This window comes from Rutidosis leptorrhynchoides, chromosome 5 (genome assembly GCF_046630445.1).
Source record: "Rutidosis leptorrhynchoides isolate AG116_Rl617_1_P2 chromosome 5, CSIRO_AGI_Rlap_v1, whole genome shotgun sequence".
Taxonomy (NCBI): Eukaryota; Viridiplantae; Streptophyta; class Magnoliopsida; order Asterales; family Asteraceae; genus Rutidosis; species Rutidosis leptorrhynchoides.
This window is the reverse complement of record NC_092337.1, coordinates 420,884,785-421,028,963: the sequence shown is the minus strand read 5'-3', so window position 1 is coordinate 421,028,963 and position 144,179 is coordinate 420,884,785. Positions and strand designations below refer to the sequence as shown.

Here is a 144,179-nt window from a genome sequence, read left to right as displayed (position 1 = left end):
GTATGTGTGACAACCCGGAAATTTCCAACCAAATTTAAACTTTATCTTTATATTATTCCGACACGATAAGCAAAGTTTGTTAAGTTAAATCTCAAGAATTTTAAATTGTGTTCATACATTCATTATAACCTCGACCAAATTCCGACGATTCACGAACCGTTATATATAAATAAATATGTATATATATATATTATAACTTGAGAATATTAATAAAGTATTAAACGTATAATACTTTACATGAACGTATTTGTTTCAATATGTTTATCGATGGAATTAGAAGATAATATCAAATGATTGATTTATCAGATACATTATGATATGATTACGGGTCTATGTTATGAGATTCACTGTTATTTAAGAAATCTATTCTTTTTGACAACATTCGGAAAATGGTAAAGTGATTTATAAGTAAGAACGTGAAGTGTAAATAACTTAGATGTTGGATATCGACAAGTTATGTAACTCGACATTTTTCATTAAGATGATTTCATACGTTTATTTAACCTTTGAACTTTATCTCATGCTTCACCAACAAACTGTAATTTAAAAACTTGAAACCTATTATGAATATATATGATTCTACTTTTCTAAAACATTTTATGATATAACGATTTCCATTATTTTAACCTTTAAACAAAATGATTCTTAAAAATATATTTGGTTTTGGAAAACAAAATTATTATATTTATTTGATTTAGTTTCAAACGTACAAAAATGTTTTCAGTTTAAAAAGAACTTTATTATTAAAACGTATATAACTTTTATAAATATCTAGAACCACTTTTGACAACTCATTACTTAACCAGTATGATAAAGATAACGATATTTATATTTTATTTTATTAAATATATATAACGATTTAAATTAATATTATATATATTTATACGCGTATTATGCGTACATAGTTTTATACTTTTACTATACTTAAACTTTACCTTTACTTTATTTTTACTTTACTTTAACTTTAATAATTCACTTTAATAATTCATACTTTAATAATTCACTTTAATAATTCATACTTTAATAATTCACTTTAATAATTCATACTTTAATAATTCATACTTTAATAATTCATACTTTAATAATTCACTTTAATAATTCATACTTTAATAATTCACTTTAATAATTCAAAAATCTATTATAAATAGAATTCAATAGGTTTCATTATTTCATAAGAAACTTGAAAATATTTTTCTCTAAACTCTCTCAATCGATTTACATATATATATTTACTCCGTATTATTTCAAGATATTATTAGTATACAAAAAATATTACGTCAGAGTGCTGTCCGAGTGATTTCGAAATTGTTTTTCGAGTGGGATTGGATTAAGGAAATTATGGGTTATAGCTATGGAGGTGATTGGGTATGGTTCATGGGTATGCTCGTGAGATCAATATAGTGTTTATCATCTCCGTTGCGTCTACGTACCTTTCCTGCAATATTGAATCTCAATATTGATACGTGAGTACTCATAATTTAACTTTTACATACTAATAGTGTATCCTTGACTAGTGCTCGAGTATATAGGATTATGCATGTTTGTACTTTTGATATTGCCTTTAGTTAGGTTATGTTGAATCCTGAATTAGTTATATATGCGACTGAGATAAGGTATAAGATATGCATGTCGTTGGAAAGCTAGCAAAAAATTAAGAACTTTTCATTTAGATATCGAATGATTTCGATGAACGGATTTGAAGTTATAGTCCATCGAATTTTTGTATTATTATTAAAAATGATCATTATTATCGTCGTTATTATCGTCGTTCTAGTTTTATCTTATTATTATTATTATTATCTTTATCAATAAAAGGATTTATCATTAAAAATTGTTATTTTTTATTATTATTACTATCGTTATTATCGTTAAAGTTATAATTAGTATTATTATTATTATCCAATTATTATTATTATTATTATTATTATTATTGGTATTATTATTATTATTATTATTATTAATATATATATATATATATATATATATATATATATATATATATATATATATATATATATATATATCATTATTTAAAAATGGTTATTGTTATTGTTATTATTATTATTACTATATTATCATTAAGATAATTATTAGTATTATCGTTAATAATGTTATAGTAACTATCATTATTAATATTAGTGTAATTAAAACAAATATTTGTAACACCTAATTATTTTGATTACTATTATTATCATTATTACGAACACGATATAAAAGACGATTAAAAGCTATTAAACGAAACGATTAGGAAATAATGGGTAAGAGTATCATGATGAAATTAAAATATTATAAGATATTGATTTAGATAAAATTATCGTTCTTATTATTTTTATCATTACTATTATTATTAAAATTATCGTTAGTATTAAAACTATCATTTTAATAAAAATTATCATTTTAATAGAAATGTCATTGTTACTATAAAATATCATTATTATTATTATTATTATTTTAAATAGAATTATTATTTTAAAGATAATATTAAAAATTATCGTAAATATTAAAGTTATCATAATTAGAATTATCGTTTTATCATAATGTCATCTTAGTAATTATAAATATTGATATTTTTATAATAATAATTATTATTACAAAATAATACAACTTTTACTTACTATCATTATAGATATTATTTTATCAAATAAATATTTGATACAAACATATTTTACTACGTGTAATAACTTACTTTAATAATATCTATCATATTATCTTTATAATATTAAATGAACCCTATAAATTTTATTACTTAATATATATAAAAGTATATTTTATTATATAAATATAATATAAAATTTTATTTATTAATAAATAAATTATATTATTTACTCTAATAAATCTTTTAAAAATATTTAAAAATATAAAACGACGATATTTAAACTATATATTAATCATGTATAGATTTTTGGAAATTATTTTGAGTCAAATTTACTTTTGTTGACTTTTGCATATTAGTCTCGAGCATTAGGATTGTGGTACACTATGACTTGACCTAATTTGTTAGACAAATATTGATCAACACATAAATATATATAATTAATTTAGGTTCGTGAATCCGAGGCCAACCTTGCACTTGTTCAATGACGTTATATGTATTTTTACTACGAAATACAGTATGGTGAGTTTCATTTGCCTTTTTACCCTTTATATTTTTGGGCTGAGAATACATGCGCAACTTTTATAAATGTTTTACGAAATAGACACAAGTAATCAAAACTACATTATATGGTTGAATTATCGAAATCGAATATGCCCCTTTTTATTAAAGTCTGGTAATCTAAGAATTAGGGAACAGACACCCTAATTGATGCGAATCCTAAAGATAGATCTATTGGGCCTAACAAACCCCATCTAAAGTACCGAATGCTTTAGTACTTCGAAATTATATCATGTCCGAAGGAGGATCCCGGAATGATAGGGGATATTCTTATATGTATCTAGTTAATGTCGGTTACCAGGTGTTCACCATATGAATGATTATTTTTTTTGTCTCTATGTATGGGACGTATATTTATGAGAACTGGAAATGAAATTCTTGTGGTCTATTAAAATGATGGAAATAAATGATTATGATAAACTAATGAACTCACCAACCTTTTGGTTGACACTTTAAAGAATGTTTATTCTCAGGTGTTAAAGAAATCTTCCGCTGTGCATTTGCTCATTTTAAAGATATTACTTGGAGTCTTTCATAGCATATTTCGAAGAACGTTGCATTCGAGTCATTGAGTTCATCAAAGATTATTATTAAATCAATTTATAGTTGGATAGTGGATATTATGAAATGTTATGCATGCCTGTCAATTTTTTATGTAAAGAAAGATTGTCTTTTAAAAACGAATGCAATGTTTGTAAAATGTATCATATAGAGGTCAAATACCTCGCAATGTAATCAACTATTGTGAATCGTTTATAATGTATATGAACGGGTCCTTTCAGTTGGTATCAGAGCGGTGGTCTTAGCGAACCAGGTCTGCATTAGTGTGTCTAACTGATAAGTCGTTAGGATGCATTAGTGAGTCTGGACTTCGACCGTGTCTGCATGTCAAAAGTTTTTCTTATCATTTCTAGTCGGAAATCATCTGCTTATCATCCATAGGAAATTATCTGCTTATCATTATTAGTCTAGACACATCTTGCTATATTAATTGCATGAGTAGTGTATAGACAAAATTCATATCTTAGCGTATCTGCTAAATCATATCTTATCGTATCTGTTACTTTAAACTTTGCCTGACATATCCCGCAAATTCCTCCGTAATCTATGAAATCTTTTGATCTCTATATATAGATATCCTATGTAAATAGAATACCACCCGATAGCCGAAAAATCATTTTATATCGAAAATCCTTTATCCAATTGTACGAAATGGAATTTGTCATCAGTTCAAGTCACTCGGATTCCGAAATGGAATCTCACTCAAGCTCCGAAAGCAGTGTGACCAGAATGGATCAACCAATCAGTCATCACCTATTCTGGATGAACTGGGGATGGATTCGTAGCCTCCTCAATCATTGGAAACAAGAAGAAGGCGATCCTTTCCATCTACCACATTGCCCTCTTGGCGAAGAACCTGAAGCACTTACCGGTGAACCTGTTAGAGACACCATTTTCTCTCTCATTTCCAAGGTATCTCGTCACGATTATATACTACATCAAATTCTAGATTTTATTTATCCGCTCGTTCCGACCGATAATCATCCTGGAATAATAGAAGAAGTCAACGAACTTCGCGCTCGGGTAGTGGCTTTGGAGAATATGGTGCAGAGATTACAAACACCAGCAGCAGCACCAGCAGCATAACCAGTACCACCATCATCAACGCCAACAGTACCATTACCACCTCCAACCACAACCGTGTTGTAAACCTCAACTTCACAATCTGTCCCACGAGCATCAACGTCATACGCACCATAGATACCAAGGAGTACCAATAACAATAACTGACGAAGTATTAATTCATAACTTCATTGGAGAAACATTCCGCGGCGATTATATAATCTCTAAAGTCTTAGAGATTATCTAATCTAACCCTAACCATAAATCAGTTAAGCGAACCAAAATGATAGAAGGAAGAGTAGAAACCCTGACAAAAATGGTGTGTGATTAACAAGTTAAACTTGTTTTACCAACAACATCAACAGTACCGTCAACGTCACCAGCATCGTCAGTACAGTCAACATCAGAATCAACAACACCTATAACATCACAAACTCCGTCAGTTCAAGAATCACTGTGGACATCATTACAAATCAATAACGTGTATATTGTATCAACAAGTTATGAAGAATTAACTCATTCCCTCTGAAGAAATTATATATATATTATATATATATATATATATATATATATATATATATATATATATATATATATATATTTTGAAATAAAAAAATAAATCTTTCCGTGCTAAGCTATTGTGTGTGAATCTTAACTACTCGGTTAATTCATATTACAAATATGCAATAATGTATGTCCCTCGCCCGCAACTTAACCATCGTTAACTACAATCTCTGTCTCAATTCAACAAGTTCCAATTCCTAATAAATCAAGTATATATTTGATTTTACACTTCATCATCGATGTAACCGAAACTTTTCAGATAAAATCATTCGTACTTTGCGAAGTTCACAAGAATTTAACGAAAACCAACATCACATCTCAACAAATAACGAAGTATTAATTCATAATTTCAATATTATTGAAGAAATACTTATGTAACCTCTAAAGCCTTCAAGGAATTATTCAATTCTAGTTCCAACCGTAAATCGAATGAGTTTAATTTAGTATTAACTCATTAAAATCTATGTTACATCTGAGGAGAATATATACATATATATTTTCATAAAGACTGTAATAAAATTCTTATGTACAAAATATTAATTGTGAAAATTTTTTAACGGGTAGGTAATACCCGAGAGATATATATAAATTCACAATTAATATGTTACATTCTTCGAATCAGATTAAGCAAATTATCAATTATACTTTCTACTTTCACAATAATATACATTCTTTCATAGAAATCAAAACAACCATACTCATTCAAACCCAATTACATATTCTGATTTTAAAATCTCAGAATTCAATTCGAGATATAACCGGTACCATCACTTTTAGATTCCTACATCTTTCAAAGCTATACTTTGACTTCAAAAGTGTGTTAGAACATCAAATGTATACAAACGATTACAATTTGTGTTCAAACCCTTCGAAAATCTCTGAAGACACTTCAAATAATGAGCAATCGAGATGATGATCCAACCACATATTACCCACAGTTATGTACTTAAAAAGCTCTCGAAACTAAAGTCATAATTCAACACATATATGTGTCAGATCTCTTGGCATTTATTAGCCAAAATAACCTTGCAATTCCTTTGCAAAGTAGCAAATTATATCACAGCTCCAACAAGACAACTTCAATTTTTTCATTCGGAGTAGCCTTATCATAATTTTGATATATGTGATTACCCTTTTGTTACCGGAGAACCTTTCATATTCCACCACATTAGCAATAAACTTACCAACAACTTCACTGATCTTGGGCATTCCGAAGAATCTTTATATTTATCGAAACCTCATCATTTACTCATCTGCCTCTTGTAAAGAGAATTGCCATACGAATCATTGGGAATTAGCAATCAGTATTGTGAAATCTCACAGCATGTTGATGCCAACAGTTATACATAACGTCTATTTCCAAGGCTTACATACTTCGAATGTGAAGTTTCTGAAAAACACTCTGAACCGTGAACTAGTTCTCGAAATGCTGATGAAGCAACAAAAACTATAAACGACCTTAGCAGTAAAAAGTTTGATGATAAAGATTAGTGTATTAACAAAGCTCAGAAATAGAGAAGTTTTGGAACTAGAAAACGGATTGAGCAAAGTATGAAGGAGGCTGTGGACAAATCACAAAGACTGAACCTGCCTTCAAAGAATCCAAATGATTCAGTGTCTGCTGAAGTCATTAACGAATACCTTGCTCCTGACACTAAACCCTTACAGACAATATTCTTCATCATCCTCTGATATTAGAAATTCTAAGATATCATTGTATCTTTCATTATAAATATCCTCTATATTTCTGAAGATATTTCCATAACTATTCTTATCTGGAATCATTTATCTCTTTGCGCTATCTGTATTACATCAAAAAGGAAACTGTTTAGATCCTATACTCTGTAAACCTTTGAGTTTAAAATATGAATGTTTTTGAAGTAGTATTGGAAACTGAAGCATGAGTTAGTATAATATAATGACACTTGATAAACGTGATTATATTACAGTAATTCGTGCTGAGTTTCTAAATGGAACGTGATGATTCACAGATCATAACATCATCATGTTCCATGTTATACGACTCTTGTATTCTATTTAATCTCTAAAATATCAAGAAAATATTTCTTGATGATTCGGCCTTTTCCAAGGTATTCTAGTAATTTGACAAGTCAAGATCGTGCCATTACAATTTCCTTCCTAGAACATTAACAATGTTCATTTCGAAATTCATATCTGTGAATTCTGGACCATTACAAGCGGTGCTTAATCGCAAGAAGAAGAAACGAAAGGACAAAACTCCAAAATAGAAATTGGGGTATAAATTGCAGCAAATAAAAGAGAGCATTAACTGTGGATGACAATGATTATAGAAGATAGAAACAGAGACTTTGAAATATAAGGGAAGATATAAAGCCCAACGACAAACCAAAAATTATAAACCATATATATCGATGCATATAGCAATATAAAGACACGGGAGAACTAGAAACACTATAAACCCAAGAGTATAGTAGAAGTAAATAGATTCTTCTGGCGGTAGATGAAAAAGAAGAATGACCGATATGAAAGTTATAAGTATATCGAGAATCAGAACTGGATGGAGCATATTGATGAATACTTTAAAATATGAGTTGAGGGGGAAAGAATAGAAGGTGGTGAAACATGACTAGGAACTTAGAAATCAACAGATTTAACTCACACAATGACGGAATAAGTGAATCAAACCCTCTAGTGAATAGGTTAAGCTTTTTGGGATTAATTTAGTCATACCACAACTAAATCAAGTGTGATTAGATCAACACCTAGAGCTATTATTCACCACCTGGGTGATTTGGGTTGAGAGAGAATCGGAGGAGCTCACCTGATCTGAGTGTGTGTAACAAATGAGATTCTTAACCTAAAATGAAGAACATAAGACTTTATATACCCCTGCTGTTGACTCACCCGTACGATTCATCCATCACACATACGAGTTGGCTTCATCAGCCGTACGGGTGATCACTCACTCGTGTCTTCTCATTTAGGTTGTAATTGTGACTTAGCTCAGCATCAACCGTGCGTATGAGCCTGTCAGCCGTACGAGTGAGGCTTCACTCGGACGTCTGACTAAGTCTAACATAGTCAAACATCCAAATCTCGTTCCTGCAGTTGCTGTAACCACATACAAACACGGATAGGATAATAACGAACGATCATGGTGGCCTGTAAACTGTTGTACCTGCAATGGACGTGGGTAGATGTCTAGGGACTTTCATAAAATGCATCAACAGAAGGTGTGAGTTGTAAGAAAACGAAGGAGGTGAATTTATAAGAAAATCTCCGACAGAAGAATTAAAATGGACGATCGCATTTAAAGCAGATCCTAATTCCTTTTGTTACCGGAGAATCAAATCTTATTACAAAGATTTTCTTCAAATCCCTTGAAATCTGGAAATCAATCATATCTACGTCAAATGATAAGATGAATCTACACTTACTCATTTCACTCTTCTATGTTAGCTTCATTCGTACTCTTCATATAAATAGATTGTTTATCCAAATTATTCGCTGATGATAAAACTCTAATTTTCAGCCTGTATGCATCATGAAAACATACTTATTATCATTCACGACCTTTCCACTCAAATTTTGGGACGAAATTTCTTTAACGGGTAGGTACTGTGACAACCCGGAAATTTCCAACCAAATTTAAACTTTATCTTTATAGTATTCCGACACGATAAGCAAAGTTTGTTAAGTTAAATCTCAAGAATTTTAAATTGTGTTCATACATTCATTATAACCTCGACCAAATTCCGACGATTCACGAACCGTTATATATAAATAAATATGTATATATATGTATATATATATATATATTATAACTTGAGAATATTAATAAAGTATTAAACGTATAATACTTTACATGAACGTATTTGTTTCAATATGTTTATCGATGGAATTAGAAGATAATATCAAATGATTGATTTATCAGATACATTATGATATGATTACGGGTCTATGTTATGAGATTCACTGTGATTTAAGAAATCTATTCTTTTTGACAACATTCGAAAAATGGTAAAGTGATTTATAAGTAAGAACGTGAAGTGTAAATAACTTAGATGTTGGATATCGACAAGTTATGTAACTCGACATTTTTCATTAAGATGATTTCATACGTTTATTTAACCTTTGAACTTTATCCCATGCTTCACCAACAAACTGTAATTTAAAAACTTGAAACCTATTATGAATATATATGATTCTACTTTTCTAAAACATTTTATGATATAACGATTTCCATTATTTTAACCTTTAAACAAAATGATTCTTAAAAATATATTTGGTTTTGGAAAACAAAATTATTATATTTATTTGATTTAGTTTCAAACGTACAAAAACGTTTTCAGTTTAAAAAGAACTTTATTATTAAAACGTATATAACTTTTATAAATATCTAGAACCACTTTTGACAACTCATTACTTAACCAGTATGATAAAGATAACGATATTTATATTTTATTTTATTAAATATATATAACGATTTAAATTAATATTATATATATTTATACGCGTATTATGCGTACATAGTTTTATACTTTTACTATACTTAAACTTTACCTTTACTTTATTTTTACTTTACTTTAACTTCAATAATTCACTTTAATAATTCATACTTTAATAATTCACTTTAATAATTCATACTTTAATAATTCACTTTAATAATTCATACTTTAATAATTTACTTTAATAATTCATACTTTAATAATTCACTTTAATAATTCATACTTTAATAATTCACTTTAATAATTCAAAAATCTATTATAAATAGAATTCAATAGGTTTCATTATTTCATAAGAAACTTGAAAATATTTTTCTCTAAACTCTCTCAATCGATTTACATATATATATTTACTCCGTATTATTTCAAGATATTATTAGTATACATAAAATATTACGTCAGAGTGCTGTCCGAGTGATTTCAAAATTGTTTTTCGAGTGGGATTGGATTAAGGAAATTATGGGTTATAGCTATTGAGGTGATTGGGTATGGTTCATGGGTATGCTCGTGAGATCAATATAGTGTTTATCATCTCCGTTGCGTCTACGTACCTTTCCTGCAATATTGAATCTCAATATTGATACGTGAGTACTCATAATTTAACTTTTACATACTAATAGTGTATCCCTGACTAGTGCTCGAGTATATAGGATTATGCATGTTTGTACTTTTGATATTGCCTTTAGTTAGGTTATGTTGAATCCTGAATTAGTTATATATGCGACTGAGATAAGGTATAAGATATGCATGTCGTTGGAAAGCTAGCGAAAAATTAAGAACTTTTCATTTAGATATCGAATGATTTCGATGAACGGATTTGAAGTTATAGTCCATCGAATTTTTGTATTATTATTAAAAATGATCATTATTATCGTCGTTATTATTGTCGTTCTAGTTTTATCTTATTATTATTATTATTATTATCTTTATCAATAAAAGGATTTATCATTAAAAATTGTTATTTTTTATTATTATTACTATCGTTATTATCGTTAAAGTTATAATTAGTATTATTATTATTATCCAATTATTATTATTATTATTATTATTGGTATTATTATTATTATTATTATCATTATTAATATATATATATATATATATATCATTATTTAAAAATGGTTATTGTTATTGTTATTATTATTATTACTATATTATCATTAAGATAATTATTAGTATTATCGTTAATAATGTTATAGTAACTATCATTATTAATATTAGTGTAATTAAAACAAATATTTGTAACACCTAATTATTTTGATTACTATTATTATCATTATTACGAACACGATATAAAAGACGATTAAAAGCTATTAAACGAAACGATTAGGAAATAATGGGTAAGAGTATCATGATGAAATTAAAATATTATAAGATATTGATTTAGATAAAATTATCGTTCTTATTATTTTTATCATTACTATTATTATTAAAATTATCGTTAGTATTAAAACAATCATTTTAATAAAAATTATCATTTTAATAGAAATGTCATTGTTACTATAAAATATCATTATTATTATTATTATTATTTTAAATAGAATTATTATTTTAAAGATAATATTAAAAATTATCGTAAATATTAAAGTTATCATAATTAGAATTATCGTTTTATCATAATGTCATCTTAGTAATTATAAATATTGATATTTTTATAATAATAATTATTATTACAAAATAATACAACTTTTACTTACTATCATTATAGATATTATTTTATCAAATAAATATTTGATACAAACATATTTTACTACGTGTAATAACTTACTTTAATAATATCTATCATATTATCTTTATAATATTAAATGAACCCTATAAATTTTATTACTTAATATATATAAAAGTATATTTTATTATATAAATATAATATAAAATTTTTTTTATTAATAAATAAATTATATTATTTACTCTAATAAATCTTTTAAAAATATTTAAAAATATAAAACGACGATATTTAAACTATATATTAATCATGTATAGATTTTTGGAAATTATTTTGAGTTAAATTTACTTTTGTTGACTTTTGCATATTAGTCTCGAGCATTAGGATTGTGGTACACTATGACTTGACCTAATTTGTTAGATAAATATTGACCAACACATAAATATATATAATTAATTTAGGTTCGTGAATCCGAGGCCAACCTTGCACTTGTTCAATGACGTTATATGTATTTTTACTACGAAATACAGTATGGTGAGTTTCATTTACCTTTTTACCCTTTATATTTTTGGGCTGAGAATACATGCGCAACTTTTATAAATGTTTTACGAAATAGACACAAGTAATCAAAACTACATTATATGGTTGAATTATCGAAATCGAATATGCCCCTTTTTATTAAAGTCTGGTAATCTAAGAATTAGGGAACAGACACCCTAATTGACGCGAATCCTAAAGATAGATCTATTGGGCCTAACAAACCCCATCCAAAGTACCGGATGCTTTAGTACTTCGAAATTATATCATGTTCGAAGGAGGATCCCGGAATGATAGGGGATATTCTTATATGTATCTAGTTAATGTCGGTCACCAGGTGGAACACATATGAATGATTATTTTTTTGTCTCTATGCATGGGACGTATATTTATGAGAACTGGAAATGAAATTCTTGTAGTCTATTAAAATGATGGAAATAAATGATTATGATAAACTAATGAACTCACCAACCTTTTGGTTGACACTTTAAAGCATGTTTATTCTCAGGTGTTAAAGAAATCTTCCGCTGTGCATTTGCTCATTTTAAAGATATTACTTGGAGTCTTTCATAGCATATTTTGAAGAACGTTGCATTCGAGTCATTGAGTTCATCAAAGATTATTATTAAATCAATTTATAGTTGGATAGTGGATATTATGAAATGGTATGCATGCCTGTCAATTTTTGATGTAAAGAAAGATTGTCTTTTAAAAACGAATGCAATGTTTGTAAAATGTATCATATAGAGGTCAAATACCTCGCAATGTAATCAACTATTGTGAATCGTTTATAATGTATATGAACGGGTCCTTTCAGTATGAATTACGTGTCTTTGTTGCCTTTACTGAACGCCTTATTTATTAACTAGAATTATCTTCGCAACTACTTTGTATCAAAGTTTTATGTGCTATATTTCATGCTATATGTAAAATAGCGGTATTGTAAGTTTGCAAGTTATTGTATAAAGGTTTGAATATGATATTTTTTTTTTGTTGTGATTAGTTTTTCATATAGAATTGTAGTAGTTGAAATGGTATGTTAGCTACTAAGTATGAACTTAACGGGTAGGTACTACCCGAATTAAAGAGTATAAAACGCTAATATAAAGAAAGAGCTTTTATAAATAAGTTCATATTACGCTACGAAATACTATTGACTACTCTTGATATTCTATATGATTAACTCGTTTCATTTGACTATTTTGAAGGAAATGGCACCGACTACTCGACACACCTTGAATATGAGTGAAGAGGAATTTCGTGCCTTTCATGCTTCAAACATAGCCGCAGTACAGGCTGCGCTACATACCAACAATAACCTTGGATCTAGCAGTACAGGAAATCGTGTAGGATGCACCTACAAAGAATTCACTGCCTGCAAACCTTTGGAATTTGATGGAACCGAAGGACCGATCGGATTGAAACGGTGGACCGAGAAGGTCGAATCGTTGTTTGCCATAAGTAAGTGTACTAAAGAGGACAAAGTGAAGTACGCTACGCATACCTTCACAGGTTCTTCGTTAACATGGTGGAATACCTATCTAGAGCAAGTGGGACAAGATGATGCTTACGCACTACCGTGGTCAGCATTCAAGCACTTGATGAACGAGAAGTACCGTCCCAGAACCGAGGTCAATAAGCTCAAGACAGAACTTAGAGGGTTACGAACCCAAGGATTTGATATTACCACGTACGAAAGACGATTCACAGAATTATGCCTATTGTGTCCGGGAGCGTTCGAAGATGAGGAAGAGAAGATCGACGCATTTGTGAAAGGATTACCGGAAAGAATCCAAGATGATATAAGTTCACACGAGCCCGCCTCCATACAACAGGCATGTAGAATGGCTCACAAACTAGTGAACCAGATTGAAGAAAGAATTAAAGAACAGACTGCTGAAGAGGCCAATGTGAAGCAAGTCAAAAGAAAGTGGGAGGAAAACGGTGATAAGAATCACCAATACAACAACAACAGCAATTACAACAATAATCGCAACAACTATCCCAACAATCGCAACATCAATCGCAACTACAACAAACGGCCCAACAACAACAACAACAACAACAACAACAACAACAACAACAACAACAACAACAATCATCCCAACAACAATAATAACCGCAACAACAACAACAATCAGAAGCAGTTATGCCAAAGGTGTGAAAAGTATCACTCGGGGTTCTGCACCAAATTTTGCAACAAGTGTAAAAGAAATGGTCATAGCGCGGCGAAGTGTGAGGTCGACGGACCAGGGGTTAACAGAACGAAAGGAACAAATGGTGTCGGAACGAGTAATGGCGGAGCAAGTAGTGTCGGAGCAAGTTATGCCAATGTAGTTTGTTATAAATGTGGAAAACCGGGCCACATTATTAGAAATTGCCCGAACCAGGAGAACACGAATGGACAAGGCCGCGGAAGAGTTTTCAATATTAATTCGGCAGAGGCACAGGAATACCTGGAGCTTGTTACGGGTACGTTTCTTATTGACAATAAATCTGCTTACGTTTTATTTGATTCGGGTGCGGATAGAAGCTATATGAGTAGAGATTTTTGTGCTAAATTAAGTTATCCATTGACGCCTTTGGATAGTAAATTTTTACTCGAATTAGCAAATGGTAAATTAATTTCAGCAGATAATATATGTCGGAATCGAGAAATTAAACTGGTTAGCGAAACATTTAAGATTGACTTGATACCAGTAGAGTTAGGGAGTTTTGATGTGATAATCGGTATGGACTAGTTGAAAGAAGTGAAAGCAGAGATCGTTTGTTACAAAAATTCAATTCGCATTATACGAGAAAAAGGAAAACCCTTAATGGTGTACGGAGAAAAGGGCAACACGAAGCTACATCTTATTAGTAATTTGAAGGCACAAAAACTAATAAGAAAAGGTTGCTATGCTGTTCTAGCACACGTCGAGAAAGTACAAACTGAAGAAAAGAGCATCAATGATGTTCCCGTCGCAAAAGAATTTCCCGATGTATTTCTGAAAGAATTACCGGGATTACCCCCACATCGATCCGTTGAATTTCAAATAGATCTTGTACCAGGAGCTGCACCAATAGCTCGTGCTCCTTACAGACTCGCACCCAGCGAGATGAAAGAACTGCAAAGCTAATTACAAGAACTTTTAGAGCGTGGTTTCATTCGACCAAGCACATCACCGTGGGGAGCTCCTGTTTTGTTTGTCAAGAAGAAAGATGGTACATTCAGGTTGTGTATCGACTACCGAGAGTTGAACAAACTTACCATCAAGAACCGCTACCCACTACCGAGACTCGACAACTTATTTGATCAACTACAAGGCTCGTCTGTTTATTCAAAGATTGACTTACGTTCCGGGTATCATCAAATGCGGGTGAAAGAAGATGATATTCCAAAGACTGCTTTCAGAACACGTTACGGTCATTACGAGTTTATGGTCATGCCGTTTGGTTTAACTAATGCACCAGCTGTATTCATGGACCTTATGAACCGAGTGTGTGGACCATACCTTGACAAGTTTGTCATTGTTTTCATTGATGACATACTTATTTACTCAAAGAATGACCAAGAACACGGTGAACATTTGAGAAAGGTGTTAGAAGTATTGAGGAAGGAAGAATTGTACGCTAAGTTTTCAAAGTGTGCATTTTGGTTGGAAGAAGTTCAATTCCTCGGTCACATAGTGAACAAAGAAGGTATTAAGGTTGATCCGGCAAAGATAGAAACTGTTGAAAAGTGGGAAACCCCGAAAACTCCGAAACACATACGCCAGTTTTTAGGACTAGCTGGTTACTACAGAAGGTTCATCCAAGACTTTTCCAGAATAGCAAAACCCTTGACTGCATTAACGCATAAAGGGAAGAAATTTGAATGGAAGGATGAACAAGAGAAAACGTTTCAGTTATTGAAGAAAAAGCTAACTACGACACCTATATTGTCATTGCCTGAAGGGAATGATGATTTTTTGATTTATTGTGATGCATCAAAGCAAGGTCTCGGTTGTGTATTAATGCAACGAACGAAGGTGATTGCTTATGCGTCTAGATAATTGAAGATTCATGAACAAAATTATACGACGCATGATTTGGAATTAGGCGCGGTTGTTTTTGCATTAAAGACTTGGAGGCACTACTTATATGGGGTCAAAAGTATTATATATACCGATCACAAAAGTCTTCAACACATATTTAATCAGAAACAACTGAATATGAGGCAGCGTAGGTGGATTGAATTGTTGAATGATTACGACTTTGAGATTCGTTACCACCCGGGGAAGGCAAATGTGGTAGTCGACGCCTTGAGCAGGAAGGACAGAGAACCCATTCGAGTAAAATCTACGAATATAATGATTTACAATAAGCTTACTACTCAAATAAAGGAGGCGCAACAAGGAGTTTTAAAAGAGGGAAATTTAAAGGATGAAATACCCAAAGGATCAGAGAAGCATCTTAATATTCGGGAAGACGGAACCCGGTATAGGGCTGAAAGGATTTGGGTACCAAAATTTGGAGATATGAGAGAAATGGTACTTAGAGAAGCTCATAAAACCATATACTCAATACATCTTGGAACGGGGAAGATGTACAAGGATCTCAAGAAACATTTTTGGTGGCCGGGTATGAAATCCGATGTTGCTAAATACGTAGGAGAATATTTGACGTGTTCTAAGGTCAAAGCTGAGTATCAGAAACCATCAGGTCTACATCAACAACCCGAAATCCCGGAATGGAAATGGGAAAACATTACCATGGATTTCATCACTAAATTGCCAAGGACTGCAAGTGGTTTTGATACCATTTGGGTAATTGTTGATCGTCTCACCAAATCAGCACACTTTCTGCCAATAAGAGAAGATGACAAGATGGAGAAGTTAGCACGACTGTATTTGAAGGAAGTCGTCTCCAGACATGGAATACCAATCTCTATTATCTCTAATAGGGATGGCAGATTTATTTCAAGATTCTGGCAGACATTACAGCAAGCATTAGGAACTCGTCTAGACATGAGTACTGCCTATCATCCACAAACTGATGGGCAGAGCAAAAGGATAATACAAACGCTTGAAGACATGCTACGAGCATGTGTTATTGATTTTGGAAACAGTTGGGATCGACATTTCCCGTTAGCAGAATTTTCCTACAACAACAGCTACCATTCAAGCATTGAGATGGTGCCATTTGAAGCACTTTATGGTAGAAAGTGCAGGTCTCCAATTTGTTGGAGTGAAGTGGGGGATAGACAAATTACGGGTCCGGAGATAATACAAGAAACTACCGAGAAGATCATCCAAATTCAACAACGGTTGAAAACCGCCCAAAGTCGACAAAAGAGCTACGCTGACATTAAAAGAAAAGATATAGAATTTGAAATTGGAGAGATGGTCATGCTTAAAGTTGCACCTTGGAAAGGCGTTGTTTGATTTGGTAAACGAGGGAAATTAAATCCAAAGTATATTGGACCATTCAAGATTATTGATCGTGTCGGACCAGTAGCTTACCGACTTGAGTTACCTCAACAACTCGTGGCTGTACATAACACTTTCCATGTCTCGAATTTGAAGAAATATTTTGCTAAAGAAGATCTCACTATTCCGTTAGATGAAATCCAAATCAACGAAAAACTTCAATTTATCGAAGAACCCGTCGAAATAATGGATCGTGAGGTTAAAAGACTTAAGCAAAACAAGATACCAATTGTTAAGGTTTGATGGAATGCTCGTAGAGGACCCGAGTTCACCTGAGAACGAGAAGATCAGATAAAGAAGAAATACCCGAACTTATTTCCAGAAGATACGTCAACACCTCCAACTGCTTAAAATTTCGGGATTATTTAACAGGTAGGTACTGTAGTGACCCGAACTTTTCCATGTTTATATATATTAAATGAAATTGTTATTTACATGATTAAGTGTTTCCAACATGTTAAGCAATCAAACTTGTTAAGACTTGATTAATTGAAATAGGTTTCATATAGACAATTGACCACCCAAGTTGACCGGTGATTCACGAACGTTAAAACTTGTAAAAACTATATGATGACATATATATGGTTATATATATAGTTAACATGATATTATGATAAGTAAACATATCATTAAGTATATTAACAATGAACTACATATGTAAAAACAAGACTACTAACTTAATGATTTTGAAACGAGACATATATGTAACGATTATCGTTGTAACGACATTTAATGTATATATATCATATTAAGAGATATTCGTACATCATAATATCATGATAATATAATAATTTAAAATCTCTTTTGATATTATAAACATTGGGTTAACAACATTTAACAAGATCGTTAACCTAAAGGTTTCAAAACAACACTTACATGTAACGACTAACGATGACTTAACGACTCAGTTAAAATGTATATACATGTAGTGTTTTAATATGTATTCATACACTTTTGAAATACTTCAAGACACTTATCAAAATACTTCTACTTAACAAAAATGCTTACAATTACATCCTCGTTCAGTTTCATCAACAATTCTACTCGTATGCACCCGTATTCGTACTCGTACAATACACAGCTTTTAGATGTATCTACTATTGGTATATATACTCCAATGATCAGCTCTTATTAGCCCATGTGAGTCACCTAACACATGTGGGAACCATCATTTGGCAACTAGCATGAAATATCTCATAAAATTACAAAAATATGAGTAATCATTCATGACTTATTTACATGAAAACAAAATTACATATCCTTTATATCTAATCCATACACCAACGACCAAAAACACCTACAAACACTTTCATTCTTCAATTTTCTTCATCTAATTGATCTCTCTCAAGTTCTAAGTGTTCTTCATAAATTCTACAAGTTCTAGTTTCATAAAATCAAGAATACTTCTAAGTTTGCTAGCTTACTTCCAATCTTGTAGAGTGATCATCCAACCTCAAGAAATCTTTCTTATTTACAGTAAGATATCTTTCTAATACAAGGTAATACTCATATTCAAACTTTGATTCAATTTCTATAACTATAACAATCTTATTTCGAGTGAAAATCTTACTTGAACTGTTTTCGTGTCATGATTTTGCTTCAAGAACTTTCAAGCCATCCAAGGATCCTTTGAAGCTAGATCCATTTTTCTCATTTCCAGTAGCTTTATCCAGAAAACTTGAGGTAGTAATGATGTTCATAACATCATTCGATTCATACATATAGAGCTATCTTATTCGAAGGTTTAAACTTGTAATCACTAGAACATAGTTTAGTTAATTCTAAACTTGTTCGCAAACAAAAGTTAATCCTTCTAACTTGAATTTTAAAATCAAATAAACACATGTTCTATATCTATATGATATGCTAACTTAATGATTTAAAACCTGGAAACACGAAAAACACCGTAAAACCGGATTTACGCCGTCGTAGTAACACCGCAGGCTGTTTTGGGTTAGTTAATTAAAAACTATGATAAACTTTGATTTAAAAGTTGTTCTTCTGGGAAAATGATTTTTCTTATGAACATGAAACTATATCCAAAAATCATGGTTAAACTCAAAGTGGAAGTATGTTTTCTAAAATGGTCATCTAGACGTCGTTCTTTCGACTGAAATGACTACCTTTACAAAAATGACTTGTAACTTATATTTCCGACTACAAACCTATAATTTTTCTGTTTAGATTCATAAAATAGATTTCAATATGAAACCATAGCAATTTGATTCACTCAAAACGGATTTAAAATGAAGAAGTTATGGGTAAAACAAGATTGGATAATTTTTCTTGTCGTAGCAACGTGAAAATTGGTAACAAATCTATATTAATCATATCCTAGCTAACTTATATTGTATTATACATGTATTCTAATATATTATGTAATCTTGAGATACCATAGACACGTATGCAAATGTTTTGACATATCATATCGACCCATGTGTATATATTATTTGGAACAACCATAGACACTCTATATGCAGTAATGTGGGAGTTAGCTATACAGGGTTGAGGTTGATTCCAAAAATATATATACTTTGAGTTGTGATCTAGCCTGAGACGTGTATACACTGGGTCGTGGATTGATTCAAGATAATATATATCAATTTTTTTCTGTACATCTAACATTGGACAACTAGTTGTAGGTTACTAACGAGGACAGCTGACTTAATAAACTTAAAACATCAAAATGTATTAAAAGTTTTGTAAATATATTTTGAACATACTTTGATATATATGTATATATTGTTATAGGTTTGTGAATCAACCAGTGGCCAAGTCTTACTTCCCGACGAAGTAAAAATCTGTAAAAGTGAGTTATAGTCCCACTTTTAAAATCTAATATTTTTGGGATGAGAATACATGCAGGTTTTATAAATGATTTACAAAATAGACACAAGTACGTGAAACTACATTCTATGGTTGAATTATCGAAATCGAATATGCCCCTTTTTATTAAGTCTGGTAATCTAAGAATTAGGGAACAGACACCATAATTGACGCGAATCCTAAAGATAGATCTATTGGGCCTAACAAACCCCATCCAAAGTACCGGATGCTTTAGTACTTCGAAATTTATATCATATCCGAAGGGTGTCCCAGAAAGATGGGGATATTCTTATATATGCATCTTGTTAATGTCGGTTACCAGGTGTTCACCATATGAATGATTTTTATCTCTATGTATGGGATGTATATTGAAATATGAAATCTTGTGGTCTATTGTTACGATTTGATATATATAGGTTAAACCTATAACTCACCAACATTTTTGTTGACGTTTAAAGCATGTTTATTCTCAGGTGAATATTAAGAGCTTCCGCTGTTGCATACTAAAATAAGGACAAGATTTGGAGTCCATGTTTGTATGATATTATGTAAAAACTGCATTCAAGAAACATATGTCGATGTAATACATTTCTATTGTAAACCATTATGTAATGGTCGTGTGTAAACAGTATATTTTAGATTATCATTATTTGATAATCTACGTAATGCTTTTGAAACCTTTATTGATAAAATAAAGGTTATGGTTGTTTTAAAAATGAATGCAGTCTTTGAAAAACGTCTCATATAGAGGTCAAAACCTCGCAACGAAATCAATTAATATGGAACGTTTATAATCAATATGAACGGGACATTTCATAAAACTCATGCGAGTGCATGAGCCCATGCGAGTGCATGAGATTTGCACTAAAATCTCATGCGACCGCATGAGTTACTGTAGCAGGCCACATCCTATAAATTCGCCAGTTTTCTGCGAGTTTTATTACACCATCTATCCTCTCTATCTCACAGATATATATAATTATATTTTAATTTTAATTTTAATTTTAAATTTAATTTAATAATAATAAGGGTATGTTAGCGAATGTTGTAAGTGTGTAAGTCAAAATTCTGTCCGTGTAACGCTACACTATTATTAATCATTGTAAGTTATGTTCAACCTTTTTAATTTAATGTCTCGTAGCTAAGTTATTATTATGCTTATTTAAATTGAAGTAATCGTGATGTTGGGCTAAAATATTAAGACGGGGTAATTGAGCTTTGTACCATAATTGGGGTTTGGATAAAAGAACGACACTTGTGGAAGTTAGACTATGGACTATTAATGGGCTTTATATTTGTTTAATTGAATGATAGTTCGTTAATTTAATATAAAGATTTACAATTGGACGTACCTATAAATAACCACATACACTCAATCGGACACGATGGGCGGGATATTTATAAGTACTAATAATCGTTCATTTAACCGGACACGGGAATGGATTAATAGTAAACGGACTTATTAAAATAGGGGTGAATTACATACAAGGAAAATTGGTGTAATTATAGTTTAAGTTCCCAATTAGTTGGAATATTTGACTTCGGATATAAAGATAATTTGACGAGGACACTCGCACTTTATATTTATGACTGATGGACTGTTATGGACAAAACCAGATGGACATATTGAATAATCCAGGACAAAGGACAATTAACCCATGGTAATAAACTAAAATCAACACGTCAAACATCATGATTACGGAAGTTTAAATAAGCATAATTTGTTTATTTCATATTTCATCGCACTTTTATTTACTGTCATTATATTTAATTGCACTTTTAATTATCGTACTTTTTAATCGCAATTTTATTTATTGTCATTTTATTTATCGCACTTTTAATTATCGCACTTTAATTATTGTCATTTACTTTACGCTTTAAATTAAGTTATTTTTATTTTTAATATTTTACATTAGGTTTTAACTGCGACTAAAGTTTTAAAATCGACAAACCGGTCATTAAATGGTAAAATCCCCATTTTATAATAATAATACTACTTATATTTATATTTATATTTATACAAATATGGTTTTAAAAATATAGCGTTAAACTTGGCTAGCTCCCTGTGGAACGAACCGGACTTACTAAAAACTACACTACTGTACGTTTAGGTACACTACCTATAAGTGTTGTAGCAAGGTTTAGGTATATCCCATCTATATAAATAAAAAAAACTTGTGTAAATTATATCGTATTTAGTAGTAAAAATATAACTATTTCGTATACGCCGCTGCACACATCATATACATACATATAATTGTTCATGAATCGTTGAGAGTAGTCGATGGGTAATTGAATAGTTCAAAAATTTTGAGATTCAGTTTTACAGACTTTGCTTATCGTGTCGGAAACATTAAATCATATCGAGAATTTGGTTCAAAATAAGTCGAAATTTTCCGGGTCATCACAGTACCTACCCGTTAAAGAAATTTCGTCCCGAAATTTGAGTGATGTCGTCATGGCTAACAATAAAAATGTTTTCATGACGAATATGAGTTGATAAATAGAATTTTATCACCGTTGAATAATATGGATAAAATAATTCGATTACTCGAAGCGTATGAGGGAAGTTATCGTAATAGAGTGAAATGGAGAATATAGATTTGTTTTAACTCATGACGTAGTAACGATTGATTTCTGAAATTTAAGGAATAGAAAATCTTCATAATCTAAATAAGATTTGATTCTTCGGAATTTAAGGAAATTAAGATTTCCTTTGATTAAATGCGTAATCTGCCTCGATTGCTATGTCTGATATTTAGCTATAAATTGATCTCTTCCGTTTCATTTATTTTAACCACTCCTATAATCTTCTTCTTTATTTCATACATCCCAATAGATTGTGAAAATGCTTAATCCAGTTCTGATTATTGATATTTTCCTGGCTATCGTATCCTTCATTCTTCTTTTTCATCTGCCACCAGAGGAAGTTATTTTCTTCTACTATTACCTTGGGGTTATAGTATTTTCATTATCCCATGTCTTTATATAGTTATACGCATTGATATACACGGTTTGTAATATATGTGTTGTTGTCAGGCTTTATATTTTTCCTTATATTTAGGAGCTCCATACTTTCGTTTTTCCTTCCCGGCTTCAAGTCAAGCGAATAATGGTCCAGAATTCATAGCTATACATTTCGGAATGAACATAGTTAATGTTCTAAGAAAGAAATTGTAACGGCACGATCTTGATTTGTCAAATTACCAGAATATCTGGAAAGACCGAATCATCAATGATGTGTCAAGACGTAACCTTTAAAATGTAGACAATATGCTTAATAATTAACACATAATATAGGCAACTAAAACCCGATCATGTAGTAACTAACAAGTAAATTGACCAGTTCGATCCACAGGGAGAAGTTTGTTTAAATGATTTTACCACGATTAATTATTCTAAAAAGGGGGTTTATATTTGAAGTTGTGTTTTTGTTTAACGAAACAGTAAATAAAAATAAAGAATGACAATAATGAGAATGCGGTGTTTACTTCTATGCTTGATAGATGACAGGGATTGTTCTTTTATAATTAAAACCGTTATGCGATAGTTACAAAAGAGTAGTTTATATCAATTTCACAATATCTATAAACTTAAGAACTATGTTTAATCAACAGGATTCTTTCTTGGTTAAATTCACATAAAACCTAGTTTACTAAGATCACTCTAAGTAAACTACATGATTGTAAAACCTAAATATCATCTAATTACCATCCTATATTCACATATAGGTGTCTAGATCACTAGGTGTTGAAGTACAAATTATAGCCTTTGATAAATTCACATAAATCAAGTCATAACTCGTATAATTGAACTAGAATATAAAGATAGTTACAACAATGGATTTCTTGAAAGAACATGGTGATTTAGATTGATTAACTAACTAGATTCAACCCGGTTAAACTCACGTGAAACCTTAATTACAACAATCACTTGAGGTAATTTCATAACTATGTTGCTTTGGAACTTATTCAATTACCGAATTAAACACATAACAAAATCACTTAAGTGTATGTATCTAATCGTCTAGATTACTAGATGTATTGAAGTATAGATTGTTTTCCTAGTTAACTTACATTAATAGGTTGCAATCTATATAATTGAAATAATGATCTAAACATGCATAACAATGGTTCTTACGGTTGAACTAGATAATTAAATCAATCAAACATATGTATAACTAGCATAACATCAAAGTATAGAACAATCCCAAGCCATAAATCTTACATTGAAGCAAACACACAAGGCTTTTAGCCTAACATAATCATAGTAGAACTAATGAAACAGTAAATACAAGTTGAATTCATGTTAAAAAGATATAGAACAATAGTACCAATTGCGATAAACGATCCTAGCTTAATATTGATGTTGAAAGAGTGGAGATTAACTTGCAGCCTTCCTTGGACCTTGAAAATCGTCTTAAAACTGGGGGAGAACGTAGTAGTGAAGGTCTCTCAAGTAAGTAGCCATTTGCCTCATTAAATAGCCTAAAAAGTTAGGTATTTTGGCCAGAAAGTGACCAGATGCGCCGCATCTCTTTGGGATGCGCCGCATCTCTTTACGTTCAGTAGATTCCAGCTCGATTCTGCACTCAGGACTGTCGGCAGGGGGTCAGATGCGCCGCATCCATCTCAGATGCGCCGCATCTGTTGCTATTTTGGCCCAGAAGTCTTCATGCTCCGCATCTGAAACTGTCGGGAGTTATTTGGTGTAAAGATGCGCCGCATCTAAGAGAGATGCGCCGCATTTGGACCTGTTTCAGTGGTTTCGGGCTGTTTTACGCATTCAATCTTCGTTTTAACTCTGTTTTCGCTGTTGGTCTTCATTTATTCATTCACAATGGACTTTTTACAAATTTACATGAATTACAATACATACGTATAACAATTACATACAAATGGAACAACATTGGATCGAAATAACGACAATAAACATGTATAATTTTAGCGTTATCAAAATCCCCACACTTAAACCTTGCTTGTCCTCAAGCAAGACTTACAAGAAATCGAAATTTACTACAGTAAACACACTTATTTAAATGAGAACACAAAAAAAATGGGACTCACACTCTCTCGATATAATACACAAGACACACAAGTTATTTAGTAACACAATAACTCACGCTATATGGAAATCACACTCGGGTCAAAATATATCACACTCACACTTATTTCACACACGAATCAAACTCACGCGTTTTGAGTACACACACCTTTGGAGTACACACGCGAAATGAAATCACGCCAAAGTCGAAAGGTGGGTTTTAAAGTCCACATTTCTTGAAATTTTGGATCCTTAGGGAAATTAGGACCTTTGCTAAAAACCTTTTATGTTTTGAAAATTATTCATGTTAGTTTTTACACTAATCAAGTTTTCCGGTTTTAACCTCAAAGTCCGGTTGAGGGTAACTGAAAACCGAAGCCTCAGTCGGGGCTTAGCAAGCTACTCGCCCCCATGATTGAAGTATCATGGAACTTGAAACCGGATGTCCTAAAAATGGTTTTACACAATATAGTTCATAAAATAGCATAAGTTTTAGAAGAAACTATATCATGTCCAAATATCATCGGTGAACCATGAGTTTGCACACCTCAATTTGTTATGGCATATGTATGTTAACCGCGGTCAACATAGATGCGGTTGATCTTTTCGGAGATCATCCATCTGGGGATTAGATTCATTAGTCTCAAAAGCTAATTTGAACTGTGCCCCCCCATTGTACGAGACAGATCCATCTCATGGTTAGGATAAGTCTGACCACCAAAAACCCTGTTTGATGCTGAGGTGAGGTGGATTTCCAGCCGATGATAGAGATGACTTTTCAAGATTTTTCGTCAACCTACAGCTGTTCTGGACTACGACTTCTAACATAAGTTAGCAAGTGTGTCATATTGGAAGACTTGACTTCCATCACAATCATTACATGGATGAGCATTGGATTAGATTGTTAGAACAACAAATTACTTGATGACTTTCATTTCATCCAGAATGTGGTATAGCATGATAATTATATCTTTTATATGACAAACTCAATCATTTGGTTGTTTCTTAATTTGTTTTGTGATAATAATTTCGGTGTATACACCTAGTTTTAAAATCTACAAATTTTAAACAAAATTTGAATTTATGAAGATAAAAGTTTAAAAATTTTCACCATTTTAAGCCTTTTTAACTAAAATCAAAAACCCGAAAGAATTTATAACCTCCTCCCCACACTTGAGTTCATGTATCGTCCTCGTTACAAGAAATCAGAAAAATTTAAATTCAAGAGGGTCAAAGAGTGTAAGAGAGTCTATTACTTTCAAGGTTTAAAACCGAAGTTCACGGGATGATGGCGCTGAACTGAATGCCAGCATAAGAACATCATCCGCTTCTTGCAACCACAAAACAATCACCAATCAATTATGTGCTGAACTTACTGCCAATCTTTGTAAAAATGCAGCATATAGCACAATGCTCACCTGTAGCAATTCAAACAAAGGTACCATACGATTCACACAAAAAAAAAATGGGGGTGTACTCCATGTACTAAAAACCCCACTTACAATTATCTAAATTATTCAAATCACAATTATCCAAAATATTATCTAGTTATTACACACCAAACTTGAAAAGAAATTGTTTTTGAAATAAACCAACATCAACCAAACCTGTCACACATCAGGAAAAATTACGTCATCCTCAGAAAAATCCCCAAAATGAGTTACTTGGGCCAGCTCCACCTTCGCTTTGATTTCCCGCGTCGTCGTCCTGAAATATTGAGGGGTTGTACCCCTGATAAGTTCCTTGAGCAGGGACGACCGCAGTGTCTTCAGTAGGCGGGTTAGGAGGAGGAGGATAAGGCGCAGGATATGGATCACCCATTCGAACCCAAGGATCATATGCAGGCCAAGGAGAGGGGGTATAGTTAGCGGGATCTGCAGCGTATGACACTGTCTGTTCATGTATCCAATTAAGCTGATTTTGCTGCCCCGCTTGAGTATACCATGTTCGATCATTCGCAACATCAATGTAATGTTGCATCTCCCTGTTACCTGCATCGTAGTGATCAATTACCCTTTGGGTGTTTTGATCACTATGGAGTCGCATATCTGAAAACTGGCGCGCCATGTAAGCCTCCCAATCATTTCCCGGACCCGAACTACTTCCAACATTCGGCTGTGGATCTGGTTGCTGTTGGGGTTGTTCTGGTTGCCTATTCACGGGATCCTCATACCTAGTTAGAAGGCCGTTCGACCCTCTCATCAAAATGTTCGCCCTTGTATAACTCACTCTATCAAAGGCAATCATATGTTTCTCCTCTAACCCACTTGTGTTTATTCGAAAATGTTCGGCAATCGTGGTTACAAAATGGCCGCCCATGATTGGTGTAATCTTTTTCCTTTCCTCTAGGAGGAAAGTGAGAATCATTCTTGGGATATGAACATGGGAGTGATCCATTATCGCGTGAATGTACCATATATCCAAGTTGGTGACTTTTTCACTACTGTCTTTTCGACAGTTTATGGTACTTGAAATGAATCGTTGGACGCATCGGTGCTCGTAGGTACGTAGCTTGCTACAAGTTTGCTTGCTTGCACTATATGCGGTATTGCTCATGTCCACCCATGCTTCTGAATGATTAAAAGAAGAAACATAGTATATACATTGATTAAAGTAATTTTGCATCAGTTGATGTGGCAACCCTTCATAAATATCCAACGCCTTCACAAATTGCAGCAGCGTTAATGTCCTGTCTTGCCCTCCAAGACGAAATCTCATAAATGTACCCGATGTTGGTGGCGTGTAATCAACCCTAAGTGAACCAACGAATTCTTTGACTAAAAGTGGATACACTTTTTCTTGCATTCTGAACAGGTTTTCCCAAGCATATATTCGATGGCCGTGATACGTTACTCGAAAAAGGTTGCGAAAATTTTGATATTCGCCGGCTTCCTCTAATGGTGTCCAATCGATATATTTCCCCAGATATACATCTTTGTGTAGAAGTGCCTTCATCCGTTCATGGTATTCCGGATGCCTCAAAACTGCATTGATCCATGGATCCGGAGCGGTTAATCCACGGACATTTAACTGCCGGTTATCAATATCCATTTCTTCCTCTTCAGCAGCATGTTCTTCTTCACTTGTATCCTCATCTACAATTGCTGGGGCTTTTTGCTTCTTTGATTTTGGGTTTGATGATGATGCTCTAGTCTACAAAAACACAACAAAACCAAACAAACAAAATAACAAACCAAGTTGATTAGCGTTAAAGAATTTCAAAACATCTTTCATATTGTACCTAGCGAAAACCATGTGGATATGTTAAGTTCCAATTAAATCTCAATGTTTATGTTAACCAATATCTTAACATGGTATGAACTATTTTCACTCTTAGCAAACATGAACTAGTATGCCAATTGATTCAAATCACTTTACAAGTATAATCATACATAGCATGCTTCATTTCACCAAACACTTGCAATGTCATAACATATGGAACCATAGGCATTCATCAAAAAGCATGTTAAACAATATGCAATCAATGGTTTTCATACATTTAGAACATTAAATTCATCTCAAGTCAACAACTTCATCAAAATGCTTAATCATGTAATCCTTAACTTATATAATAATTACTTTCAAATCGAAATAACACCAAGTTAAGGTTCACATGTGTTTACCATAAGTAATGATTTGCATAACTTCAACTTAGAACACTTACTAGTTAACAAAAGTCAAAATCCCTAATTCAAGAACCCTAAAATTCAATAATTTGTGTGTTCGTGTAATTCAACAAAGGTTCATGCGATTTTGTTAATGTATACTAGTAATCAAACTTCAAAATATCTCAATTGAATAATTTAATGGCCAAAAGTCCGAAACCCCTAAATTCATGAAGAACCCTAATTTCTAAAGTAAAGATTTAAGCAAATAATCATGAAATTAGAGCATGAATAAGGATTAGTAGCAACAATTTAAGCATATAATGAACAAAACATGAACATTCAAACATCCTCACACTAAGAACAAGCTAAATCTGATATTTAGATTGAAGAACACAAGAATCATGAAGTGTTTAGGATTAATCTTACCTTTCTCATGTTGATATTCGGATTTGATGCTCAAAGATGGGATTAATCGGTTCAATTAGTGAGTAGAGATTGAAATTTTGAGAGAGAATGAGATGGAATTCGGAGTAGTAGGTGAAAAAATGAGAAAAAATGATAGACTCCCGTATTTGTGCAAAAAAAATTGGGCAGAATCCAACATACAGACACAGATGCGGCGCATCTGTTGCAGATGCGGCGCATCTGGCTCAGATGCGGTGCATCTGAAGCAGATGCGGCGCATCAGATGGTCCAAACGCGGCGCATGACCCTTTCTCGGCGCATTCAAAGTTCACGGGATTTTTCTTGTCTGCAGATGCGGCACATCCATCACAGATGCGGCGCATCTGCACCTGTTGCACCAGCTTTTGACGTTTTTTCGCGTTTTAAACATTTCGGAAGGTCCCTAAACAACTTGGTTCGTATAATAACTTAGAAATCACTCAAAAAACTCAAATATATTAAAATACGTACACGAGTGGGACTATATACATGTTGTGAAGTTTAACGAGTCGTTCACGCAACTCCGTCCCAAGCTAATTAGCGTTGGGGAATAGGGTGATGTCATCTCGAACCGTGGTGTCCACTCCATCGAAATAGAGTTTCAAGCGATGACCATTCACCTTGAAGGTATTTCCGTTTCCAAACAACTCAACATATCTCGATGGGAATGCTTGTTTCACCAAATAAGGTCCCGTCCATCGGGACTTCAACTTTCCGGGAGAAAATTTAAACCGTGAGTTAAAAACCAAAACCTTATCACCGGTTTTAAATTCTTTCACTTCTTTCAATCGGGCATCATGCCACCTTTTCGTTTTCTCCTTATACGAGCTCGAATTCTCGTACGCTTCTAACCTCAACTCTTCCAATTCATGCAATTGCATGAATCGGTTTTCACCAGCCTTTTCCATGTCTAAATTACAAAGTTTTAATGCCCAGTATGCTCTATGTTCCACTTCAACCGGAAGATGGCATGCTTTACCGTATACAAGTCTAAATGGTGTGGTACCGATTGGTGTTTTAAAAGCAGTCCTAAAGGCCCACAATGCATCATCCAACTTGCGTTGCCAAATCTTAGGGTTGTTATCAACCGTCTTCTCAAGTATGCGTTTCAAGGCACGATTTGGGTTCTCCACTTGACCACTCTTTTGCGGGTGGTACGGAGTAGAGAAACGATGAGTTACGCCATACTTCTTCAACACCTTTTCAAGAAGGTTGTTGGCAAAATGAGTTCCTCGATCGGATATGAGCGCTTTTGGGATTCCAAAGCGCGAGAAGAGATTTTTTAAGAAGTTCACCACCACCCTAGCATCATTCGTAGGTAAATCTTTTGCTTCAGCCCACTTAGATACATAGTCAACGGCTACTAGGATGTATTTGCACTTATGGGAACTTGGAAATGGTCCCATGAAATCGATTCCCCAAATATCAAAGATTTCACAAACTTGGATGCCGGTATGAGGCATCTCATCCTTTTTCGTGATGTTACCCGTTCGTTGGCATGCATTGCAAGTCCGAACAAAATTATGGGCATCTTTAAAGATCGTGGGCCAATAAAAGCCCGAGTCAAGGATTTTTCTTGCGGTGTGGTTTGGTCCGAAATGACCGCCGGTGGGCCCTTGATGGCAATGCTCGAGAATTTGTTGAGCCTCTTTTCCGTACACACAACGGCGAATCATTTGATCTGCACCAACACAGAATAGGTCGGGATGTTCCTAGAAATAGGACTTCAAATCCGCAAAGAATTTCTTCTTTTGTTGATAAGAAAGTCCTTTTTGAAGAATGCTTGAAGCAAGATAGTTTGCAAAATGGGCAAACCATGGGATTTCAGATTCCTTGTCAACCCTCATTAGAGATTCATCCGGAAATGTGTCCTTGATGATTGTATCATCGAGTTTATCTAATTCGGGGTTTTCAAGTCGGGATAAATGATCGGCGGCTAGATTCTCGGCTCCTTTCTTATCACGTATCTCAATGTCAAACTCTTGAAGTAGAAGAACCCAACGTATGAGACGATGTTTTGCATCTAGTTTCGAGAATAAGTACCTAAGATCCGAATGATCCGTGTAAACAATGGTTTTGGACAACACCAAATATGACCGAAATTTATCAAACGCATAAACAACCGCTAGGAGCTCTTTTTCCGTGGTGGTGTAATTAATTTGAGCTCCCGTTAGCGTTTTGCTTGCATAATAAATTGGAAGAAAATGATTATCGGGTCGTTGTCCTAAGACAGCACCTAAGGCATAGTCGCTTGCGTCACACATTAGCTCAAATGGCATACTCCAATCCGGAGATACGATAATGGGAGCTTGTGTGAGTTTTGACTTTAGAATCGAGAATGAATTTTCGCAATTAGAATCAAAGTCAAATGGAGCATCCTTTTCAAGAAGCTTGGTCAATGGGCGGGCGATTTTAGAAAAATCTTTGATAAATCGCCTATAGAATCCCGCGTGACCAAGAAAGCTTCTAATTGCCTTGACATTCGTTGGTATAGGTAGCTTAGAGATAACTTCAATTTTAGCTTTATCTACCTCTATTCCCGCACGAGATATTTTGTGACCAAGTACAATGCCCTCCTTCACCATGAAGTGGCATTTTTCCCAATTCAGGACCAAATTTGCTTTCTCACATCGGATAAACATACGTTCAAGGTTAAAAAGACACGATTCAAAGGAGTTTCCAAACACGGAAAAGTCATCCATGAAGACTTCCATACAATCCTCTACCATATCATCAAGAATTGCCATCATGCACCTTTGAAAGGTTCCAGGTGCATTGCATAAACCAAATGGCATGCGGCGATAGGCAAAGGTCCCAAAAGGACAAGTGAATGTGGTTTTTTCTTGGTCGTTGGGATCAATTGGAATTTGGAAGTAACCGGAGAAACCATCTAGAAAGCAATAGTATTCTTTCCCCGCTAATCGTTCAATCATTTGATCAATAAAAGGTAACGGGAAATGATCTTTTCTAGTGGCATCATTGAGATGCCTGTAATCAATACAGACTCTCCAGCCAGTAACCGTTCTAGTTGGAACGAGTTCGTCTTTTTCATTTACAATAACGGTTGTACCCCCCTTTTTGGGTACTACTTGTACTGGACTAACCCAAGGACTATCGGAGATGGGGTAGATTAACCCGGCGTCAAGAAGCTTGACTACCTCCTTTTTAACAACCTCTTTCATGTTGGGATTTAGCCCGCGTTGTCTTTGTACTACTGGTTTGAAGTCATCTTCAAGGAGAATTTTATGTGTACAATAAGACGGGTTTATCCCTGGAATGTCGGTCATTTTCCAGGCTATAGCCTTTTTATGGGTTTTCAAAACAGAGATTAACCTTTTCTTCTCGTTACCGGAAAGATGTGAAGCAATAATTACTGGCAATTGAGATGTACCTTCGAGGTAAGCATACTCCAAGTGTTTGGGTAGCTCCTTAAGCTCTAGTACGGGTGGTTCTTCCAAGGAATTATTTATTCGGAATCTATCTTTATTTCCGATATCTTCAAATGATTCTTCTTCCTTAGGAAACTCTTCTTTCATGGTCTCATCATCCGTGACCGCTTTCATCAACTCATCAAAATCCTCATCAATATTGAAATATTCACTTTCACTCACCGGGGCAAACCCCGAGGTATCAATTTCAAGTAGCTCCTGTAATTCATTCTCAACACAAAAGTTTATAACATCAATTTGAAAACAAGAGTCATCGGTGGAAGTGGGTCTTTTCATGGCTTTGTCAATATTACAAACTATTCTCTCGTCTCCCACACCTAGACTTAATTGTTCTTTTTGGACATTAATGATAGCATCTGCAGTGTTAAGGAAAGGACGTCCTAAAATGATAGGAACTTTTGTGTCCTCTTGCATTTCTAGAATAACAAAGTCGACGGGAAAGACAAGTGAGCCAACTTTTACAAGAATATCCTCGGCTATACCTATGGGGGTATCAAATGATTGGTTTGCTAATCGAATACCCATCCGGGTTGGTTTCAAATCTCCTAAGTAAAGTTTCAAGTATAACGAGTAAGGCATTAGGTTAACACTTGCACCTAGGTCGGCTAGCGCATCATACACTACCGAATCACCCATCATACATGGTATGATGAAACTACCCGAATCTCCCAATTTTGGAGGTACATTTTTTTTTTTCAAGATGGCCGAACACTCCTCGTGGAGGAATGTGGCAGATACTTCTTGGTATTTTCCTTTCGAGGATATGAGATCTTTCAAAAACTTCCCGTAATGGGGCATACCCTTAAGAACCTCTGCGAGTGGCATGTTAATGCTAATTTGCTTGATCATATCTGCAAATTTCTGATATTGGCTCGCGAGTCTGTCTTTCTTCAACGCTTTTGGGTATGGAATAGGTGCCTTGTACACCTTCACTGGTGGTTCTTCACTTTTCTTCGATATGACCTCCGGTGGATCACCTTTCTCTTGCTCTTTTTCAACATGCTCATCTATATCAACAGGCTCCTGCAAAACAGAAGGAGACAAGGGAACTTCCGGGGACTTAAGGGTCTTTGGGTTAGTAGTTAAACCGCTTCTAGTGGTTATAGCATTTACATGCTCATTCCTTGTTTGATTGTTACTAGGATTCACTTGAGTATTTGAGGGGAGAGCACCAGGTGGTCTCTCTGCTAGTAACTGTGAGATCCTTCCAACATCCCTTTCTAAGTTTTGAATCGTAGCTTGTTGATTGCGAATTTGCTGAGTTTGAATTTCTGCATTTTGTTCGTGTTTAACCATAAAATCTCTCAACAGATCATCTAAACCGGATTTCTTCTCAGGTTGTGGTTGTATAAGTGCTTGTGGTTGTGCTTGTGGTTGATTGTGTTGGAAATTATTTTGGTAATTTCGTGGCGGTTGATTACGATTGTTTAGATGATTGTAACCTGGTGGTGTATTTCTTTGATTTTGATTCTGGAAATTTCGGTTATTTTGGTAACCTGCATTCCCTCCGTGGTAGTTGTTGTTTGAACTTGAAGGTCCTCCTATTTGATAACTGTTGACAGGAGGATATTTCCGGTTATTTGCTTCAACCGCCGGAAAGTCGTCAAAATTCATCTCACCTTTTCGCATGTAACCTAGGAAATTTGCTTGCTCTTCCATCGTCGTTTGGTCGCAATCTCGTGTGAGATGGGGACCTTGGCACAATTCGCACCCTACCCTGATAGCGTGCATTTCTTTGGTTACCTTCTCGATTTGCCTTGCTTGATTTGCCAATTGAACTTTTAATGCAGCGATTTCATCGTTGCTTTTGACATTAGCAACTGTTGACGATCTAGAGAATTCCATCTCCTGATGCCAATTATGAGAATGGGCTGCTATATCGGCAATTATCGTGTGAGCGTCTTCGGGCATTTTTTTCATGATTGATCCTCCTGCTGCAACATCTATATCCTTCCGGGTAGCCACATTGACTCCTTTATAGAAAATTTGGACTTTTTGGAATGTATTCAATCTGTGTTGAGGACATACCCTAAGCATTTTATTAAATCGGGTCCAAGCTTCATAAAGAGTCTCGTTAGACTTTTGCTTGAAGTGATTTATGTCACTTTGCAATTTTGCTGCTTTCGAAGCGGGGAAGAATTCTGAAAAAAATTTGTCCATCATATCATTCCAGTTTTCAATATAACCTTCCGGTAATGAGTCTAGCCAATCTCTTGCATCATCCTTTAGGGACCATGAAAAGATTTTTAGACATGCAACTTCATCGGAGACATCTTTGATTTTGAAAAGCTTGCAAATGCTTACAAACTTACGAAGATGCTCGTTAGCATCCTCATTTGGGGCTCCACCGAATTGACATGTATTAGTCACCATGTGGAGAAATTGTCCCTTTATTTCAAAACCATCAGTCATCGTAGGTTGAACAATTGCGTGGCCTTGTCCTGTCCTTGTTGCCTTCATCAAAGCATCCATCGTTTGATTTGTAGCAGTCATCTCTTCCTCTTCTTTAATGACTGGCTCGATGATTGGTTGAACAATTGGTTCAGAGTTAGAATCTAACGAAAGTGATTCTAAACCTTGAGCAAGAGATTCTACTTCTTGAGCTCTTAAGCGTTCATGAAGTTCTCTTTCAGGTTCAGGATATGAAGGAATTAAATTAGAGTTGGAAGAACGTAGATTCATGCACTAATGCCTATCCTGCAATCACAACACCACAAACAAACCAATTGCAAAAATACAAGCTTACAATAAAAAGTAACTTTTCTAGGAATTGAATTCCTACAAAAGGATCGAATAATTCAAAGTTTATTAAAATCTTTTAACAAAACCGCTCCCCGACAGCGGCGCCAAAAAGTTGATGTGTCAAGACGTAACCTTTAAAATGTAGACAATATGCTTAATAATTAACACATAATACAGGCAACTAAAACCCGATCATGTAGTAACTAGCAAGTAAATTGACCAGTTCGATCCACAGGGAGAAGTTTGTTTAAATGATTTTACCACGATTAATTATTCTAAAAAGGGGGTTTATATTTGAAGTTGTGTTTTTGTTTAACGAAACAGTAAATAAAAATAAAGAATGACAATAATGAGAATGCGGTGTTTACTTATATGCTTGATAGATGACAGGGATTGTTCTTTTATAATTAAAACCGTTATGCGATAGTTACAAAAGAGTAGTTTATATCAATTTAACAATATCTATAAACTTAAGAACTATGTTTAATCAACAGGATTCTTTCTTGGTTAAATTCACATAAAACCTAGTTTACTAAGATCACTCTAAGTAAACTACATGATTGTAAAACCTAAATATCATCCAATTACCATCCTATATTCACATATAGGTGTCTAGATCACTAGGTGTTGAAGTACAAATTATAGCCTTTGATAAATTCACATAAATCAAGTCATAACTCGTATAATTGAACTAGAATATAAAGATAGTTACAACAATGGATTTCTTGAAAGAACATGGTGATTTAGATTGATTAACTAACTAGATTCAACCCGGTTAAACTCACGTGAAACCTTAATTACAACAATTACTTGAGGTAATTTCATAACTATGTTGCTTTGGAACTTATTCAATTACCTAATTAAACACATAACAAAATCACTTAAGTGTATGTATCTAATCGTCTAGATTACTAGATGTATTGAAGTATAGATTGTTTTCCTAGTTAACTCACATTAATAGGTTGCAATCTATATAATTGAAATAATGATCTAAACATGCATAACAATGGTTCTTACGGTTGAACTAGATAATTAAATCAATCAAACATATGTATAACTAGCATAACATCAAAGTATAGGACAATCCCAAGCCATAAATCTTACATTGAAGCAAACACACAAGGCTTTTAGCCTAACATAATCATAGTAGAACTAATGAAACAGTAAATACAAGTTGAATTCATGTTAAAAAGATATAGAACAATAGTACCAATTGCGATAAACGATCCTAGCTTAATATTGATGTTGAAAGAGTGGAGATTAACTTGCAGCCTTCCTTGGACCTTGAAAATCGTCTTAAAACTGGGGGAGAACGTAGTATTGAAGGTCTCTCAAGTAAGTAACCATTTGCCTCATTAAATAGCCTAAAAAGTTAGGTATTTTGGCCAGAAAGTGACCAGATGCGCCGCATCTCTTTGGGATGCGCCGCATCTCTTTACTATCAGTAGATTCCAGCTCAATTCTGCACTCAGGACTGTCGGCAGGGGGTCAGATGCGCCACAACTGGGACATATGCGCCGCATCTGGCTTGGCTTGGATGCGCCGCATCCATCTCAGATGCGCCGCATCTGTTGCTATTTTGGCCCAGAAGTCTTCATGCTCCGCATCTGAAACTGTCGGGAGTTATTTGGTGTAAAGATGCGCCGTATCTAAGAGAGATGCGCCGCATTTGGACCTGTTTCAGTGGTTTCGGGCTGTTTTACGCATTCGATCTTCGTTTTAACTCTGTTTTCGCTGTTGGTCTTCATTTATTCATTCACAATGGACTTTTTACAAATGTACATGAATTACAATACATACGTATAACAATTACATACAAATGGAACAACATTGGATCGAAATAACGACAATAAACATGTATAATTTTGGCATTATCAATCAAGAAAAGTATTTTCTTGATATATTTAGAGATTAAATATAATGAAAGAGTTATGTAACATGGTTCATGATGAGGGTATTGTAACAACCCAGATTTTTCCAATCGTTTTATACTTATGAGATTAATATTTACATAAATTAAACCTTACCAACATGATAAGCAATCCAAATTGTTGAGACTTGTGTTTTTGAAAAGAGTTTTACACAACGTTTGACAGTCCAATTTGACCGATGATATCACGAACTATATAACATACGATAATTATACGTTTGTGTATATATATATGTATTTATATATATTTAACATGATCTAAGGATGGTTTAACATCTCATTGTGTACTAATGACAATGAGTTATAAGTATATTTTGAAACTACTAACTTAAGTTTTCAAAACGATAACTATACGTAACATTCTTTGATATATATACTTATAACCTATAATGCTTATACATGTATCGTATATATAATGTATTTAATCACTTTTTAAGGACTTAAATACATAAAACAATATAAGTATGTTCACAAAAGATAGCTATATTTTAATTCTCATTCCATTTCCTCAAGATTTCTATACGTATATCTAGGGTATATGTACCCGTATCATACCCAGCTTCTATATGTATTTACTATTGGTATATACACATCAAATCAACATCCTAATCAACATTATTACTGCCCTAGATATGAGGTAACTAGGATTTGTCAAGTAGCATGAATTATTAGTAAGAAAACAAAATTAGGAATCTTTTTCTTTCTTTATAAACTAAAAACGTTTTTATGAATGAACACCATTTCTTCACTCCATTTTCTTATACCTACACCCTCATTTCTCTCTCAAAATACTCCTAACTTCATACTTGATCATCTCCAAGCATTTTCCCCATCATTTAGCTTCAATTACAAGCCTTAAATACCATAAGAAAACTCTTTCAAGAACATATCAAAATAACCACCCATTTGAAGAAGTATACTTCCAACCTTTTGATCTAACTCCACCACTCTTTGATTCCAAGATTTTTTCTTATCTCTTATAGTAACTTTGTCCAAGTAACTTGAGGTAGTAACCTTGTTCATAATTTTGTTCGATTCATAATTATATAGCTATCTTATTTTATGTTGTAAAATTTTAACAACAAGAACATAGTTAGAATGATTTCAAACTTGTTTGCAAACTAAATAGATCCTTCTAACTTAACTTTTAAAACACTTCAAGACCTGTAATATATCATAATGATATGATAACTTAACAAGATATAACTTGGTTTTACAAAGAACACCTTAAAAACTGAATCTACGTCGTCGGAGTGCAACCGGGGACTGTTTTGGGTTGGATAATTAAAAACCATCTTGAACTTTGAATTGAAAGTTCATGTTCTGGAAAAATGATATTTCTTATGAATATGTTAACACATAAAAATTTTATGGTTTAACTCAAAGTGTAAGTATTTTTAGAAAAATGATCATTAAATGTTGTTTTTATGATGGAAAATGATCACTTTCATAAGTTTTACCAAAGTTTGACCTATAACTTGTGATTTCAAATACAAACTAAGGTATTTTCAGTTCATATTCTTAAAATTTGACTCGATCCAAGGAAGTGGCAAGTAGAACCAACAAAAACGGAGTTGTAATGAAGAAACTACGACTAAAACAAGATTGGGTATCCGAAGCTAGTTTAGCTACGAAAATATTTGGAGATAAAGTAAATTAATCATATCTTTTCTAATTAATATGATATTTTATATATAATTACTTATGATTTGATTTTATATATTTCAGGACCACCCGTAAACAACACGAGAAGATTAATCATAAGACCTCATGATTGTACGCAACACGTCATTTGACAACACGGTACTTTATGTACGCAACACGTCATTTGACAACATGGTACCATGGGTCGAGATTAATTCTGATCAATACGAATACGATGGGGCCTTTATTTATTTTATTGAGCAACTAATTGTGGACCACTAACATCGGACTGCTAACTACGGACTAAGAAAATACTAAAAGTATTATAAGTGTATATATATATATATATATATATATATATATATATATATATATATATATATATATATATATAACGATTACTTGAAAAGAAAATATGTTGATATATTATATATATATGGTTAGGTTCGTGATATCTATCGGAGACCAAGTCGAGTTAAATACCTTCAAGGCAAAAGTGAGTATATAGTCCCACTTTTAAACTCTAAATATTTCGAGATGAGAATACATGCATTTTATGATTTACGTTATGGACACAAGCGATAAAAAAAAAATATTCTACGTTGAGTTGTACCACTGGCATACTTCCCTGTAGCTTGGTAACTACTATTTACATGTGGTATTGTAAACGCTGAAATGTCCCGTTCTTATTGATTAAAAACGTTCCATATTAATTGATTTCGTTGCGATGTTTTGACCTCTATATGAGACGTTTTTCAAAGACTGCATTCATTTTTAAAACAAACCATAACCTTTATTTTATAGATAAAGGTTTTAAAAAGCTTTACGTAGATTATCAAATAATGATAATCTAAAATATCCTGTTTACACACGACCATTACATAATGATTTACAATACAAATATGTTACAACAAAATAAGTTTCTTGAATGCAGTTTTTACACAATATCATACAAGCATGAACTCCAAATCTCGTCCTTATTTAAGTATGCGACAGCGGAAGCTCTTAATAATCACCTGAGAATAAACATGCTTAAAACGTCAACAAAAAATGTTGGTGAGTTATAGGTTTAACCTATATATATCAAATCATAATAATAGACCACAAGATTTCATACTTCAATACACATCCCATACATAGAGATAAAAATCATTCATATGGTGAACACCTGGTAACCGACATTAACAAGATGCATATATAAGAATATCCCCATCATTCCGGGACACCCTTCGGATCTGATATAAATTTCGAAGTACTAAAACATCCGGTACTTTGGATGGGGCTTGTTGGGCCCAATAGATCTATCTTTAGGATTCGCGTCAATTAGGGTGTCTGTTCCCTAATTCTTAGATTACCAGACTTAATAAAAAGGGGCATATTCGATTTCGATAATTCAACCATAGAATGTAGTTTCACGTACTTGTGTCTATTTTGTAAATCATTTATAAAACCTGCATGTATTCTCATCCCAAAAATATTAGATTTTAAAAGTGGGACTATAACTCACTTTCACAGATTTTTACTTCGTCGGGAAGTAAGACTTGGCCACTGGTTGATTCACGAACCTATAACAATATATACATATATATCAAAGTATGTTCAAAATATATTTACAACACTTTTAATATATTTTGATGTTTTAAGTTTATTAAGTCAGCTGTCCTCGTTAGTAACCTACAACTAGTTGTCCACAGTTAGATGTACAGAAATAAATCGATAAATATTATCTTGAATCAATCCACGACCCAGTGTATACGTATCTCAGTATTGATCACAACTCAAACTATATATATTTTGGAATCAACCTCAACCCTGTATAGCTAACTCCAACATTCACATATAGAGTGTCTATGGTTGTTCCGAAATATATATAGATGTGTCGACATGATAGATCGAAACATTGTATACGTGTCTATGGTATCTCAAGATTACATAATATACAATACAAGTTGATTAAGTTATGGTTGGAATAGATTTGTTACCAATTTTCACGTAGCTAAAATGAGAAAAATTATCCAATCTTGTTTTACCCATAACTTCTTCATTTTAAATCCGTTTTGAGTGAATCAAATTGCTATGGTTTCATATTGAACTCTATTTTATGAATCTAAACAGAAAAAGTATAGGTTTATAGTCGGAAAAATAAGTTACAAGTCGTTTTTGTAAAGGTAGTCATTTCAGTCGAAAGAACGACGTCTAGATGACCATTTTATAAAACATACTTTCACTTTGAGTTTAACCATAATTTTTGGATATAGTTTCATGTTCATAATAAAAATCATTTTCTCAGAATAACAACTTTTAAATCAAAGTTTATCATAGTTTTTAATTAACTAACCCAAAACAGCCCGCGGTGTTACTACGACGGCGTAAATCCGGTTTTACGGTGTTTTTCGTGTTTCCAGGTTTTAAATCATTAAGTTAGCATATCATATAGATATAGAACATGTGTTTAGTTGATTTTAAATGTCAAGTTAGAAGGATTAACTTTTGTTTGCGAACAAGTTTAGAATTAACTAAACTATGTTCTAGTGATTACAAGTTTAAACCTTCGAATAAGATAGCTTTATATGTATGAATCGAATGATGTTATGAACATCATTACTACCTTAAGTTCCTTGGATAAACCTACTGGAAAAGAGAAAAATGGATCTAGCTTCAACGGATCCTTGGATGGCTCGAAGTTCTTGAAGCAGAATCATGACACGAAAACAAGTTCAAGTAAGATCATCACTTGAAATAAGATTGTTATAGTTATAGAAATTGAACCAAAGTTTGAATATGATTATTACCTTGTATTAGAATGATAACCTACTGTAAGAAACAAAGATTTCTTGAGGTTGGATGATCACCTTACAAGATTGGAAGTGAGCTAGCAAACTTGAAAGTATTCTTGATTTTATGTAACTAGAACTTGTAGAATATATGAAGAACACTTAGAACTTGAAGATAGAACTTGAGAGAGATCAATTAGATGAAGAAAATTGAAGAATGAAAGTGTTTGTAGGTGTTTTTGGTAGTTGGTGTATGGATTAGATATAAAGGATATGTAATTTTGTTTTCATGTAAATAAGTCATGAATGATTACTCATATTTTTGTAATTTTATGAGATATTTCATGCTAGTTGCCAAATGATGGTTCCCACATGTGTTAGGTGACTCACATGGGCTGCTAAGAGCTGATCATTGGAGTGTATATACCAATAGTATATACATCTAAAAGCTGTGTATTGTACGAGTACGAATACGGATGCATACGAGTTGAATTGTTGATGAAACTGAACGAGGATGTAATTGTAAGCATTTTTGTTAAGTAGAAGTATTTTGATAAGTGTATTGAAGTCTTTCAAAAGTGTATAAATACATATTAAAACACTACATGTATATACATTTTAACTGAGTCGTTAAGTCATCGTTAGTCGTTACATGTAAGTGTTGTTTTGAAACCTTTAAGTTAACGATCTCAATTAATGTTGTTAACCCATTGTTTATTATATCTAATGAGATGTTAAATTATTATATTATCATGATATTATGATATATTAATATATCTTAATATGATATATATACATTTAAATGTCGTTACAACGATAATCGTTACATATATGTCTCGTTTCGAAATCCTTAAGTTAGTAGTATTGTTTATATGTATATAACTCATTGTTAATATACTTATGGAGATACTTACTTATCATAATCTCATGTTAACCATATGTATATCCATATATATATTGTCATGTCGTTTTTACAAGTTTTAACGTTCGTGAATCGCCGGTCAACTTGGGTGGTCAATTGTCTATATGAAACATATTTCAATTAATCAAGTCTTAACAAGTTTGATTGCTTAACATGTTGGAAACATTTAATCATGTAAATATCAATCTCAATTAATATATATAAACATGGAAAAGTTCGGGTCACTACAGTACCTACCCGTTAAATAAATTTCGTCCCGAAATTTTAAGCTGTTGAAGGTGTTGACGAATCTTCTGGAAATAGATGCGGGTATTTCTTCTGCATCTGATCTTCACGCTCCCAGGTGAACTCGGGTCCTCTATGAGCATTCCATCGAACCTTAACAATTGGTATCTTGTTTTGCTTAAGTCTTTTAACCTCACGATCCATTATTTCGACGGGTTCTTCGATGAATTGAAGTTTTTCATTGATTTGGATTTCATTTAACGGAATAGTGAGATCTTCTTTAGCAAAACATTTATTCAAATTCGAGACATGGAAAGTGTTATGTACAGCCGCGAGTTGTTGAGGTAACTCAAGTCGGTAAGCTACTGGTCCGACACGATCAATAATCTTGAATGGTCCAATATACCTTGGATTTAATTTCCCTCGTTTACCAAATCGAACAACGCCTTTCCAAGGAGCAACTTTAAGCATGACCATCTCTCCAATTTCAAATTCTATATCTTTTCTTTTAATGTCAGCATAGCTCTTTTGTCGACTTTGGGCGGTTTTCAACCGTTGTTGAATTTGGATGATCTTCTTGGTAGTTTCTTGTATAATCTCCGGACCCGTAATCTGTCTATCCCCCACTTCACTCCAACAAATCGGAGACCTGCACTTTCTACCATAAAGTGCTTCAAACGGCGCCATCTCAATGCTTGAATGGTAGCTGTTGTTGTAGGAAAATTCTGCTAACGGTAGATGTCGATCCCAACTGTTTCCGAAATCAATAACACATGCTCGTAGCATGTCTTCAAGCGTTTGTATCGTCCTTTCGCTCTGCCCATCAGTTTTTGGATGATAGACAGTACTCATGTCTAGACGAGTTCCTAATGCTTGCTGTAATGTCTGCCAGAATCTTGAAATAAATCTGCCATCCCTATCAGAGATAATAGAGATTGGTATTCCATGTCTGGAGACGACTTCCTTCAAATACAGTCGTGCTAACTTCTCCATCTTGTCATCTTCTCTTATTGGCAAGAAGTGTGCTGATTTGGTGAGACGATCAACTATTACCCAAACAGTATCAAAACCACTTGCAGTCCTTGGCAATTTAGTGATGAAATCCATGGTAATGTTTTCCCATTTCCATTCCGGGATTTCGGGTTGTTGAAGTAGACCTGATGGTTTCTGATGCTCAGCTTTGACCTTAGAACACGTCAAACATTCTCCTACGTATTTAGCAACATCGGCTTTCATACCCGGCCATCAAAAATGTTTCTTGAGATCCTTGTACATCTTCCCCGTTCCAGGATGTATTGAGTATCTGGTTTTATGAGCTTCTCTAAGTACCATTTCTCTCATATCTCCAAATTTTGGTACCCAAATCCTTTCAGCCCTATACCGGGTTCCGTCTTCCCGAATATTAAGATGCTTCTCCGATCCTTTGGGTATTTCATCCTTTAAATTTCCCTCTTTTAAAACTCCTTGTTGCGCCTCCTTTATTTGAGTAGTAATGTTATTATGAATCATTATATTCATAGATTTTACTCGAATGGGTTCTCTGTCCTTCCTGCTCAAGGCATCGGCTACCACATTTGCCTTCCCCGGGTGGTAACGAATCTCAAAGTCGTAATCATTCAATAATTCAATCCACCTACGCTGCCTCATATTCAGTTGTTTCTGATTAAATATGTGTTGAAGACTTTTGTGGTCGGTATATATAATACTTTTGACCCCATATAAGTAGTGCCTCCAAGTCTTTAATGCAAAAACAACCGCGCCTAATTCCAAATCATGCGTCGTATAATTTTGTTCGTGAATCTTCAATTGTCTAGACGCATAAGCAATCACCTTCGTTCGTTGCATTAATACACAACCGAGACCTTGCTTTGATGCATCACAATAAATCACAAAATCATCATTCCCTTCAGGCAATGACAATATAGGTGCCGTAGTTAGCTTTTTCTTCAATAACTGAAACGCTTTCTCTTGTTCATCATTCCATTCAAATTTCTTCCCTTTATGCGTTAATGCAGTCAAGGGTTTTGCTATTCTGGAAAAGTCTTGGATGAACCTTCTGTAGTAACCAGCTAGTCCTAAAAACTGGCGTATGTGTTTCGGAGTTTTCGGGGTTTCCCACTTTTCAACAGTTTCTATCTTTGCCGGATCCACCTTAATACCTTATTTGTTCACTATGTGACCGAGGAATTAAACTTCTTCCAACCAAAATGCACACTTTGAAAACTTAGCGTACAATTCTTCCTTCCTCAATACTTCTAACACCTTTCTCAAATGTTCACCGTGTTCTTGGTCATTCTTTGAGTAAATAAGTATGTCATCAATGAATACAATGACAAACTTGTCAAGGTATGGTCCACACACTCGGTTCATAAGGTCCATGAACACAGCTGGTGCATTAGTTAAACCAAACGACATGACCATAAACTCGTAATGACCGTAACGTGTTCTGAAAGCAGTCTTTGGAATATCATCTTCTTTCACCCGCATTTGATGATACCCGGAACGTAAGTCAATCTTTGAATAAATAGACGAGCCTTGTAGTTGATCAAATAAGTCGTCGATTCTCGGTAGTGGGTAGCGGTTCTTGATGGTAAGTTTGTTCAACTCTCGGTAGTCGATACACAACCTGAATGTACCATCTTTCTTCTTGACAAACAAAACAGGAGCTCCCCACGGTGATGTGCTTGGTCGAATGAAACTATGCTCTAAAATTTCTTTTAATTAGCTTTGCAGTTCTGTCATCTCGCTGGGTGCGAGTCTGTAAGGAGCACGAGCTATTGGTGCAGCTCCTGGTACAAGATCTATTTGAAATTCAACGGATCGATGTGGGGGTAATCCCGGTAATTCTTTCGGAAATACATCGGGAAATTCTTTTGCAATGGGAACATCATTGATGCTCTTTTCTTCAGTTTGTACTTTCTCGACGTGTGCTAGAACAGCATAGCAACCTTTTCTTATTAGTTTTTGTGCCTTCAAATTACTAATAAGATGTAGCTTCGTGTTGCCCTTTTCTCCGTACACCATTAAGGGTTTTCCTTTTTCTCGTATAATGCGAATTGCATTTTTGTAACAAACGATCTCTGCTTTCACTTCTTTCAACCAGTCCATACCGATTATCACATCAAAACTCCCTAACTCTACTGGTATCAAATCAATCTTAAATGTTTCGCTAACCAGTTTAATTTCTCGATTCCGACATATATTATCTGCTGAAATTAATTTACCATTTGCTAATTCGAGTAAAAATTTACTATCCAAAGGCGTCAATGGACAACTTAATTTAGCACAAAAATCTCTACTCATATAGCTTCTATCCGCACCCGAATCAAATAAAACGTAAGCAGATTTATTGTCAATAAGAAACGTACCCGTAACAAGCTCCGGGTCTTCCTGTGCCTCTGCCACATTAATATTGAAAACTCTTCCACGGCCTTGTCCATTCGTGTTCTCCTGGTTCGGGCAATTTCTAATAATGTGGCCCGGTTTTCCACATTTATAACAAACTACATTGGCATAACTTGCTCCGACACTACTTGCTCCGCCATTACTCGTTCCGACACTATTTGTTCCTTTCGTTCTATTAACCCCTGGTCCGTAGACCTCACACTTCGCCGCGCTATGACCATTTCTTTTACACTTGTTGCAAAATTTGGTGCAGAACCCCGAGTGATTCTTTTCACACCTTTGGCATAGCTGCTTCTGATTGTTGTTGTTGTTGCGGTTATTATTGTTGTTGGGATGATTGTTGTAGTTGCTGCTGTTGTTGTTGTTGTTGTTGTTGTTGTTGTTGTTGGGCCGTTTGTTGTAGTTGCGATTGATGTTGCGATTGTTGGGATAATTGTTGCGATTATTGTTGTAATTGCTGTTGTTGTTGTATTAGTGATTCTTATCACCGTTTTCCTCCCACTTTCTTTTGACTTGCTTCACATTGGCCTCTTCAGCAGTCTGTTCTTTAATTCTTTCTTCAATCTGGTTCACGAGTTTGTGAGCCATTCTACATGCCTGTTGTATGGAGGCGGGCTCGTGTGAACTTATATCTTCTTGGATTCTTTCCGGTAATCCTTTCACAAACGCGTCGATCTTCTCTTCCTCATCTTCGAATGCTCCCGGACACAATAGGCACAATTCTGTGAATCGTCTTTCGTACGTGGTAATATCAAATCCTTGGGTTCGTAACCCTCTAAGTTCTGTCTTGAGCTTATTGACCTCGGTTCTAGGACGGTACTTCTCGTTCATCAAGTGCTTGAATGCTGACCACGGTAGTGCGTACGCATCGTCTTGTCCCACTTGCTCTAGATAGGTATTCCACCATGTTAACGCAGAACCTGTGAAGGTATGCGTAGCGTACTTTACTTTGTCCTATTCAGTACACTTACTTATGGCAAACACCGATTCGACCTTCTCGGTCCACCGTTTCAATCCGATCGGTCCTTCGGTTCCATCAAATTCCAAAGGTTTGCAGGCAGTAAATTCTTTGTAGGTGCATCCTACACGATTTCCTGTACTGCTAGATCCAAGGTTATTGTTGGTATGTAGCGCAGCCTGTACTGCGGCTATGTTTGAAGCTAGAAAAGTACGGAATTCCTCTTCATTCATATTCACGGTGTGTCGAGTAGTCGGTGCCATTTCCTTCAAAATAGTCAAATGGAACAAGTTAATCATACAGAATATTAAGAGTAGTTAATAGTATTTCGTAGCATAATATGAACTCATTTATAAAAGCTTTTTCTTCATATTAGCGTTTTATAAGTTTAAATTCGGGTAGTACCTACCCGTTAAGTTCATACTTAGTAGCTAATATACAATTCAACTACTACAATTCTATATGAAAAATTGATTATAATAATATTTCGCGTTCAAACTTTTACACAATATTTTACAAACTTACAATACCGCTTATTTTACATATAGCATGAAATATAGCACACAATAAATTTGATACAAGATGGTTGTGAAGATAATTCTAGCTAGTACACAAGTCATTCAGCAAAGGCAATAAAGACACGTAATTCATACGTCCAGAAACAAGTCATGCATTCTGGTTTTACTAGGACTACTTCCCATCCTTGGTCTTGTGGAACATAACCGTTATGGCCGTTGATAAGACAGCGTGTTGTAACGTCGTCAAAGGGACGAGGGTTACGTAATGTCCAACAGTCCCGTAATAATCTAAAAACCTCATTTCTTACCCCAATTACCGACTCCGTCACTTGTGGGAACGTTTTGTTTAATAGTTTTAGCCCGATGTTCTTGTTCTCACTTTGGTGAGAAGCGAACATTACCAATCCGTAAGCATAACATGCTTCTTTATGTTGCATGTTAGCCGCTTTTTCTAAATCACGAAGTCCAATATTCGGATATATTGAGTCAAAATAATTTCTTAACCCATTGCGTAAAATAGCATTTGGGTTCCCCGCAATATATGCGTCAAAGTAAACACATCGTAACTTATGGATTTCCCAATGTGATATCCCCCATCTTTCGAACGAAAGCCTTTTATAAACCAAGGCATTCTTGGAACGTTCTTCGAATGTCTTACAAACTGATCTCGCCTTAAATAGTTGTGCCAAAGAATTCTGACCGACTCTAGACAAGATTTCATCAATCATGTCTCCGGGTAGGTCTCTTAAAATATTGGGTTGTCTATCCATTTTGTGTTTTTATACTGTAAAATAGACAAGAGTTAGATTCATAAAAAAAAAATACTTATTAATACAAGCAATTTTTACATATATCATAAAGCATAAGCACACTATATTACTTATATTACACCACACGAATACAACTATCTTATTCCGACTCGCTTGTTTCTTCTTCTTCGATTTTGGTTCATTTTGCCAAGTTTCTAGGGATATATGATGTTCCCCTAATACGAGCCGTCGTTATCCACATTGGTTTAGAAAAACCTGGTGGTTTAGAGGTTCCCGGGTCATTGTTACAACTTAAGGACTTCGGGGGTTGACGATACATATAAAGTTCATCGGGGTTGGAATTAGATTTCTCTATTTTTATGCCCTTTCCCTTATTATTTTCTTTTGCCTTTTTAAATTCAGTTGGGGTAATTTCTATAACATCACCGGAATTCTCGTCGGAATCCGATTCATTGGAGAATTGGTAATCCTCCCAATATTTTGCTTCCTTGGCGGAAACACCATTGACCATAATTAACCTTGGTCGGTTGGTTGAGGATTTTCTTTTACTTAACCGTTTTATTATTTCCCCCACCGGTTCTATTTCTTCATCCGGTTCCGATTCTTCTTCCGGTTCCAATTCTTCTTCCGGTTCCGATTCTTCTTCCGGTTCCGACTCTTCTTCCGGTTCCTCTTCGGGAACTTGTGAATCAGTCCACGAATCATTCCAATTTACATTTGACTCTTCATTATTATTAGGTGAGTCAATGGGACTTGTTCTAGAGGTAGACATCTATCACATAATATCAAACGCGTTAAGAGATTAATATATCACATAATATTCACATGTTAAAAATATATAGTTCCCAACAAAATTTGTTAAGCAATCATTTTTCAAGTAAACACGGTCGAAGTCCAGACTCACTAATGCATCCTAACAAACTCGATAAGACACACTAATGCAAAATTCTGGTTCTCTAAGACCAACGCTCGGATACCAACTGAAATGTCCCGTTCTTATTGATTAAAAACGTTCCATATTAATTGATTTCGTTGCGAGGTTTTGACCTCTATATGAGACGTTTTTCAAAGACTGCATTCATTTTTAAAACAAACCATAACCTTTATTTCATAGATAAAGGTTTTAAAAAGCTTTACGTAGATTATCAAATAATGATAATCTAAAATATCATGTTTACACACGACCATTACATAATGATTTACAATACAAATATGTTACAACAAAATAAGTTTCTTGAATGCAGTTTTTACACAATATCATACAAGCATGAACTCCAAATCTCGTCCTTATTTAAGTATGTGACAGCGGAAGCTCTTAATAATCACCTGAGAATAAACATGCTTAAAACGTCAACAAAAAATGTTGGTGAGTTATAGGTTTAACCTATATATATCAAATCATAATAATAGACCACAAGATTTCATACTTCAATACACATCCCATACATAGAGATAAAAATCATTCATATGGTGAACACCTGGTAACCGACATTAACAAGATGCATATATAAGAATATCCCCATCATTCCGGGACACCCTTCGGATATGATATAAATTTCGAAGTACTAAAGCATCCGGTACTTTGGATGGGGCTTGTTGGGCCCAATAGATCTATCTTTAGGATTCGCGTCAATTAGGGTGTCTGTTCCCTAATTCTTAGATTACCAGACTTAATAAAAAGGGGCATATTCGATTTCGATAATTCAACCATAGAATGTAGTTTCACGTACTTGTGTCTATTTTGTAAATCATTTATAAAACCTGCATGTATTCTCATCCCAAAAATATTAGATTTTAAAAGTGGGACTATAACTCACTTTCACAGATTTTTACTTCGTCGGGAAGTAAGACTTGGCCACTGGTTGATTCACGAACCTATAACAATATATACATATATATCAAAGTATGTTCAAAATATATTTACAACACTTTTAATATATTTTGATGTTTTAAGTTTATTAAGTCAGCTGTCCTCGTTAGTAACCTACAACTAGTTGTCCACAGTTAGATGTACAGAAATAAATCGATAAATATTATCTTGAATCAATCCACGACCCAGTGTATACGTATCTCAGTATTGATCACAACTCAAACTATATATATTTTGGAATCAACCTCAACCCTGTATAGCTAACTCCAACATTCACATATAGAGTGTCTATGGTTGTTCCGAAATATATATAGATGTGTCGACATGATAGGTCGAAACATTGTATACGTGTCTATGGTATCTCAAGATTACATAATATACAATACAAGTTGATTAAGTTATGGTTGGAATAGATTTGTTACCAATTTTCACGTAGCTAAAATGAGAAAAATTATCCAATCTTGTTTTACCCATAACTTCTTCATTTTAAATCCGTTTTGAGTGAATCAAATTGCTATGGTTTCATATTGAACTCTATTTTATGAATCTAAACAGAAAAAGTATAGGTTTATAGTCGGAAAAATAAGTTACAAGTCGTTTTTGTAAAGGTAGTCATTTCAGTCGAAAGAACGACGTCTAGATGACCATTTTAGAAAACATACTTTCACTTTGAGTTTAACCATAATTTTTGGATATAGTTTCATGTTCATAATAAAAATCATTTTCTAAGAATAACAACTTTTAAATCAAAGTTTATCATAGTTTTTAATTAACTAACCCAAAACAGCCCGCGGTGTTACTACGACGGCGTAAATCCGGTTTTACGGTGTTTTTCGTGTTTCCAGGTTTTAAATCATTAAGTTAGCATATCATATAGATATAGAACATGTGTTTAGTTGATTTTAAATGTCAAGTTAGAAGGATTAACTTTTGTTTGCGAACAAGTTTAGAATTAACTAAACTATGTTCTAGTGATTACAAGTTTAAACCTTCGAATAAGATAGCTTTATATGTATGAATCGAATGATGTTATGAACATCATTACTACCTTAAGTTCCTTGGATAAACCTACTGGAAAAGAGAAAAATGGATCTAGCTTCAACGGATCCTTGGATGGCTCGAAGTTCTTGAAGCAGAATCATGACACGAAAACAAGTTCAAGTAAGATCATCACTTGAAATAAGATTGTTATAGTTATAGAAATTGAACCAAAGTTTGAATATGATTATTACCTTGTATTAGAATGATAACCTACTGTAAGAAACAAAGATTTCTTGAGGTTGGATGATCACCTTACAAGATTGGAAGTGAGCTAGCAAACTTGAAAGTATTCTTGATTTTATGTAACTAGAACTTGTAGAATATATGAAGAACACTTAGAACTTGAAGATAGAACTTGAGAGAGATCAATTAGATGAAGAAAATTGAAGAATGAAAGTGTTTGTAGGTGTTTTTGGTCGTTGGTGTATGGATTAGATATAAAGGATATGTAATTTTGTTTTCATGTAAATAAGTCATGAATGATTACTCATATTTTTGTAATTTTATGAGATATTTCATGCTAGTTACCAAATGATGGTTCCCACATGTGTTAGGTGACTCACATGGGCTGCTAAGAGCTGATCATTGGAGTGTATATACCAATAGTATATACATCTAAAAGTTGTGTATTGTACGAGTACGAATACGGGTGCATACGAGTTGAATTGTTGATGAAACTGAACGAGGATGTAATTGTAAGCATTTTTGTTAAGTAGAAGAATTTTGATAAGTGTATTGAAGTCTTTCAAAAGTGTATAAATACATATTAAAACACTACATGTATATACATTTTAACTGAGTCGTTAAGTCATCGTTAGTCGTTACATGTAAGTGTTGTTTTGAAACCTTTAAGTTAACGATCTCAATTAATGTTGTTAACCCATTGTTTATTATATCTAATGAGATGTTAAATTATTATATTATCATGATATTATGATATATTAATATATCTTAATATGATATATATACATTTAAATGTCGTTACAACGATAATCGTTACATATATGTCTCGTTTCGAAATCCTTAAGTTAGTAGTCTTGTTTATATGTATATAACTCATTGTTAATATACTTATGGAGATACTTACTTATCATAATCTCATGTTAACCATATGTTTATCCATATATATATATTGTCATGTCGTTTTTACAAGTTTTAACGTTCGTGAATCGCCGGTCAACTTGGGTGGTCAATTGTCTATATGAAACATATTTCAATTAATCAAGTCTTAACAAGTTTGATTACTTAACATGTTGGAAACATTTAATCATGTAAATATCAATCTCAATTAATATATATAAACATGGAAAAGTTCGGGTCACTACAAACGCGAATCCTGTTGATAGATCTATCGGGCCTGACAACCCCAACCGGACTGGACGACCAGTATTCAACGGTTGTACAGTACTTCGTTTCGGTGACTACACTTGGTAGAATGTAGTGAGATTTCATAATAAAGGGAATATGCGACGTTGATTAAATGTTAAGTATGATTATCAAGTGCTCAACCACTTAGAATATTTTTATTAAAACGTTTATGTATATGAAATCTTGTGGTCTATATTTATAACGCTGCTAGCATTAAACCTATATCTCACCAACTTTATGTTGACGTTTAAAGCATGTTTATTCTCAGGTTCCTAGAAGTCTTCCGCTGTTTGAATATATGTTAGAGAAACCATGTGCATGGAGTGATACATGTTTTATTCGAGGAAGCATTGCATTCACAAAATCATCACCGTGTATTTATTTTGACTGCATTGTCAACGGAAGTATTCTTGTAAACTGTTATTTACGGTGATTGTCTATATGTAGAAATCATCAGATGTCGAAAACATTGAATTTTAAATATTAATTTATGGTATATCTTTTCAAAAGAATGCAATGTTTATAAAACGTATCATATAGAGGTCAAATGCCTCGTGATGTAATCATATGTTATTGTATTCGTCCCTATGGATTGGGTCGGGTCGTTTCAGGTATGATCTGTGAACCTTTATCACGTTCCATTAGAAGCTCAGCATGACTTACTGTAATATAATCACGTTGATCAAGTGTCATTATATTATACTAACTCATGCTTCAGTTCCCAACACTACTTCAGAAACATTCATATTTTAAACTCGAAGGTTTCAGAATTTAGAAACTAAAATAGTTTCTTTTATGATTTTACACAGATAGCACGAAGAAGTAAATGATTTTGGATAACAATAGTTATGAAGATATCTTCAGAAACATCGAAGATATTTATAATGAAAGATATGAGGATATCTTAGAACTTCTAATATCGAAAGATGATGAAGAAGATTTTGTCCGTAAAAGTTTAGAGTCAGGAGCAAGGTATTCGTTAATGACTTCAGCAGACACTGAATCATTTGGATTCTTTGAAGGCAGGTTTAGTCTTTATGATTTGTCCACAGCCTCCTTCATGGTTTGCTCAATTTGTTTTCCAGTACCAAATTTTCTCTTTTTCTGTGCTTTTTCAACACACTACTCTTTATCATCAAACTTTCGACTGTTAAAGTCGTTTACAGTTTTTGCTGCTTCATCAGCATTTTTTTAAGATTTCGAGAACTAGTTCATAGTTTAGGGTGTTTTTCAGAAACTTCACATTCGAAGTCTGTAAGTCTTTGAAGGTACACGTTATATGTATATATATAACTGTTGGCAAAAAATTGCTACGAAATTCAAAATACTGATTTGCTAATTCCCAGTAGTTGGTATGACAATTGTTGTTACAAGTTGTATATGGGTACTTGATAGAGTTTCAATGAATAATTATCGTGATTTTTCGGAGAGGCTTAATGATCAATGAAGTTGTTGATAAGTTTACTGCTAATGTGGTGGAATATGAAAGGTTCCCCGGTAACAATGATGAAGGGGTAATCGTTATAATAAGGCTTATTCGAATGAACAATTGAAGGTGATTTTGCTGTAGTGGTGACAAAACTGTCTATTTTGAAAAGGGATTGAAAAGTTTATTTAGCTAATAAATGCCAAAGGGTCTGACACGGATACGTGTTAAACTATGACTTTTATTTCGAGGGTTATTCAAGTACAAGACTACGGTAACATGTGGTTGGATCATCATCTCGATGATTCATTATTTGAAGTGTCTTCAGGAATTTCGAGGGATTTGAACATAGATTATAATTGTTAATATTCATATGATGTTCTAGGAATTTGAATGATACAAATACTTTTCTGGGTTCTATGATGTTCTAGCACAGTTTTGAAGTCAAAAAATGTAGGAATCTAAGAATGATGTCTTTTGTTAAATCTTGACTTGGATTTTGATTTGTCAAAATCAAAATATGTAATCAAATTTGGATGAGGATGGTTGCTTTGATTTTTATAAAAGAATATTTATTGTTGTGAAAGTAGTGAGTATAGTTGATGATTTGTTGAATCAGAATCGAAGAATGTAACATATTAATTGTGAATTTATATATCTCTCGGGTATTACCTACCCGTTAAAATATTCTCACCATTAACAGTTTGTACAAAAAAAATTTCTTAATTACAATCTTTATGAAAATATACCTACATATATATTTTCCTTAGATGTAATCATGGATTTAATGAGTTAACATAATATTAATCTCATCTGGTTTTCGACTAGGACTAGAATATATAATCTCGAAAACTTTTAGAAACTACATATTCTCTGCAAAATATTTCTTCGATGAAGTTATGAATCAATACTTCATCGTTTGTTGTTGTTGGTATTCCTTGGTATCTATGGTGCATATGACGTTGATGTTCGAGGTACAGATTATGATGTTGAGGTGTGGGATGTGGATGTTGTTGGTGGCGGTGGTGATGGTACTGTTGGTGTTGCTGATGGTGGTACTGTTGCTGCCGGTGCTGGTGCTGGTGCTTGTAACTTTTGCACTACATTCTCCAAAGCCACTACCCGAGCGCGAAGCTCGTTGACTTCTTCTATTACACCGGGGTGATTATCGGTTAGGACGAGTGGACGAATAAGATCTAGAATTTGAGATAATATATAATCATGACGAGATACTCTGGAAATGAGAGAGAAAATGGTGTCTCGAATAGGTTCGCCGGTAAGTGCTTCAGGTTCTTCGCCAAGAGGGCAATGTGGTGGATGGAAGGGATTACCTTCTTCCATCTCCAATGACTAAGCAGGCTACGAACCCATCCCCAATTCATCCAGAATAGGTGATGGCTGATTGGTTGATCCATTCCGGTTACACTGTCTTCAGAATTCAGGTGAATATCCATATCGGAATAGTTGTCAGAGTTTAAGGAATTTGAACTAGATACGGGATCCATCATGTACTCATCCACATCTTGTAACGGCAATTGCCATACCAACTACCGGAAATTAGCAATCAGTATTTTAAAATCTTGCAGTACGTCTACGCCAACAGTTATATGTGTACATATAACGTCTACCTCCTGGACTTACATACTTCGAATGTGAAGTTTCCGAAAAACACCCCAAACTACGAAACTAGTTCTCCGAATTTTGGAAAAATATTGATGAAGCAGCAAAAATTGTAAACGACCTTAACAGTCAAAAGTTTGATGATAAAGAATAGTATGGTGGTAAAGCTGAGAAAAATAGAAGGTTTGGAACTGGAAAACGGATTGAGCAAAGTATGAAGGAGGCTGTGGATAAATCACAAAGACTGAACCTGCCTTCAAAGAATCCAAATGATTCAGTGTCTGCTAAAATCATTAGCAAACACCTTACTCCTCATTCTAAACCTTCACAGACATATTTTCCGCATCATCCTCTGATATTAGAAATTTTAAGATATCATCGTATCTTTCATTATAAATATCCTCCATATTTCTGAAGATATTTCCATAATTATTCTTATCTGAAATTATTTATCTCTTTACACCATCTGTATTATATCATAAAAGAAACTATTTTAGTTTCTAAATTCTGAAACCTTCAAGTTTAAAATATGAATGTTTTTGAAGTAGTGTTGGGAATTGAAGCATGAGTTAGTATAATATAATGACACTTGATCAACGTGATTATATTACAGTAAGTCATGCTGAGTTTCTAATGAAACGTGATAAAGGTTCACAGATCATACCCTCATCATGAACCATGTTACATAACTCTTTCATTCTATTTAACCTCTAAACATATCAAGAAAATATTTTTCTTGATGATTCGGTCTTTTTCGAGGTATTCTGGTAATTTGACAAGTCAGATTGTGCCATTACAATTTCTTTCTTAGAACATTAACTATGTTCATTCTGAAATGTATAGCTACGAATTCTGGACCATTATTCGCTTGACTTGAAGTCGGGAAGGAAAAACGAAAGCATGGAGCTCCTAAATATAAGAGAAAATATAAAGCCTAACAACAACACATATATTACAAATCGTGTATATCAACGCGTATAGCAATATAAAGACACGGGAGAATGAAAAATACTATAACTCCAAGGTAATAGTAGAAGAAAGTAACTTTCTCTGGAGGTAGATGAAAAAGAAGAATGACACATATAAAAGTTAGGAGTATATCAAGAATCAGAACTGGATGAAGCATTTCACAATCTTTTAGAAGTATGAAATGAGGAAGAAAATGTAGGAGTGGTGAAAATAATGAGACGAAAGGGGTTAATTTATAAGCGAAATAACAGACAGAGCAATCAAGGCAGGTGACCTCATTTAATTAAAGATCTTAATTTTCTTAAATTCTGAAGAATCAAATCTTATTTAGATTATGAAGACTTTCTATTCCATAAATTTTGGAAATCAATCGTTACTACGTCAAGAGATAAGACGCATCTCTATTCTCTATTTCACTTTATTACAATAACTTCCCTCATACGCTTCGAGTAATTGGATTGTTTTATCCATATTATTCAACGGTGATAAAACTTTATTTATCGACTCATATTCATCATAAAAACATTTTTATTGTTAGCCATGACGACCTCACTCAAATTTCGGGACGAAATTTCTTTAACGGGTAGGTACTGTGATGACCCGGAAATTTTCGAACAAATTTAAACTTTAATCTTTATATTATTCCGACACGATAAGCAAAGTTTGTTAAGTTGAATCTCAAGAATTTTAAACTATGTTCATACATTCATTTAACCTCGACCAAATTCTAATGATTCACGAACCATTATATAAACGGACATGATTATATATGTATATATGTATATATTATAACTTGAAAACGTTAACAAAGTATTAGACGTATAATACTTTACACGAACGTATTTGTTTCGATATAGGTTTAATATAATTATCAACGAAATTAAAAGATAATATCAAATGATTGATTTATCAGATACATTGTATGATCGTGAGTCTCTATTGAAAGGTCCACTTTGATTTAGGAAACCTTTCCTTTTTAACGATATTCGGAATAAATGGCAAAGTGACCTACAAGTAAGAACAAATATGTCAATTAACGATTACTGGACAAAGGTTAGTAGAGATTAACTTTCAACACAATGATTGTCTCGTGTCTCTTGATAAAGTTAATTATTTAGTTTTCTTAATATTGAAAACATTTTACGACATAGATGAAACCTTTTAAAGAATGATTTTGAATATAACTAATTCTGAAAAACTAAAATATATTTATTCGATTTAGTTCAAATATATGAAAGCGTTCTTTGAAATAATAGATTTTTAATTATTATAACGTTTCAATAAAAAGATGTGAATGTAATTAGTTTTAGAGAACTATAGTTATTCGATTTAGTATGGACACATTTTTCGATATAATAGAATTTGATTGTTAAAATGTTTTTATGGATTTTCAATGATATGAAAATGAAAATAAAGATAAAATAAAAGTTTCTAATGAGCACTAAAAGACTACAACATTTCATCTCAAGATTTCAAGTTAAAATGATGGAAATCACTAAACCTGCGCACTTGCACGAGAAAAATCATAACTAAATCATACTGACTCGAAAAAGGGTGATTCTGGTGTCCAGACGTCCATAACTCAAAAATATACAACTTTCGTGAAGACACCATACGCGGACCGCGTAACTATCTACGCGAAACGCATAATGTTTGTCGACATAAAAAGTTTGTCGACATAAAAAGTGATGGCGGCTTACTTTTTTATTATTATTATATTATATATTATATATATATATATATATATATATATATATATATATATATATATATATATATATATATATATATATATATATATATATATATATATATATATATGAACGAAGTACTTATTAGGAACTTAAAAAAAAATGCACACACTCACATAAATAAATCACTCTGTATATTTCCTAGCTTAAATTTTAAATTAGTAGTATGGTACTGTAACAAGTGATACATGGGTATTTTAATTCGGGTTACAAGTCGATTATAACTAAGGAAAACTATGGGTTATTTCCAAGGAGGTTATGGGTAATATTCGGGGATATATTTATGAATCAAACCTAGTGTTTATCATCTCCGTTACGTCTACGTACTTTCCTACCATATTGAATCTCAATATTGATATGTTGAGATCTACGATTATTTGATAATCCGAGTTTCGGTCACATTACGATGAACAACTTTATATGCTGCTAAGGTGAGTTTCATTTGCCCTTTTTACCCTTTACATTTTTGGGCTGAGAATACATGCAAATGCTTTATTAACTATTTTTATAATATTTATATGCGTGAGTTTCATTTGCTCCCTTTTTAAATGATTTTGCAATATATATTTTTGGGCTGAGAATACATGCACTTTATTTTAAAAACAATGGACACAAGTATATACTAAATTCTATACTGAGTTTGAACCGAAAATCCCTTAGCTTTGGTAACTAGTAACTGCCGGTTATAAGAACTGGTGGGCGCGAGTAGTAGTATATGGATCCATAGGGCTTGATATCCCCGTCCGAGCTAGAGCGCTAGCCTTTTAACGGACGTATGCTATTTGAGAAGCATACACGTTGGTTTGCGTGTACTATTAAGATGATTATACAAAGGGTACAAATTATTAAACGTTAAGTTTAGTTACCAGGGTGCTCAATCTTGTAGAATATTTTGATAAACGTTTCTGGATGAAACAACTGAAAACTTGTGATTCACCTTTATAAACAGATTATGCATAACACTAAAACTATGAACTCACAAACCTTTGTGTTGACACTTGTTAGCATGTTTATTCTCAGGTTCCCTAGAAGTCTTCCGCTGTTTGCTTATATGTTATACAAGCCATGTGCATGGAGTCATACATGATTTATTCAAGAAAACGTTGCATTCACAAAATCATCACCATCTATCTTATTTTTACTGCATTGTCAACGGAAGTACTATTGTAAACTATTATTTACGGTGATTGTTTATATGTAGAAATCATCAGATGTCGAAAACCTTTAATTTAAATATTCATATATGGTGTGCCTTTTCAAAAGAATGCAATGTTTACAAAACGTATCATATAGAGGTCAAATACCTCGCAATGAAATCCATGAATGACGTGTTCGTCCATATGAATTTGGAGCGATCGTCACAGTTGGTATCAGAGCGTTGGTCCTAGCGAACCAGGTCTTGCATGAATGTGTCTAACTGATAGTTGTTAAGATGCATTAGTATGTCTGGACTTCGACCGTGTCTGCATGTTAAAAGTTTTGCTTATCATTTCTTGTCGGAAATTACATGCTTATCATTCTTAAGTCTAGACACGTTTTCCTGCATTTATTGCATGAATAGTGTATAGTGAAAATTCATATCTTAGCGTATCTATTACTGTAAACGTTTCCTGACATCTTCCGAAAATTTCTCCGTGATTTATGGAATTTGGTATTATATATACATATGTAAATTATGTATTGAAGAATACCAAATTAAATTCTATAATCTAATTCATATCAAAAATCATCTCCCTAATTATACAAGATGGATCCCGTATCTAGTTCAAATTCCTTAAACTCTGACAGCTATTCCGATATGGATATTCACCTGAATTCCGAAGACAATGTAACCGGAATGGATCAACCAATTAGCCATCATCTATTCTGGATGAATTGGGGATGGGTTCGTAGCCTACTTAATTATTGGAGACAAGAAGAAGGCGATCCCTTCCATCCACCACATTGCCCTCTTGACGAAGAACCTGAAGCACTTAAAGGCGAACCTGTTCGAGACACCATTTTCTCTCTCATTTCCAGAGTATCTCGTCACGATAATATACTATCTCAAATTCTGGATCTTATTCATCCGCTCGTCCAAACAGCCAATCATCCCGGTGTAGTAGAAGAAGTCAACGAGCTTCGCGCTCGGATAGTGGCTTTGGAGAATATGGTGCAAAGGTTACAAGCACCAGCAGAATCACCGCATCAACAGTACCACCGACAACAACACCAACAGTGCCATTACCACCACCAACAACATCCGCATTGCAAACCTCAACTTCACAATCTATTCCACGAGCATCAACGTCATACGTACCGTAGTTACCAAGAAATACCAGCAACAATAACCGATGAAGTATTAACTCATTTCCACTGAAGAAATTTTATGTATATTTAATATATATATGAATTTTGAAATCAAAATAAATCTTTTCGTACTAAGCTATTACGTGTGAATCTTAACTGGTAGGTACTACTCGGTTAGTTCATATTACTAATATGCAATAATGTACATCCTTTCTTAACAACTTAACCATTGTTAACTACAATCTCTGTTTCAACCCAATGAATTCCATTTCATAATAAACCAAGTGTATTAATCAATTACATAATTGATTTTACATTTTCATTTTCGATGTACTCGAAACTTTCCAGAAAACATCATCTGTGCCTTGTAAGGTTCACAAAGATTCCACAAGCATCAACATCCTTCACCGAGAAATAAGAATAAATAATGAAGTATCGATTACATTAGCGAAATACTCCGCAAAGATTATGTAAACTTTAATGTTTTAGAGATTAATCATTTCTAAGTCAAGCCAAAAATCAAATGAGCTTAATATGATATTAACTCATTAAATCTGTATTAGATCTGAAGAAAATATACATACATATATTTTCATAAAGACGGTAATAAAAATTCTTTTGTACAAAGTATTAATTGTGAAATCTTTAACGGGTAGGTACTACTCGAGAAATATTTAAGTTCACAATTAATATGTTACACTGTACATTCTTCAATTTTGATTCAAAAATCATTAACTATACTCACTATCTTTACAATGATACACAATCATTTCATATAAATTCAATCACATATTCTGATATCGACGGATCAGTATCCAAGCCATAACTCTGAACCGGTGACATCATTCTTATATCTCTACATCTTTCAAAGTTATACTTTGACTTCAAAACTATGCAAGATCCTTTAGCATTGTTTTTACCGAAAATAACCTTGCAATTCCTTTTCAAAGTATCCAGTATTATCAACCATTGAACCAGTCAACGACGACCTTTCAGACTTGTAACTTTGGGATATACGTTTTTTTTACTAAGTAACCTTTCATGTTCCACCACATTAGCAGTAAATTTACCAACAACTTCATTGATCTTTGACCTTCCGAAAAATCCTTATACTCATTGAAACCGTATCATGTACTCATCCACATCTTGTAACGGCAATTGCCATACCAACTACCGGAAATTAGCAATCAGTATTTTAAAATCTTGCAGTACGTCTACGCCAACAGTTATATGTGTACATATAACGTCTACCTCCTGGACTTACATACTTCGAATGTGAAGTTTCCGAAAAACACCCCAAACTACGAAACTAGTTCTCCGAATTTTGGAAAAATATTGATGAAGCAGCAAAAATTGTAAACGACCTTAACAGTCAAAAGTTTGATGATAAAGAATAGTATGGTGGTAAAGCTGAGAAAAATAGAAGGTTTGGAACTGGAAAACGGATTGAGCAAAGTATGAAGGAGGCTGTGGATAAATCACAAAGACTGAACCTGCCTTCAAAGAATTCAAATGATTCAGTGTCTGCTAAAATCGTTAGCAAACACCTTACTCCTCATTCTAAACCTTCACAGACAGATTTTCTGCATCATCCTCTGATATTATAAATTTTAAGATATCATCGTATCTTTCATTATAAATATCCTCCATATTTCTGAAGATATTTCCATAATTATTCTTATCTGAAATTATTTATCTCTTTACACCATCTGTATTATATCATAAAAGAAACTATTTTAGTTTCTAAATTCTGAAACCTTCAAGTTTAAAATATGAATGTTTTTAAAGTAGTGTTGGGAATTGAAGCATGAGTTAGTATAATATAATGACACTTGATCAACGTGATTATATTACAGTAAGTCATGCTGAGTTTCTAATGGAACGTGATAAAGGTTCACAGATCATACCCTCATCATGAACCATGTTACATAACTCTTTCATTTTATTTAACCTCTAAACATATCAAGAAAATATTTTTCTTGATGATTCGGTCTTTTTCGAGGTATTCTGGTAATTTGACAAGTCAGATTGTGCCATTACAATTTCTTTCTTAGAACATTAACTATGTTCATTCCGAAATGTATAGCTACGAATTCTGGACCATTATTCACTTGACTTGAAGTCGGGAAGGAAAAACGAAAGCATGGAGCTCCTAAATATAAGGGAAAATATAAAGCCTGACAACAACACATATATTACAAACCGTGTATATCAACGCGTATAGCAATATAAAGACACAGGAGAATGAAAAATACTATAACCCCAAGGTAATAGTAGAAGAAAGTAACTTCATCTGGAGGTAGATGAAAAAGAAGAATGACACTTGTTAGCATGTTTATTCTCAGGTTCCCTAGAAGTCTTCCGCTGCTTGCTTATATGTTATACAAGCCATGTGCATGGAGTCATACATGATTTATTCACGAAAACGTTGCATTCACAAAATCATCACCATCTATCTTATTTTTACTACATTGTCAACGGAAGTACTATTGTAAACTATTATTTACGGTGATTGTTTATATGTAGAAATCATCAGATGTCGAAAACCTTTAATTTAAATATTCATATATGGTGTGCCTTTTCAAAAGAATGCAATGTTTACAAAACGTATCATATAGAGGTCAAATACCTCAATGAAATCCATGAATGACGTGTTCGTCCATATGGATTTGGAGCGATCGTCACAACATAGCTTGTCATACATATAAGCAAACAGCGGAAGACTTCTAGGGAACCTGAGAATAAACATGCTAACAAGTGTCAACACAAAGGTTGGTGAGTTCATAGTTTTAATGTTTTGCATAATCTGTACATAAAGGTGGATCACAAGATTTCAGTTGTTTCATCCAGAAACGTTTATCAAAATATTCTACAAGATTGAGCACTCTGGTAGCTAAACTTTAACGTTATAATAAGTACCCCTGTTTTAACATACATGCAACCAACATGTACAATACACGCAAACCAACATGTACTAAACTCAAATAGCATACATATGTTTTATAGTTCAGGCTAGGGTTTCTATACCTGGAACAGACGGGGATGTCAAGCCCTATGGATCCATATACAACTACTCGCGCCCACCAATTCTTATAACTGGCAGTTACTTGTTACCAAAGCTAAGGGATTTTCGGTTCAAACTCAGTGTAGAATTAAATATGTACTTGTATCCATTGCGTTTAAAATAAAGTGCATGTATTCTCAGCCCAAAAATATAGTTTGCAAAAGCAATTAAAAAGGGAGCAAATGAAACTCACCTTAGCAGCATATAAAGTTGTTCACCAAAATGTGACCGAAACTCGGATTACCAAATAACCGTAGATCTCAACCTAGAGAATATATGTTGGTCAATAAATGTCTATCGAGCTAAGTCAGGTCATAGTGTATCACAATCCTAATGCTCGAGATCGACATACAAAAGTTAGCCAAAGCCATTTCAAAAAGTCAATTTTGACAATAGTTCAACAAAACGAGACGTACCTTATATAAGGATTCATTTACTCGGTTGGTAATATTCAAAAATCCAATTTATCAATCTTACAAACAAGTTGTTTAAATATTAATTGCAGATTCAAAAGCAATTCTAATTAACGTCAATCATAATTCAGTTGATCATATCTTTTAATTCGTTCATCGAAATTACGCGATTTCTAAATGAAAAGTTATTGATTTTTCGCCAGCTTTCCAAAAACATGTATATCATATACCTTTTACTAGTAATATATGTATTTAATTCGTGATTCATTATAAACTGTTTAACGACGAAATTTAGCATACAAGCATGCATAAATATATATACTCGAGCACTAGACATGGATACACAATTAATATATAAAAGATAAAATATGAATGCTCACGTATCAATATCGTGATTCAATATTGCAGGGAAGTACGTAGACGCAACAGAGATGATAAACACTAGGTTTGACTTGCCAATAATACCCACGTACATTACCCATAACCTCCATAGCTATAACCCATAATTTCCTTAGCTCTATCCCGCTTGAAAACCCATTTTGAAAGTGACACGCTCATAACTTCGTCGTAGTATTTTATGTATAATAATACTACTAATAATAATACTAATAATAATATTAATCTTAATAATAATAATAATAATAATAATAATAATAATAATAATAATAATAATAATAATAATAATAATTAAATAAATAAATACAGAGTAAGATGGATGATATATGTGTAATCGAGCAAAAAAACGAATTCAATTTATAGACCTTTCCTGAAATCTGACCTCATGCGATCGCATGGGTTTTCAGTGCTTTTGCCATGCGATCGCATGGCTAGGCTGGACAGCTCATTTCTGCTTTGTTTTCTAGTTCGTCGACATCAAATAGCGTTTATTGTAGCAAATAGTGTTTAATGTAGCACTGTAGCAAATAGTGTTTTACTGTAGCAAAGTCGGTTTCACTGTAGTAAATAGTATTTTACTGTAGGAAAGTCGTTTTTACTTGTAAATCTTATAATATATATACATACATATAATTGTTCATGAATCGTTGAGAGTAGTCGATGGGTAATTGAATAGTTCAAAAATTTTGAGATTCAGTTTTACAGACTTTGCTTATCGTGTCGGAAACATTAAATCATATCGAGAATTTGGTTCAAAATAAGTCGAAATTTTCCGGGTCATCACAACAAAAATAAAATATATTAAAATATTAAAATATGCATACTTTTCACACTTCTAATAATCTTTCAAACTAGAACCTCTAAAAAATTACATGCCATCTTACAACAATTGAATTAGAGATGTGTTTAACAAAACTAGCCGGTAGCTTCTAACTTTCATCTTGTAACAGGTACATTAACTTTTAACAATCAGTTGAATTTGTTAAGGTAGTTAGTTTGTCAAATAAAAAGTAAAATGACAAAAGTTAAAAGCTAAACGTTATTTCTAATAGCTTTTAGCTTTTCTCTTGTCTAAAAATTTTAAGCTCTTTTATCAAAACAGAGCTTTATAATATGAATTTTGTCATAAAAGTTAAAATTTAAAAACACCTTTAAGTTACGCGCCAAATATACTCTAGTATATTTAATTTGGTAAATCAAATCAAATCAAATCATACAATAATATTTTTAATATTTTAATACACGATTTATAAATATATTTTACGTGTTTGTATTGTATGTATAATTAGTATTTGTAACTTTTTGATGAACTTATCAATATACATATTTAAGTATCATTTTGCCATACTAAAAACATATCTTAAAATGATTAGAGAAATGGTTAGAAATGCTAACATGATACTTTAATGAAGTTACATACAGCTCTTATCGACAACTTGTACAAAGATATTTATATTCATTTAACAGATTATTTATTACATAATTATAATTATTAGTTTAATTTAACTTGATGAAAGTAGTATTTATATTTATTTTTTATTTTTATTTTTATTAGTAGTGAAGTGAAATTTAATGAAATTTTGCAGTATGAAATACGGAGTATATTCTTATCTTGAACCCCGTTCAATAAAATGAAATAAATAAATAATAAATATCCTGAAAAAAAAAATTCAGTCGCCAATTTCCCCAAAATTCAAAACGCACTGGTAACACTCCCTATTCGCCCATCGAGAAATAATCATGGTTCCCGATTCTCAAACCCCCGGCGACGTTCCGGCCGCCAGATCCGGCGGCAAAATATTGAAATCGAGAAAAACTGTCGCAAGGAGAACCCCTTACGACCGCCCAATTCAGCCTCAGCCTCCACTACCGCAACCGGAAAACCCTAATTGGCTCAGTGGACTCGTTTCGCCTGCTAAGTATGTTGCAGGTGGTGCTACTAAGATTCTATCTTCTATTTGGAACCCTAAAACTTGGGTTACACCTTCTTCATCTTCCGAAGACACTGATTCTGATTCAGGTAAAGTAATTACTACTACTTTAGGGCTATACGTTTAATTAAATGTATGCTTACTTTATGATTGATGTAAATTGGAGTTTTTTATGATGTAAGTTGGAACTTGAACCTGACCGGAGATGGGCGAAACTAATGAAAGGGGGTAAACACTAAAAAAAAACCTTATTTTTTAGTGTAATTTTTTTTTTTTAGGTTAATTTTTTTCCCCGAAATTGAGCCGGGGCGGATACCTGCTTTTGCCTCCACAATGTTCCGCCTCTGTGAATTATTACCATTTACATGTGTGGCGCTGGTTGGCGTCAAGAACTAAATATTTGTGATGAATATTATGCGTAGTCAGTGCTGCAACTCTGGGAGTACTCGGCCAAAACTTGGGTTTACTTGGAAAATGGGTCAAAACTCGGGATTACTCAGATAATCAGCAAAGTTGGTGAAAACACCGTCAAAATTGGTCGAAGTCAAACTCGGTCAACCTTTGAGTACTATCCAAGTTGCCGAGTACTACCTAAAAGTCCGAACCGAGTACTCCCCGAGTAGCGTTTTTTTACCTTGTGTGTAGTTGTTTGATTTGATTTTCTGTTCTTTTTTGTTTTAAACTGCTATTTCGATGCAGGAGATGAAGATGATTTTGGAGATGATGAAAACGATTCTCATGGGGTAATTGAACAATACTTTATTTCCGGCATTGTATATACAATACAATAATAGGTGGCTGGGCGATCTTTTATGCTTAAATGGTGGTTAATTAAAATTAAATTCCTTTGTGCTTTTTTGTTTTTAAATTTTATGCAATTGATACCAACTCTCAGGTTATTAACATAAGATTTGAAGTTAGATACTGTGCATGTTATCTTAAAGACTAGTTGAATTGTAAAAAGGATACTATTACTATTAAAAACATTAATGAGCTCTTCCAGAACTTAACATGTCGAGAAAAGTTGATCCAGTAAAACTTTGATTGAGCTCTGGTAAATCGATTGAACATTCTAGTTTAATGATTATTTGGCTAGTTAAGTTGCGGGAATGGTTAATGCCTCTTACATTACTACGTGTGCGATCGAATAACGTTTATTTTTAGTTTTTATAACTCTAAGAACTAACTATTCTTTCTAGTTATGCATCTCATATTCTCATATTAACGCGAAAGTCTTGGCTATATTTTCTTACAGCCGCAGCAGCAAGACAATTCGTATCAAAAGAATGAAACTTTGCATTTAATTGAGCAGCTACTTATGCTTGAACAATTCTCAAGGTATCTTTCAGTCAACTAATATCTTTAGTATTACTCTTTGATACTTTTTTATTTTTTACTTTCTGGTATGTTTATGTTCATTTCAGTCTTAACTAAATTAGTCAATCTTGTACAATTCTGCGACTCCCTATGTATGTTTTTTCCCATATACTCAATCTTGTATTGAGTTCATGTATGTTATAGTAGTTATCAGATCAGGATATTTGTTTTGTTTACTCTTCAGGTTTTGTTCTAGTTCTTTCTAGTGTGTACTTACAGATATGTTCTTATGTCTAACAGGGAAGAGGGTAATAGACTAATAGAGATCATTAATTCACGAGTTGTAGATTACTCAACGAGAGAGGGTGTGGATGCAGGACCAAGTACGATACGTAGCAGCGCTAACAATGGTATATTGGAATATCTGTAACCTGTTTTTTTTATGTTAAATTTTCACGGAAGTCAACAAATGATATATTTTGTGGTAATTTGTAAATAGAGACTTCTGATATCCGCAACCAAACTATCTTAGAAGCAAAAAGGTGGGTTGAAGAGAACAAAGTTAGATCTGCTTTAAAGTCAAACTTGGACAATGGAACCTATGCTCTCAAATCTGTTACGACACCACAGGTTAGGCTTTCATATGCGTGGTCTGATCTATGACTCTATTCACTTTGTAAAATTACCAATTAAAATTATGGAAGTTATATATATATATATATATATATATATATATATATATATATATATATATATATATATATATATATGCGTAATTAACAATTTGCAATAGTAATATAATTATATTATTATTATTATTAACTAAGATAAATCAAGATAATCGAGGAATAAAGAAAGAACTCTGGAGAGAAGAGAATATTTCTACTTAAGTAACCAAATTATATTTTCCCAACTTCTGAAAATAGTAATGACCCAAAAGCTTTTCTGAGCCTTTTTTTCTTCCTAGTATGGGTAGTACGGTTTATGGTATATAACTTAAGATAAGTAATGAAACCTTATAGTGTGTTTTTTTTTTTTTTTTTTTTTTTTTTTTTTTTTTCATAGTCTCTAAATCTATACAAGGTACTATCAATTCATTATCTTGTACATTGATTGCATATTCCTAAAAATGACCGTACGTGTATATGATGTTTTGTTCCAAATGATTGTTTTGCATAAAACGTTAATGGTATTGTTTTATGAACTTGGATCAATTAATGATTTAAAAAAATTCTTCTTAGAAAAATCCGTACTTAAGATACAAAGTACTATCATTTCGTTATCTTTTGTCTTCTGTATGTTGCTTATGAACTCTTTTCTAAGTATAGTAACAGCTTTGGTTCTTTATATTTATTCAGGCCACCGAATCGGAAGCAGGGTCACCAGTTGATGTGGCCAAGTCATATATGAAAGCTCGTCCTCCGTGGGCCTCCCCTTTAAATCTAGAGAAATCTTTAACCCCGTCACCATTATTTAAGGAAAAAATGCCCTACTCTTCTGTTGGTGGAACTTCTTTTTCATCAGCAAAGGTGATTATATTACTCCATCACTTGTTATTTTTTAATAGATTTATAATTTATCACTGCATCTTGAGTTCTTTACTTGTTAGTGTAGGAAACAGAATATAAAATGTATTTTTATGTATGGTGCTGTTCTGTTTCCCTAGACAATAGCCTCTGGCTAATAACTAATTACCTAAATTGCCCTGTAATGTTTAAATTTGTGATACTAATTGATCAAAACCAAAGTCACCAGAAATCCAATATCATGTAAAGTTCAATGATGATAACATAGGTATATGCCTTTATGCGTTACTTGTAGGGTACGTTTGATAAAACATAATGATTAAGCAATGAATGGGTTAAAGATTGAACTTACTTTTGAACAACAATAACCAGTTATTGATAATTATAGTGAATGAACTCTGTGAACGATTTAAAATTAATGTATTAACCTTTTAAATGAATAAGTAAAAGGATATAACTTTTTGATAAATGTTAATAGATATTTTTTAAGTAGCTTAATAAAGGAAATGATGGTGGTGAATGGTTAAAAAAGTATTTCAACTTTGAACGGTTAAGCACAGATTGTTGGAACGGTTCAACATCATATGTCATTCACATGTCAGTAACAAAGTAACAAACGCACTGAATGATGAATGGTTCAGTGTTGAACCATTCGATTAAGAGGCAATCAAACACACCCACTAAAGTTACTATTGAAGGGGTAGATCTGCGTAGGTGGGAAATAGGTAGATCTGATATAAAACAGTCTTTAGGTTACTTTCAACCGAAGTCTAACCTTTTTGATCTATTACTACAGAGGGATTATCTTTCTGCTGGAACATGGAACATTCAGGAAGAACTTCGTCGGGTGCGTACGAAAGCAACCGAAGATATGTTAAACAGTCATCGATCTATTAAGTATGCATCATCTAACTTACAAGATGATGCTCCAATACATTCCTTAGCAAATGATAAATCCACAAGTGTTGTGGGAACACCAAAATCAGGAGAAGAAACTGTGAACCTGGCTGCCGATGAGACACCTCTTAGCCTCTCAGGTTGGTTGTTTTAGATCATTTCAACTTGTATGTGAAAATGTAAGCAATATAGATCTTGATATTTAATATTTATCTATATGTTAAATCATGCTAATTGAAATTATCCTGTCCCTCTTTTTTTTACCATCAGATGTAAGGACTGCTCAAGATGTTTTGCCTACCGAAACTTTGCCATCCAATCCGATAATGCCAGTTCTTGAACAGTACGAGGTATGCAATGACAACAAAATTTTGAAAATGAAACATTTCTATACGTAATAGTCTAAACGGGCATGCCCGGTCCTAAAAAAAACAGAAATGTCAGGTAACAGTTAAAAACTTAAAATGAGTTAACTTTTTGGGAAAGTGATAATGGGTATGGTTGGGTTGATTAATTATCCCTCGTTTAATGATCCAAATGTTAATAATACAACGAAGGTCACTTAAATTCAATATAGAATGCATCAAACCTACTAAATTATTGCATCCCCCAAAATTTTAGTAAATGTTTCATATTTGACACTACACGAACCTTTTGCCTAAGCTGGCCATTCTGGCTCCTTTTTTTCTATTAATATGTATGTAACCAATGGTATATTAACATTAGTGGAGACGTTTGGTTAGGGTATAAATTCGGACAAGAGGCAAACAACCGGGCCTTCTAGTGAAGGAAACAAGTTAGAAACAGAAGAAGATCATAGACAGCCCGATGAAAATGGTAGTATGGCTTATGATGTTGATCGAGCAGACAAGAATGGTTATCCGTTAACTGAATCACCAAATATACCCGTCATCAACAATTCTCAGTGCAGTTCTAACACCAATGAAGACATGGCTACAAAGATAGACGGGACAACTGAAAACCGAGCAGTGACCAGATCTAGTCGAAGAGGGAAAGGAAGAGGCAAGTGACATGACTTAAGTTATGTAACTTTGCATGAATGAATGTAGTTTTAAATGCCACTGCAATGTAACCTTATTTGATAGTTTGTAGCGTGTAGTCTGTACTTTGTTTGCTGTATTTGATGAGTGAAAATGAGTTTGTGTTGGTTTTTAGGGTAGAGTAGGTAGACTGTATTATGAAGTTAATGTATTATGACTAATCTAGTCTTTAACTAACCATTTGTAATTCATAATCATATATTATGCCACTTGGTGACCTAATGTATTTTGCATCTCTTTTAATCTTTTTTATGTTTTTTTTCTTTCAGTTTATAATTTTTTTTTTTTTTATAAATATTTTGTAGTTGATCTGTTGGCCCATTGCTATTTATACAATCTTATGAATAACAGTTTTTTTTTTTTTTTTACTTTATTTTGTTCCATTTGAAGCTAAACAGCAACACATTTGACTTCAAAAACCAACAAAAATTAAGTACCTTCTCATGGGACACAATGTAGTGTCATGTACATTTTTGTTTTTCTGTAGTTGAGGGTGACAACTACGTATGTAATCGGACAATTGCGGTTGATGAATTTGATCTTTACATATAAAAGTTGATGGTTATCTGCCAATTGATATATAAATTCGATTATCTGTTACAATGATACGCAGTACGCTTTCTTTAATTTACCGTGATATAGTTAAGATCAATTATCAAATCACCATAAGTACAATCACAAAATCCCAGAAGCTTCACATTGATCTTATAATGAAAAACATTGAAATACCATAAACAGATTCAAAAACTTAAACTATGTAAAACTGATGAAACCATTAGCAATTAGTTGGTGCTTACAAGACTATAAATATTTAGCTTGAACGGTATTCAGCTCGTCCTCTACATAGTTGGTGCTTAAAGCCTTAAACCACAACACCAAGAACCTATCCTATTTATTCTCCTAAGCTACAAGAAAACATCTAATAATACAAATTACCTTCATTTTTACCCTAAGGGAAATAATAACCGTTTCGACGAATAGATAAAGACCAAAACATAGATTCCAAAATTTCCTAACTTGCATTCACATTTTCTATATAGACACATATTTACAAGGCTGTGTTATATCACTCGACATACTGTTCAAGACATTGTTTTAAATTCTGTAAAGTAACTGGCTTTGTTATGAACGAGTCCATACCATTCTTATAGCACTCTTCTGCACTTTCCGACATTGCATTTGCTGTCATCTGCCCAACACCATCAAGTTTCATTAGTCATAAAATGTGATACAGCAGTTAATAGTGACGCAAATGCTACTATTTTCAGTAATTAAGATATCAAGATTCATGTTACTTACTGCAACAATTGGAATTCGCTTTCTAGGCTCTTCCGATATCTGATTATGTGAAAGCGAATCGTGCAACTCAACACCTGCCTTGGTTGCTTCATCCCAATTACCAGTTTTCTCAAACGAACGAATGAGTTTAGTAGCTTGAAGTCCATCCATTACAGGCATGCATACATCCTGTACATTACGCAGAATGACAGACTAAAAATTTTGAACTCCCCACAAAAAAAAAGAATCGAAAAGGTAGTAGATTTAGGGCATACTAGCAGTATCAAGTTAATAACCGTATGTGATTCGAGAAGTGTATAAAGTTTGTTGCTTTAAAGTGAAAAATTAGTTTATTAGGAGTATATGTCAGAGTGTTTGGCAAACTGAAAATTTTAGAAATGAATATATAATACATTCAAATAGGATATTATTGTAAAAAAGAAAGTCATTTGGTGTAATAGAGGTAAAAAAAAGTATATACTAGGTTACAATAAGGAGTAAATAACTAATAATAAATAACCTGGAATAATCAGGCTTGATGCAATTGGTACAAAAATCATCATCCAAAACTAATTATAATCCCCTAATAATCAAACGTGTATCCGAACACTACAAAAGTGACTACTACGACTTCAAATTAAATTATTAAAAAAGAAATAAATGAGATGATGAAAATACCATTAGAATGAGATCATAAGCACAACGTTGAACAGCACGAACAGCTTCAGCTCCATTATTCACAATATCTATATCTTGATTCAACTGCCTCATCATCCGTTTTGCGACCATAACGTTGACCACATGATCTTCGACAAGAAGAATCTTAGGTTTCGTTGTTGACTTCGGAACTTCTTTCCCGTTGCTAAAAGCATGCTCCAAGCTCGTAGTCGGATCCTTTCTTGGCTCACATGGATTAAAATAATGATGATCAGACGACAAATGTGAAGCAACCGTTACATCAACACAGTTGTCTTTCTCCTTTATAGTACAAATTGTGTTTTCATTCTCTGAATTATATTTTGAAGATGATGAGGTTAAACAAGAATTATCATCGTCCAAAACACTAATCTCTTTACGAGCAACTTCACTAGAATGTATTGAGTACAAGTCATCTGGGAAGGCACTAAATCTATCTTTATGGGTTGACCCATGACCATTAGATGTAAAAAGTGAGCCCAAAGTGTGTGGCTGGAATTGGAAAAAGCCACAGCTGATGTCATCGTCCGTAGACTCATTATCATTCATATCTCCGAATTCATCGGTATCGTCTGAACTATCACACACATGTGACACTTTATATGGTAGAACAAATGTAAACGTTGACCCAACATTTTCTTTGCTCGATACAGTAAGATGTCCTCCCATCAGCTCAACCTGAGGAAAATCAGCCAGATTGCTAAATTTAAATTTTCGTTCAACTACACACTGACACACACACACACACACACACACACACACAAAATATCATGAAACTGTGAAACATTACCAGTTGTTTGCAGATTGCTAAACCTAAACCTGTGCCACCATATTTACGAGCGGTATCTGCACCAGCTTGCATGTATTTCTTGAATAAATTTGGTAATGCAGTTTCTGATATCATATTGATATAAATAGTTAGAATTTGAAAAGATATCACTCGTCTAATAAGGCACGTTTACAGAATCGAAACGTGAAATGTACCTGGTATTCCTATCCCTGTATCCTTAACGTCACACCGTATCCACACGACGGTTTCGTGCGAATGAGATCCGTTCTCTGTGCGTTCATCTAACAGCATTCCATTTTGTGTAGAAACTGACGAGCGATCCGTGTTTATGTTCGGTTCTTGCTGGTCTTCAGAATATGGATCTGATACCACATACAGATTAATCTGAACCGTTCCTTTGTGGGTAAACTTGATAGCATTGCTGCACAAAATAATATCTTTAGAGGTTTTCCCAGCTAGCATAGATTCTGATTTCTGATAAAAGTTATAAGCAAGTGTCGACCCAAACTCAGTAATTGTTAAAATGAAGCACATTGTATATTTTGATGATATAGTCATTCATTTGGTAAACTATTCATAATTCTAACATTAAGAGTCAACATCATACAACTAGAATTTGATTTTGACCTGTGTTTGTCATACCTGATCAAATTGGTAAGAATTTGTCGAATTCGTAGAACGTCTCCAATAACCTGCAATTGAAGTGTGACATTGACATAAATTTCAAAAAAAAAAAAAAAAAAAAAAGACTAGATGTGCCCGTGAATTTATTTTTTCGCCAAAAGAATATATATATATTTTTCTTATTACTTTTTATTAGACTATCTTGACTTTGACTCGGTATTAGATATTTTGCGCCCACAAATTAGAAATTTCACCTCAATGGGTATATCATCTGCAACATGACCTTCCAAAGTTAGCATCTTTTTCAATGATGCAGCAGCGGTTTGAAGAACATGCTTGATTACCTCTCTAGGCCTAAATTTTGTGGCTTCCAGCTTCATAACTCCTGAAGATAGAATCTAAGCATTGAAGTTCTACCAGATCCCATTATACAGAATATAATATCAAGGGTTCAAATGGGCCAAGTCATACTGACCGAAACACTACTTGTTCAGAATTTTATAATAATGTGTCGAATATGATTCTAAAGATTTTATAAATAATCTATTTTTGTAAAAAAAAAAAAATGATTTAGGAGGTTTCGCACTATGACATGTAGGCCAACTTTTCAACCTGTTTCATGTTTAGCTAAACATCTTGATTTTACATAACCAGTACCAGCCATAGGTAAGTAGGCTGAAATTCGAAAAACTCAACAAAACACCTTTGTTTAATGAACTTTCATAAAAGTAACAACTTATACACTGAATAGGATAAGGATATACAGAAACTAAAGGACCGAAACTAACCTGATTCAACTTTCGAAAGGTCAAGGATGTCGTTAATAAGTTGAAGGACTAAATCACCAGAAGACAACATCACACTCAACAATTGTTTCTGATCTTTATCAAGTTTTGTTGTTGATAGAATTTCGGCCATGCTAACAACTCCTGATAATGGAGATCTTATCTCATGTGACATGGTTGCTAACATTTGCTTTGCTCTCATTGTTTCCTCTGCAGCAAGTTCAATGTACATATGTAACTACCAAACTTAGTTAGACATAGATGCGACAAATTTTAAATTTTGTAAAGCAATAGATGTAACTGATTTCAAATTATGTATTAACAAAAGTTTCTTATATTACAAATAGACAGAAAATTAGATATCATTTGATCACCACTGCGGTCATAAATTGTGATGTGGACAGAAATTGCTTATATTACAAATAGACAAAAAAAAAAAAAAAAAAAAAAAAAAATCATAATATGTTGGTTCAAAATGAAGCATTATCTTTTTGTAAACAGTTAGAATGATAACCACTTATCATTAACATACTTTAATGAAAGCCTCATGAGGCTGTACATGAAGTGGTAACTTGATTATGTATGACGTTATATATTTATATTTGAATAATATAGCAAAAATATGATATATTTTTTATATGTCAATTCATTGATTCATTCTGGCTATTTCAAGATGAAGGGAGTTTCGCTTAAACTATTTGAAAGAATGCATCTTAACCTGTAATGTGAATAGTTTTGTTAAGTTCTGTCTCCTTAGCCTTCTGCACAGCTATTTCTTCCCTAAGTTTTGCCACTTTTTCTCTCTTTTTCACCTGTCACATTAACAAAAACAAGATACCGTTAACATTTTAAGAACGTGACAGCAAAAAATTAGAACATAAAAAGATGTTAATTGTGGTCACACCTGATCAGTGATTTCCATGCCCATATAATTTACACCAAGTTTCTCTCCATCTTTGCTGAAAACGGGTTCAACGTATATTAGGAACGTTTTGGCTCCAAATAATTCGGTCTCAAACGTAATTTCTCTCTTTGCTGCTACTCCTCTTTCAAGAACTTCTCTTTTGAAGTCTTGTGATTCTTTTACACCTCCCCCTTTAAATATCTCCACGTCTGTTTTCCCAATAATATCCTGCAAATTTTTATTAAAACCAAGATTAAAAGATAAGCTAAGAACGATTACTGTTCCCTCACTGAATATTTTATATTCTATATTCTATATATACATATTGAAAAAAGTGAACTTTGATGGGGATCATATTACCTCCTCTCGTAAACTTGGAAAATGATTATAGATGAAGCGGTATCGCAACTCTTTATCCTGAATATTAGACAATATATAACAGTTATCCATTCGTTAGGCAACATAAGAACTAGGTGTGTTCAAAAATCGGGCCAACAGAATTGTTTGGGTCCTTATAATCCTAACAATTGGTATTGAGTTTCAAGGTTTTCTTGAAGTTCGGGAGCAATAGCGAAAAATTTAAACGTACGAAAGTACCGACACAAGATATTACGTGGTTATATCCGATCGGCAGATTGGATTAGTCCACGACCAACTAGAGGGTATTTTCTTAGTATTATTTTTTGTTCGGGATATAACCATGTAATATCTGGCGTCGTTTACTATTGCATGTTAAATTCTTTCGTTTGTTGTTTGTGGGGTCACGATTTGCTCAATCGTGATTGTGGTTTGGGTCTTATCAATTCTAACAAAAATAGCCCAAATGAATATTGATTCACACCACGTGAATAACTCAAATCCACGTCCGGTCATCTGTATACCAAAAGGAATAAACAGATGATTTGAACTGAAATTTGCGTAATCCAATTATCCTAATAACCAGAATCCAAATTCCACACCCCGCTCATTCAATAACTCGAACCATGATTCAGATAATTTGGGGTGGGTAAGCCGATTTTCAGTTTAAGAATTGGTCAGATTGGTGGTCACCAGGACCCTGCAACCAACTAGCCCGTTTTACCCCCGATCCCGCCCTAATGCCAACCATATGCATACTATCAACACGACAAAAAGCAAGTTGAACTAATACCTGATGTCCAATAACAACAGGTGCATTTTGAAGAACAAAATGTAAGAAATTATCAGCTCTTTTCAAGATTTGAGAAAGTTCTTCTACAGGGGAAGACTGTTTTTCAAGTTTTTCAATACTTTCTTCCAATTTTTCTGTTAGAATTTGCTCTCGTTGAACACTAGCTTCCAATAACTTCCCCAAATGCAAAGCTTGTTGCTTCCAATATACGAGCGTATCATATTCGGCATCTATTTTTAACCGTTTATCTTCAACAATAAAATCGCTTCTTTTTCTCGGGGCATCCTGAAATATTTCATAAACTCCATCCAACACAGAAACCGGACGTTTATCACCTGCATAACTGTGCTCTTCAAACTTATGTTGTTCAAATATTTCTAACTTCTTTAACTCAACTTCATGTTGCTGTTTGCTTAAACTTTCAAGCTCTTCACGTAAAAGTCTAACAGCGTTTTCCTGTTTATACTCCCAGTTTTGTACAAGATAAGCTAACTGAGATGACCCTTTTTCACTATAACTTGTGAGCTCTTTCAGTCGTTTAAAGTCAACTATAGATGGTTCTTCAACAAAGGGCAAATTCTCTAACATATTGTCATGTGGTCCTGGTCTTTCAACGTTAAATTTCTTTCCGTCTTCATCAATGTCTTCTGGCCACATTGAAGATAGGGCTTCAACCTCCATATCTTCAACATGTTCATCTTCCATCTCGTTCACCAATTTAGAACACCAATAATTATCAAAATCCGCTTAAAATTTTCTGAATTTTCAAATTAATAATATATGTTTAACCATTAATGGGCGCTGTAATCTGTTTCTCTGCAATTAAAAATTTATGAAATCGTGATCAATAGAAGTGTATATATGCAGAGTCCAATCTTATGCATACAAGGCCTAAAGGGACTGCAGAACTATATAACTAACACTTGGTTAACAAAAGAGCACTGATCATAATCATAAGTTCAAACTTTAACAAATCTTTCCGTTGATCATCAAAGTTTACAAATTTTTGAATCACACAAATGCCAAGATAATAAACCAAAAAGGAAATAACAGGGTAACGATATAATTCGCGAAATGAAATATGATACTCACCAATATATATTTTCGATTGGCATGATCCACAAACTTTATTTTTCCAACGTATGTATCTGTACTTGAAGATTAACATGAACAATTATCAATCAAGATTGGCAAATAAACCAAAAACAATTCTTGAAAAATATCATAAATGATCGAAATTTAATTAGCCCGGTAATCTTTTTCCACCAATAAGCTTATAAAACAATGCCACTTAGATCACCATCATCATCTGCAACCCCCTTTTTGACTATAGATCTGGAAAGTATCCTACAAGTGCTCAGTCAATGAATAAACAATATACCAATTAAGCTTAATCATAGAGAGAGAAGAATTTGATTGAGAGACACACCATGTGATAAGAAGAAACCTCAAAAGCCCATGTGCAATTGACAACAATTTTTATATTTTTTTTTATATATAAGTATATAGAGTTACACACACACACACACATACTACTGAATTGAACGTGAGGTTTTTTTATGTCAGATATATTTAAAATAGTAGTAAATTCAAGAATCTTTCTTTCAAACATTTATACAAACACCTTGTGTGCATTCATCACTTTCAAGCACAAAATGAATTCATTCTTTAAGGAATGTATTGAAGAACATGCATTGTTCATGGGAGGCTCCATTAATCAATACGCAATGTACATCCATACTTAGAGGAGATATATATATATATATATATATATATATATATATATATATATATATATATATATATATATATATATATATATAATATATTCAATCATTAATGCATTCATAAGGTATTCATAATGCATGTATATATATAGAATTATTATTAAAATATCAACAGAGGGAGAGAGAGCAGAGTGTTTTTTTTATTTTTATTTTTAAAATTGGCAGGCAAACCAGGCTGTTCCCTGCCAGCTTGATAGGTAAACGCATATCCAGGGGCGCGTGGGGATCCACGCGACTCACTTGTTTATTTTTGGCTCCTTGTTATCAGGCACTTTAAACTCAACCAGTAACCCCTTTTTACCCCCAGTTTTTATTACTTCTTTGTTGGCTTGTTGGATTAAATTATTCATTTTTATATTGGATTTTGCTGATTAAGACGTATAAATACTTATATAATCAGGTAACTGTCAGTATAAAATTAATAACTAATTGATATATACAAGTTGTGATTTGTGAATAACCCTTTGAGTTGAGGAAAATTAATAACCAATTGATACCATTTAAGTTACGGATATTTGAGTTTTTATTCACAACTAAAATGATGTCAGAATGAAAAAGATATAGTCAAATGGTGAACCCTCGTACAATATTCGTGATCAATAATTTACTTTCAAAAGTTCTCATATTCGAACCTCACTAGTATTATATCTTGGAGTGCTAGAGAAAAACGTTAGAAACTTAAATGAAAAATCATTCGGTTAAGTTATGTACAATTAGGTAAAAATACAACTCTTTCCCATATGCACTATATAAGAAAATCATATTCATTTGTCCGTTTACTCGTCATGATTTAAATAATTTTCGCCCCAAATTTTCCGTTCAAGCTCTCCACAAATGATTTTTCATGTATGAGTTACCACTCTAGTTGGTCCTATACCAAATATATATGCATGAATCATCTAGGCTGTTTAAGTGTAGATACAATACTTTTCATTATTGATGATTATATACTAATCTTCTTTTGCACCCATTATAGTGCACTTTTAGTCTAAAATAAAAAGGTTTGGACTTTTAAAAAGATACTCCATATAACTATCTTTTCATTACAAAGCAATTATCGTGAAAAAGATTATCAAACATTGAACTAAAAATAAAACTTTTAAAGTATATTTAAAACTCACTGTATTGGAAAAGGCTTCACCAAAAGGTCTTCAAAATTCGAAATATGATAATTTACACCAAAGAGCCATTGGTTTAGTGCTATTGAGGTAACTTCTTCAACTAATAAGTCGTGAGTTCATGTTCAATGGTGAATATTTATATGTATTCGTGAAGAAAAAAAAATTATAGGATGTATGAGTTTTTCATAAAAAAAGTATGATAACTACATTTTAAAGAAGTACGGAGTACTATAATACATGCTCCTTCCGTCTCATATTAATTATTGTCCACAAATAAAAAACACACCTTTTAAGAAAATGTCATAAAAATACCTTTTTTTTTTTTTTTTTTTTTTGAAAAGCAAGCAAAAATTATATTACTATATAAGAATTACATCGAACCTGTACAGAGCCTTTCTAATAAGGCTAAAGCGAAAAAGCATATATACAAGAACTAAAATACATTTGTAAGAGATGAAACAAAATATATTCCATTAGCCCACCCCCGTACGGTTTGGTATGCAAGAGGTAGGATCTGTGAGCCAAATATGCCAATCGAATCTACATTTCTTCGACCGCTTAGCAATCCACTCAAAGATTTTACATTGAATGTCGTTTAGAATCGTCGAACTTGAAGAAGAATGTTTGCCGATAACTTTATTGTTGTGATTTTTTCATATAAAGTACCCGCTAACCCACTTGACCGCTTGCCAAATCATGGTATTGTCCCCCGATTGTGCCAAAGGACTGCTGTTCCCGAAAACATCATCGATCAAAAATGTAGAAACATTGCCTAACCGCCACCATCGAAAAACTCTTGACCATATATCCATGGCATGTTTACAGAAGACAAATGCGTGTTCTACCATCTCTAAGTCATCATCACACATCGGACACCTCACCGAGTGGAGATCAATGTATTTTTTGTCTAGTTCAACCCGGGTTGGGATCCTTTTGCGTAATGATCTCCAAGCAAAGATCTCGATTTTTTTGGAATTAATTTGTTACGAGTTGTTTCTTGAACCCGAAAGGAATTGTGAAGTACCTTTTCATCAATGCAGTACGCCATCACAGCACTCTTGAAAACCCCGCTACCATCCAGTTCCCACCTTCAATTGTCACCTGTTTTGGACCCGAAGACCATAGAAATTAGGGCTGATCGAACCTGCTCAAGCTCGGATTGAGCTCTACCCGAAGGAACTCGATTCCAATGCCAAGTAAAATATAGCTTCGAGTCTCTTTTGAACACCCTGTCACCAACACAAGCATCTTTCCAAACATCTATTTTAAAAGTCTTGGGAATAAATCTTTGAGTCGGCTTTCACCTAACAAAAGATCCTTCCAAAAAAGCGTATCCCTACCATTACCGATTAATCCACAAACGATTGATTAAAAGGAATACCAAGATTTGAAATCGTCGAACCCACTTCAATTATGAAAGACCAAGTTGAACCCGAATTGACATTTGAAAGACCCAAACCACCTTCCAGCCCGTAAATACTTTGGATTATTTTGACCCAAAAAGCCCCGCTCTCAACCCAAAAACGCCACCACCATTTGCTAAGTAAGGGAAGGCTTTTGGTGTTTAAAGAACCAATATTTAGACCCCCCGACCCATAAGGAACAAGAATGTCCTCCCATTTTACCCACGCCATTTTGTTGTTATCACCTGACCCGCCCCAAAAAAACTTACGACGAAGACTCTCAAGGAGGTTGATGGCACATGAAGGAGCTCGGAAAAGTGAGAAGATGATTAACGGCAAACTTGAGAGAACCGAATTAATAAGGATTAACCTACCCCCGAATGACAAAGCCCTAGACTTCCACCCCACATTTATAGAACTTTTCAATGACCGGTTTCCAATCCGTCAATTTATTCATTTTTAAACCAACCTGGAGACCTAAGTAGAACATGGGAAGAGAACCATTTATGCACCCTAATCGTGAAGCCCAATCCTCCATTTCATTCTGATTAACTCCAATACCATACAATGTGCTCTTTCATGGGTTGATTTTTGGGCCCGATAGAAGTTCAAAACATTCAAGTATATTCATCATTCTAGTGTTCATCTTACTCCATTCATCGACAATGATAGTATCGTCCGCGTATTGTAAGTGGGGAAGTGTCACTCTATTTGATCCAATTTCAACCCCTTTAAACCGACTTCTATTGCATGATGCATTAACCATGTAATTTATTCCTTCACCTGCAATTAGAAATAAGTAAGGGGACAATGCGTCACCTTGTCTTATGCCTCTTTCGAGGCAGAATTCAGGAGTAGGTGAACCTTTAACAAGTATCGACACTGATGCAGATTTGAAACACGTCTCAATCCATCTTCTTCAATGAACCTCGAACCTCATTAATCTCATTACATCAAACAAGTAATCCCAGTTGACACTGTCGAAAGCTTTTTCAAAATTCCCTTTAAAGATAAAACTTTTTTGTTTGCGCTTCTTAAAATCTATCAATGCCTCATTTAGAACTAAGATCCCATCCAAGATTGATCTCCCTTTACAGAACACACTTTGCTCTGTTCCGATGATTTTGGAGATAACGATCTTGATTCGATTCGCCAATAATTTTGAGATGATCTTATAGTGTCCCGATTAGACTTATAGGTCTAATCCCTAAGCACCATCGAAACATTTTTCTTCGGTATGAGAGAGACAAAGAATGCGTTACATCCATTGGATATTTCGCATTTGTCTCAAAACCAATGAATAGCCTTCAAAATGTCCTCTTTCAAAATCAACCAATATTTTTGAAAAAAATTAAAGTTAAATCCATCCAGTCCCGGGGCTTTTGTAGCCCCACAGTTTTTTATGGCCTCCGGAACTTCGTTTTCAAGAAAAGGTCTTTCAAGAAACTCGACATCATCACTGGTCAGATAGTTAGGAAACTGACCATCAAGTCTTGGCCTGTTTAATCCTGTTTCAGTGACTAAGTTCTTATACAAACGAAATACCTCAGCTTTGATTGTTTCCGGATCTTCTTGCCATACTCCATTTAAAGTGAGTCCCCTGATGTTGTTTTTTGATTCACGTCTTTTAATCGCCGAATGAAAAAACTTGGTATTTTCGTCACCCTCAAGTTCCCACTTAAATCTAGCCTTTTGTTCTAACATTCTTGTTTTGGCCGCTTCTTTTTCAATCCAACGGCATCTTGTTTCCAACCATTTAGCACGATCCTCTTCATTTAAGTCATCATTCTCAACTTTTAATTCCCATTCTCGCTTCCTTTTTGAATCTGTTGAGATCAGAATCTAATGCTCCGAAAGAGTCCGAACTCAACTTTTTAAGAGCAGCTTTGACATTCTTGAGTTTTCTAATGAAAATTACATCGGGTCTATTAGAGTTCACCACAACATTCCACGTATCCTAATCTGTATTTTCTTGTTTACTTTTTTGCTGGCGTTATCATTAATAATTTAAAATAGAATTTTTTGCTCCGTTGGTCCTTTAATTATACACGAAATTTCAATCCAAGTCCCTCAAGTTTTTTTTGGATTTTCGAGTCCTTAAAATTGAAAAATTTTGCAATCCGAGTCCCTCCGTCTAACTTCCGTCTAAATTGCCCGTTAACCTTTGACATGTGCCATGCATGTGAGGGTAAAATCATCTTTTTACTCTTTTCTTTGACTTTTTTGCTTCGTTGGTCCTTCGTTTATACACAAAATTGCAATCCGAGTCCCTCAACTTTTTAATTCAAATTTTTACCTGTTTTTTTTATCTTTAATTCATACTTTTTATCTTTGATTCAGTGCTTTATCGGTATTTGTAACAACCCTCACTTTTCGACTTCTAAATTTACTGAATTAACCCTAGGGTTATCTGCCTGACTATATGTATTATGGGTTGTTATATACAATTAAATATTGACCGAATAGTAATTTTTAGTCAACAATGTACGCTTAAATAAATAATATAATATTAATTTATATAATTTGACATAATTTAACTAAGTATATAAACATTGTATCACTTTTATTATTTAGTTAATGTATTATATATTTAACTATACAATAAATCCAATTATATATAAATGTAATAATATTTACAAACTTACTAAAACTATAGTTTAATAATTAAAATTATAATTATTATTAAAAATACAAAATACCGAATTATTTATTATTTTTATGCAAAATTTGTATTTATTAATTAAATAAATAAAAAAAATATTGACAAATATTCTTGGAAAAGCACTAAATCAATTTGTTTATTTATATAAAAAAATTCTTAAAATAAATAAATTTAAAAAAATAAATAAATAAATAAATAAAATACTTTTTAATTAAAAATTATAATAGAAAAACTACTTTTATTATTTTATTTTGTGCATTATCCCATAACCTAACATTTAATACTTTTGAATTTTAAAATCCCATTAAAAATTAAAATATTTCTTTTTCTTTTAATTATTTTATTCTTTTTACCTAATTTTTTCAAGTATAAATACCCCTCATTTCTCATTCAAACTCACACCAAAATTTCTCTCATTCTCTCTTTGAAGAATTACTACTAGTAAGTATTCTTTTCTTACTTTTTACTTTTTACTTTTTACTTCGGTTTATTATTTTATTTTTTTACCAAAACATGTAAATAATGTTATAAATTATATGCAATTAAAAATAAAATAAATAACATGTTATAATTAGTAATATATGTTACTAAAAATTATAAAAGTATTTTTATGAATTAATATATAGGAATTATAATTAAAATCGAATTAATGAATATATATGTATATACACACCTAACGTGGAGGTTATAATTAAAGATAGCGTACAAAGACTACAAACATCACCGCAACTTGTGGCCTAGGGTGATCCTTGTTACCATTATGGGACGCTTGTGGATCTCGAATGCCAAGACTTAGATTCTGGTCAAGAGATCCTGGGCCACTCGGTAACAATAGATCATTCGAGTAACTTGCATGTTAGCGACGAAGTTTGGGCGAGATTGTACAACATCTTTGTTAAGAATTATAACCCGAACATTCTTAAACTAGAAGCTTAATATAAGTGGGAGCTTTCCATAAATAGTAAGTTTCCAAAAATAGAAACTTTTGAGAAATAGGAACTTTTCTCGAAAATCGTCACTGTCAATATAGTTGCTATATTAATAAACATACTTTATGTCAGTTAGACATTAACTAATCAAACGTTATACCTCTAGGTTGATATCCATATCACTTACTTGCTTTACTTTCGTTCTTGCGTGGAATACTTCAACTGCTATTTAAGGTGAATTCATAGCCCCTCTTTATTGCTAGCAAACTTACTTACTTTACTTGGGGTGAGACACATGCTGTTTTTACTTTTTACAATTTAGACACAAGTACCAAACTGTTAAACTATGCTATACCCGGCTATGTCCGACTAAGTCCCTACAGTGATATTTTTAATTGCTGCGGCATTCTTAATTATTGGAGATAGGCCTATCGGGAGTAACGTCCCCGATACATTTGACTAAGTCTTTGTATTACTTAATAATGAAATTAAAACGACAAGGACAGAACAACTTGTCACGGGGCAAACAACGTTTAGTCTAAATATCACGCTTTGGCATAACTTTTTGATCCTGCGAGAGATCAACTTTACAAACTAAATCTTGTGGTCTAAAACAACGGTCAAACTTTTGTTAAACCTATGAACTTCACTCAACCTTTTGGTTGACACTTTAGCATGTTTTGTCTCAGGTGCTGTTTGATTCAAGCTTACTTATCTACTGCTTATGTGATGCTACTTGGACATAGGATCAAGAGATTATCGCATTTATTACTATTGCATTTAAACATTTACTTTACTCCTTTGTAACGACATTTCATTTTCCGCTGCGTACTCCATAAAGTTTAACTTTCTCATTTAGTATTGTTCTCGTTATTATAATATGTTGGTATATTTTGATATTAAGTCACATTTCGCCCAGGCCCTAACCGGGGGTGTGACAGATTGGTATCAGAGCTGGTTTAACTGCGTCCAAAGCAACGACCGGTTAACGTTCCCAACATTCGGGTTCGGTTAACGGCAACGACTTTGGGTGAGTTAGTCGTAGAGGGGGTTCTCACAGTGTTACCTGTGACGAAGCATTAGCTCTTACTCCTTGCGATCATTTTATGGTTGGCCAAATAACAGCGGTGATGCGGGCTATAAAATCAGAGTCTGAGGTACGCTCAGTGGTCACCCTATTCATAGGAAAGGCACTGTTTGGGTTTTAACCCCAATCTGTGTCACATGGTGTCACAGATTGGTATCAGAGCATAACCAGGCTGTTATAGAGAACCAGGATTGCATTTTTGTGTGTGCCTTATGTGTTAGCTAGGGTGCCTTAGCAATCTAGGAAACTATAACCTTTCCTGCCTTAGACTTAAAGCACTTAGGATTACCTTATCATCTTAACAACCTTGCTTTGATAATCTTGGCTTAAAATGCTAATCAAAGTCTCTTTCCTAATGTTAGGATGTCTAATTTTCATCAAACGAACAAAATGACTCTTTTCAAGCCGACCGAAGAAGATACTAAAGGGTCTTTCACTGAAAGACCAGCCCAAAGTCCACCTTATGGCTTTGGTGGTCCTCGTTCACCAAACTATAGTCCGGATACTTTACCTAATTCTCCCGATCACTACCCGACCCCAAAAACTGAAGACAAGGGGAAGCGTCCTGAGGAAACTGGTCCGTCAAGGAAAAGAGTCCGATCTTCTTCTTATAATGATGCTGCTAAGTATGAGGGTTTGCTTCGCCACATGGCAAGAGTGGAGGTCCGTATGGATGAGAAGGACCGCGAAATTAAGAAGTTGGTGGAGGAAAATGTTGAACTAAGAAAAGAATTAAGGCTCCTAAAGTACAAGGAAGAATGCAACACTCGTTGGGGGAAGCAATCACTTGCTCATATCCAGGAGGATGTTAACTTCCGAATGAAAATGGAGAGAAGCCGAGTCGACAAACAACTTGCCCTAAGGGAATACGACATCAATGCGGTTAACAGTCGTGTTACCAACCTTTATGACAATTTCGAATATCTCTACGAAAAGCAGAAAGGGAAGAACGAGCGATATGATAAGTTTATCCAAGAAACCCTCGACTCTCAAACCGAAAGGCTAGAGAAACTTGTGAAGGATAACATGGAAAAAGTGATGAAGCAGTTTGAGGACGAGAAGAAGAAATATGAAGATTATTTCAATCTTAATATTCTTTAGTTATCTTTCCTATTTTTCCATCTATGTAAAGGCTATACCTTAAAACTATTTCTAATTCCGAATCGTGTATTAAGGCTTATTTAATGCCTCGTTCCTTAATAATATAAAGTGTTTTATATATATCATGTGTTACGATAAAACTGTTAATGTTCCATTGGGAAATGGAGAGACTCTCATCATCCAAGGTGAAAAGAGTGGTTCCAATCTCAACATCATCTCCTGTATTAAAACTCGCAAATACCTTAAGAAAGGTTATCCAGCTATTCTAGCTCATGTTAAGATGATTGAATCGAAAGAGAAGCATATTGAAGATGTACCAGTGGTTAAATACTTTCCCGATGTGTTTCCCGAAGATCTTCCTGGTCTTCCACCTCCTCGACAAGTTGAAGTTCAAATTGATTTAACTCCCGGTGCTGCTCCTATTGCTAAAGCGCCGTATCATTTAGCACCCTCCGAGATGAAGGAATTATCCAACCAGCTCCAAGAACTATTGGATAAAGGTTTCATTCATCCAAGCTCGTCCCCATGGGGAGCTCCTATTCTATTTGTTAAAAAGAAGGATGGTACGTTAAGGATGTGCATTAATTACCGCGAACTTAACAAGCTTACTATCAAGAACCGTTATCCGTTGCCACGTATTGATGATCTATTCGACCAACTTCAAGGGTCAAGTGTTTATTCAAAGATTGATTTGAGGTCCAGATATCACCAACTTAGAGTCTAGGAATCCGATATTCCTAAGACTGTTTTTCGCACTCGTTATGGGCACTTTGAATTATATGTCATGCCTTTTGGTTTGACCAATGCTCCTGCTGTGTTCATGGATCTTATGAACCGTGTTTGCAAACCCTATCTCGAAAAATTCGTCATTGTATTCATTGATGACATCTTGATCTATTCCAAGAGTGAGAAAAAACATGAGCAACATTTGCGTATGATTCTTGAACTCTTACGAAAGGAACAACTTTATGCTAAATTCTCTAAGTGCGAGTTTTGGCTCAAAACCGTACAATTCCTTGGACATGTTGTTGATAGAAGAGGAATACATGTTGATCCTGCTAAAATCACTGCTATTCAGAACTGGGAGATACCAAAGAATGCGAAGCATATTCGCTAACTTTTGGGACTTACCGGTTACTATCGGAGATTTATAAAGGATTTTCACTTCTTTCTAAACCTCTTACGAAGCTAACACAAAAAGGGAAGAAATTCGAGTGGTCCGAAGAACAGGAATCTGCTTTCAAGATTCTAAAGGAGAAGTTGACCACATCCCCGATTCTATCTTTACCTGAAGGTACTGACGATTTTGTTGTCTACTGCGATGCCTTAAAGTAAGGCTTTAGTTGCGTTTTAATGCAACGTGAAAAGGTTATTGCCTACGCATCTAGACAGTTGAAGAAACACGAGGAGAACTATACCACACATGACCTTGAGTTAGGTGCCATGGTATTTGCATTAAAGATATGGAGACATTATCTATATGGTACCCAGTTTACGGTGTACACTGACCATAAAAGTCTTCGACACATCTTAGATCAAAAACAGCTGAATATGAGGCAAAGCCGATGGCTCGAGTTATTGAACGATTATGACTGTAAGATGGAATATCATCCTGGCAAGGCAAATGTAGTTGCTGATGCCCTTAGTCGAAAAGACGATGTTAAACGTGTTCGTGCCTTAAACCTGAAAATCAAATCAAATCTTATATCACGAACTTGCGAAGCTCAACTGGAAGCTATTAAACCAACACTTATCGAAGGTGAAGGACCTACTGGTTTTGAAAACCAACTCCAAGTGAAAGCTAATGGTACACGGTACTTTGGCAACAGAATTTGGGTTCCTCGCTTGTCACGTCCTCCAGATAGGGCCTAGAAGAATAACGTAACTTAATATATCAATTCACAGTTGTATAAACGGGAACGACTCGACATGAGACGTTTTGTTGAGTTTTGCAGCGGAAGATAAATATGTCTTTAATTGATATGATATGTAATGAAGACTCCAAGTATAGCAAGCAATCATCATCAAAGCAATAGATATACAGCGGAAGCAATATTTAAGTACCTGAGAATAAACATGCTTAAAAAGTCAACACGAGGTTGAGTGAGTTCATAGGTTTGTCATAAATAATGATTTCAGTAATAGTGTTAGACCACAATATTTGTTTTTCATAAGTAGATCAATCAGATCCAGTCAAGTTGATCTCCCGCAGGATCAAAAAGTTATGCCAGTGCGTGATATTTAGACTAAACGTTGATTGCCCCGTGACAAGTTGTTCTGTCCTTGTCGTTTAATTTCATTATCAAGTAATACAAAGACTTAGTCAAATGTATCGGGGACATTACTCCCGATAGGCTTATCCCCAAGAATTAAGAATGTCGCAGCAATTAAAAATATCACAGTAGGGACTTAGTCGGACATAGCCGGGTATAGCATAGTTTTAACAGTTGGTACTGATATTTAGACTAGACTTTCAAGTTGCCCCGTGACAAGTTATCGTTTATACTTGTCAGTTGGGGACTTGCTAGTCATAGCCCAACATATCACAGTTTAATAGTTGATACGTGTAAAACAGTTATAAAAGTTGCGTATGTATTCTCAGCCCAAAAATATATAAAAAGGGAGCAGATGAACTCACATTAAATAGCAGTTGAAGTATTCCACGCAAGAAGGAAAGTAAAGCAAGTAAGTGATCTGGATATCAACCTTGAGGTATAACGTTTGATTAGTTAATGTCTAACTTGACATAAAGTATGTTTATTAATATAGCAACTATATTGACAGTGACGGTTTTGGAGAAAAGTTCCTATTTCTCAAAAGTTTCTATTTTTGGAAACCTACTATTTATGAAAAACTTCCACTTATAATAAGCTTTTAGTTTAAGAATGTTCGGGTTATAATTCTTAACAAAGATGTTGTACAATCTCGCCCAAACTTCGTCGCTAACATGCAAGTCATTCGAATGATCTATTGTTACCGAGCGGCCCAGGATCTCTTGACCAGAATCTAAGTCTTGGCATTCGAGATCCACAAGCGTCCCATAATGGTAACAAGGATCACCATAGGCCACAAGTAGCGGTGATGTTTGTAGTCTTTGTACGCTATCTTTAATTATAACCTTCACGTTAGGTGCGTATATACATATATATTCATTAATTCGATTTTAATTATAAATCCTATATATTAATTCATAAAAATACTTTTATAATTTTTAGTAACATATATTACTAATTATAACATGTTATTTATTTTAATTTTAATTGCATATAATTTATAACATTATTTACATGTTTCGGTAAAAAAATAATAAACCAAAGTAAATAGTAAAAAGTAAAAAGTAAAAAGTAAGAAAATAATACTTACTAGTAGTAATTCTTCAAAGAGAGAATGAGAGAAATTTTGGTGTGAGTTTGAATGAGAAATGAGGGGTATTTATACTTGAAAAAATTAGGTAAAAAGAATAAAATAATTAAAAGAAAAAGAAATATTTTAATTTTTAATGTGATTTTAAATATTCAAAAGTATTAAATGTTAGGTCATGGGATAATGCACAAAATAAAATAATAAAAGTAGTTTTCCATTATAATTTTTAATTAAAAAGTAATTTATTTATTTATTTATTTATTTTATTTAAAAAAATCATTTATTTTAAGGATTTTTTTTATGTATATATTTTTTTTTAAAAATAAACAAATTGATTTACTACTTTTCCAAGAATATTTGTCAATATTTTTTTTTTTATTCATAATAACAATATTGATAATAAAGATATTAATTATTGATATCTTATTTAAAAAGGATATTAATAATAGTAATATTAAGATATCAAATTAATGCGTAATTATTTACAAATAATTATTCGTGAATCGTCGAAATTAGTCGAGGTTAAATGAAATCATATAAAGATTTTTGTTTAAATTTTGCCGGAAATTTACGGGTTGTCACAGTATCCCCCTGTTAATAGAAATTTCGTCCCGAAATTTAGTTGTTGCCATCAGTCGGCGTTGTTTTGTAAACAGGTGAGGATATTTTCGTTTTCTTTGGTCTTCGCGTTCCCAGGTATGCTCGGGGCCTTTCGTGAATTCCAACTAATAGGATATTGTTTTGTTTCTAGCGTTTAAATCTTACGATCCATAAATTCTACGAAGTGCATTTTATTATTATTGCGGAGGTTATCTAAAGGATTTAACAAGAGTGTCATTGATTAGGTTTTCCTCAGAAAGAGATGATGACGTTATACAAGCATTTCAATATACATGAAATGTGTGATGAATAATAGTGAGCTTATTTAAACCTTGAGCGTTTATGCCATAATATTAGGGTAGACAAAATAGAAAGGAGTTCATGAAAATCAAGGTCACGATATTTGATAGAGATAGTCATTGTTTACAACAGGAACATCTTAATGATGAATATGAGTTGGGAAATAGAGTTTTACCAATATTGGGTAATATGGAATGATATGATTCGATTACAAGAAGAGTATAAATGAAGCTATCGTAAAAGATTGAAATGAGGAAATTAAATGTTCGCTTTAACTTTTGACTTAGTCACGATTGATTTTCGGAATTCAAGGGATTTAAAGAAATCTTCATAATCCTTATAAGATTTGATTCTCCGGTAATTACGGAAATTAGGATTTTCTTTAATTAAATGCGGTGAATTGCCTCAATTGCTGTGTCTGAAATTTTGCTATAAATTAGCTTCTTCCGTTTCATTATCTTCACTACACTTCTATACTTTCTTTCCTCAATTCATATTTCCAAAAGATTTGTTAATATGCTCAATCCAGTTCTTGTTCTTGATCTTTGATAGTTAAAGCTAAGGAGTATAAAATACTATTAAATTTTAGCAGGAAATACTATTAAATACGATACAATTTTACACAAGATATTTATTTATTTATTGAATGGATATACTTAAACCTTGCTACAACACTTATAGGCAGTGTACCTAATCGTACAGTAGTGTAGTTTTTAGTATGTCCGGTTCGTTCCACAGGGAATCTTTTAATCAAAGCTTAACGCTATATTAGTTTAATTTATAAAAATACGAATATATATATATAAGTAATATTATTATTTTAAAGGGGGGTTTTTACCGTTTGATGACCGGTTTATCGATTTTAAAACTTTAGTCGCAGTTAAAACCAAATGTAAAATATTAAATAAATAAAAGACTTAATTTAAAGCGTAAAGTAAATAACGATAATGAAATTGCGATAAATAAAAGTGCGATAAAATAAACTTCCGATAATTAAAAAGTACGATAATTAAAAGTGCAATTAAATATAATAACAAAAAATAAAAATGCGATAATTAGAAGTGCAATTAAATATAAAATAAAGGAAATTAAATATGAAATAAAAGAATTATGCTTATTTAAACTTCTGTAATCATGATGTTTGACGTGTTGATTTTAGTTTTATGCCCATGGGTTAATTGTCCTTTGTCCTGGATTATTTAATATGTCCGTCTGGTTTTTGTCCATAACAGTCCATCAGTCATAAATATAAAGTGCGAGTGTCCTCGTCAAATTATCCTTATACCCGAAGTTAAATATTCCAACTAATTGGAGACTTAAACTGTAATAAGATTTTAATACTTTGTTTAATAATTACACCAGGATATCGACTGAGTGTAACCCAAGGTTTTAATACTTTATTATCAATTATGCCAAGTGTCCTTGTACATAATTTCACCCCTGTTTTAATAATTCTAGTGGCTATTAATCCATTCCCGTGTCCGGTTAAATGAACGATTATTCGTACATATAAATACCCCGCCCATCGTGTCCGATCGAGTGTAAATGGTTATTTATAGGGACGCCCAATTGTAAATCTTTATATTAACATTAACAAACTATCATTTAGTTAAACAAATATAAAGCCCATTAATAGCCCATAGTCTAATTTCCACAAGTGTCGTTCTTTTGTCCAAACCCCAATTATGGTACAAAGCCCAATTTTAATATTTTTAGCCCAACATCATGATTACTTCGGATTAAATAAGCATAATAATAACTTAGCTACGTGACATTAAATTAAAAAGGTTGAACATAACTTACAATGATTAAAAATAGCGTAGCGTTACACGGACAGAATTTCGACTTACACCCTTACAACATTCGCTAACACACCCTTATTATTATAAATTAAAATTAAAATTAAAATTAAAATATAAATATAAATATTATACGTTGAATGAGGTGAAGAAAAAGATGTGTTTTTGCGTCTAAAACTCGCGAACTTTATAGGACAGGCCTGGAAAAAGGGCTCATGCGATCGCATAGGCTTTGCCCTTCAAGGCCATGCGATCGCATGGCCAGCTGGGGAGAGCCACATTTGGTTGTTTTCTTCTGCCAACGTTTATTTAAATATAATATAATATATATATTAATTTTAAGAATTAATTATATATTATATTATATTCATATGCATAGTTGACTTGTAATTTTTAGTCCGTTGCGTCGAGCGTTGAGAGTTGACTCTGGTCTCGGTTCCGGATTTTCGAACGTCCTTGCGAATAATTTAATATCTTGTACTTTGCGTTTTGAATCTTGTACTCTTGTAATTTTGAGACGTTTCTTATCAATAATTGGAACCTCATTGATTGTATTTTGTACTTTTGAGCTTTTTGGTCGTTTGCGTCTTCAATTCGTCGAATCTGTCTTTTGTCTTCACCTTTTATTATTTAAACGAATATCACTTGTAAATAGAACAGTTGCAACTAAAAGCTTGTCTTTCTTGAGGGATAATGCTATGAAATATATGTTCGTTTTTAGCATTATCAAATATTCCCACACTTGAGCTTTGCTTGTCCTCAAGCAATATAGTCTTGAAATACTAGAATCACTTCTTTATTCTTCACACTTTGTACATCAGTGATTTCTTTACGACGGTATAAACAATGGTAGTAACGATGTGGTTTACAGTCTCACATGACTTATGAAAATTTAGATCCTTTAGGAAATTGGATCTTTATGAAAACATTTGATTTTTTTTTGAAAATTAAATCTAGCTTTTACCCTAGATAAGTTTTCCGGAATAACCCTTCACCGGTGTTTGCAAAATTTTTTTTTTTTTTTGTGGGTTTGGTGGGTTTCAGATTTGAAAATTTTAGCTCAAAACTTGCGGTTTTGTGTCACCCACTTGCTAACCTTGTATTGGGAAAGCAACACGTCCAGTTTACTTGCTCCGTATATTACCTTTTGATAAACTACCGTCCAGTTGTAAAGGAAAGCGTTGAACAAGCAACTGTTAAGGCAATGTCCCCTGACATGCTTTTAATTATGGTCTATAACGTGTCGGATGCAATTACTATCCTTGGTAGGAGCAATAGTAAAGCTCACCCTTATGATTTTTCGATCTGGCACAAGGTCCTGTCTTCGACCATGCTATGCAACCACCGTTCTTACGGTTGACACCCGATTTGGTTCAGGTGACCTAATGAATTCCAGGTGAATTCCTAGGATTTTACGTTCAATGGTAATGAACGCATTGAAAATGGGTTCTCATAAAATAAATCGGTTTATAATTTGATCAAAATATTTTCTCGTTCAAGCTCGAGTTTAGATATCATTGAATTCCATGAGTTTGTAATTCTCAATCTTTAAGGTCAATCTCTAGGATTGAGTAATATCAGTCTTAAAAGCTGATTTTTGATCTTTTAAGGAGATTATCCTTTCTGGGGGTCTAATTCATTAGTCTTATCAAGCTAATTTACACGGTGCCCCCCATTGTACGAGATAAATCCTTCTCATGGTTAGGATAAATCTGACAACTTGGCGACCCTGTTTGATGCTGAGGTCTGTGGATTTCCTGCTGATTTTAGAGATGACTTTTCTAGATTTTTCATCAACCTACAGCTGGTCTGGACGACAACTTCATGACCTAAATCAAGAAGCGCGTGTCTTTTTCGAAAGACTTTACTTCCTTTTAACGATGGAATTGATTCATCGTGTAGATCCATCTCTTCTTTTCTTTCATCGGGTAAAACAGTTTAGTTTAGTCCAAAGCAAAAGTATCTTCAATTATTTGTTACAGAAATATGTGACATATGTTTAAGATAACTTGGTAATTTTTCCCACACTTGGCTTTTATTTTCCTTTTTATTGTCCTCTATTCCATTTTAAATGAATTTTAACATTTTGGTTTGTTTCTCAATTTATGTCCTTTCCGAGGTAACAATAATTTCGGTGTTAACACCTAGTTTTATCGTTCATAAATATGTATAAACATGATTTTGAGTTCATTTAATTGAAAATTTTGAAAAATTTTACTAGAATTGGGTAGTCAGTATATAAGACTAGGGCTGTTCTTTATTATCAGAGAGCACTAGATTCTAATACAACTACTACGTTACTAGTATTTTTAATGGTAACCAAGTGTTTAAGATAAAAATTTTAAAAATCCGAAAGAATTTAACCCCTTCCCACACTTAAGATCTTGCAATGCCCTCATTTGCAAGAAATCAGTAACAATTTAAATTATTGAGGGTGATTAGCGTAGAAATGATTAAATTTTACCAAAGTTTCCAAACATATTGGCGTTTGTTTGCTGAATGATAAATGGTGCATATCATTTGTTCATTCCGTCTGTTGTTACATCACATTTATTTGTCATCTTGTCATCAAAATTAGTAGCTTTTGCTGAACTTAATGCCAGTCTTTGAAAATGCGCTGTTTTACCCTGTTTTGTACAATTTACAATATACATACATACAAATATAAACATGCATGGCAATTTGAAATGGGACTTAATATCCCACTTTCAAATCCTAAATGTGAAATATTAGTACACAATAATAATAAAAATGATAAAGATTACATAAGTATATTCAATAACATAAGTTTAAACATGAATAAGTAAAAAGATAAAAACATAAAAATCATATAAATAACCAAATGGAACCAAATCAGTCTGGATAGGGATTCCAGTTCATCTCATCAGGTGGGTTCCATTGTTGGTTATAGGTGTTCTGATAGGCTTGGTTATTGTCATACCGGTTAAAGGGTGGTCGGATATCGGGGCTGTGTGGCGGAAAATGAGCAGGTCGAGTAGGTACATAGTTATTTGGTACCTGATATGATAGCTGGCTCATGATTTGGTGCTGATGAACTAACCAGCTATCGTGTTAGCGTCACCTATAATCCTCGTATACTCGCTCGGAGTTCCACTGCTCATACATACTATGTCTAGCCGCGTTCGTCATTGCTTCCTCATCTATACAAACGTGGACGTCAAGAATAGCATCTCAAAAGACATCCCTAATATCTTCCGCCTCCTCCATTTCCTCGTCTGAGCCTCTTTCTACCTGAGGATGAGATCCATCATAGGGTACTGCCTGGTTACGTCTACTTTTTAATACCTTAGCACCCACATAAACTTTCAATCCTAAGGGCTCAACCTGTTCTCTACAAAGCTGTAATGGACCCCCTTGGTTCCTATCAACACCTAAATACTCTCCAATGAGAGTAACAAAAATACCTCCTCCTATTATACTCCTGTCCTGCATTCCCTCTACCATTTTAGATAAATAAAAAGCAACACAGTAAGGGATATTGACAAAGCTTTTAGGATCCCGAATACACTTTAGGTAGAATAAATCATGTAAGGTAATTTTTTCTTTATTGTGACCTCTCTGTGTAATCGAGTTAGCAAAAAATTTATGAATAATACGAAGCTCGGCTCTGTCAATATGTGTATAGGAGTGTCCTCCTGCTCGTGTAAAAACATCAAAATGTGACATACGCCTCCAAATGGCGTCAGCATCAAAGTTACTATCTACCCTTTCACCATAATGAATCAAATTTGTACAATCGGGTAATAGCAACTCACCAGGAGTATATATCTGTAAGGCCCTGGCCATGTCCAGCATGGACTTTCTGTACATCCTACCGCCAAGGATAAACCTAAGAAATCTTCTATCATCTATTCTAACTATATTTGTATCAAGTGATACAGTACTCATCAACTCAATACACCATTCCTTATATACAGGTCTACGAATGGTGAAAAGACGTTCCCAATCTGTAAAAGAAGAACTGCCATACCTTTGTACCAAAAGCTTTCTAACACGGTCAGCTAGATGGACCGTTTCCAAAGGGGCCCAATCGATTACCCTTGGCACCTCTACATTTTTTGTTACCAATTTGAATTTGTTCCTTTGATATGTCTCGTAATCTCTCCATCTCCTATCAAATCTCAGATTAGGATGCAGAGTGTGCTCAGGAATCGTTGGGAATTCTACTGGCGGCCTCATTGGGAATACTATGAATTCATCAACAAACTGTACCGGATCATAATAAGGTATGTGCTGATCAGGCTATTGTTATGGTTCTTGTTCGTGTTGCATTTCTGGTTCTGGTTCTGGTGCTGGTGCTGGTCGTCAAGATGATGATGCTCCTGAACATCCAGTATTGGCTTTCTGAAAAACACATTAAACACAAAATTTATGCATCCAAATATGCATTAGTGTTAGAAAAATAACAACTTAAAACAATCACTATAACATGTTAAATCAAAATTAAACTTATACACATTTTCACAATTTTTCACAATTCTACACTTTTCAAATAAGCACATATGAAAATGTATACAAAATTCATAAGCATTTAACTTAAATATCATGTCAAAATAGTCATTACTAATAATTAAACAAGTCTCAAATGGCAAATATATCAAATTAATCAAGTTCATGAATTTTGGACTTAAAAAGTCCACTTTAATCTCCAAAAATCATGTTTAGGATCAATGTTTGGATCATTTAACTATCTAAACATGTTACACTACTCAATTTAGCAATAATTCATGACAAAAATCGGCCATAACCTGTTTATATCAAAAAGCCCCAAATTGCTCAAGAACACAAACCCTAGATTTCTAAAAATTTTGAAGTTTTTGGCTTCAAATCATGTTAAATAGCATCAATATAGGTTATACATGCATAAAATACTAACAATTTAACACTAATTACACTAGAAATTAACAAAATTGCATTAGGTAAAAAATTGGAATTATCACAAAAACTAGCAAATTTATGAGTTTAGGGGTGTAATTTTTACCATTTTGCTGAAGAATGAGAATCTAGGCATGATTAGAGCAAGAAAAATGACGAATTACGGTGGAAAATTACGAATTTTAGAGGTGATTTTGGGGTTGGTTCGTATATGTGTGTGTGTTTTGTGTTGGGACAGAACCGCTGAGCTGCTTGTATCAGGCCTAAAATACAGGTCCATGCGATCGCATGGCTTCAAAGGCCTAACTCCATGCAATCGCATGGAGTCCCAGGTACAGTGTTCTGGGCTTTTTTTTTATATAAAACCTTATAGTTTATAAAACTTATAATTAATTAAATTTTAAAAATTTGTTTTCCTTTAGGAGCGAGGGTGTTTCGGATCGATGTCCTAGTCCGTCCCTCGACAAAATTTTAAAATTTGTCAATTCAAAGCGCGATTTTAAAAGTAAAGATTTTTGGGTTTTTTAATGTTTTTGGCATACTTTAATTCAATAAGATTAAAAATAATGATAATAAAAGTTCTCGTCCCTCCCTCGGGTAAAGCAATTTCGGTTCAACGACCTAGTCTTCAACTCACGACGAATTTTAAAAATCATAATTTTTAACTTAGCGAAATAAAGTAAATTTTTGTTTTTAAATTCACACAACTTAAATTTAAAATATGCATAAAATTAAAAATTCACATTTTTTTAAAAAAAATTAAAAATTCACACCAAACTTATATTATATTTTTGTTTTTATACATACAAACTTAAAAATATCAATTGTTTAAATATTTACAATTTTAAATATATTAATTTAAAAAGTTTACAATATTAATTTAAGATTTATATATTAATTTTAAAAACATGGTAAAAATAAAATTAAAAATCTTTTTGGTCTTTTATCCTACTTTAATCAATCAAATATTATCAAAAATATGCGCCCCTCTTTTCGGTAAAGTAATTTCGGTTTCATGACCTAATTTAACTCATGACGAATTTTTGAAATATTTTAGGTTGATTGATTAAAGATATTTATACCTTAAGAATAAACGTTAAATTTCGCAGTGATGTAATAAATTTTTGTATGATATCAATAATTTCGGTCGCCAAACCTAATTTTATTCAATACCAATTTAATACTTTATAGCGAACAATTTAGCGTTTATTATCAAAAGGTTAAAAATAAAAATAAAAAAAATTAAAAACTGTACAGACTTACCTGTGAGATAGTATTCTCAGTTATATGATCTATCCCATTCATAAGATAGTCGGTTTAATTGGTTTTCCATAGCTACATAGGCGTAACCTCGAGCATTCAGTGTTTTTTCTTCTAAACATATGAACGGTCCATCTCTGCATAAAGTAACAAATTCGGTATTTGAATAGGTTTGATTATTTGAACATTTACCTCCATGTGACCATTTTCCGCATTTGTGACATCTTTCAAGGTGTCGTGCTCTTCTTTTCGCTGCGGATTTTAATTTTCCTTTACCAAATTGTAACTTATTATCTTCGCATCTGGATTCTTTTCTTACTCCGTCCAATCTTTCTCTGATTACTGATACTATTTCACTCGGAAGTGTGTCATTATTACGTTTAGTGATCAAAACGTGTAGCATTAGACCATGGTTTAGTTCACAGGCAGTCTTCATTTCGTAAAAACCTAAAAAAAATAAAAATTCAGAATGGGGGGAGAAGACTAGTTCTTTAGGGTCTACTAGGGAAAGACCATTCGGGTTCCATTTTTGAGAACTATACGAAAACAGACAATCTAACTCTAACAGAAATACATATTATCCTTTAAAGACTTGATTCTCCCCACACTTAGTTAGCTGTGGTATCGAAATTGTGATTAACTTCGTTGTCGACTTCCATCGGACTATCTATGTAATGTTTAACTCTGTGACCATTAACCTTAAATTCAATCCCATTTGAATTTATTAATTCTATCATTCCGTATGGAAAAACTCTTTTGACTATGAATGGTCCAGACCATCTCGATTTCAATTTTCCAGGAAATAGCTTGAATCGTGAATTGAAAAGAAGAACTCTATCTCCTTCTTTAAATTCTTTTGAACTTCTGATTCTTTTATCATGCCATTTCTTCGTTCTTTCCTTATAGATTAATGAATTTTCGTATGCTTCATGTCTTAATTCTTCTAATTCGTTTAATTGACTTAATCGTAGACGTTCGGCTTCATGTAAATCAAGATTACATGTCTTCAAAGCCCAAAATGCTTTGTGTTCTATTTCTACTGGAAGATGACATGCTTTTCCGTAGACGAGTTTAAAAGGTGTGGTTCCAATTGGAGTTTTGTAGGCTGTTCTAAAAGCCCAGAGTACATCCTCCAATTTAATGGACCATTCCTTCGGATTTGATCCTACGGTTTTTTCTAGAATACGTTTTAAAGCTCGGTTGGTATTTTCAACTTGTCCACTTGTTTGTGGATGATATGCGGTGGAGATTTTATGAGTTACTCCATATCTTTTAAGAACTTTCTCAAGTTGATTATTACAGAAATGAGTACCCCGATCACTTATTAAAGCTTTCGGTGTTCCAAACCTTGCAAAAAGACGTTTTAAAAAGTTGACTACAACTAGTGCATCGTTAGTTGGGAGAGCTTGTGCTTCCGCCCATTTAGATACATAATCAATGGCTACGAGAATATAGAGATTATTATGAGATTTTGGAAATGGACCCATAAAGTCAATACCCCAAATGTCAAATACTTCACATACTTGAATGATATTTTGTGGCATTTCATCACGTTGACTTATTTTTCCGGCTCTTTGACATGCATCACAGGATTTGCAAAGAAGGTGTGCGTCTTTGTAAATTGTAGGCCAATAGAACCCAGCATCATAAACTTTTCTTGCTGTTAGTTGAGGCCCATAATGCCCTCATGTTGGTCCTGTGTGACAATGGTTTAAAATTTTACTAGCTTCATCTTCAAATACACACCGGCGTATTATTCCATCTGGACAACTTTTAAACAGATGTGGATCTTCCCAGAAATAGTGTTTTATATCACTAAAGAATTTCTTTCGTTTTTGGTACGATAATCCTTTTTCAAAGAATCCACATACTAAGTAGTTTGCATAGTCTGTAAACCATGGAATTTCATTATAATCTATCTTCAATAGATATTCATCAGGAAAGTTGTCTTGTATGGCCGATTCATTTAGAACTTCTAATTCAGGATTTTCAAGACGAGAAAGATGATCAGCGGCGAGATTTTCTGCTCCTCTTTTATCTCGGATTTCAATATCGAACTCTTGTAAGAGTAAGATCCAACGGATTAATATTGGTTTGGCATCTTGTTTCGAAAATAGGTATCTAAGAGCAGAATGGTCGGTATAGACCACCGTTTTTGCTAGAACGAGATATGAACGAAATTTGTCAAAAGCAAAGACAATAGCAAGGAGTTCTTTTTTAGTAGTTGTATAGTTCGTTTGTGCTCCTTGTAACGTCTTACTAGCATAATATATAGGTTGAAATCGTTTTTCAATCATTTGTCCTAAAACGGCTCCCATTGCAAAATCACGTGCATCGCACATTAGTTCAAACGATAGATTCCAATTTGGTGTTATCATGATCGGCGCATTAGTGAGTTTCTCTTTAAGAATATTAAAAGATTTGATACATTCATCTGAAAAGATGAATGGAGCATCCTTTTCTAGGAGTTTATTCATAGGAGTGGCAATTTTAGAAAAATCTTTTATGAAACGTCGGTAAAAACCGGCATGCCCTAGAAAACTCCTAACTCCTCTAACATTGGTGGGATGTGGAAGTTTAGCAATTACATCTACTTTAGCTTTATCCACTTCAATTCCTTCTTTTGAAATTTTATGTCCAAAAACGATGCCTTCTTTAACCATGAAATGGTATTTCTCCCAATTAAGTACTAGATTTGATTGTTCGCATCTAATCAGCATTCGTTCAAGATTAGCTAGACATGATTCAAATGTATCACCGAAGACTGAAAAGTCATCCATGAAAACTTCCATGCATTCTTCTATCATGTCGTGAAAAATCGCCATCATACACCTTTGAAAGGTTGCAGGGGCGTTGCAAAGTCCAAATGGCATGCGTTTGTAAGCAAAAGTACCATAAGGGCACGTGAATGTGGTTTTATCTTGATCTTCGGGTGCTATTGGAATTTGAAAATATCCGAAAAAACTATCAAGAAAACAATAGTAACTATTTCCGGCTAATCTTTCCAACATTTGATCAATAAAAGGTAAGGGAAAGTGATCTTTTCTGGTGGCGTCATTTAATTTTCTATAATCAATACAAACACGCCATCATGTTACAGTCCTAGTAGGAATAAGCTCATTTTTTTCATTTGTAATGACAGTCATGCCACCCTTCTTAGGCACGCATTGAACTGGGCTTACCCATGGACTATCAGAGATTGGATAAATTAAACCTGCATATAGCAGTTTAATAATTTCTTTTTAACTACATCTTGCATATTAGGATTTAGTCTTCATTGGCATTGCACATACGTTTTATGACCTTCTTCCATAAGGATTTTATGTGTGCAATACGAAGGACTTATTCCTTTAATATCATGAATCTTCCATGCAATGGCTGGTTTATGAGCTTTCAACACAGAAATGAGTTGAGATTTTTCATTTTCAGTAAGAGAAGACGATATTATTACAGGTAATTCAGATTCACCATGTAAATAAGCGTATTCCAAATGATTTGGAAGTGGCTTTAACTCTAATTTCGGAGGTTCTTCTATCGATGATTTATATCGATATCTGTCTTCTTCTTTTAGCATTTGAATTTCTTCTGTTGTTGGTTCATATCCATTAGCTATTAGTGTAACTAACATTTCAGCTTCATCAATTGGTTCAGTTCCTTCTCCTAAAGAACATTCTCCTGTTCCTTGTAATTCTGGAAATTCTTCCAACAATTCTGCATGTGAATCTATAGTTTGAATATAATAATGTATCATCTGCAGATTGCGGTTGTTGCATTGCTCTATCAACTGAAAAGGTAACACTCTCATCCTCTATACTTAGGGTCAGTTTCTTACCAAACACGTCTATCATTTCTTTAGCCGTGTTTAAGAATGGTCTTCCTAATATGAGAGGAACTTGAGAATCTTCTTCCATGTCCAGAACAACAAAATCTACTGGAAATACTAAAGTACCAACTTTAACTAGCATGTTCTCCATTATCCCTCTAGGATATTTGATTGATCGATCGGCTAGTTGTATACTTATTCTTGTTGGTTTCAATTCTCCAAGGTCTAGTTTAGTGTATAGTGAATACGGCATTAAATTTATACTAGCACCTAAGTCTGCCAATGCTTCTATTGAACTAAGACTACCCAGAAAACATGGAATTGTGAAACTTTCTGGATCAGATAGTTTTTCTGGTATCTTATTCAACAGCACTGCTGAACAATTAGCATTCATAGTAACAGCCGAGAGTTCTTCCATTTTCTTTCTATTCGTGATCAGATCTTTCAAGAATTTAGCATATCTAGGCATTCCTGAAATCACATCAATGAAAGGAAGATTTACATTTATCTGTTTAAACATATCCAAGAATTTGGATTGCTCGGCTTCAAGTTTCTCTTTCTTCATTTTACTCGGGTAAGGAAGTGGTGGTTGGTATGGTTTAACATAAGGTTTAGCCTTAACTGTGTTATCTTCATTAACCTTTTCAACTACCGGTTCTTTTTCCTTATCTTGATCAGGTTGTGGTTCTTGTGGAGTAGGAATAGCTTCATCAGAAGTTACAGGTATTTCAGGTGATTTAAGTGTTGTACCACTTCTTGTGGTAATGGCTTTAGCTGTTTCATTCCGGGGGTTTGCATTTGTATCAGTAGGTAAACTTCCCGGTTTTCTTTCACCTATTAACCTTGCTAGGTTACTTACTTCTTGTTCCAAGTTTTGAATAGAAGCTTGTTGATTTCTAAATGCTTGAACATTTTGTTCATTAGTTTGTTTTTGAGATGTGAAAAACTGCGTTTGAGTTTCAACTAGCTTCGTCATCATATCTTCTAAATTCGGCTTTTTATCATCGGGTTGTGGTGGTTTGTTTTGAAAATTAGGTCTTTGCTAGTTGTAAGTATTGTTAGATACTTGTTGATTGCTAGGACCTTGTTGGTTGTTGTATGAAATATTTCGGTTATAATTCTGATTTTGATTGTAAATCGGTCTTGGCGGTTGATAATTATTCTGATAATTATTTCCAGGCCTTTGGTTTAGATATGAAAGATTCTCTCTTTGTTCCATTGTTAATTCAATACTGAGACAATCTTTTGTCAAATGTGGTCCTCCACACTGCTCACAACTAATTCGTATTGAGTGGATATCTTTAGTCATCTTTTCCATTCGTCTCTCCATAGCATCTATCTTTGCGGAAATGGAATCTAAGTCATGGCTAGAATCGGCTCTAGCTGCTTTAGATTATCTAACGATATCTTTTTCTTGGTGCCACTCATGTGAGTGGGAAGCAGTGTTATCAATAATTTTATAAGCATCAGTTTCGGTTTTCTTCATAATAGAACCACCAGCTGCTATATCTATGTCTTTTTCTTGTAGTGATGTCGCATCCTTGGTAGAATATTTGTACTATTTAACAGGTGTCTAAACCATGTTGCGGACATCCTCTTAATAACTTTCCAAATCTTGTCCATGCCTCATATAGAGTTTCATTCGGTTTCTGTGTGAACGTAACAATTTCTCCTTGAAGTCTTACGGCTTTAGATGCCGGAAAGAATTGTTTAAGAAATTTTTCAACTAAAACGTCACATGTATCAATCGCCCCTTCAGGTAACGATTCCAACCAATCTTTGGCTTCTCCCTTTAAATTCTAGGGAAATAACATGAGATATATCTGTTCATCCTCCACTTCTCGAATTTTAAATAGAGTGCAGATCCTATTAAAGGTACGAAGATGTTCATTTGGATCTTCCTTCGGCGCACCACTAAATTGGCATTGATTAGTCACCATGTGTAGAATTTGTCCTTTGATTTCATAATCTGGCGCATTAATTTCAGGATGAGTAATTGCGTGACCTTGGCCAGTACGTTTAGCTCTCATTCGGTCTTCCATACTTAAAGGTTCTAGATTCTCCATAATTGAATTTGTTGAATCGGAATCACTAGAGGATTCTGATTTAATGGTTCGTTCCTCAACAATCTCTATTTGAATGATTGGTGGTTCCGGAGGAAAATTTAATGGTTCAGGATCTATGAATCGTCCCTGAATATTCTCCGGATTCTCAATTGTGAGGTCGGGTTCAAAAAATGGATTATTGGAAATTTGAATTGGAGTACTTGGTCGACTGGATGACGATTCTAAAGGAAAATCAACGGCGGTAATATTTGCTAGATGTCTTGATCGAGTTACAGGTGGTGAACATACAAAAGGTGGTGAACGTCTTGCTCGGTGCATTAACTAAATATCCTATTAGTTTTTAAAAGGAAAGAAAAAATTATATAAGTTATCCAATTAATAGACTTTTCTGATTTTGCCCACATTTCGAATAGCCAAAAGATGCAGCAGAGGGGCAGGATTCATTTGGTCTCAATATAATTGAGGACTGTTTGGCTCCAATAACCCGGTCCACGTACAAATCCAACTATTACTACGAACTAGAAAATTTTGATGTCTATCAATTTAACCACTTAAAATAAATTTTCGTAATTTTAAGAAATTTAGATAAGAAGTAGAATAAAAATCTATGTCCTAAAACTAGAATGGCGAGAAATAAGAAAGAAAAAGAGCGCGTCGAAAAAGGTCGAAAAAGAAAAGATCGAAAAATGAAAGAAACAGAGAATGACTATAAAACTTAAAAATACTTGACTAACCCAACCTTATTACTATCACTAACTTAAAATTATAATTGCAAATTCAGATTACTAATTGGAATGATAATTGATACATAGGTAAAAGGTGTCTAAAAATATTAAAGCTTACAGGAAAAACTATATCTCAAATGGCAATATCTTAAAAAGGTACTAAAACTTAAAAAGGCGTCGCAGAATTCTAAAGCACTTAAATCTTAGTCTAAAGAAAAAGCACTTAAGGGATTTTATGGCAGAGCCTAAAAATCTAGAAATAAAAATAACTATGGCAAAAACTATGTCTTAAAACTAAATACGAGCGAAAAATACAAAAGTTACGCTAAAACAATTAAAAAGGGACAAAATATAAAAATATACTAAAAGTTGTAAAAATTACAATTTTTATAAAAATATTATTTTTATATTATTTATTTTATAAAACTATTAATTTTACAACTTAATTAAACTAATTTAACTAAATATAAAATAAATTAAAAACTAAAATTAAACTAAATAATAAAATATTAAAACCTAATTAGGGTTTATTAAATAATAATAATAATACACCGTAATAAATGCAGTTTTAGGGTTGCAGTTGGCGTGTCAGACACTCTCATGCGATCGCATGAGTTTATGCCTTCAGGCTCATGCGATCGCATGAGCTGAAGTTTTGGGCCAGGTTACGGGCTGCTACAGTAGCAGGCCGAATGTTTTATTTTTTATTTTTTTTTTCTGTTTTGAATTTTCTGTTTTATACATTTATGTAATATATTTATATAAATTAAATAAAACTTATATTTTTATAAAATAAAGATAAAGAAACTTTTATAGAACTTAAATATTTAACAAACTCTTAAAAATATTTATATTTTTGTTTTCTTTTTATATTTTTGAATATATTAAAACGTATTTTTTTTACAAAAGCGTATTTTAATAAAAGTAAGCTAAAAATAAAAATCTTTTTTTTTTTCTTTTTAGCGTTGTGCTTCCGGCTTTTAAGCAAGAAAGTTCCCCGGCAGCGGCGCCAAAAATACTTGATAGTTAAAGCTAAGGGGTATAAAATACTATTAAATTTTAGCAGGAAATACTATTAAATACGTACAATTGTACACAAGATATTTATTTATTTATTGAATGGATATACTTAAACCTTGCTACAACACTTATAGGCAGTGTACCTAATCGTACAGTAGTGTAGTTTTTAGTAAATCCGGTTCATTCCACAGGGAATCTTTTAATCAAAGCTTAACGCTATATTAGTTTAATTTATAAAAATACGAATATATATATATATATAAGTAATATTATTATTTTAAAGGGGGGTTTTTACCATTTAATGATCGGTTTGTCGATTTTAAAACTTTAGTCGCAGTTAAAACCAAATGTAAAATATTAAATAAATAAAAGACTTAATTTAAAGCGTAAAGTAAATAACGATAATGAAATTGCGATAAATAAAAGTGCGATAAAATAAACTTTTGATAATTAAAAAGTACGATAATTAAAAGTGCAATTAAATACAATAACAAAAAATAAAAGTGCGATAATTAGAAGTGCAATTAAATATAAAATAAAGGAAATTAAATATGAAATAAAAGAATTATGCTTATTTAAACTTCCGTAATCAAGATGTTTGAAATATATGTTCCTTTTTAGCATTATCAATCTTATATTGGTTATCGCCACAATCTTCCTTCTTTTCCAACTCCCACCAGAGAAGTCTATTTACTTCTATTATGCTCTAGGATTTATTGTGTTTTTAGTTCTCTCGTGTCTTTATATTGCTATACGCATTGATATACACAGTTTGTAATTTCAGTGTTGTTATCGGGCTTTATATTTTCCCTTATACGTCGGAGCTTCATACTTTCGTAAAGTAAGTAACGGTCCAGAATTCGTAGGTATGAAGTTTCGAATGATCATAATATACAAAGCAGAAGGAAAGGTAATAGCACGATTTGATTTGTCAAATTACCAGAATATCCAGACAGATAGAACTATCAAGAAAAATATTTTCTTGATATGTTTCAGAGTTTAAATGTAAGAGTCGTGTAACATGGCAAATGATGATTATAAAGTCTATGAATCATCATCTTCCATTAAAAATTTAGCATGACTTACTGTAATATAATCATGCTTCAATTCCCAACACTGCTTCAAATCATTCATAATTTAAACTTGAATTTTACAGAATATAGAAACTAAAACAGTTTCCTTTATGATGTGATAAAGATATCGCAAAGAGATAATTAATTGCTGACAAGAATCGTTATAAAGATATCTTCAGAAATATAGAGGATATTTATAACGAAGGATACGGTGATATCTTAGAATTTCTAAGATCCAGTGACGAGGAAAATTCTTTTGTTTCCTCTGCATTTAATGCTACCATATCTGAATCATTGGTTATCAATCCGAGATGGTTTCAAGAAATTTTTATTTTTTAGATGATTAAACGCTGATTGTAATCGTTAACGGATCTAATGGTTAATGAATAGGCGTTAAAAGTAATGAATGATAATTTCGGTGGTTTGATGTGATAATTCATTGCAGAATACAAATGAATATAATTCGTGAATGTAGTGATCTTTAGGAAGATAACACCTGCTAAAGCTTTACTTGAATTCCGATATGTTAATTTTAGAATGTGTAATTGATTTTGTATGAAGATGATTGTGTATCATTGTGAAGGTAGTGCGTATAATTAGTGATTTATGAATCGAATTTGAAGAATGTACAGTGTATTAATGTGAGATGTAAATATTTCTTGGGTATTACCTACCCGTTAAAATATTTTCACAATTAACAGTTTGTACAATAGAATTTACAATCTTTATGAAGATATACGTTCATATATGTATTCTTCAGATATAATCATAGATTTAATGAGTTAATATATATTAAACTCATCTTTTTTACGGTTTGGAACGAGAGTAAATAATCTCCAAAACCTTAGAGATTTCATAATTGTCGCGAAATATTTCGCTAATGAAGTTATGAATCAATACATTCATCGTTACACTTGATTTATTATGAAATGAAGTTTATTGTGTTGAAGCAGTGATTAACAATTGTTAAGTCATTAACGAAGAGTGTACATCATAGCATATTAGTGATATGAATTAACCAAGTAGTACATACTGGTTGAGATTCACACGTAATTGCTTAGTACGACAAGATTTATTATTATTCCAAATCATATATATATATAAGGTATACATATATAATTCTTCACGAAGAATGAGTCAATACATCTTAGCTCATTATTACTAATATTCCTTGGTATCTATGGGCGTATGATGTTGATGTTTGAGATACTGAGTGTGATGTTGAGGCGTGGGATGCGGATGTTTTTGTTGATGGTGATGATGGTACTGGTTATGCTGCTGGTGCAGCTGATGCTTGTAGATATCGCACCGTATTCTCTAGTGCCACCACTCGAGCGCGAAGCTCGTTGACTTCTTCTACTATTCCGGGATGATTGGCGGTTGGAACAAGGGGGTGAATAAGATCTAAAATCTTTGATATTATATATTCGTGACGGGATACCCTGGAAAGAAGAGAGAAAATAGTGTTTCGGACTGGTTCGCCGGTAAGCGCCTCAGGTTCTTCGCCAAGAGGTGAATTTGGTTGGTGGAAGGGATCACCTTCTTCTTGCCTCCATTGATTGAGTCGGCTACGAACCCATCCCCAATTCATCCAGAATAAATGATGGCTGATTGGTTCGTTTGTTCAGGTTACGCTGCCGTTGGAGCTCGAGGAGTTTGAGAAATTCATATTATGTGTTTGGAATAGGGTTTGATATGATATGGGTATTGAATACTGAATGATATATTCGTCTCCTTGAATACGTATTTATAGCAAAAAGATTTCCGTAATTTACGGAGGAAATTTAGGAAAAGTGGTAGACAAGGTCTATTGGGATAGATATGATAAGATATGATTTGTCTATACTCCAATAATGGCAGTATGACATGTCGAGATTATAAAACGATAAGTATGTAGTCTAATAATTTTTTGATTAAAGACTTTCAATTTGTATACTGTGATAACCCAATGACATTTTCCGGTTCACAAACCGATGCATAAAAGTATAAGGCATATAGGTACGTGATATAACAGGGAGTTATATACATTTGAGTATGAATAGTAACAATTATAGGAGTTTCAAAAATCATGGATAATATTTCATGTAATACATATGTAATACACAAAACCATGATAGATGACATAGGAATGTCAGGAATTTCAGAAATCATAGTGTCGCATTTAAATGCGGTGGCATAATAATATAATACTTAGGGAAGTGAGCAGAGTTCTTAGGTTGGCTCGGCATTCTAAGATAAGTAAAGTTTCTAAAGTATAGTGTAGCATTTAACAGTTAAAGGCAACAAGTAAAGGCACTACGGTCAAGGAAAGTTGTAGTCCTACATTGCTAAGGTACCTAATTGTATAAGGCATACATAAAATGCAATCCTGGTTCTCTACAACAACCTGCTCTGATACCAATCTGTCACATCCTCTAGATAGGGCCTGGAAGAATAACGTGACTTAATATATCAATTCACAGTTGTATAAACGGGAACGACTCTACATGAGACGTTTTGTTGAGTTTTGCAGCGGAAGATAAATATGTCTTTAATTGATATGATATGTAATGAAGACTCCAAGTATAGCAAGCAATCATCATCAAAGCAATAGATATACAGCGGAAGCAATATTTAAGTACCTGAGAATAAACATGCTTAAAAAGTCAACACGAGGTTGAGTGAGTTCATAGGTTTGTCATAAATAATGATTTCAGTAATAGTGTTAGACCACAAGATTTGTTTTTCATAAGTAGATCACTCAGATCCAGTCAAGTTGATCTCCCACTGGATCAAAAAGTTATGCCAGTGCGTGATATTTAGACTAAACGTTGTTTGCCCCGTGACAAGTTGTTCTGTCCTTGTCGTTTAATTTCATTATCAAGTAATACAAAGACTTAGTCAAATGTATCGGGGACGTTACTCCCGATAGGCCTATCCCCAAGAATTAAGAATGCCGCAGCAATTAAAAATATCACAGTAGGGACTTAGTCGGACATAGCCGGGTATAGCATAGTTTTAACAGCTGGTACTGATATTTAGACTAGACTTTCAAGTTGCCCCGTGACAAGTTATCGTTTATACTTGTCGGTTGGGGACTTGCTGGTCATAGCCCAACATATCACAGTTTAATAGTTGATACGCGTAAAATAGTTATAAAAGTTGCGCATGTATTCTCAGCCCAAAAATATATAAAAAGGGAGCAGATGAACTCACATTAAATAGCAGTTGAAGTATTCCACGCAAGAAGAAAAGTAAAGCAAGTAAGTGATCTGGATATCAACCTTGAGGTATAACGTTTGATTAGTTAATGTCTAACTTGACATAAAGTATGTTTATTAATATAGCAACTATATTGACAGTGACGGTTTTGGAGAAAAGTTCCTATTTCTCAAAAGTTTCTATTTTTGGAAGCCTACTATTTATGAAAAACTTCCACTTATAGTAAGCTTCTAGTTTAAGAATGTTCGGGTTATAATTCTTAACAAAGATGTTGTACAATCTCGCCCAAACTTCGTCGCTAACATGCAAGTCATTCGAATGATCTATTGTTACCGAGCGGCCCAGGATCTCTTAACCAGAATCTAAGTCTTGACATTCGAGATCCACAAGCGTCCCATAATGGTAACAAGGATCACCCTAGGCCACAAGTAGCGGTGATGTTTGTAGTCTTTGTACGCTATCTTTAATTATAACCTTCACGTTAGGTGCGTATATACATATATATTCATTAATTCGATTTTAATTATAACTCCTATATATTAATTCATAAAAATACTTTTATAATTTTTAGTAACATATATTACTAATTATAACATGTTATTTATTTTAATTTTAATTGCATATAATTTATAACATTATTTACATGTTTCGGTAAAAAAATAATAAACCAAAGTAAATAGTAAAAAGTAAAAAGTAAAAAGTAAGAAAAGAATACTTACTAGTAGTAATTCTTCAAAGAGAGAATGAGAGAAATTTTGGTGTGAGTTTGAATGAGAAATGAGGGGTATTTATACTTGAAAAAATTAGGTAAAAAGAATAAAATAATTAAAAGAAAAAGAAATATTTTAATTTTTAATGGGATTTTAAAAATTCAAAAGTATTAAATGTTAGGTCATGGGATAATGCACAAAATAAAATAATAAAAGTAGTTTTCCATTATAATTTTTAATTAAAAAGTAATTTATTTATTTATTTATTTATTTTATTAAAAAAATCATTTATTTTAAGGATTTTTATATATATATATATATATTTTTTTTTAAAAATAAACAAATTGATTTACTACTTTTCCAAGAATATTTGTCAATATTTTTTTTTTATTCATAATAACAATATTGATAATAAAGATATTAATTATTGATATCTTGTTTAAAAAGGATATTAATAATAGTAATATTAATATATGAAATTAATGCGTAATTATTTACAAATAATTGTTCGTGAATCGTCGAAATTGGTCGAGGTTAAATGAAATCATATAAAGAATTTTGTTTAAATTTTGCCGAAAATTTACGGGTTGTCACATCGCTTCAGTAATCTCCGTGAACTAGTCTTGGATGAAGCGCATAAGACTAGGTATTCTATTCATCCGGGTTCCAGTAAGATGTACCACGATGTGAAGGAATTCTACTGGTGGCCTAACATGAAACCGACATTGCTACTTATGTTAGTAAGTGTCTCACTTGTTTAAAAGTCAAGGCTGAACATCAAAAGCCTTCTGGTCTATTGACACAACCCGATATTCCGCAGTAGAAGAGGGAATGTATCGCTATGGACTTTATTACTAAATTGCCTAAGACTTCTAGTGGAAATGATACTATATGGGTCATAGTAGATCGTCTTACTAAATCTGCTCATTTCTTACCGATCAAGGAGACCGACAAGATGGAGAGATTGTCACAACTGTATATCAAAGAAATTGTCTCTCGTCATGGTGTTCCTATATCAATTATATCCGATCGCGACAGTAGATTCACTTCCAAATTCTGGAAATCCTTACAAACTGCTCTTGGAACTCAACTCGACATGAGTACTGCTTATCATCCGCAAACTGATGTTCAAGGTGAGCGAACCATTCAAACATTGGAAGATATGCTTCGTGCTTGTGTTATCGACTTCAGCAAAGGCTGGGATAGACATCTGCCTTTGGTTGAATTTTCTTATAACAACAGTTATCACTCTAGCATTAAAGTTGCACCTTTTGAAGCTCTATATAGACGGAAGTGTAGATCCCCTCTGTGTTGGGATGAACTTGAGGACAGACATTTAACTGGTCCTGAAATTATTCACGAAACTACCGAAAAGATCGGTCAAATCAAGCAACGTTTAGAAACTGCCCGTAGCTGACAGAAGAATTATGCCGATAAGAAACGAAAGGACATCGAATACCAAGTTGGAGATAAAGTCATGTTGAAAGTATCCCCTTGGAAAGGTGTTGTCCGTTTCGGTAAATGAATTAAACTCAGTCCACGATATGTTGGACCTTTCACAATCACTGAAAGAATTGGTCCCGTGGCATATCGATTAGAACTACCAACCGAACTCAGTCAAGTACATGATGTGTTTCATGTCTCAAATCTTAAACGGTGTATTGCTGATGACACTCTCGTTATTCCTTTGGATGACATTCGCATTGATGATAAAATGCATTTCATAGAGGAACCCGTAGAAGTCATGGACCGATCTGCTAAACGCTTAAAACAAAACACCATACCTATTGTTAAGATCCATTGGAATTCACGACGTGGCCCCGAGTATACCTGTGAACGTGAAGACCAAATGAAACAGAAATATCCCCATCTCTTCTCAACTGCTGATGTATCCGAGAAGTCTACTTAAAACTTCGGGACGAAGTTTTTATTAACGGGGAGGTACTGTAACAACCCTCACTTTTCGACTTCTAAATTTACTGAATTAACCCTAGGGTTATCTGCCTGACTATATGTATTAAGGGTTGTTATATACAATTAAATATTAACCGAATAGTAATTTTTAGTCAACAATGTACGCTTAAATAAATAATATATTATTAATTTATATAATTTGACATAATTTAACTAAGTATATAAACTTTGTATCACTTTTATTATTTAGTTAATGTATTATATATTTAACTATATAATAAATCCAATTATATATAAATGTAATAATATTTACAAACTTACTAAAACTATAGTTTAATAATTAAAATCATAATTATTATTAAAAATACAAAATACCGAATTATTTATTATTTTTATGCAAGATTTGTATTTATTAATTAAATAAATAAAAAAAATATTGACAAATATTATTGGAAAAGCACTAAATCAATTTGTTTATTTATATAAAAAAAATCCTTAAAATAAATGAATTTAAAAAATAAATAAATAAATAAATAAATAAAATACTTTTTAATTAAAAATTATAATGGAAAAACTACTTTTATTATTTTATTTTGTGCATTATCCCATGACCTAACATTTAAAACTTTTGAATTTTAAAATCTCATTAAAAATTAAAATATTTCTTTTTCTTTTTATTATTTTATTCTTTTTACCTAATTTTTTCAAGTATAAATACCCCTCATTTCTCATTCAAACTCACACTAAAATTTCTCTCATTCTCTCTTTGAAGAATTACTACTAGTAAGTATTCTTTTCTTACTTTTTACTTTTTTACTTTTTACTTTTTACTTCGGTTTATTTTTTTTTTTTTTTACCAAAACATGTAAATAATGTTATAAATTATATGCAATTAAAAATAAAATAAATAACATGTTATAATTAGTAATATATGTTACTAAAAATTATAAAAGTATTTTTATGAATTAATATATAGGAATTATAATTAAAATCGAATTAATGAATATATATGTATATACGCACCTAACGTGAAGGTTATAATTAAAGATAGCATACAAAGACTACAAAAATCACCACCACTTATGGCCTAGGGTGATCCTTGTTACCATTATGGGACGCTTGTGGATCTCGAATGCCAAGACTTAGATTCTGGTCAAGAGATCCTGGGCCACTCAGTAACAATAGATCATTCGAGTAACTTGCATATTAGCAACGAAGTTTGGGCGAGATTGTACAACATCTTTGTTAAGAATTATAACCCGAACATTCTTAAACTAGAAGCTTACTATAAGTGGAAGCTTTCCATAAATAGTAAGTTTCCAAAAATAGAAACTTTTGAGAAATAGGAACTTTTCTCGAAAACCGTCACTGTCAATATAGTTGCTATATTAATAAACATACTTTATGTCAGTTAGACATTAACTAATCAAACGTTATACCTCTAGGTTGATATCCAGATCACTTACTTGCTTTACTTTCCTTCTTGCATGGAATACTTCAACTGCTATTTAAGGTGAATTCATAGCCCCTCTTTATTGCTAGCAAACTTACTTACTTTACTTGGGGTGAGACACACGCTGTTTTTACTTTTTACAATTTAGACACAAGTACCAAACTGTTAAACTATGCTATACCCGGCTATGTTCGACTAAGTCCCTACAGTGATATTTTTAATTGCTGCGGCATTCTTAATTATTGGGGATAGGCCTATCGGGAGTAACGTCCCCGATACATTTGCCTAAGTCTTTGTATTACTTAATAATGAAATTAAAACGACAAGTGTGATGACCCGGAAATTTCTGACCAAATTTAAACTTAATCTTTGTATGATTAACATTTCCGACACGATAAGCAAAGTCTGTAAAACTGAATCTCAAAATTTTTGAACTATTCAAATACCTTTCGGTTGTTCTCGACGATTCGCGAACAATTATATGTATATAGATACATATATATATATACTATAACTTGAAAATATAACAATGTATTAATTGTTTAATATCGTACATTAAACTTATTGGTTTAAATATTTATTTGAATATATATGATAAGTTGGAATATTAATTGTATGAATAACTTGCGACGTATATTTAAAACGTGTTTATGAATGTTGAAAATATATATTAACTTGGTCATAAAACGATTTGTTATTATATATATATATCAATAAATAGCGAGACAATGATTTATAGAAGTAAATGACCAAAACACTCGAAAGTTTAAGATACACTTTGAATGATATAGTTTATTGATAATTTAAGACTATATTTTGACAAAGGTACGAGTCACAAAACGTAAATTGCGAGTTTTCTAAGCGTACGAAAATGCGTTCGAGAAACCGGAACCGGGACATAAGTCGAGTGACAACGTACGAGTCATCGGAACGAAAATTACAAGTCAACTATGCACATGAATTTAATATAATATATAATTAATTATTTAAATTATATATATTATATATATTATATTTAATTATGTCGACAAACAAGAAAACAAAAAATATGTGAGCTGGATCTGACGGCCATGCGATCGTATGGAAAATAGGCATAAAACTCATGCGAGTGCATGAGCTCATGCAAGTGCATGAGATTTGCACTAAAATCCCATGCACTCGCATGGGCATCAGAATCAGGAATTATGGCTATAAATACCAGGTTTCTTGCGCATGTTTTTTTACACATATTACTCTGTAAGTATTTATTTATTTATTTATTTATTTATTTATTATTATTATTATTATTATTATTATTATTATTATTATTATTATTATATTATTAAGATTATTATTATTATTAATCTTAATATTTTTAGTAATATTATACATAAAATATTACGACGAGGTCATGAGCGTGTCACGTTCAAAACAAGCTTCAAACGGGATAGAACTAAGGAAATTATGGGTTATAGCTATGGAGGTTATGGGTAATATTCATAGGTATTGTTCGCAAGTCAAACCTAGTATTTATCATCTCTGTTGCGTCTACGTACTTTCCTGCAATATTGAATCTCAATATTGATACGTAAGCATTCATATCTTATCTTTTATATATTAATAGCATATCCATGTCTAGTGCTCGAGTATAAATGTTTATGCATGCTTGTATGCTTAATTTCATCGTTAAACAGTTTATTATGAATCATGAATTAAATACATATATTACTGGTAAAAGATATATGATATACATGTTTTTGGAAAGCTGGCGAAAAATCAATAACTTTTCATTTAGATATCAAATAGTTTCGATGAACGGATTAAAAGATATGATCAACTGAATTATGATTGACATTAATTGGAATTGCTCTTGAATCTGCAATTGATAATTAAACAACTTGTTTATAAGATTAATAAATTAGATTTTTGAATATTACCAGTCGAATAAATGAATCCTTATATAAAACACGTCTCGTTTTGTTAAGCAACTGTCAAAATTGACTTTTTGAAATGACTGTGGATAACTATTGTATGTCGATCTCGAGCATTAGGATTATGATACACTATGACCTGACCTAGCTTGATAGACATTTATTGACCAACATATGTTCTCTAGGTTGAGATATACGGTTATTTGGTAATCCAAGTTTCAGTCACATTTTGGTGAACGACTTTATATGCTGCTAAGGTGAGTTTCATTTGCTCCCTTTTTAAATGATTTTGCAATATATATTTTTGGGCTGAGAATACATGCTGTGACAACCCGGAAATTTTTGACCAAATTTAAACTTTATCTTTAAATGATTTAACGTTTCCGACACGATAAGCAAAGTCTATGAAGTTGAATCTCAAAATTTTAGAACTGTTTCATTACATTTGACTGCTCTCGACGATTCATGAACAATTATATGTATATATATATATATATATATATATATATATATATATATATACACAAGTAAAAACAACTTTCCTACAGTAAAACACTATTTGCTACAGTAAAATACTATTTGCTACAGTAAAACACTATTTGCTACAGTGAACCGTATTTTGCTACAGTGCTACAGTGAAAACTATTTGCTACAGCAAACACTATTTGCTACAGTAACACTATTTGATACAGTAAACACTATTTGATGTCGACGAACTAGCAAACAAAAACGGATAAGGCGGCCATGCGATCGCATGGCAAAAACACTGAAAACTCATGCGATCGCATGAGGTACTGTAGCAGGTCACATACTATAAAAGCTCGATTCATTCCTCCGTAATATTATTATTATTATTATTATTATTATTATTATTATTATTATTATTATTATTATTATTATTATTATTATTATTATTATTATTATTAAGATTAATATTACTATTATTAATCTTATTATAATATTATTATTAGTAGTATATATACCTAAAATACTACGACGAGGTTATGAGCGTGTCACCTTCAAAATGGGTTTTTGAGCGGGATAGAGCTAAGGAAATTATGGGTTATTGCCAAGGAGGTTATGGGTAATGTTCGAGGGTATATTTGTGGATCAAATCTAGTGTTTATCATCTCTGTTGCGTCTACGTACTTTCCTACAATATTGAATCTCAATATTGATACGTTGAAATCTACGGTTATTTGGTAATCCGAGTTTCGATCACATTTTGGTGAACGACTTTATATGCTGCTAAGGTGAGTTTCATTTGCTCCCTTTTTAATTGCTTTTGCAATCTATATTTTTGGGCTGAGAATACATGCACTTTATTTTAAATGCAATGGATACAAGTACATACTAAATTCTACACCGAGTTTGAACCGAAAATCCCTTAGCTTTGGTAACTAGTAACTGCCGGTTATAAGAACTGGTGGGCGCGAGTAGTTGTATATGGATCCATAGGGCTTGACATCTCCGTCTGTTCCAGGTATAGAAACCCTAGCCTGAACTATAAAACAGACGTATGCTATTTGAGTTTAGTACACATTGGTTTGCGTGTATTGTACATGTTGGTTGCATGTATGTTAAAACATGGGTACTTATTATAACGTTAAAGCTTAGTTACCAGGGTGCTCAATCTTGTAGAATATTTTGATAAACGTTTCTGGATGAAACAACTGAAATCTTGTGATCCACCTTTATGTACAGATTATGCAAAACATTAAAACTATGAACTCACCAACCTTTGTGTTGACACTTGTTAGCATGTTTATTCTCAGGTTCCCTAGAAGTCTTCCGCTGTTTGCTTATATGTTAGACAAGCTATGTGCATGGAGTCATACATGGCATATTTTTCAAGGAAACGTTGCATTCACAAAATCATCACCATGTATCTTATTTTGACTGCATTATCAATGGAAGTATTATTGTAAATTATTATATTACGGTGATTGTCTATATGTAGAAATCATCAGATGTCGAAAATCTTTGATTTAAATATTCATTTATGGTGTGCCTTTTCAAAAGAATGCAATGTTTACAAAACGTATCATATAGAGGTCAAATACCTCGCAATGAAATCGATGAATGACGTGTTCGTCCATATGGATTTGGAGCGATCGTCACACATGCACTTTATTTTAAAAACAATGGACACAAGTACATACTAAATTCTATACTGAGTTTGAACCGAAAATCCCTTAGCTTTGGTCACTAGTAACTGCCGATTATAAGAACTGGTGGGCGCGAGTAGTAGTATATGGATCCATAGGGCTTGACATCCCCGTCTGTTCCAGGTATAGAAACCGTAGCCTGAACTATAAAATAGACGTATGCTATTTGAGTTTAGTACACGTTGGTTTGCGTGTATTGTACATGTTGGTTGCATGTATGTTAAAACAGGGGTACTTATTATAACATTAAAGCTTAGTTACCAGGGTGCTCAATCTTGTAGAATATTTTGATAAACGTTTATGGATGAAACAACTGAAATCTTGTGATCCACCTTTATGTACAGATTATGCAAATCATTAAAACTATGAACTTACCAACCTTTGTGTTGACACTTGTTAGCATGTTTATTCTCAGGTTCCCTAGAAGTCTTCCGCTGTTTGCTTATATGTTAGACAAGCTATGTGCATGGAGTCATACATGGCATATTTTTCAAGGAAACGTTGCATTCACCAAATCATCACCATGTATCTTATTTTGACTGCATTGTCAAAGGAAGTACTATTGTAAACTATTATTTACGGTGATTGTCTATATGTAGAAATCATCAGATGTCAAAAACCTTTGATTTAAATATTCATTTATGGTGTGCCTTCTCAAAAGAATGCAATGTTTACAAAACATATCATATAGAAGTCAAATACCTCGCAATGAAATCGATGAATGACGTGTTCGTCCATATAGATTTGGAGCGATCGTCACAACAAGGACAGAACAACTTGTCACGGGGCAAACAACGTTTAGTCTAAATATCACGCTTTGGCATAACTTTTTGATCCCGCGGGAGATCAACTTTACAAACTAAATCTTGTGGTCTAAAACAACGGTCAAACTTTTGTTAAACCTATGAACTTCACTCAACCTTTTGGTTGACACTTTAGCATGTTTTGTCTCAGGTGCTGTTTGATTCAAGCTTACTTATCTACTGCTTATGTGATGCTACTTGGACATAGGATCAAGAGATCATCGCATTTATTACTATTGCATTTAAACATTTACTTTACTCCTTTGTAACGACATTTCATTTTTCGCTGCGTACTCCATAAAGTTTAACTTTCTCATTTAGTATTGTTCTCGTTATTATAATATGTTGGTATATTTTGATATTAAGTCACATTTCACCCAGGCCCTAACTGGGGGTGTGATAGTATTCTTATTTTATTCTCCATTTAGTAGCTATCATTGTCTAATTGTCTATTAATCAGAGATTTATTAGATTTAATCATCATTTTATGAAATTGCAGGTTCTTGACAAAAGGAGGTGTGATTATTTTAGCTCCATGGCTGAGTCAAGCAGCAATCGAAGAGCAAACAACTGTTCTTCATGTCATTCTTAGGGTATATATATTCTGCAGCATAAATTTGTTACATGTATACTATTCAATATGTATTTTATTTATAAATAACTGAATGGAGCTATCTTTAGGTTCTTTGCCATCTGCCCTTACATAAAGCTCTCCCAGCTCACATGTTAGCAATATTGCAAAGTGTCAACAAACTTCGGTTTTATCGAAAATCAGGTGTGTTTTATTTGGTTGGTACTATAAAGTTATTTATTTTTTTTGGTAGGAAACTGTTTTGCATACATATAATTTAAGTTTGTAAAGATGAAATTTTTTTATGCTCTACCTGTTAATTAAGATTTCTTTGGTGCAACACTTTTCATGGTAGTTGAAATCATGTATCACGTAGCTGCTTTTGTGTTTTGCTCTTTTGTTATTTGAATCTCATTATCTGTTTTGAAGATCAGATATCTCAAACAGGGCTAAAAAATTGTTGTCTCGATGGAGCAAGATATTTGCAAGAAGTCAAGCAAATAGAAAGCCCAATACCAACATTTCCCCAGTTGATGCTCAAAATGAGATGCTACTGAAGCAAAGGCAAGCTATTGTTTATGTTTTTATGTGTGCCGATATTCTTGCCATTGTTTCTTTATTGATTGTTTTTAATGAATGGTATATATAGCATTGTTGAAATCATGGAAAATGAATCATTGGAGTCAACAGTAGACAACCCTGTGAGTTTCTTTCACTCTATCTTCAAAATTTTCTTATTTTTAGTGGTTCCTTTAGGCTTATTCCAATCCTCTCTTTATATTTCATTCAATTTAAAGACTATTTGGTAATTTTCTAAATGTATTTTGTCTTGAATAGTGAGCTATATATGCATTGCAAGAGAACGCTGAAAACTCCAGGTATATAATAATTGTGATGATCAAGTTCAAATGCTGTTGGAAGAGCAATAATTTCGAGTGCTTAACCCGATTTGTTGATTCTCATTCCCAGGCCACAGTCGATGAAATTGCTCACATCGCCTTCTGATGACCCAAATACAAAGCTTCTCAGAGGTGTATCTTCATCTCGTATCCTTGGGGTTTTTGCGTTTTCAATGGAAACGTATAGCATTATCTATAATAACTTAACATACATCAACCACCTTTGTAATAGGAAACAACAAGTATTAACTATTAAAGTCTATATATAGCTTATACGTGACTCCTCAAAATAAAATTAAATCAAACGTCACATCATAAGAAGCATATCTTGTGGTGGTCAGTGAAACGGGTCGGAAACGGTCGCTAGATATTCGGATATGTCGTCTACATCTGAGTAGAAAATGCATTCCTTCCCTGGTACTCCGAACAGGAAAACCTTACATAAACCGATTAAGAACATATTTGGACTAGCGGTGGCAATTTAGACATGTATGGCTTAATTTGGTTTATGTTCTATGCCTCGATCGTCTAACAAACATGTAAACTAGAAGTACCACCTTAAAAGCTAACGGTTTTAGGCTGAGAGTTGCCAATTTGTAAATAAGAAGTATAGCCATAAAAGCTAATGGTTTAAGGTTGAGGATTGCCAAAGTGTATTATAATGCGCATAACATGCTTAATAATTATATCAATAAATTAGATATCTCTACTACCTATACTTATTTCTCACTTGATGATTTATAAGAAAATGAGAAAAAAATGTTTCAGGTTTACAGATCTGTCGAAAGCTTCAAGTTTGATACAATCACAGAAAAAGTATGAATTAAAGATAAAAAAGCAGATAAAAATCCGAATTAAAAAGTTGAGGGATTCGGATTGCAATTTTGTGTACAAATGAAGGACCAACGAAGCAAAAAAGTCAAAGAAAAGAGTAAAAAGGCGATTTTACCCTCACATGCATGGCACATGTCAAAGGTTAACGGCCAATTTAGACGGAAGTTAGACAGAGGGACTCGGATTGCAAAATTTTACAATTTTAAGGACTCGAAAATCCAAAAAAAAACTTGAGGGACTCGGATTGCAATTTCGTTTATAATTGAAGGACCAACGGAGCAAAAAAGTCTTTAAAATATAGAATTCCATTTATTTAGCAGTGTTTAACGATCAAGGTGATTGAATTTTGTATGGTATTGGGTCTCCAATAAACAACACCAAATTTGTACGGATGAAATAATCGAATCATATCATTGCAAATAAACCATCAATTTTGTTTATTCCTGCCTATATATAATAACTTCGATAAATATATAGTTTCTTGTCTCCTCTACGGCACCCTCTTCCGAGGTCACAACTTTCATCAACGTTCTTCTAAAAAGGTATCGTTGCATTTATCTACTTAATCATATGTCACATCTTTGTTTCGTTCATACAATTCGTTATTCTTAAAAGGGTTAAAACTATAGATTAGTCATATACTTTCATTTTTATTTCGATATGATGTAGGCTATATACTAAAAATGCTTCTAACATGAAAACTTTTTAAAAAATGTTGTACACTTAATTAACTGAAATGAATGTATTAGATTAGATTTGGGATTCTAATAGCACTACATATACTTTTAGAAAATAAGCTTGATTTCTTTCTAATGTAGGTCCCGTGATAGTTGTTAGTTATATTTAACCAATGTCGGCAAAAGGATCGGATGTTAATACCAGCGTACCGCGATCTCGAGGGAGGTCTCCTTCGTTGCCTCGAAATAGGAGATCGGGCATGAGCCCAACCCCGCCTTCGATTCTAGAGATCAAAAAACTATTGACCTCTACGGAAGCTAGAAACGCTCCTATTTACAACAAACCAACTGTCTGTTCACTAATTTACGCTCAAAGTCTTAAAAAACCATGTTCCTCTGACAAAATCAAGCCACCAAGACGGTCATTAGACAAGAACATACCTAAAATCTTGTCTGCTAAAACATCATTTAATGAGAATGGTGTTTCACCAAAGCCTAAAGATCCTGGAAAACCACCCCATCTTCCTCTTAGGCCGAATAACTCTTTGAACGTTATGGAAAAAAACGTTGATAGTCAGAATCAAACAGGGCAACTAACGACGTGTTTAGTAAGCAAGAGCATGGATGTAGAGAATCCGCCAAGCTTGTGCGACGCTATTTTATCATCGAATGACATCTTAATTGATAAAATGGATACGTGTGAAAACGATATATGTTATCAAGATAATGTTACATTTGTTGAAAATGTAAACAAGGAACACATGATAACTGATCATGATCATGATAGTGATATTAACCAAGATCAAGAAAATCAAGAGCTGGAGATTGAACATGTGCCACCCGCAGGAGACATTGGATTAGAAGTTGTCGAACATGAAAAAAATAAACCGAAAGAACCAGAAATCGAAGAGGAACCGGAAAAAGAAGACCCGACAACGAAAGTTTTGGCTCAATGGAAGAAGGATACCGCAGCATGCAATAATGTGAAAGAGGAGGCGGTAAATGAGAAATTAAGGGATCGAGTGAAACAATTAGTTGGTGTATTTGAATCTGTAATTTCACATGAATCCAATGCCTTGCAAAGATGATTAATTCACATATAACAGTTTTGAAATTGATTGATTAGTAATAATGCATGCATTTGAAGTTTAGCTAAAACAACATTGGTCAAATCATATGGAAGTTGTTATACTTGTTACCGGCAAATCAGCCTCATGTACGAGTCAAGTGCCCGTCACAACTCGAGTGCCCGTCACAACTCGAGAGACCATCACCCCTCATAAGTTTTAGTAGTGGACTAACCGACTAACTAAAAATCAAATCATGATGGTAGATAGTACTTAGTCACGTCTTTAAACTTGGACCAATATTTTTTTTTTTTTTTTTTTTTTTTTTTTTTTTTTTTTTTTTTTTTTTTTCATGTGTGGAAAGAGTGTTACAATAATAATGGTGTATTTAGTTAACCACAATAACTTTTGTTGTCAAGTAAGTCTCGGACTAGTGGAGGAAGCAAAAATTTTTTTTTCACCGGTAACGAAATCATATCTTTTTTGAAAGTGTAGCAATTTTTTTTGACAAAATATGAAGGTTTTTGGAAAAAAATATAGAAGTTTTTGGGCAAAATACAGAGATGTTTGGGCAAAATATGGAGACGTTTGGGCAAAATACGGAGGCTTTGTAGGCAAAATACGGAGACTTTTGGGCAAAAAAAATCCATTTGGTGTAAAATCGAAAAATTCAAAATTTTTGCACTGAAAATTACAAATCCACTAGGAGCGCGCGCCCCACCCTAATCTGTAACGACCCTGAATTTTTTAACGTTTATTTATTAATAATTGTTATTATTAATACGTGTGATAAAACGAATGTATGTTATTACATTTACATGTTGCCATGATTGGCCGAACTTGACTTTAATTGCCCGAAACGTCTTTGTGACACATGAAACTTTCACGAATAATATTTTTAGAGTATTATTTACATTCATGATTTATTTTATTAATCATTTTAATTAACTATGGTGATTAGTTAGTTACTTGGGCTTTAATTGGATTTATTTGTTAATTAATTGAACATGGGCTTTATTAGTGTAATGGACTCATGATATTGGGCTTATAAGCCCACCCTACATTTTAAGTGGACTAACTAGCCCACTCTTGCATGTAAGTATCAAATTAAATGGAAACTAGTTAGTTAAGAACAATTAGAATCTTGTTAGCTCATAATCCCCATGAAACCCCATCTATTAACCACCCTTTTGAACTTTAACATGCTAGTAACCATCAAACAAAGTCCTCCCTCTTTGGTGCAGCTGCTGGCCGACGGTTTGGGTACCCACAAGAGGGTTTTTGTTTCATTTCTTTCATTACTTACTTCACTTACTTGTTACTCTCTCATTTACACACACAAAACACTTGAACTTTCTCTCAAACTTTCTCTCTTTTCTCTTCATTCTTGTAAGTATTATGAACTTCTTCTCCCCCTTTTTCCTTTGACCCAAAACCGTAGCATATGCTACAAATATCATCATCATTGTTTGTTGTTGTTTACTTGTTCTTGCTTAATGTTTAAATACATGTAGTTACTAGTTGATATTGTTATTTACTTATGATTTTCTAAGAAGCAAACTTGTTAGTTTGATTCTTCATCTAACTTGTTCTTACAAGGCATACAAGAACATAAAGTTTCTAGCTTATGTTCTTCATTTATTATTTCAAAAGTTTGTAAGTTCATGTGTTGATTTCATACTTGTAGTTCTTGAAGTAAACTTAAAGTTTACTTTTCTTAAAGATCAAACTTTGGTTGAATCTTTAAAGTATGAACAACCCATGAACTAGTTACTTGTTTACTTAGTTTATGTCTTCATTTTATGCACTTTAATTTTATGTTTGTTGGTTGTTATTGGTCAAGTGTTACTAGTTAATCTTGATCTCATTAATCTTGAACTAAAAGTTAACTTTGAAGGTTCAAGAACATGTAAGTAAGTTTCTTTAATTATAACTTGGTACACTTATGCTAGATCTAGAATTTTGAGTCTTGGATCTTCAAGATCAAACTAAAGAACTATGTTCTACAACTCAAGATCTTGATTTCATGAGTTTACTTTCAAGTTTGTAATTTATTATTAGTTTTAAAGTTCATGTATGTGTTAGATCTAAGACTTTGATGTAACTTTGGTTTATCAAACTTCATACAACTCTTAAGTGAGTTGTGCTACATGTCTTAGACCTACACTTGTGTCATAATAGTCAAAACTTGGTTAATATTACTTTTACATTTCATGTATGTGTTGAATCTAAGACCTTGATGTAACTTTGGTTCATCAAACTTCATACAACTCTTAAGTGAGTTGTGCTACATGTCTTGGACTTGCACAAGTGTTATGATGGTGAAACCTTGGTTAAGATGATGCAGACACATCAATGAGTTGTACACTTGAAGCTATATGCATCAAGGATGAGAACCGTGATAAGCATCGAGCAACAAGACCACCGGAACCCACTATTTTTCTGTTTTCTGTCTTCTGCCTAATGTTTTCTGGTTTCTGTAACAGACTGGTACACCTGGGCTACTGTAAGCTTGATTTTCTGATATATCTTTTCGAGTAGATAATTTTTCATATAGGACTCGTCTTAATCCGAGTTACGGTTTAGGATTTATGGCCCTCCGATCGTCACTATGTCCTTTTAACGTTGTGCAGAAATTTCTGACCTACTCGCACTTAGACCGTCGCCACGGTCAAACGAAGACGATTTTGCTTCTGTAAATTTTACCACACTTAAAGGACTCATAGACGGAGCCATGGCCACTGGTATCACCTTATTTCAGTAGGTATTGAGGCCGTGGTGACTGACCGAACTCAGCCTTTGTTTTAAAACTACTTTCATAAACGAAACCTACTTTACACCTTTTATTTGATGATGAATGATGATGACCTTTAAGACCTTATTTACATACTTTTAAACCTATTCGGACGATTTACTGACTTAGTACTATTTGACTTAGGTTGAGGACCCGTTTGGACAACCTTCATTACTTGCTTACTTTCCGAGTCATACTTTACCGCTACTTTATCATTGTGAGTTATAGCATTCCCTTTTTACTTTAACTTATTTTGGGAACTGAGAATACATGTGGATTTTATGTTTTACATACTAGGCACGAGTACTTAAACTTATATGTGTGTGGGTTATACAACGGCATAAACATTCCCTTTAGCTCGGTAACGTTTAATCATTGGTTTTTGAACCGTGAACGCGAATCTTAGATATGGATCCATAGGGTTTGACATCCCCACTCGGGCTAGTAGCGCTAGCAATTAACGAGTGTTTAATACTTCGTAGATGATAATGCTAAAAACGAACATATATTTCATAGCATTATTCCTCAAGAAAGACAAGCTTTTAGTTGCAATTGTTCTATTTACAAGTGATATTCGTTTAAATAATAAAAGGTGAAGACAAAAGACAGATTCGACGAATTGAAGACGCAAACGACCAAAAAGCTCAAAAGTACAAAATACAATCAAAGAGGTTCCAATTATTGATAAGAAACGTCTCGAAATTACAAGAGTACAAGATTCAAAACGCAAAGTACAAGATATAAAATAGTACGCAAGGACGTTCGAAAATTCGGAACCGGGACCAGAGTCAACTCTCAACGCTCGACGCAACGGACTAAAAATTACAAGTTAACTATGTATATAAATATAATATAATATATAATTAATTATATAAATTATATATATATTATATTATATAATAAACCGTCGGCAGACTAAGATCCAATTTGGAGTGAGCTGGAATTTCAAACTCCGCGACTCGCGGAGTTTGAAGAGCAAAAATGCCGCGAGTCGCGGAACCTCAAAAACTGAAACTCCCTATAAAAGCAAACGAATTCTGATCGCAAAAATCATCAAATATCCATCAATCTCTCTATCTATATACGTAATATTTATATTTATAATTTATATTTTAATTTTAATTTTAATCCTAATAATAAGGGTATGTTAGCAAATGTTGTAAGGGTGTAAGTCGAAATTCTGTCCGTGTAACGCTACGCTATTTTTAATCATTGTAAGTTATGTTCAACCTTTTTAATTTAATGTCTCGTAGCTAAGTTATTATTATGCTTATTTAATCTGAAGTAATCATGATGTTGAGCTAATTACTAAAATTGGGTAATTGGGCTTTGTACCATAATTGAGGTTTGGATAAAAGAACGACACTTGTGGAAATTAGACTATGGGCTATTAATGGGTTTTATATTAACTAAACAATACCTTGTTAATTTAATATACAAACTTATAATTTGACGTATTTATATATAACCACATACGCTTGACTGGGTACGGTGGGCGGGATATCTATAAATACCAATAATTATTCATTTTACCGGATACGGAACTGGATTAATAGTTAATAGACTTGTTGAAACAGGGGTGAATTACATTCAAGGGTAATTGGTGTAATTGTTAACAAAGTAGTAAAACCTTGGTTTACACGCAGTCGATAACCTGGTGTATTCATTAAACAAAGTATTAAAACCTTGTTACAATTCGAATCCCCAATTAGTTGGAATATTTGACTTCGGGAATAAGAATAATTTGACGAAGGCTTTCGCTCTTTATATTTATGACTGATGGACTATTATGGACAAATCCGTATGGACATATTAAATAATCCAAGACAAAGGACAATCAACCCATGGGCATAAAACTAAAATCAACACGTCAAACATCATGATTACGGAAGTTTAAATAAGCATAATTCTTTTATTTCATATTTAATTTCCTTTATTTTATATTTAATTGCACTTCTAATTATCGCACTTTTATTTATTGTTATTATATTTAATTGCACTTTTAATTATCGTACTTTTTAATTATCGCAAGTTTATTTTATCGCACTTTTATTATTCGCAATTTCATTATCATTATTTACTTTACGATTTAAATTAAGTCTTGTATTTATTTATTATTTTACATTTGGTTTTAACTGCGACTAAAGTTTTAAAATCGACAAACCGGTCATTAAACGGTAAAAACCCCCCTTTATAATAATAATATTACTTATATATATATTTGTATTTTTATAAATTTAAACTAATATAGCGTTAAGCTTTGTGAAAAAGATTCCCTATGGAACGAACCGAACTTACTAAAAACTACACTACTGTATGATTAGGTACACTGCCTATAAGTGTTGTAGCAAGGTTTAAGTATATCCATTCTATAAATAAATAAATATCTTGTGTAAAATTGTATCGTATTTAATAGTATTTCCTTGTAAAAATTAATAGTATTTTATATACACCTAGCATAACATCAAGTATTTTTGGCGCCGCTGCCGGGGAACTCTTAAACGCCGAAAGCGCAACGCTAAATATTTAGAAAAAAAAAGATTTTTAGTTTACTTTTATTAAAATTCGTTTTTATAAAAATACGTTTTAAATATTCGAAAATATAAAAAGAAAAACAAAAATATAAGTATTTTTAAGATTTTGTTAAATATTTAAGTTTTATAAAGTTTCTTTATTTTTATATAAGTTTTATTTAAGTATTTTGTTTTTATTTAAAACATAAAAAAAACCAAAAATATATATATATATATATATATATATATATATATATATATATATATATATATATATATATATATATATATAAATCTAGTTTTAAGATTTTTATTTATAAAATTATAAAGTAGTTCTATTTTTATTCTAGTTTTTAAAATATAAGTTTTTATTATATAAATATTTTAGATTTTAAAACAGAAAATATAAAACAGAAAATATAAAATAAAAAAATAAAATAAAAGAAAAACGCGTCGAATTTCAAAACTGTACCTGAGTTGAATTTTGAAACCCCGTGACTCGCGGAGTTTGAAGCATCGAATACCGCGACTCGCGGAGCAGACCTGACACGGGTACACAGGAACCCTAATTCGCATTAATTACGGGTTTTATTAATTTTAATTAATTTTAAACCCTAATTAGTTTATTTATATTATATTGTTTAGTTTAATTTTTATTTATTTGTTTTATTTAGTTAAATTAGTTTAAATAAAATATAAAATTAATAGTTTTAATAAATAATTAATATAAAAATAATATTTTTATAAAAATTGTAATTTTTACAACTTTTTGTATATTTTTATATTTTGTCCCTTTTTAATTGTTTTAGCGTAATATTTGTATTTTTCGCTCATATTTAGTTTTAAACTTAGTTTTTGCCATAGTTATTTTTATTTCTAGATTTTTAGGCTTTGCCGTAGAATTCCTTAAGTGCTTTTTCTTTAGACTAAGATTTAGATACTTTAGAATTTTACGACGCCTTTTTAAATTTTAGTTTCTTTTTAAGTTATTTCCATTTGGGATTTAGTTTTTCCTGTAAGCTTTAATATTTTTAGACGACTTTTACCTATGTATCAATTATCATTCCAATTAGTAATCTCAATTTGCGATTATAATTTTAAGTTAGTTGTAGTAATAAAGTTAGGTTAGTCGAGTGTTTTTAAGTGTTATAAGTTTCTTTTATTTTTCCGTCACCTTTTATTTTTCAACCATTTTTCTTTTTCGACCTTTTTCGACGAACTCTTTTTCTTTCTTATTTCTCGCTATTCTAGTTTTAGGACATAGATTTTTATTCTACTTCTTATCTAAATTTCTTAAAATTACGAAAATTTATTTTAAGTGGTTAAATTGATAGACATCAAAATTTTCTGGTTCGTAGTAATAGTTGGATTTGTACGTGGACCGGGTTATTGGAGCCAAACAGTCCTCAATTATATTGAGACCAAACGAATCCTGCCCCTCTGCTGCATCTTTTGGCTATTCGAAACGTGGGCAAAATCAGAAAAGTCTATTGATTGGATAACTTATTATAATTTTTCTTTCCTTTTAAAAACTAATAGGATATTCAGTGAATGCACCAAGCAAGACGTTCACCACCTTTTGTACGTTCACCACCTGTAACTAGATCAAGACATTTAGCAAATATTACTGACGTTGATTTTTCTTTAGAATCGTCATCTAGTCGACCAAGTACTCCAGTTCAAATTTCCGATAATCCATTTTTTGAACGCGTCCTCACAATTGAGAATCCGGAGAATATTCAGGGACGATTCATAGATCCTGAACCACTAAATTTTCCTCCGGAACCACCAATCATTCAAACAGAGATTGTTGAGGAACGAACCATTAAATCAGAATCCTCTAGTGATTCCGATTCAACAAATTCAATTATGGAAATAACAGAACCATTAAGTATGGAAGACCGAATGAGAGCTAAACGCACTGGCCAAGGTCACGCAATTACTCATCCAGACATTAATGCGCCAGATTATGAAATCAAAGGACAAATTCTACACATGGTAACTAATCAATGCCAATTTAGTGGTGCGCCGAAGGAAGATCCAAATGAACATCTACGTACCTTTAATAGGATCTGCACACTATTTAAAATCCGAGAAGTGGAGGATGAACAGATATATCTCATGTTATTTCCCTGGACTTTAAAGGGAGAAGCCAAAGATTGGTTGGAATCGTTACCTGAAGGGGCGATTGATACATGGGATGTTTTAGTTGAAAAATTTCTTAAACCTGCATCTAAAGCCGTAAGACTTCAAGGAGAAATTGTTACATTCACACAGATGCCAAATGAAACTCTATATGAGGCGTGGACAAGATTTGGAAAGTTATTAAGAGGATGTCCGTAACATGGTTTAGATACCTGTCAAATAGTACAAATATTCTACCAAGGATGCGACATCACTACAAGGAAAGACATAGATATAGCAGCTGGTGGTTCTATTATGAAGAAAACCGAAACTGATGCTTACAAAATTATTGATAACACTGCTTCCCACTCACATGAGTGGCACCAAGAAAAAGATATCGTTAGATCATCTAAAGCAGCTAGAGCCGATTCTAGCCATGACTTCGATTCCATTTCCGCAAAGATAGATGCTGTGGAGAGACGAATGGAAAAGATGACTAAAGATATTCACTCAATACGAATTAGTTGTGAGCAGTGTGGAGGACCACATTTAACAAAAGATTGTCTCAGTATTGAATTAACAATGGAACAAAAAGAGAATATTTCATACATAAACCAAAGGCCTGGAAATAATTATCAGAATAATTATCAACCGCCAAGACCGATTTATAATCCAAACCAGAATTATAACCGAAATATTCCATACAACAACCAACAAGGTCCTAGCAATCAACAAGTATCCAATAATAATTACAATCAGCAAAGACCTAATTTTCAAAACAAACCACCACAACAAACCGATGATAAAAAGCCGAATTTAGAAGATATGATGACGAAGCTAGTTGAAACTCAAACGCAGTTTTTCACATCTCAGAAACAAACTAATGAACAAAATGCTCAAGCATTTAGAAATCAACAAGCTTCTATTCAAAATCTGGAACAAGAAGTAAGTAACCTAGCAAGGTTAATAGGTGAAAGAAAACCGGGAAGTCTACCTAGTGATACAAATGCTAACCCCCGGAATGAAACAGCTAAAGCCATTACCACAAGAAGTGGTACAACACTTAAACCACCTGAAATACTTGTAACTTCTGATGAAGATATTCCTACTCCACAAGAACCACAACCTAATCAAGATAAGGAAAAAGAACCGGTAGTTGAGAAGGTTAATGAAAATAACACAGTTAAGGCTAAACCTTATGTTAAACCATACCAACCACCACTTCCTTACCCGAGTAAAATGAAGAAAGAGAAACTTGAAGCCGAGCAATCCAAATTCTTGGATATGTTTAAACAGATAAATGTAAATCTTCCTTTCATTGATGTGATTTCAGGAATGCCTAGATATGCTAAATTCTTGAAAGATCTAATCTCAAATAGAAAGAAAATGGAAGAACTCTCGGTTGTTACCATGAATGCTAATTGTTCAGCAGTGCTGTTGAATAAGATACCAGAAAAACTATCTGATCCAGAAAGTTTCACAATTCCATGTTTTCTGGGTAGTCTTAGTTCAATAGAAGCATTGGCAGACTTAGGTGCTAGTATAAATTTAATGCCGTATTCACTATACGCTAAACTAGACCTTGGAGAATTGAAACCAACCAGAATAAGCATACAACTAGCCGATAGATCAATAAAATATCCTAGAGGGATAATGGAGAACATGCTAGTTAAAGTTGGTACTTTAGTATTTCCAGTAGATTTTGTTGTTCTGGACATGAAAGAAGATTCTCAAGTTCCTCTCATATTAGGAAGACCATTCTTAAACACGGCTAAAGCAATGATAGACGTGTTCGGTAAGAAATTGACCCTAAGTATAGAGGATGAGAGTGTTACCTTTTCAGTTGATAGAGCAATGCAACAACCACAATCTGCAGATGATACATGTTATTATATTCAAACTATAGATGCACATGCAGTATTATTAGAAGAATTTCCAGAATTACAAGGAACCGGAGAATGTTCTTTAGGAGAAGGTAATGAACCAATTGATGAAGCTGAAATGTTAGCTACACTTATAGCTAATGGATATGAACCAACAACAGAAGAAATTCAAATGCTAAAAGAAGAAGACAGATATCGATACAAATCATCGATAGAAGAACCTCCGAAATTAGAGTTAAAGCCACTTCCAAACCATTTGGAATACGCTTATTTACATGGTGAATCTGAATTACCTGTAATAATATCGTCTTCTCTTACTGAAAATGAGAAATCACAACTCATTTCTGTGTTGAAAGCTCATAAACCAGCCATTGCATGGAAGATTCATGATATTAAAGGAATAAGTCCTTCGTATTGCACACATAAAATCCTTTTGGAAGAAGGTCATAAAACGTATGTGCAACGCCAACGAAGACTAAATCCTAATATGCAAGATGTAGTTAAGAAAGAGATTATTAAACTGCTCGATGCAGGCTTGATATATCCAATCTCTGATAGTCTATGGGTAAGCCCAGTTCAATGCGTGCCTAAGAAGGGTGGCATGACTGTCATTACAAATGAGAAAAATGAGCTTATTCCTACTAGGACTGTAACAGGATGGCGTGTGTGTATTGATTATAGAAAATTAAATGACGCCACCAGAAAAGATCACTTTCCGTTACCTTTCATAGATCAAATGTTGGAAAGATTAGCCGGAAATAGTTACTATTGTTTTCTAGATGGATTTTCCGGATATTTTCAAATTCCAATAGCACCCGAGGACCAAGAGAAAACCACGTTCACGTGCCCTTATGGTACTTTTGCTTACAAACGCATGCTATTTGGACTTTGCAACGACCCTGCAACCTTTCAAAGGTGTATGATGGCAATTTTTCATGACATGATAGAAGAATGCATGGAAGTTTTCATGGATGACTTTTCAGTCTTCGGTGATACATTTGAATCATGTCTAGCTAATCTTGAACGAATGCTTATTAGATGCGAATAATCAAATCTAGTACTTAATTGGGAGAAATGCCATTTCATGGTTAAAGAGGGCATCGTTCTTGGTCATAAAATTTCAAAAGAAGGAATTGAAGTGGATAGAGCTAAAGTAGATGTAATTGCTAAACTTCCACATCCCACCAATGTTAGAGGAGTTAGGAGTTTTCTAGGGCATGCCGGTTTTTACCGACGTTTCATAAAATATTTTTCTAAAATTGCCACTCCTATGAATAAACTCCTAGAAAAGGATGCTCCATTCATCTTTTCAGATGAGTGTATCAAATCTTTTAATATTCTTAAAGAGAAACTCACTAATGCGCCGATCATGATAACACCAAATTGGAATCTACCATTTGAACTAATGTGCGATGCAAGTGATTTTGCAATGGGAGCCGTTTTAGGACAAAGGATTGAAAAACGATTTCAACCTATATATTATGCTAGTAAGACGTTACAAGAAGCACAAACGAACTATACAACTACTGAAAAAGAACTCCTTGCTATTGTCTTTGCTTTTGACAAATTTCGATCATATCTCGTTCTAGCAAAAACGGTGGTCTATACCGACCATTCTGCTCTTAGATACCTATTTTCAAAACAAGATGCTAAACCAAGATTAATCCGTTGGATCTTACTCTTACAAGAGTTTGATATTGAAATCCGAGATAAAAGAGGAGCAGAAAATCTCGCCGCTGATCATCTTTCTCGTCTTGAAAATCCTGAGTTAGAAGTTCTAAATGAATCGGCCATACAAGACAACTTTCCTGATGAATATCTATTGAAGATAGATTATAATGAAATTCCATGGTTTGCAGACTATGCAAACTACTTAGTATATGGATTCCTTGAAAAAGGATTATCGTACCAAAAACGAAAGAAATTCTTCAGTGATATAAAACACTATTTCTGGGAAGATCCACATTTGTTTAAAAGTTGTCCAGATGGAATAATACGCCGATGTGTATTCGGAGATGAAGCTAGTAAAATATTAAACCATTGTCACACAGGACCAACAGGAGGGCATTATGAGCCTCAACTAACAGCAAGAAAAGTTTATGATGCTGGATTCTATTGGCCTACAATTTACAAAGACGCACACCTTCTTTGCAAATCCTGTGATGCTTGTTAAAGGGCCGGAAAAATAAGTCAACGTGATGAAATGCCACAAAATGTTATCCAAGTATGTGAAGTATTTGACATTTGGGGTATTGACTTTATGGGTCCATTTCCAAAATCTCATAATAATCTATATATTCTCGTTGCCATTGATTATGTATCTAAATGGGCAGAAGCACAAGCTCTCCCAACTAACGATGCACGAGTTGTAGTCAACTTTTTAAAACGTCTTTTTGCAAGGTTTGGAACACCGAAAGCTTTAATAAGTGATCGGGGTACTCATTTCTGTAATAATCAACTTGAGAAAGTTCTTAAAAGATATGGAGTAACTCATAAAATCTCCACCGCATATCATCCACAAACAAGTGGACAAGTTGAAAATACCAACCGAGCTTTAAAACGTATTCTAGAGAAAACCGTAGGATCAAATCCGAAGGAATGGTCCATTAAATTGGAGGATGCACTTTGGGCTTTTAGAACAGCCTACAAAACTCCAATTAGAACCACACCTTTTAGACTTGTTTATGGAAAAGCATGTCATCTTCCAGTAGAAATTGAACACAAAGCATTTTGGGCTTTGAAGACATGTAATCTTGATATACATGAAGCTGGACGTCTACGATTAAGTCAACTAAACGAATTAGAAGAATTAAGACATGAAGCATACGAAAATTCGTTAATCTATAAAGAAAGAACGAAGAAATGGCATGATAAAAGAATCAGAAGTTTAAAAGAATTTAAAGAAGGAGACAGAGTTCTTCTTTTCAATTCACGATTCAAGCTATTTCCTGAAAAATTGAAATCAAGATGGTCTGGACCATTCATAGTTAAAAGAGTTTTTCCATACGGAATAGTAGAATTGATAAATTCAAATGGGATTGAATTTAAAGTTAATGGTCACAGAGTTAAATACTACATAGATAGTCCGATGGATGTCGACAAAGAAGTTAATCACAATTTCGACACCACAGCTAACTAAGTGTGGGGAGAATCAAGTATTTAAAGGATAATATGTATTTCTGTTAGAGTTAGATTATCTGTTTTCGTGTAGTTCTCGAAAATGGAACCCGAATGGTCTTTCCCTAGCAGACCCTAAAGAACTAGTCTTCTCCCCCCATTCTGAATTTTTATTTTTTTTAGGTTTTTAGAAAATGAAGACTGCCTGTGAACTAAACCATGGTCTAATGCTACACGCTTTGATCATTAAACGTAATAATGACACACTACCAAGTGAAATAGTATCAGTAATCAGAGAAAGATTGGACGGAGTTAGAAAAGAATCCAGATGCGAAGATAATAAGTTACAATTTGGTAAAGGAAAATCAAAATCCGCAGCGAAAAGAAGAGCACGACACCTAGAAAGATGTCACAAATGCGGAAAATGGTCACATGGAGGTAAATGTTCAAATAATCAAACCTATTCAAACACCGAATTTGTTACTTTATGCAGAGACGGACCGTTCATATGTTTAGAAGAAAAAACACTGAATGCTCGAGGTTACGCCTATGTAGCCATGGAAAACCAATTAAACCGACTATCTTATGAATGGGATAGATCATATAACTAAGAAATCTATTTCACAGGTATGTTTGTACAGTTTTTATTTTTATTTTTATTTTTAACCTTTTGATAATAAACGCTAATTTGTTCACTATAAAGTATTAAATTGGTATTGAATAAAATTAGGTTTGGCGACCGAAATTATTGATATCATTCAAAAATTTATTACATCACTGCGAAATTTAACGTTTATTCTTAAGGTATAAATATCTTTAATCAATCAACCCAAAATATTTCAAAAATTCGTTATGAGTTAAATTAGGTCATGGAACCGAAATTACTTTATCGAAAAGAGGGGCGCATATTTTTGATAATATTTGATTGATTAAAGTGGGATAAAAAGCCAAAAAGATTTTTAATTTTATTTTTACCATGTTTTTAAAATTAATATATAAATCTAAAATTAATATTGTAAACTTTGTAAAATCAATATATTTAAAATTGTAAATATTTGAAAAATTAATATAAGTTTGGTGTGAATTTATAATATGAATTTTTAAATTAAGTTTGGTGTGAATTTTTAATTTTTAAAATATGAATTTTTAATTTTATGCATTTCAAATTTTAAGTTTGGTGTGAATTTTTAATTATTAATTTTGAATTTTATATTTAAATTGTGTGAATTTAAAAACAAAAATTTACTTTATCTCATTAAGTTAAAAATATGATTTTTAAAATTCGTCGTAAGTTGAAGACTAGGTCGTTGAACCGAAATTGCTTTACCCGAGGAAGGGACGAGAACTTTTATTATCATTATTTTTAATCTTATTGAATTAAAGTATGCCAAAAACATTAAAAAAAAACTCCAAAAATCTTAACTTTTAAAATAATCACTACAAAAAGACAAATTTTAAAATTTTGTCGAGGGACGGACTAGGATATCGATCCGAAACGACCTCGTCCTAAATAACAAGGGAAACAAAATTTTAAAATTTATTACTTAATTGTTTTAATTAGTATAAGATATATAAAAAAATATACAAACTCCGCGAGTCGCGGAGTTTGAAGGTTCAAACACCGCGACTCGCGGAGGGACCAAAACTCAGAAAAAAATAAAAACGCAAAAACTGATCAGTTGAACATCCCCACACCACAAATACTGGGAAACACAGCCGAAAAAACCCGAAAAACACTCCCAAAATCACAATTTTTAACCGTTAATCATCAAATATTTTACTAAAATCATGTTAAGAATGATGCTATCAAGGAATTACTCAAGAAAAACGGTAAATTTCTACACCTAAACACCATTTAATCCGAAAATTAGTGTTCTTGAGCAATTTTTTCCCCAATTTGATTTTGATGCTTTTTAGTGTAATTATGCTTAAATTGTTTATGTATTATGCTTGTATAACCTAGATTGATGCTATTTAACATGATTAGAAGCCTTAAACTTCAAATTTTGAGTAATCTAGGGTTTGTGTTCTTGAGCAATTTGAGGCTTTTTGATATAAACAGGTTATGGCCGATTTTTGTCATGAATTGTTGCTAAATTAAGTAGTGTAACATGTTTAGGTAGTTAAATGATCCAAACTTTGAGCCTAAACATGATTTTGAGAATTAAAGTGGACTTTTTCAAGTCTAAAAATTCATGAACTTGATTTTTGAGAGATAATGCCATTTGAAACTTGTTTAATTGCTAGTGATAATTATTTTGACATGTTATTTGAGTTGAATGCTTATGAACTTGGCGAACATTTTCGTATATGCTTATTTGAAAAAGTGTAGATTTGATGAAAATATGAAAATGAGCTTAAGTTTGATATAAATTGATCATGTCATTGTAATTATTTTGATTGATGATTTTGCTGACACTAATGCATATTTGGATGCACAAAAATTGTGTTTGATGTGTTTTGAAGACTGAAAGGGGTGAATCTTCATCCCAGGCTCGCAATGCTCCTGCTGAGAATGCGGAACAACAGGAGGTGGATAACTACTACAAACAAGATATACCTCATCCAGTCATGACATTTTCTGATACGCACTTGGAAGATTTGCACCCGAACCTGAGATTTGACAGACTTTGGATAGATTATCCAAAATACCAAAGGGGTTTGCATACTCTTCATTCTAAAGTTGTTGAGGTACCTAGGGTCATAGAATGGGGACCATTAGAAGCTGTAGAATTGGCCGGGCCAATTAGGGAATTACTTGCACAGAGGTATGGTAATTCTACTTTTAACGACTGGGTACATTTATTCACCATACGTAGACCTGTATATAAAGTATGATGTGAAGAATTGTTGTGTAGTATAGAATTAAATGATCGGGTAGCTAGCTTAACCGATCGATCTTTTATTAGATTTTTGTTAGGAGGTTCGATGCGCCACATGTCTTTACTAGACATGGCTCAGGCTTTACGTATATATACGCCTGAGGAGTTAGCATCTGCCGATTGTAGAGGGTTGATACTAAATGGTAGGAAGATAGACGAAAATTTTGATACGCATGGTGTATGGAGTCAAATGACAAGCCATCACCGATTCAAAGGGAGAAATTACTCTTATTTGGATATAGATAGAGCTGAATTAAGAGTAATTCATAGGTTTTTAGCTAATTCGATTGCACAAAGAGGTAAGAACAAGGAAAAGGTAAATGAACAGGATTTGTTTTACCATATGTGTATTCGAGACCCACAAAGCGCTGTAAGTATACCTTATTGTGTGGGTTATTATTTATCAGCTATGGTTAGGGGGATGAGACCGCATAGCATAATAGGAGGTGGTATATTAATTACTTTGATTGCTGAATATCTCGGTGTGGATATAAGTCGGGGGGATTATTAGTCGAAGAACCAGAACCCCGCGATACAATAGGTTTAAATGTATACCATGGTGCGAAAGTTTTGAAGAGGCGAAATAACGCCGCAGTACAATACCATGGTAGACATCCACAGGTTGAGAGAAACCAACAGCAAGGTAATGTAGGAGGGGGAAATGAAATGCAAGAAATGCAAAGGTTTATAGCTTCACAGGAGTACGAAAATGCTAGACAAAGAGCATTTGAAGATTGGCAAGTTCATCAAAACCAAATCATAGCTTATTGCCAACATATAGGTAGAAACTATATTCCTACTCCAAAGCCCATATTCTCTCCCTGGTCTATAGAGATTCAACCACCGTATCCTACGTATAACCCAGCCGAAGCATTTTATAGCACCTATGGTTATGCGTGGAACCCCTATTGGTATCAGTATCATCCCTAGTCTACTTAGTTTTATTTATTTTGTAATTTGTAATGTTGATACGTTTAATACTTATGTTAATATTGTAATAGTTGTTATAATTTTCTAACTTTTATTCTTAGATTTTAATAATTTTTGAATGTGGGGTAATATACCAAACTTCAAAAATATGTATATATGTTTGCAGTTTATCTTATGTACACAACAGGGTAAAACAACACATTTTCAAAGACTGGCATTAAGTTCAGCAAAAGCAACTAATTTTGACGACAAGATGCAAAATATATGTGAAATAACAACAAGACGGAATGAACAAATGATGTGCACCATTTATCATGCAGCAAACAAACGCCAATATATTTGGAAACTTTGGTAAAATTTAATCATTTTCACACAAATCACCCTCAATAATTTAAATTGTTACTGATTTCTTGCAAATGAGGGCATTGCAAGATCTTAAGTGTGGGAAGGGGTTAAATTCTTTCGGATTTTTAAAATTTTTTATCATAAACACTTGGTTACCATTAAAAATACTAGTAAAGCAGTAGTTGTATTAGAATCTAGTGCTCTCTGATAATAAAGAACAGCCCTAGTCTTATATACTGACTACCCAATTCTAGTAAAAATTTTCAAAATTTTCTATTAAATGAACTCAAAATCATGTTTATACATATTTATGAACGATAAAACTAGGTTTTAACACCGAAATTATTGTTACCTCGAAAAGGACATAAATTGAGAAACAAACAAAAAATGTTAAAATTCATTTAAAATGGAATAGAGGACAATAAAAAGGAAAATAAAAGCCAAGCGTGGGAAAATTCTCCAAGTTATTCAAAACATATGTCACATATTTTTGTACAAATAACTAAAAATACTTTTGCTTTGGACTAAACTAAATTTTTTTTTACCTGATTTACTGTAAGAAAGATGGATCTACACGATGAATCAATTCCATCATTAAAAGGAAGTAAAGTCTTCCGAAAAAGACACGCGCTTCTTGATTTAGGTCAAGAAGTTGTCGTCCAGACCAGCTGTAGGTTGACGAAAAATCTAGAAAAGTCATCACTAAAATCAGCAGGAAATCCACGGACCTCAGCATTAAACAGGGTCGCCAAGTGGTCAGATTTATCCTAACCATGAGAAGGATTTATCTCGTACAATGGGGGGCACCGTGCAAATTAGCTGGATAAGACTAATGAATCAGATCCCCAGAAAGGATAATCTCCTTAAAGATTAAAAATCAGCTTTTAAGCCTGATATTACTCAATCCTAGAGATTGACCTTAAAGATTGAGAATTCAAACTCATGGAATTCAATGATATCTAAACTCGAGCTTGAACGAGAAAATATTTTGATAAAATTACAAACCGATTTGTTTTCTAAAAACCCATTTTCAATGCGTTCATTACCATTGAACGTAAAATCCTAGGAATTCACCTGGAATTCATTAGGTCACCTGAACCAAATCGGGTGTCAACCGTAAGAACGGTGGTTGCATAGCATTGTTAAGGACAGGACCTTGTGCCAGACCGAAAAATTATAAGGGTGAGCTTTACTATTGCTCCTACCAAGGATAGTAATTGCGTCCGACACGTTATAGACCATAATTAAAAGCATGTCAGGGGACATTGCCTTAACAGTTGCTTGTTCAACGCTTTCCTTTACAATCGGACGGTAGTTTACCGAAAGGTAATATACGGGACAAGTAAACTGGACGTGTTGCTTTCCAAATACAAGTTTAGCAAGTGGGTGACACAAAACCATAAGTTTTGAGCTAAAATTTTCAAATCTGAAACCCACCAAACCCACAAAAATATTTTGCAAACACCGGTGAAGGGTTATTCCGGAAAACTTATCTAGGGTAAAAGCTAGATTTAATTTTCAAAAGATCAAATGTTTTCATATAGATCCAATTTCCTTAATGGATCTAAATTTTTATAGTCATGTGGGACTGTAAACCATATCGTTACTACCATTGTTTATACCGCCGTATAGAAATCACCGATGTACAAAGTGTGAAGAATAAAGAAGTGATTCTAGTATTTCAAAACGATATTGCTTGAGGACAAGCAACGCTCAAGTGTGGGAATATTTGATAATGCTAAAAACGAACATATATTTCATAGCATTATTCCTCAAGAAAGACAAGCTTTTAGTTGCAATTGTTCTATTTACAAGTGATATTCCTTTAAATAATAAAAGGTGAAGACAAAAGACAGATTCGACGAATTGAAGACGCAAACGACCAAAAAGCTCAAAAGTACAAAATACAATCAAAGAGGTTCCAATTATTGATAAGAAACGTCTCGAAATTACAAGAGTACAAGATTCAAAACGCAAAGTACAAGATATAAAATAGTACGCAAGGACGTTCTAAAATTCGGAACCGGGACCAGAGTCAACTCTCAACGCTCGACGCAACGGACTAAAAATTACAAGTTAACTATGTATATAAATATAATATAATATATAATTAATTATATAAATTATATATATATTATATTATATAATAAACCGTCGGCAGACTAAGATCCAATTTGGAGTGAGCTGGAATTTCAAACTCCGCGACTCGCGGAGTTTGAAGAGCAAAAATGCCGCGAGTCGCGGAGCCCCAAAAACTGAAACTCCCTATAAAAGCAAACGAATTCTGATCGCAAAAATCATCAAATATCCATCAATCTCTCTATCTATATACGTAATATTTATATTTATAATTTATATTTTAATTTTAATTTTAATCCTAATAATAAGGGTATGTTAGCAAATGTTGTAAGGGTGTAAGTCGAAATTCTGTCCGTGTAACACTACGCTATTTTTAATCATTGTAAGTTAT

General features: G+C 33.2%; 2 protein-coding genes and 1 pseudogene across 2 annotated transcripts; 2 read left to right on the top strand and 1 right to left on the bottom strand.

Annotated features, from left to right (window-relative positions):
* Window positions 1–66,623: 66,623 nt before the first annotated feature.
* LOC139847836 (protein KAKU4) lies at window positions 66,624–71,910 on the top strand. The gene is made up of 9 exons (XM_071837563.1): window positions 66,624–66,960; window positions 67,571–67,614; window positions 68,130–68,209; window positions 68,489–68,598; window positions 68,688–68,818; window positions 69,547–69,717; window positions 70,511–70,751; window positions 70,882–70,961; window positions 71,355–71,910. The coding sequence occupies exons 1-9, from the start codon at window positions 66,681–66,683 to the stop codon at window positions 71,640–71,642; spliced, it is 1,425 nt and encodes a 474-aa protein (XP_071693664.1). The 5' UTR covers window positions 66,624–66,680; the 3' UTR covers window positions 71,643–71,910.
* A 549-nt stretch (window positions 71,911–72,459) lies between these two features.
* On the bottom strand, window positions 72,460–78,636 carry LOC139846861 (histidine kinase 5-like). The gene is made up of 12 exons (XM_071836404.1): window positions 77,900–78,636; window positions 77,110–77,166; window positions 76,750–76,977; window positions 76,564–76,657; window positions 75,849–76,055; window positions 75,315–75,445; window positions 75,079–75,128; window positions 74,631–74,857; window positions 74,437–74,540; window positions 73,629–74,324; window positions 72,972–73,139; window positions 72,460–72,861 (listed from the first exon to the last, which is right to left on the bottom strand). The coding sequence occupies exons 1-12, from the start codon at window positions 78,602–78,604 to the stop codon at window positions 72,739–72,741; spliced, it is 2,790 nt and encodes a 929-aa protein (XP_071692505.1). The 5' UTR covers window positions 78,605–78,636; the 3' UTR covers window positions 72,460–72,738.
* An 8,295-nt stretch (window positions 78,637–86,931) lies between these two features.
* On the top strand, window positions 86,932–124,204 carry LOC139850004 (homeobox protein LUMINIDEPENDENS-like; annotated as a pseudogene).
* Window positions 124,205–144,179: the final 19,975 nt, after the last annotated feature.

Coding starts and splice junctions, on each gene's coding strand:
- LOC139847836 (XM_071837563.1), top strand. CDS start 66,681: ATGGTTCCCGATTCTCAAACCCCCGGCGACGTTCCGGCCGCCAGATCC. Junction 68,599..68,687: donor ACGTAGCAGCGCTAACAATG/GTATATTGGAAT, acceptor ATTTGTAAATAG/AGACTTCTGATATCCGCAAC. Junction 70,962..71,354: donor CAGTTCTTGAACAGTACGAG/GTATGCAATGAC, acceptor ACGTTTGGTTAG/GGTATAAATTCGGACAAGAG.
- LOC139846861 (XM_071836404.1), bottom strand. CDS start 78,604: ATGGAAGATGAACATGTTGAAGATATGGAGGTTGAAGCCCTATCTTCA. Junction 75,446..75,848: donor CCTTTCGAAAGTTGAATCAG/GTTAGTTTCGGT, acceptor TTCTATCTTCAG/GAGTTATGAAGCTGGAAGCC. Junction 74,541..74,630: donor TACAGGGATAGGAATACCAG/GTACATTTCACG, acceptor ATATGATATCAG/AAACTGCATTACCAAATTTA.